Source organism: Sebastes umbrosus, chromosome 9 (assembly GCF_015220745.1).
Source record: "Sebastes umbrosus isolate fSebUmb1 chromosome 9, fSebUmb1.pri, whole genome shotgun sequence".
Taxonomy (NCBI): domain Eukaryota; kingdom Metazoa; phylum Chordata; class Actinopteri; order Perciformes; family Sebastidae; genus Sebastes; species Sebastes umbrosus.
The window spans coordinates 26,050,961-26,168,780 of NC_051277.1; the positions used below are offsets into that span (position 1 = coordinate 26,050,961).

Consider the following 117,820-nt stretch of genomic DNA (forward strand, 5'->3'; position numbering starts at 1 on the left):
TGACCTCATGACGCAAATCCCCTTCCAATTCCGTCAAACCAAAACACGAGTGGTTTTCCTCCCCAGACATGATCCTTCTGCCAGGACTTTATAGGCATTGAAAACCTGGCATAGTCCTGCTGTATCCCCAAACCTTTTCTTCAACTCAACTGTGAAGATGATAATGATTATGTAGTCTATGCCATAGCAAAAGAGATGCATTTCCTAGCATTGAAGAGATCATGTTTATGTGTCTTGTCCACACATTTTGAAAAGGTGCGGGGGGTAAGGATATAGCTGTAACATTTGTAATAACATCGTATTTATAGGCTACTGGCTGTCAAAGGGAGTTTCCAATGTCTGGAACATGGAAGTAAGTACCTTTCCAGATCTATGATCGTAATAAAATCACACCAGTTGGACCAGTTTCAACATTTCTCGCAGCTAAAAGCGTGCAAAATAGTCTATGCACAATTTGTACATTTCGTGAGAACGGATCCAGGAGAGTTTTCATGCCTCGGTTTTATTGGCCACTTGAAAGGAACCAGGATATGGGGCATTGTGGTGGCCTCGTGGTTAAGACATGAACCGTATACTGCGATCGCAATGTCCCTGGTTTGATTCACAGCCAGGGACTTTGGTTGTTGTTGCCCCTCTTTTTTACTGTCTAACGCACATTTAATGACCTGATAACAGTCGAATCGTGTGACCTTAGAATAAGGGTAAAAAGAAAATACACAGTACACAGACCTGTGTTCCCATCCTTCAGAAGAAATACAGAAATAACATATTTTTGTAATAACTCTTAGGAGGGGGCATCCACTTCCTCTTGAGACATCACAAGTGCCTCCCTACTGTAACTTGGGGGAGATACTCAACGTTTTATATGATATATGAGTATATAGTCCAGCCACAGCATTCTTTCCATTGAAGGAAAGATGTTCCAACATTAGGGAGGGCAGTGCATCAATCATTATTAGAGCGGAACATTATCTTCACAGCCATGCGGTATGAAATGTCCAGAGGGATCAGAAGTAACGATGCCACACCTCACAGCAGATCAACGATTGAGGAAACCCTTGGAAAAATACCCATTGTTGCGAAGATTGGCCAGGGCAGGAAGCTATCAGTGCACAATGTCGTCATTGTCGGGGGATTGATTTGATGGTGGCGCCGAGCCCAAACAGGAACTTGGCCAGGCTGTTGTCATGATTGTAAACCATCCAAGAAACTGTGGATGAGGTGTTCAAGGTTGACGCAGCCCTTTCACTAAGACGGAATGGGTTCATCTTGATTTGCTGAGCACATTCTTTTCCGAAATTTCAGGCCCTGTCCAAACGTATACAGATATTTTTAAAAACAGATTTTTTCGTCTACATTTTGGCCTCTCGTCCACACGCAAACTTTTGGGCCACAAAAACAGATATTTTTGAAAATGCCTTCTAAGGTGCAGATTTTTAAAATCTCTGGTTACTTTGTATCTGTGCGGACGTGTAAAACAGAGCATTTGGGAAACGATGACGTCCTCTCAGCATTTCGCGCATGCCCATTGTTGCTTTGTGCAATGAGCATGCGCCAGAAACAACAACAAAGATGACGGACTACCGTCTTTTTTACGTTTTGTTAGCACTGCTCTAACTACTTAGTAACGTTACTTTATATTTTAAAAATGTTACAGTCACAGGAGGCCAAAGCAGGGAACACATTCGAATGGTGATTGAATGTGCTTGTGCGATTGAAGGCGAGGTTTGGAGTACTCAGAAGGGCTATGGACATAAACCTGAATGACCTCCTCTTTATTTATCATGTAAAGAGACAGTTGATGACAGCAGAGTGTTGACAGTCATGCAGTTCGACCAGGAATCCCAGCCCCCCCACCTACAATGACTGTTATTCAACTGACTGTAATGAAGCCTAAGGAAAGGGAGTGAGAAGGGTGGTAACAAAATTACTTGACCCTTAACTTGTGATCTCACTTATGGTGACATGTAAATATTACGGCGAGCATTTGGAGTCGTTTTTGTGTTCGAGTGTGGACGGAGATATTTTGTAAAACGAAGGTTGTGTGGACAGATTTTTTTGTTTTAAACGGAGGGGAAAATATCTATTTTTTTAAATACCTGTGTAGACAGGAACTAAGCGCTCAAATATGCGAGGGTGAGTTTAAGGACACTGTGTGAGCTGCATATTTGGAGCGGTCATGTTCGGCTTTGAGAATGACGCACAGAATCACACTCAAACATAAACCTGGTACACACATCACTGGCTTCAAGGATTTGGTCCAACGGGACATCGGATGCACGGTGAGAGCATCCAGACAGCTGCAAGGATGGAACATTGTACTGTATGTGTTTGTGTATGTGTGTGTGTGTGTGTGTGTGTGTATGTGAGTCACAGGACAGATCAAGCAGATTTTTTTAATTTAGGAATCTTTTTGTTGAATTTCAACATAACAACAAATGCATTTACTCGTCACAGCACAAATCACAACAAACAACATCACAGTCCGACAAAATACACTAAGCCCGATGTACAAACTGATGTACATACACGTACAAGAACAAAGTAATAACACACACAAAAAAGACTCTTTGAGGGTGGTGATGGAGGGTCATGGAACCTTTACCTAATGTTTGGACACAAGATTTTGTTCAAAGTAGGAAAAAGAAAAAGCATCCAAACTTTAAAAAAATGTCTTCACGTTTTTTTCGCTCTTTATACTTCGTGGTTCACAATTACGTGGATTGCACATAAATTCATTTCGTGGGATATACATGTTTATGAATTACAGTGCATTTATTTTTCATATAGCTACGAATGCTGTATGAGAACAGCCTGACCTGTAAGTGCAACTGTTCCAGGAGATACTCCAAATAATACAATTCCTGGGTCTGGTTGGGACTTCTTACTAGGTTACAGATATTAGAACATGTTTCGAAGATGGCCAACCAGAATGGTACAAGATTTGGGCAGCTCCAAAACACATGGTACAGAGTGGTTTCATCCTGATGACAGCTGGAGCAGGTCTTATCTAATCCTGGGAACATCTTTGCCAGTCTGCTTCTGCTTATGTAGTCTATGTATTACCTTAAACTGTGATAAACCATGTCTAATGCATACGGATGTAGAATGAACTCTTGAAACTGCAGACTGTCATACTCCATCAGAAATGTCAGTCCCAAAGTCTTTAGCCCACTGCTCTCTGAGGTGATTCAAAGGCGGGGAGAACATTTCTTGGGTTGAACTGTATAGTTTGGATATCAGGCCTCGCTGCAAAGGGTCCCAGTCTAGAAATTCCTCTATCCAACCTTGTATTGGTGGAGATGGGAAGGGAACAAAAAGCTTCTTAACAAAAATCACATGCCTGGAGATATTTGAAGAAATGGGTGTGAAGAATGTCATACTGTTTTGTCATTTTTCAAAAGGGATGGAATTATTGTCTAGATAGAGATCTCTTACACATCTTAATCCCTTCCTGGACCACAACTGGAAGGTGGAGTCTCGGAGAGATGGAGGGAATAAGGCATTGGCTGTAATAGTAGAGGCGGCGCCTGTTTATACTTGTAGTGAGACCTTAACTAAGACCATATTTTCAATGTGTTATTCACAATGAGGTTGGTCTGGTTTTGTCAGGTTCTTGCCGAGAGGTGATGGTGCGCAGAGCATAGATGCTAAAGACAGCCTTCTCCATCTCAACGCATACTGGTTTATTACTGTAGTGAAATTGGGATACCCAATAAACCATCTTGTGAATATTGGAAGGCCAATAGTAGTGTAAAAAAGTCTGGCAATGCCAAGCCCCCATCTGCCTTCTCCAGATATAATACCCTAATCCTTGAGTTGGATTCAGTCCAGATAAAAGATTAAATGTATTTGTCAAGTTCTTTAAAAAAAGATGTTGTGATAAAAGCAGGTATTGTTTGAAAGGATAAGAAAAACTGTGTTCAGACTTTACAAAATGTTCCTCTTCATTAAGCTTTTGCTTTTTCTTGTATAGTCTTTTGTTGTGAAACTCAATTACTGGCAAAGTAGGACATTTAATTATCTTCTGTGTCTCGGTGTGTGTGTGTGTACTTGTACAGCTATCTTTGTGAGGACCAATTTGAGTTTTAGACCTTCGGAGTGAGGACATTTTTGGAAAGTGAGGACATTTGGGCCGATCCTCACCTACAGAGAGACCTCCAAAGGCTTGTTTCAGGGTTCAGACATGGTTTTAAGGTTCAGGTTAGAATTAGGTTTAGGTTAGAGTAAGAGTAAGGGTTTGGGTTAGGCATTTAGTTGTGATGGTTAAGGTTAGGGTAAGGGGCTAGGGAAGGCATTATGTCAATGAGTGTCCTCACAAAGAAACTAGACTTCTGCACCTCATCATGGCTCTGTTTTCAGGCTTTAGAAAATCTAGCCCGTGACGGGAGACTTTGACCAATCACAGGTCATTTCAGAGAGAGAGCGTTCCTATTGGCTGTGCTCCGGTCATGTGATGAAGTTCCTTCATCAGATTTCACAATGGCGGCGGTGTCACAAACTTTCTCATTTTACAGACAAACCGTGCACTACAAGATGATTCTGAAAACATTTGAGGCAAGGAATAGGCATTAACGTAACATTATATTGATTCATATTTGATCAGCGCTGCCTAGTTTGACCGTTTGGTCGGAGTTCACGAGTGATTGACAGCCAGCTCTCATAGACGGCAGCTGGACAGCGGTCCTCAGATCAGGTCTTACTGCTTGACACCAGAAGACACAGAGGCACATGATTTTTTTCAGGTTACCTGTTTCATGTACTACTGTTAGGATATAGCGAACGTTTTATAACTTTTTTTAATCATATTTGCTCCAATCTCCCCTACTTTAGCTTTAAAGCACTTGCTAGGATGAATTTTTGAGTTTGACCCGACCCAAGCGTCTCTTCATATATGCTACCATCATGCACAGATTAAAACAAACATCCTCTCAAAGACAATTACAATGCTGTTACCACCTAACCAAGTTATTAGTTTCAGACATAGATTTACAGTCAACAGACACATTTCCTTACACTTGTCTTCAGAGTCAGTGGGAAACAATCACTGCTCGGGCCGCTCAACCTCAGCTGATTCATGTCAAAGGTTATATTTAAACCTTGAGTGCTTGATTTAGCATGAATCATTGCCATTACATCAGCAGACCCAAATGCGGCGTGTCTGTGATTTTTTTAATTTTCTCCCACAATCCATATCATTAGGCCTTTTAAAGGACTTCAGAATCCGGTCTGCCGAGATTCGTTCATAAAAACGTATTCATGTAGTGTTTTTTGAAAGATTCAAGACAAAAGACAAACAGTCCTGCTTGTATCTTGATGTCTTTCAACCTTCTCCAGCGGGTTTCAAAGGATTTTTAAGCCTCTTAAAAGTTCAGGGAACTTTTTTTAACGCATGGATGAGCATGTAATCCTTTATATGAAGAGAAAACATGAAAATGAGCAAAACTGAGTTACAGTTTTTTCACATGATCGTGGTCATATATCATTACCAGACAAAAAGACAAAGCCTAATGTGATTTGAGAAGGCGCCATGTGACTGATGTACAGGGCTCTTTTTTTTCGTCATGTGTTATTTTTGTTTGACCATACTGTAAATGAATCCTTATGTTTAGACACTGAGACACCCAGTTGTTAGAAGCTAATGTTGCGTGACTGTATATGGTGCAAACCCACAGATATTTACTTTCAAATTCTTTTCAAGACCCCAAATTGCGCAAAGATGCCTCAGGAATATCTCAGGATGAAGTTGCGGAAAGATTATTTATAAAATCATGCACAAAACAGGAAGTATTTGCATTTGGTGTGATAGTTCTGCTATAGTGATACAGTGTGGGATTTTTCTTTTTAATTTAGAATTCGAGATTAAATGAAAAATGCATTTTTAACCCTTTTAGATCACTTCCCTTGTCATACTGTGCAACTATTAAACAATATATTTTAAAAGAATACATTAAATCAATTTCTTCTTATTTTTATATCAAAGTCCAATCATTGTTTCTTCCTGTAAAACAAATATGACGTGTGCTTACGTAAGCTAGTGCCGACCAATTTCAACCAATAATATCATGACATCCATTCATCAATCAATTTGTACATCAGAGAATAAATAACTCTAATGGGTAAATCACAGAGGAACAAATGAACTGACAGAAACGTTACGGTAATTTGAACTTTCCAAGAAAAGTTACAACAAACACTGAGGGCATTGAGGGAGAGGGAATGTTAGAAACAGAGACTCTTTATAAGGTCGAGGACAACATCTGTACGCCCCAGGATGGTGCAGAGAGAAGCACCCTGTCCTGGAAATGTTTATCAGCCTTCTCCCACTGGGCATGAGCCTGGAGATGGAGCCCTGCATCGCTCTTTAGCTCAACTCAAAGACATAAAGTGGGATCATCTCTCAGGCTTTCTCTCTCTCTCTCTCTCTGTCAGCCTTTGTTTCTTTAACTCTCACACATTTTGAGGTGAGAAAATGAATCTTGTTCATATTCAGAAGATATAACATATCAGGAAAATCCGTACATACTGTCCCCGACCAATTTGGTGCCCGAGGCAAGATTTTAGCTGGTGGCCCTTGCACCGCAGCCCACCAATCATTGTGTTCATACACTAAAACAGAAGCTTTATGTCTTTGAGATTAAAGGGGAACTACGCCCATTTTCAAAATTCATACATGTTATTCCTATGATCTAAGACAGTCCAAAAATATTAGTAAACATGGACAACTCTCTCTCAAATCCAAAAACTAGAGTGCTAAAACTCAAACTTGTGATGTCATAGGGTATAAAGTGTGGAGATGCTCCCATAGACGATGAATGGGAGAGATGTTTTGGATGACACTGAGAGCACCCAGGGGAATAATCTGAATATATGGGAACATTTTCTGTTTCACAACTGACAACACTACAATAGAATAAGGCTAATTTGGGTATAAAAAAAATAAAACAAACATTCAGTGTCCACAAAATCAGTCTCTCATTCATTGTCTATGGAGCAGCTCCAGACTTTATAGCCTATGACATCACAAGTTTGAGACTTACTTCTCTGGTTTCTGGCTTTGAGAGGGAGTAGCTCATATTCACTTATATTGATTGAACTTTCCTAGGCTACGGAAATAAGATATTGGAATTCTTAATTCGGGTGATGTTCACCTTTAAGTTATCACACATAAAAGAAATAATTTTCTCAAAATGATGTAGGTTATTCCCCAATTACACAAACTCGATTTATTAGCTATTAGGGTGATTGGGGTGATGCTACGTAGTTATGTTTTTGTGTGCTTTCTTTTATAATATTTCGAAATGATAGTATTAAAATACCATCAGTAAAATAGTAAATGTAAAGCTGCATTCACACCAAACACAAAGTGAATTTTCGCACTAGACGTGCCAGAAAGGAAAAGAGGTTTACCTCCACGTAAATACCAACAACGTTTCATCTCATGGCCAAAATAACCACCATTACTGCTTTGTACATGTTGTGGTAGTCCCGTCGGAAAACCAAATCTGTCGTGTCTGGGTTCATAACATCATCCGGCGACACTCAGGTCAATTTCACTGAGCTGTATTCACCGTATCTAGCAAAACACACATCGCTAAAGCGGTATGAACCCAAAATTAACAGATTGTGCTGTGATTTAATTGCGATAAACAGATCAAAAGGATGCTAAATATAATACATAATGATGCAGATTTAACTGAATTCATGCTTTGTCAGGTCTGTGTCACGATTTGGAGAGCAGAACAAGCAGAGAGGACCCAAACGCAGACAACAGCAGGATGACTGATGCAGTAAAAGATTTAATAAACAAAAGGTTTACAAAACAGAAAATCCACAATGCAGGCAGGTAACTGGCAAAAAAAACAAAACTCTATGCATGACGAAAGACAAACCAACAAAGGAACTGAGGTGGTATAAATAGTGACTGACTAACCGGTAAGATAAGTGAGAACAGGTGAGGTGAATGCAGAACTAATTAGGGACAGGTGAAAGTGATCAGGGTGGGGTAGACAATCTCAAAGGAGGGAAAACACAAAGGCAGGAAGTTAAAGAAAACATGACACATGAGGAGGGAACCTACAAAATAAAACAGGAAGCAAACTACAACCAAAACCCAAGACTATGACAGTCAAACAAACGCTTATTTTCTCTGAATGGAGTTTGGATCAATCAGTGCCAAGCTATGCAGCTGCTCCATCAACACTCAACATAACGTCATCTAGGCATAAATACGGCAGCAACGTTGTTGTTTATACCATCTGTGGTTTATACACATACGTTTATACACAGAGTTTTTCGTCCGGTCTCTGTACAAATATGATGTACTACCGTAGCTCTGGGTGTCCACAGACGGCTACAATATGTTTTTCCTCCATTTCTGATTCAACAATGTCAGGACGTCAGTGACGACAGGAGGAGAATTTCAACGCTGATAGGCTTATGCAACACAGCGTCATGCAAATTTCTCACTCAAGTAGAAATATTTTAACCTTATAATTTAATATAATTATTTAAAATTTAATTTTGTGTTGCGTCGCTCCGCACAACGCAATCTCGCATCTGTTTGTGTCGCTGCATCTGTAATTGAGCCAAGTGAAAAGTGTGCTTCACGCTTGGTGTAAATGCCCCATTATAAATAGTATTAAAAAAACAATTCTACCATCATTTGGGGGCTCCCCTATTGATGGATGGCGCCCCTAACATTCACCTATACTGCCTATGCTGCCTTTGCCTGCACTGGCTCTGTTCCTGTGAAAGAGGATGAAGAGTGTTTACCGTAACTATCCGACTGTGTCTGTCTACCAAGGCCACGTATATACAGAGCAACAGGGACAACCGCACGTCCTCTTCCATCACACACACACACACACACACACACACACACACACTGACACACACAGGTGCAGAGCAATGCAGTGTTGAGTTGGGGGGAACTAATGTGTGTAACCATCTGTATAATGGTTATAATGTCTGTTAATGATTTAATAATGTCAAACTGTGTTAATGACAGTAATGATGCACCAGGAATAGTCAACCTCCCAAAATAGAGCCTGGGATGGGTGTCATTAAACAGACTCCACAGAAAGGCCCTTTGTTTAGTATGTGTGTGTGTGTGTGTGTGTGTGTGCTGGTTTAATGGCAGTGGTGCTGGTGGTGTGAGGGGTGGGAGGTTTTAAGAGCTTGTTCCTGTTTTTGGCATGTCACATGCACCGAGAAATGAAATGTGAGTTGTTTTGACCATCTGAAAATGAACGTGCAGAACATCATGCACACACAATTTCTGCAGTGTTTGTGTGACGATGAGTGTGTTGCAACTTTTCAATACTTTGAACATTGCAGAAAATGGAAGAGTTGCAACAACATCAAAGATGGAAATGACAAACCGGCCATGTACAGCTACAAGTAAATGTAACAGTTGAAGGCCGACGTCATTGTCAGCACCGCCGCTACACAAAATAAGGTGAGGCATCACCATCAATGCCTTCAAATTATTTATTCAATCAAAAGTTGCAACACACTATGACACACTGATCATAGTGGGGAAATTTTTGGTGGTAAGCATCCTTCCTCATTTTCTGCCTTGAGGTAACAAATGAACAAATAAATAAGGAAATACACTTTTCACCCCTGTAGCTCTGTTTCTCACACTTTTTCATCGGCCCGGCTGCACTTATTTGCTAATAAAAGAGTAAATTGTAGTGACACTGACTAAACAACTTTAAGCCAACAAAATCAGGGACCAATTGTTTATTAATATTATAATAAATACAGTTATTTATGACAATAAAAATCTTGATTTTTGTCTTAAAACCATTGTGATGTCTGATGTGTGTTGCGGTTTACGGGGCTAGGGTTAAGGTTTGGGGGGGTTGAACCCTAGCCCTATGGCGGCAGTGGGGGGTCTCCATATCTAAAGAACAGTCCCTTCTTTAAATGACGGATTCATCAACCTGAAATTGTTGTAGGTGATCTCAGTTTTGTCAAATACTTTACTGTTGGATCAGTGCATCAGTAATGTATCCGTCAACATGTTTTAAAAGTAAAACCTCTTTCACTAAGCTAGAACTATATAGTCAGACATGAAAAATGCAATCCCTTGAAACTTAGAGAAAACATATAGTAGCTATAAACTATAAATCATTTTGGTAGATGCCTCAGGGAGGCAGATGTGGAGAGTGTATATTTTGTGATTTAACGTAAGATCCTGCAGGCTGAACTATCCCCATGACAGCAGCGCACTATTGAAGATTTATTGCACGTCAGAGAAGACAACTCCTCTTTCATCTCCACTGTGTAGCCTTCACAGCACTATGTAGACCCTACACGCCATCGGCCCAATAACCAAAATAAGTCTTTAATTGTTTTTTATGTGTTGGAAACTGGTGAAGCGTTGCGCATTTCAAGTTTCAAGCTTCAAGTTTCAAGTTTATTTGTCATATGCATTTAAAAGTACAGTGTACAGTGAAGTGCAATGAAATGCATTTTACCCTGGCTCTCTCTCTCAGCCCTTAAAATCTATAAATAGTACAGTTGATAAATACTACAATAAATAAGACAACACCTGAGAATAAAATTATAAAACAACCTAAAACATCCATAAAACAATCCACAGCTCTGCATTCATTTAGTGCTACTTCTCAGTAGTCTGACCGCCTGTCTGAGGGTGAAAACTGTCTCTGAGGCGAGAGGTCCGAGCTTTAATGCTCTGTAGGTGCTTCCCTGAAGGGAGATAAGAGAAAAGACTATGCTGGATGACTTGTGTCCTGCATGATACAAAGTGCTTTCTTCATGCAGTGAATGGTGAAAATGTCCTGTAACTGTGGTTATGGTGATCCAATAATTTTAGATGCTGTTTTCACGGTCCTCATCAGGAGTTTGTGTTCATATGATGTAATGTTGCCAAACCATACCAGTATGCATCCAGTTAAGATGCTTTCTATTGTGGACCGGTAGAAGTTGATGAGGGTTTTTGTGGACATACCATGTTTCTTTGAACACCTCAGAAAATAAAGTCTCTGTTGTGCCCCTTGTATGACACAACTGATGTGCAGGGACCAGGAGGGGGAGTCAGAAATATGGATGCCTATAGGAACTTGAAGCTGTTTACAATTTCGACAGGAGTGTTATTTATATCAACATTGATTGAAGCGTTGCGCATTTTTAGGTCAAGTAAAGGTTCTTAACAATGCATGTTGGCTGCACTGTTAAGAATTTTCCAGTAAAATAACAGTAAAGAACTGTCAGCAGGGTTGCCTTTATGTTACTGTAAAATTAACATTATTATACTGTTGCTGAAATTTACAGCTTTGTACTGTTAATGAAAATACAGTTTGAACTGGTTGTTTTTTATTAATTTCACAGTATTTACAGTTAATTTGCTGTTTAAGGATACATTATATAGCTGTTTTCCCACCTTTCTTTCACATTATCTTATTGATTTGTTTTTATGCACTATTTAGGTTGTATTTTTTTACATACATTTTAATAAACATTATTTTTTGCCTAGATGAATAGTCTTAGCAGGTTAAAGACATAGGAATAGTCACACTAAATACAATTAAAAGCACTTGTTATCAAAAAAGGCTATAATAGACTTGTTGACACTTTTCCCAAAAATGTCTGTCTCTAGCTGGCTACAAGCACAGAATGCAAACCATAACAACATGTGAGTGAAGAACAATAAAGCTAATTCACTGATTTTACAATCATGTACAATGTACAAGCCTCTCATGTGCAGATCAGGTCCCATCAAGCTGTTACTGATGATACTTCAGACAGTTGATCAGCAGTAAAGTGCTGTTTTTTTTAAGAATGCATTATAGTTCAGTTAAAAAACGGCCTATGAGCGTAATTTAACAGGTTTTCTTTTGTATTAACAGTAAAGCACTGTTTTTAGCAATAACAGGTTAATACTGTTGAAATCCTGCTTTAAATTAACAGCAATTGTTTACAGTGTGTAGTATAGTTGCGTCTTGACACAGCAGGGAGTGAAGGATGCTGGTATCTGTAACATGATTGGCTGTCTCTGCAGTCTCCCAGCTCGTGGCTATAAAAGCCAGCAGCCGTCACTTGGTGAGTCAGAGCTCAGCCGGAGCGCGTCTGGACTCACTGGACACACCGTGAACTCTCACTGCTGGAACTCAAAGGAGAAATCACAATTATTCACTGAGCATCAGGCCAACTAGCGGAAACTCTGCTGGAATATTGATCATCGGGGAAACTTTTGCTATTGTTCACTCCACAAACACCGGTCCGGTAAGTTTCACCTTGATTTAGACTAATCAAAGAGTTTAATTGTGCATGGTCAAAGGAGTGGTTTGACAGTGCCAGTGACTGAATACTGCGCCTCTTTTCATGACTTCTGAACTGGACTGACTCAATGGAGAAAACTTTTATTTTGTAGGAAAAGGTGCATCTCTCTATATGTTTTTGTTTTTGTATGTGTGGAGTCTGTCTTAAACTTAATTATAGGGCTGGTGATTTGTCTTCGTGAACCATTTCACATTTTCATTAATGCAGAATCACAATTTTGCATGTCAAATAATCCTAGATTTCATTGTTTTGTTCACACACCCTAGAATTTAATCTGTAGCACAACAGTGCAGTGTAGTTAAATTAGTGACTTGATCATTTGTTAATGGTGAACAACAGGAATTCCTGATACAGCCAGCATTAATGCATGCACTAAATCATCATGAGTCATGCATTAGTTACGCATTACCTAACTATATGATTTGTAGGGTACAAATCATATAGTAGGAAAAGGTGCATCTCTCTATATGTTTTTGTTTTGTCTTGTATGTGTGGAGTCTTTCTTGAACTTAATTATAGGGCTGGTGATTTGTCTTCCACTTCACATTTTCATTAACTGAAGAATCACAACTTTGCATATCAAATAATCCTAGATTTCATTGTTTTGTTCACACACCCTATAGAATTTAATCTGTAGCACTTTAAGAGTACAACAATGTAGTTAAGTAGTGTTTAACTAATGCATGACCTGTGATGATTAACGCATTAATTAATGCAGGATGTATCATGAATTCCTGTTGCTCACCATTAACAAATGATCAAGTCACTATGACTTTGTAGTTCACATTTAGTCCTAATGGATCATCAATTAAGGGATGTTCATTTACATTTACTTCATTAATTATTCCAAAGACTTAACAGTGGATTTCAGACCTATGCATTTGCTCAACAAAACACCATTCTCATAGAAATATAAAGCTTTAAAAAAAAAAAATCCAACTGGTCTTTTACATGTTGCTGCATGACCCAGTGGTATTTATATCACATTTACTAGTTTTTGTCTTTTAAAATTATTCTTATTTTGTTTGTTGTGTTTGAAAGAAGTGATGCACGAAAAATGCTTAATATTTCTACATTCACAAGCTTTGCAAGCGTTGATTGACAGCTGCTTTAGAGACTCATTGGCTCTGACTGGTTGTAAGTCAAATGTGCCATCTCAGTCAGGGAGTATTGTAGTGTATTACAATACAGTAGCAACAATCTGTGAAATGGATGGTTTATTTACATTTTAGCACTCTCGTGCCATTTTTAGGAAGAGAGGAATTTGCAAATGTGATCACAAATGATTCATTTACCAAAGCAGAGATGTATATGAAGAAATGCTAAAATGGTTCCTTTCTCACAAAATGTTAATACGCTATCAGGACAGAACATTTGCAAACCACACTCGGCTTTAACTACTTCAAATGGTACAGCAACTTAACAGATTCCTCTCCTCTTGGGTGCGGTGGAATCATATAACAAGTGGACATAGTCACCGTGACGTCACCCATTGGTTTGTGGATTGCAGTTTTGAAGCCTTGAGTTCGGCATTTTGGCCGTCGCCATCTTGGTTTTTTTTGCAACCAGAAGTGACACTAGAGGATGGAGCTAAGTACAGCCGAATGCTGAATAAGACATTTTTAGGCGACCAAAATGTTATAATTAACTTTCATGAACTGAAAACACACTGTTAAAGGGTTAAAGTTGTAAGACAAAAATGCGGACAAAACGTCCAGACCGTACAACGCTGTGGTAGCAACCTGTCAATCACAAGGTGGCCACGCCCTGAAGCATACCCTGCTTTATGGTCTATTTGACTCTAAATGGGACCATAATTACTAAATGAACATCATGCTGTATTGAAGAAGACTTGAAATTAGCCATTGAGACCATAAATTCATGTTTACAATGTTTACTGAGGTAATAATTCAAGTGAGAAGTAGGGTCATTTTCTCATAGACTTCTATACAATCAGACTTCTTTTTGCAACCAGAGGAGTCGCCCCCTGGGTGGAATCTTGCAAATACCATCAGGAGCACTGAAAGGAGGCAGAGGAACCTGATTTTTTCCCAGACTATCTGTCTCATGTACTACTGTCAGGATATAGTGACAGTTTGAGCAAATATGACAAAAAGTTGTTTTTATTAAAGTTACCAACTGTAGCTTTAAGCGTGAACAAATCACATAAAGTCATACAGTAGTGACTTGATCATTTGTTAATGGTGAACAACAGGAATTCATGATACACCCAGCATTAATTCATGCACTAAATCATCATGAGTCATGCATTAGTTACGCATTACCTAACTATATGATTTGTACCCTTATTATAAAGCGTTACCATTTCATTTTTACAGTGATTAAACTCGGCTTTACATGTTTTATAAGCCATGTAAAGCCGATGTTTTAGACTGAAGGGCCTCAAAGATGCTCTCATGCCATCATCATTCATGCAGTTGCGCAGATGGAAATAGAAGGCCTGCTGTGTTGCAGCTCGTATCACTTACAGTGCTGATGGATCCACACCAGACACATTTCATGACCTGCAGCTTAGTGCAGCACATGTATTGGCCTTATGCAGCGTGATGGATGGACGTGATGGATGGACGTGATGGATATTATGTTGTTGCCCTCACAATAACATATTTACATCAAAAGAATGAAACTATGTCCAATTCACTGGCTTTTTGTCTTATAGACCAGATTTATTGGATCTTATTGTCTATGGAGCAGCTCCAGACTTTATACCCCATGACATCACAAGTTTGAGTTTTAGCTCTTTAGTTTTTGGATTTGGGAGAGAGTTGTGCATGTTAATTTATACTTTTTGGACTGTCTTAGACCATCGGAATAACATGTATGAATTTTGAAAATGGGTGTAGTTCCCCTTTAAACCGTTGCACGGAAGACCTTAGCAACCAAAGTAAGGAAAAAAAAACTTAAGGTACCTCTGATTCTATCTTAATCGCAACATGGCGGAGTTCATAGTGATAAATGAAGAAAATGAAAGCATCCCGAGAAGAGTATGTGACCGGGAGGACTCATTTTACACTAAAGATTTGACAGGTAGTTAATCCTTGATTCGTCCCGCGCTGTGTAGAGTTTTATCACTGCAGCTGAGCTCTTCCAACCCCTTTGCAATTAATGATTGCTGTATGGTTTTGGGATCTGTCCAGTCAGTAATAGGCGAGGTGTTACTTGAATTATTTCCGTTGCAATTATCTCTAACATTTGTTGTTTTCTGTTGCTTGCTTGGTATTGTATTCCTCCAAAAGTATAATCTTCTCCTCTGGCCAATTTGGTTTTCTTGCCTTAACTAAGAAAAACATTTAAGGGATTCTGTACAACACCGTTAAGTAAGTCCCTCAGCATAAATTAAACCTTAAGTGTCATACTTAAGGAGAAAGTTTAAGGTGTTTTGTGTAGCCGGCCCCAAAGGCAACTGGCAGAAAAGCGATATTTTACACGTTCAAAACAAATCAAAAATGAGTCTATAAACATTTAACAGACACAACCGTGTAATTAAGTTCAGTGGAGCTGAAACCCAGCTGGTGTTTTTCATTTTGAGTCATCCGCTCCCATCTTTATAAACATTGTGACTGCATGTGCATCGGTGTTTGCACTTTTACTCATGTGCAGCATTCCTGTTTTGACCATAAGGTGTTCCTGTTATTCCAATCTGGTGATGGGGGGGACAAAATAACAGGAACACCTTGCAATGTCAATACATTACAACACCAAACACTACAAGCTCAAAAATTACCACAGGGTTGAATCAACACAGGACAGGAGTGTATTGCATCAGTGTCCTGGATTAGTTTTCCTGTAATTATATTCCCATTCATGAAAATAAACAGAACTTTGCACATAGTCCTATGCTAAACTTCAATACTCAACTGGCATTGTTGGCCAATAGTCCTGATGGTGGCGTTAGAGCAAAAGTTGGAGACTTTGAAAATTAATAACAAATCAGTCGTATGTGCTAGCACTTTACAACTTTCACCAACATATAGGCCCGAACAAGCATAAATGTTCAGCTGGCAGAAAGTCCATTCCTCTGTTTTTCTCAAAAACTGTAAACTGTTTATATTTTTTTTGCTCAATTGACACCAAACTTACAACGTTGCATCTTCCTCCACAAACAATCCAGCCAGATTTCTGAATTATCAAAAATTGAGCCCACAGTGCATCAGAATGTTTTATTGTAAACAGCTTCTGCAAATTCTCACTAAATAAATCTCAAATGTTCATGAAAAAAATGACAAAATTTAGATGTCACGGTAGATGTAGTGCGGTAAATTGTGTGTATGTCAAAAACTGAATTTTTGACAATATGTTGAATTTTATCCTTGTGTAAACTATTGCAGTGAATGGGAATAGATCATCTTTAAACATCAGTTATGGAGCAAACAATCTTTGTCAAAATAAATTACAGACATTCTGGATTAGAGACACATGATTTCAAAGATATTTTTCATTTAAGATGTTTTAAATAATTTTGGTCCGGACATTTCTCCTGATGGACCCTCCTGTATTTCCCATTTGTCTTCTTCTTCTTCTTCTTCTTCTTCTTCTTCTTCTTCTTCTTCTTCTTCTTCTTCTTCTTCTTCTTCCTCCTCTTCCTCAAAATGCCCGGCCCTGACTCACTGCTGTGCATCAGCTGTAATGTTTGAGTTGTATTTTTGTGAAGTTTTTCATACAACTAAACAGTGTTGGGAAAGTAACTAAGTACATTGGCTCAAGTACTGTAATTAAGTACAATTTTAAGGTACTTGTATTTTATATGTGTATTTTCATGTTATGCTACTTTATACCTCTACTCTGCTGCATATAAAAAATATATAATAAGTGTATAAACTACAATATATTCTTAGGATTAAACCAGTAGTTCCCAACCGTTTTGGCTTGTGGCCCATCGTCTTGTTTCAGAAGTTATCAGCCTCACAAAAGAGACATTACACCCCTAAACTTCTCACATGGTTTCATTTAATTACTGTTTAAATGAAATCATGTGAGAAGAGTCCCAAAGAGGTCAAATTATCCAATATTTCACCAAGAAAGCAACAATTAGAGAAAAGTTCAAATCACCGCAACTCTGCAGATTTATCTTGGGACCCTTTGGAGGGGCCCGCCCCCTAGGTTTGGAACCATTGGAGTAAAGGTATTATACGCTAAAGTAATGCATCAATAATAATCTTGCTAAATGCTGAGTTATGCTTTGACCCGGTTATTCTATAACTTCATTAAATTATCAAACCACTGGCATAATATTAATAATAACATTAAGTCATTCTATTTCACAAGCTCAGGCTCAAAGTCACATTTTCTTCTAATACTGGGCATTTGTTTCTCAATGTTCCATTCAAATATAATCCATTTTGCAAATTCATTCACCCTCCCCACATCTTTTACTGCCTTCAGGTCAACCTCATGACTCCTGTTCTCTCAGGCATAGTTCCTCAGCTCTCACTCGTTCTTTCCCCTCCTCTGACTTTTCCTGTTTCCTCCTATTGTTCTTCCTAAATACGGTACAGTAGATCAAACTGTCACTCATCTCAATCATGGCCTCTTTTCTTTCTTTCCATTACGTTCCTGCATTACAGTGTTGTTGTTTTTTTACTTTTCTAACTCCTTTTTCTCATTTCTCATACTCCCCTTCCCATACACAAACACACATTTTTTGAACTGTAACTTCCCCTCCACTTTCACCCGGCTGGTTGCCAACATTCCACCTCCTTCTTTCTTTCTTTCTTTCGAGCAACGCCAGCACAGCTCAAGGTCAGAGATAAAGCCAAATGTATTAGATTAAGAGGATCAGTCCAGTTAAAAAAACTCAGCTTTCCAATTAGATCAGACAAGCCTGCACTGACATGGCCTAATGAGGTATCATGTTATACCACACAAAGGCAGTATTCAGCTGATAGAGAGGAGACGTAAGGACGGACATTTTTCAAAACTGATTTCTTGTGATGTGTGTGTGAGTGCATCCATGTGACTGCGTGTCTTTGTGTGTGCGAACAGAACGAGCCTCTGTGTTTTTGAGCCGAATTGGGCTATCAATGCCAGTTGCGTTTGAGAGTGTGTGTGTGTGTGTGTCTGTGGGTGTGTGTGTGTGTGTGTGTGTGTGTGTGTGTGTGTTTGTATGGTCTGTAAGTGGAGTTTTATAAGTGTAAGCACGTTGTTAGATGTGATCGTTAAAAACAAAAGCATTTGTTCCCTAACTTTTTCCTTTCCAAAAGATGGTGTCAAGAGGTTTGTTTGCACATCAGTTGTGTGAGTGTGTGTGTGTGTGTGTGTGTTGTGCGCCCTGATTGCCTGTCTAGAGATATTGCCGCCATCATCAATCATACTGAGAGACGCCCGAGGGCATTCGGGGGTACACATGATTCTTGAAAGGCTCAGAGCCCAGCTAGGGTCCTCTGTGAGAGAAAGAAAGTATATCTGTCACACACACGCACACAGAAGCACTGTTTGTCATCCAACCTATAACCTCAGTTATCACGTCTGTTTTATGTTCTCTTCTCTTTCTGTTCATATTACCCCCTCTCCTTTATTCTTAGAGATACTTATCCAATACACAAAAGTGTTCTCAGTGTTGTAATGCAACGTATCCTCATACAACGGTTCATATGATATCTTACAAAAAGTTATTCCCCATTTTCCTTCAAAATAAACTTCAGTTTTCTCAGAAAAACTAATTTGTTAGGTTTAGGCAACAAAACTACTCAGTTAGTTTTAGGCAATAAAACTACTTAGTTAGGTTTAGGCAAAACAAATACTTAGTTAGGTTTAGGCAATAAAACTACTCAGTTAGTTTTAGGCAATAAAACTACTTAGTTAGGTTTACGCAACAAAACTACATAGTTAGGTTTAGGTTACCAATATGTATAGCTACGAATGGTGTGAGAACAGCCTGTGTAATGACATACATTGTATATATGTACATGTGCTGTTAATGCTCTCTTGCTATTTAATGGAATATTGAAAAAATATCAGAATCAAAATTATTTTAACACCTGTTGATTCAGAACCACTTTCCTCATGAACAAGGATCAAGCTTAATCTGTTTGAATTAACTGCGCCATCGATACTTGAACCGTGTTTCTGCTTTGAACATTTACTTTAATCTGCCTGACGAAGAGCAGGATCAGGCTCCAGTAAGCTGAGCTCCCTGGTGTGTGGATGCTTTTGCCCTAAGTTCATCACCAAACATACGTTTGTGATAGTTCAACAAAGTTGCAAGTCTGTACAAACCTGATCCAGTACATGCAACTTTTTTGTGTGCTGATGGTTTGTCTACTCTCTCCGCAGGACAAACACGCTCGGACTCACAGACCCACGCCGCCAGGCCCGGAGCAAGGCCCAATGTGTGGATGTTTGTATGAGTGTCTTTTAAACGTGTATTTTTAGACCGCCTTGAGTTAGCGTTAACGTCTTGCTGCGTGAGTGGTGTGAGGCCGGTGCGAGGATGAGGGCCGTCGCCGCTCTGCTGTGTCTCCTGATGGTCGCCGTGGTCGGAGCCTCTCGGTTTGCCCGCGACACCCAGGGCGTCCCTGGAGCTTCAGAGACCTCCAAGAGCAACGCCTCCGTCCCGCTTCCGCCCTCACAGCCGGGCCGGCCGCGGGGCTCCTTCCCCCCCATGTGCATAAAGCCCACGGAGATCAAGTACGCCTTCAAGTACGTGAACACCATCGTGTCCTGCCTGATCTTTGTGGTGGGGATCATCGGCAACTCATCGCTGCTCCGGATCATATATAAGAACAAGTGCATGAGGAACGGGCCCAATGTCCTGATCGGCAGCCTGGCTCTGGGGGACCTGCTTTATATCATCATCGCCATCCCCATCAACGTGTTTAAGGTGACCACAGTTGTCCTTTGTGTCTGTCTGTCTGGTGTTTCCTCTGTTAGTCGCATATGACCGATGATCTCTGCAGGCCTGTTAGTTATTTTTGACTTTGTGGAACTGATGATAATGTTTCATAGTTAAATCGAGCCATTAAATCAAATGAATTTCAATATCAAATGATAGGATGCAGCTTTTGCACATGACATAAAATCTTGATTCAATCTGCAGTCTAATTTAGAACGACTATTTCCCCGAAATGAACTTTCACAGTTACAGATGAGCTGTTTGCAACACCTTTCTTGACACATCCTGTGGTTTATTTACGAGTTCATCGCCGCTACATTTAGTATGTGTTGTGTGGTTTTGTTAATTGACTTTTTCGGTGTAGACTCTGCCAACTTTTCCTCCACAACTACAAGGGACCATTCAAACGAAAAGCATTGCAACAGTTGGGGACAACTTGTTGATTTGAGGAAAAACTCCTTTGTTTTCCTCACTTGCCTCGTGTGTGTGCGATGTGAAAGCACCCAGCGGCCTTGGGTGTAAATGCAGTCACTGCCAAATGTTCACAACTGTGTGCCAGTGAGACGTTCTAAAAGCAAAGCCGAAAACAACATGTGATAGGATTTAAGTGATTGAAGCTGGAGTGCTGTGCTGCTTTTCATCCAGGCAGATCTGAGTAATAGTCACTCGGGTTCATGTCTTCTTTTTGCCTTAAAGGTCCTGTGTTTCAGGTATTTGTGACATTACGAGAGGAAATGTATGATACGTATAATGAGAAACAGGATCTGAAGAATTGATAACGGGTGGTTTTGAAAACTGGATCTAGGTGATACAACCTAGCGTTGCAAGCGACATACTGTACATTTAGGTACATAGGTGACTGACAAGTGCTAAGCTATCCATAATAATCAAATGTGTAGCCTGGGGACATTGTCCTTATTCTGAACTGATTTTATCACCCCTGGGAGATGTATGAGGAGGAATTGCTGCCGCAGTAATAATGGCAGACGCAAGGAGGAAGGGACCCCTCCGTGAACCCAGAGGACACTTCTCTCATTACAAATGTCTTTCCTCTCCATCTGCTTCTATTATTTTGCCCTGCAGCTAATAGCCGAGGACTGGCCGTTCGGCGTGTACATCTGTAAGTTGATGCCGTTCATCCAAAAGGCGTCTGTGGGAATCACTGTTCTCAGCCTGTGCGCCCTCAGTATTGACCGGTGAGTAGACTTCTATTACTCCACACACACACAAGACAAACGTAAGTGCTGAAAGCAGCTAATGCACACTTCTGTGTTTGTGTAGCTATCACGCGGTGACGTCATGGAGCAGGGTGAAGGGGATGGGGATCCCTCTGTGGAAAGCGGTGGAGGTGACTCTGATCTGGCTGCTTGCTGTGGTGCTCGCGGTCCCTGAGGCGCTGGCATTCGACATGCTGGAGATGCCGTACAGAGGCAACAAACTACGCGTGTGTCTGCTCCATCCAGATCAGACGACCAGCTTTATGAAGGTAGCCACTTAATTTTAATGGCATAGACACTCAAACAGCTGGATACTTACTGAACATTAACAGATGAAGGGGGGGTGGATTTATTGTTTATAGTTTATTATTTGTTTTTTATTATATTCAGGGAATGTGCAATATGTTAGTGTAGGGCATCTGTCCAATATTTTTGGGTTTATGTTCTGTTTTGGTTGTACAGTATGTGCTGCTAGCCGCCGGCTCAACCATCGCCGTGTTGAGAGCCATGTGGAGGCAATCTCTCAATCACAGATATGCTCTGAATTTGTAATTTTGCACCTTTAAGGCAAAGTTAGAAAAAAGATGTGGATGTTGCTCAACCTGCACCTGATGTTTAACCTGACCAGCCATATGGTTTGTTACCATAGACTGTATATAAAGATGGACAACACGTCTCCACTTCCTCCCACTGTACAGAAGTGAAGCCAAAACATACCGGATACGGAGTCTGCCATGTTGAGACTTTGACGTCATTTGGAACCAGAGTCTCTACAGTAGTGATTGGGCGTTGGAACCGTGATATCGAGGTCCCGCCCACACACCCGATCGAACCAAACGCGAGCCGAGCACAGCTGCAGCTTGTTAGCGAGAGAGTATCACAGCTGCCAATCATGACGTCTCGCCCTCTTTTTATAGCATGAAATAACTAATTAAAACCAAACTTATCAGAAAGATGAACACTTGAACATACATCTGCTTGATAAGAACTACCTAAAATGACAGAAACCATCTTTGGGAAAAATGTATTTGATGTGTGACTTTTTAGTTTGACCCCACATCCCATCCGCTAACATTGAGGGGGGCGGGACTTATTGCCTATACTGCAGCCAGCCACAAGGGGACGATTGCGATGTTTTGGCTTCACTTTTGGGGAGCTGTCACGTCGTCCTTCTTTATATACAGTCCATGTTTGTTACACAGAACCGTCATTGGAAACTGTTCAGAAAAGGGCAGGCACTTTAAAAAAAAACTTGGCAGGGGACTGGATGAACCATCTGTCAATCAAACTCATGCCGAAGCCAGTCGGAAGAAGAGTGAATACATCGCCTTCAGTGCTGTTCTTTGCTCTTCTTTCAGTGAAGAAATACACTCCAGTTCTGATATAACTGATGCTATCGCAGCATCTACGATAACCTCTTCTGGAACAGCCATTGTTGTTTAGAATGAACAGTCGCTTTGTGTCGTCTCACACACCTAAGCCACGGCCAGAGCTTCTCACAGGAATCATTACTTGAAGCCTGAGAAGATGGATTTTCATAGGACATGTTTGATTCTCATGACATCTTGAGAATCCAGCTGCCATCCAAGGAACTGATGTTAAGTACAAACAGGTCCTGAGCACCAACAAATACAATTAGTGTGTTCCTTTAATCAAGATTTCTTTTTTGTCTTTTTCAAGCTCTGTCAACAAGTAATTTGTTATTCCAAAAGAGAATAATACGATCCACACACACTGCATGCAAATCACTGAATCTGACTCACAACATTCACAGCAGGTTCATCAAACTGCACAGCAAGAAACAAATTGGAAAGACTTTTCCAATATGTGTATAATTCACATTTATTTAAACCATGCAGCGTCTGGATTGCAGGATACGGTGGAAATGAAGCATGAAGCTGCAATGTCTTTTCATGTGTCTTTTTAAATTAGGGAATTGTAATTTGAGTTTAGCAAGACCCAAATTCAGCCGGAACTGGTGGATTACTTTGAGAAGAACTGGTATTTTGGACTTAATTGAGGAAATGTCTTTAATTCATCAACAAAACTTTCCACAAGGGCAAACAAGTACAAAAGGAAGAATTTGTACCGAACCAAAACAGGTCTGAAACAAATTTAACATATTTGTACCAAATTTAAAAGTTGTGGTAGTGCGCTAACATCTTCTCTGTATTCAATCCAGAACCACTGGTCACGGTGTGTCATGCCTTCTTTCAAGACTACTTTTTGAAGGTCTTGGTCTCATTTGGGAATCGGCCACATATTTACTCGGTCTTGTCGTGGTCTCGGACAAAGAAGACTCTGGATTTTTATTTCAAGACCGGTCAAGAACACAACTGCGGGAACATTACTATTCACGTATGAATGCAACTAATAACACGACTCATCTCTAATTTGAAATTTTCACTGTTAACGGCTGTCATGCCTTCCCGTCCCCCTTCAAAAGCACTCCAAGAAAGTGAATGTGGCAGACTGGAGAAGAAGCTGAGGCTGTCTGGGAGGAGATGACCGCCAAACCTTCAGCAATAAAATGTGGCTACCTAGGACCACACAGCGGTACTGGGACTGGCACTGGTCTTGGTCTTAACTCGGTCTCACCCTGCCTTGGTCTCGGTCTTGACTTGGTCTCAACCCCTCAAAGTCTTGTTTTTTGTCTCGGTCTTGATACAGTTTGGTCTTGGTCATGACTTGGTCTCGGTTTGGGTTGATTTGACCTCAACACTGGTTTTATGAATAGAATATTGTTGTAGTAAGATAAGATTGATAATGAAACATGAAACATCTCACTGTCTGCATTATTATGAAAATAGAAGAGTGACGTTTTTTTTTTAGATTGAAATTTAAGGTTGTTTTTGTCTATAGGAAGTAGGGGTATGGGAAAAAATTGATACAGCATAGTATTGCGATACTTTGCATGGCAATACTGTATCAATACTCATACGTCAAGTATCAGCCTTTTCTTATATAAACTATTAACCTCTTAACAATCCGACTCAGTCTTAAAGCTAGTGAAGATATTAAATGAAACTAGAAGACCTAAGGAATCGATTTGTACCAACCATGTGAAACTTATTAGATAAAACAGATTTTAACAAACAACATAATTTGCAGTTGAAAAAGGTAATAAATTGCAATATATCTTATCACAATACTCAGCATATCGCAATGAGATTGTATTGTGACTTAAGTATCGTGATAATATCGTATCGTGGGGCTTCTGGTGATTCCCACTCCTAATAGGAAGTCCTGTAATTCAGTTCAAGAATCTCTGACATAAAAATGTAAATAATAAAGTGTTTCGGGCAAGAGTTACAGAAAATACAAGGCATCAGTTTCAGCTTTAAATCTTTGTACAATATATGTAAGAAACTTCCATAACACTTATTTCTTGCTGTACTTTTTTCCAGTTCTACCAGGATGTGAAAGACTGGTGGCTGTTTGGCTTCTATTTCTGCTTCCCACTGGCCTGCACAGGAATCTTCTACACACTCATGTCATGCGAGATGCTCAGTCGCAAAAAAGGCATGCGCATCGCCCTCAACGACCACATGAAACAGGTATACGTGCAGATGGCTCATTCAGATCCACTGTAACTGAAAACTTGTAAAGACAGAAGCAATCAGCATCAACGTTTGTCTTTTGTGTGTGTGTGTGTGTGTGTGTGCAGCGCAGGGAAGTAGCGAAGACGGTGTTCTGCCTCGTGTTGATTTTTGCTCTCTGCTGGCTGCCCCTTCATCTCAGCCGTATTCTGAAGAAAACAATCTACGACCAGAATGACCCCAACCGCTGTGAGCTGCTCAGGTACAGTAAGCGACGCAGATACACTGCAAACGTCATGAGGCCCCATTGTTCTCTGCTCAGCGACTTCCTGTGGTCCTTAATGTAAACTTTGCCCTTTTCCCCCGCCAGCTTCCTGTTAGTGATGGATTACATCGGCATCAACATGGCCTCTTTAAACTCCTGCATTAACCCGATTGCCCTCTACTTTGTCAGCCAGAAGTTTAAAAACTGCTTCCAGGTAAGAGGGTACACACTGGCAATGAGAATATGGTATTATTAGAAAATACAACCGACTGTATATGAAGATGGACGACATGACAGCTTCCCAAAAGTGAAGCCAAAACATCTGGATCGCCCCCTGGTTGCTGGCTGCAGTATAGGTTATAAATCCCACCCCCTCCATGTTAGCTGATGGGACATGGGCCAAACATGTAAGAAGTGGACGTAGTCACCGTGACATCACCCATTGGTTTGTGCACTGCCGTTTTGAAGCCTCGAGTTCAGCATTTAATATAACTAATCTATCCATCCCAGGCAGGACAACAAAATCCTATGAACCCATAAAACAAACTAAACAAGCTTGTGTCATTTATGCACACTACTTAACATTGTATCAAATAAACTGAAACATTGGACTGAAATCAACAATCAAGCAGACACAAAATTAATTTTGGGGAACAGGGCCCAGTGAAAAGGGAGAAAGGCAACCTTTTCACAGGGAGAGTTTGGCTTCACTTTTGTACATTGGGAGGAAGTCCATCTATATGTACAGTTTATGGGAAAAAAACAGTCAACAAAAAGCAAAAGCAAATAACTGTGTGTGTTCTTGCCCCGCAGTCTTGCCTGTGCTGCTGGTGCTACAGATCATCTCCCCTGGATGAACGAGGTTCAGGAGGACGATGGAAGGGCTCCTGTCACGGGAACGGACTAGACCGCTCCAGCTCCCACTCCAGTCAGAAATACACAAGCTCCTCATAAACGCACCACCACACACACCTTTTCTGCCAAACCCATGTTCCCATTGCGGGGAAACAGCTACCACTGCCAACAGACCAATGAGGAGAGAGAGGAGCGAGGTAGAAGTCACTTCTACAGGACTCACAGCAGGCTGAAGGACTCTGGACCCCAAACTGATGAATGAATGAATGAAATAACAGGACTGTACCCGTTCAGGCTGTGATACTAACTGCAAAAACTTACGATGGAACCGAGGCTGCATAAATCTGTTCATATTCCGACACTGAGGCTTGCGTAGAGGACTAAGAGTCTCTCAGTGGACCCACATGGTCAATACATTTATAAAGAATCTTTATTAAAGCTGCATGTAAATTGATGTACAGGATTATTTACAAGCAGCCTGCAGAATTATAATTATATCTAGCCTAAGTGCTTTATGTATGAATAACAGCCCTGATAAGTACTACCTGTTGAAGCTTTAATACCTCACAGGGAAAGAGAGAGGGAAACCGTGACCCTGAGTTACTTTCCAAAAGGTCTTTTTTTTTTTTTTTTTATAAAAATGCACGACTGTGCCTCTTCATATAAACACAAAAGCTGATTATCTGACAATCAACTGCATGCTGTCACTGAGCTCGCTGACGCCCATGTGCCCCGGTGACATCATAACAGAGAAAAATGGGCCCCACTGTCACGCGGAGAGCCAATTATCGGAAATCTTTTATCTGGAAACCATCGCCGCTTCAAGTCATGTGGAGGCCAGCTGTTGCACTGCAACGCTGAAAAACACCAGATGATTAGTCATGCTACGCAGAAGAGGTCATTTATGAATGCTTTCATTATTGCAGTATTCATGCTTTTGTACATGTTTCCACTGTCTTTACTTCTCTTACAATGTAGCTTCTATTTTTCTAAAAAAAATATATATATCACAAAACATTTGAGGCTTGTTTAATCTTCCAGCATGAGGTGTCCATTTATTATTTCCCCATATTTCACCTCCAGCGTGTGGTCATGTTACAAAGATGTTCCTGTGGCGGGAAATTGCTCGCAGAAGACATATCCTAAGATTGACCCATTTAAAAGCATTAGGAAGGAAAAAAGAATTCCTGTACAGCCAGATGTTTTTAAGAAGTGAATGTTTTTAGTGGGGATTACATTTCTTTAAATAGTCATAGAAAATTATTTAGATATATATTACTTGTTTCTATTCAATATAATCCAGGTAGAATCCAGGATGTGTTTAACTAGCGTAATTTGTGACAGAGAGATGCAGGCTGAAGAAGGATCTCATGATGAGAAAACAAAGGCAAGCCCTCAGTCGTCACGTACTTGTGACAAACCTTGTGATGCCACCACATCATGAAAAAAAAAAGATTGGGCTCTTTGAAAAGCCAGACAAGAGAATGGAAAAATCTGCAGGTTACAATTCATAAGCTAACTTAAAAACTTAAGTGAATCACTGCCAGTAGTGAGAGCATATACTGATGATACAAGCACAAGATGAATCCATTTTTGGGCTCTCACCACATCCTGACTAAGACACGGTGATGGAAACATCACATAATCTGAGTTTTCTATGTCAAATTGATGTGTCCTCATTTAAAAACAAATTTTTGCTGAGAAACCAGACAAGGTGTTTGTTCACGCTGAAAATAGATTTGATTTATGCAATATATTAATGTTCCATTGCCGTTGTATTAGAGTGCAGAATTCAGCTGGTCATGCAGTGTGTGACTCATTAACTCATCATATGTATTTATATGTATTTATAGCTACATCTAGAGGCGACTGTGTACTGGAAGGTCTTTGTGACCAAGCTGAGACTTTTAGAAGTAATTTGAGGTTGAAGATGAAATGTAATGTGAATATTGGCCCTGGTGTTTTACATTTATACTTTGTACTTATTTGTTGAGAGTATGCCGTAATAAATATTATTTTATAGCATTTGTGCTGTTTGAGTAATTTACTTAAGTCTAGTACATGTTCACGATGGAGTATTTGACCTGTAGTAGCGCTATGGAGATGTTTTTTTCTATGAGTGGGTCCCTGTTTTGTTTACCTTGGTTTCATACTATTCCACTGATTGATTGACAAGTGGCTGTACAACGTATCCTCATGTATATCTTACAAAAAGTTATTCCTCATTTTTCGTGCGTTTTCCTACGAATGTCCTGCAACACGTGACACACGTGTCAATTTCTGCTCCAGTCTTTTCCAAATAAACTTCTGTCTTCACAGGAAACAACTTGGTTAGGTTTAGGCAACAAAACTACTACTAAAGAACGTGGTTTGGGTTAAATTGACACCTGAAGTTGCGTAACTTAATTGAGGGAGTTGCGTGACAAAAACTACCTGGTTAGGTTTAGGAAAAGATCGACTTGGTTAGGTTTGGGAAAAGATCGACTTGGTTAGGTTTAAGCAACAAAACTACTTAGTTAGGCAACAAAACTACTTAGGTTGAGGAAAAGATTGTGGTTTGGGTTAAATTAACACCGGAAGTAGCATAACCTAAGTTCGGAAATTACATGACAAAAACTACTTGGTTAGGTTTAGGCAACAAAACTGCTTAGTTAGATTTAGGAAAAGATGCTGGCTTGTGTTAAAATAACACCAGGAGTAACATAACTTAAGTACGGAAGTTACATGGCAAAAACTACTTGGTTAGGTTTAGGAAAAGATCAGAGTTTGTGTTAAAATAACTCAGGAAGTGGCGTAACTTACGTATGGAAGTTACGTAACAAATAAATCAACGTTGACTTCTGGTTTCACGCGGGGTATGAACACTTTTTTACCTCCTGCCTACGCAGCTTTTGTCGCTCTTTTACTTTTCGTAGGTATAGCTACGAACGGTGCATGAGAACAGCCCGGGCTGTAATGCCCCAACGATATGCTGCACTGCACCAGCAAAGGCAGAGAAGAAGACGACTACTAGCAAGTAAACATGGATGTTAACAATGCTGGATTCTAAATACTTCAAATCTCGGCTTTAGGAAATGTTTTATGAGGAAGGAAATACGTTCAATACAATCAAATGTTGGAGCTCAGGGATACACTCTGAACGTGTTAGCCGACTCTTCAGTTTCCACAACTGTTTACAAAACGTGTGTTCAGCTGCAGGATATGACTTCATCTCAAACTCTGATTACTTTTGGACTGATTCAAGCCTCTACAGAGCAGATGGTATGCAACCTAACAGAAAGGAATGATAATCGTATCCAGTTTATGGCTTTTGGTCTGATATGACCCAATCCAGAGATCCTTATGTCTTCCACTATTACATCCAGTTCTAACAGTGTGTGTCCTGCCACTTTTCAGTGACACTAATTATGAATGACACTGCGCCTGTAGAGACTAAATTTATTTCTGGTAAAACAAAAGCACCTTTGAGGAATGTGGAAAGAATTACACGCTTACAGGCTGATTATAATATCTCTAAGAACCTGCTCAGTACATATAACAAAGAAATGAAAAAGTCTAGATAAAATGTTTTCATCTGTTTGGTAGATGATGATGTCCTTGAGATTGCTAATGCGTTCCTACTCTCTGAAATTTCCCCACAGGTCTCAAACATGCTATCATAACTCCAAAAAAGTAATCTTGATCCATTTATTATTTAGAACTACAGACCAATCTCAAACCTTCCATCCTTTCATATGTATCTGTCATATCAGTTTGGTTTTAGAGTACAGAAACTGCCCTAGTCAGTGTTGTTAATGATCTTCAAATTTGCTCACATATCACATACCGCCTCTTGGCGTCACTTTATTTTGGCATCAAAACCACTTAAGTTACCCCCGGCATCCCTTTAGGTTTAGGCAACAAAACCATTATAGTTTAGGTTCAGGAAAGAACTACATGGTTGGGCTTAAAACTACTATGTTAGTATAGTGAGAATGAAACTGAACGTTGTGAATACGGGTCACGAACGAACAGCTGATCGTAACGTGAAAGTGAAACTTAACGCATGGGGCATGAACCGCGGTCTCCTGAATGAAAGCCTTGTGTTTGTTGGACCCATCCACCTCCTTCGGCCCGCCGTGTGTCTTTTCGCTCTTTAAACTAGGTCACCAAAATCTCTCCTGCCGCACTTTCTCTGAGCGTGTACTGAGTTCACATTGTAGTTAATGGAACACCCGTTGCGTTTCATACCGGCACTAAAGAGTGCCATGTGTGTTGGTATAACACGCCGACGGCCATGACGAAGCCTCTGTATTTGACGTCAAACGGGCTGGGTCAGACAACCATGAAGTTTCTATTCTGGTACTTCTCGACCTCAGTCCAGCCTTCGATCCAGACAGTTGACCTTCTTCTTTGAACACCGTTTAGGCCTTAGAGGCACAGTTCTAAACTGGCTTTCTTCTTATCTTATTGGAAGATCGTTCTGTTTCTTTTAACTTTGAATTAGACAAAGTTGGCATTCTGTTTATTTATTCACAAGCTTTTAGTTATAAGTGCGTAGTTAAGGGTAAAACTTTTATTTTAGAATCTGTACTATTATTATTCCCTTTTTAATAATAATGATAATACCTTCTGATCTTATTCCCTTTTTTTATATACATTCTAATCTTATGTTTTTTTTATCTTATACGTTTTTGTCATTTATAATCTTTTTATTTTTAAGCATATTGAGTCCACCCATATTCGACTGTTATCAGGCCATTAAATAGGTTTATTGGTCGCTATAAGCACCATAGATGTGGGTCATAAGGAGCCTACTATGCCTACTATGTTGTAAAACTGAATGAAAACTTATGTTTTGAACACAGATAAAAAGGCTTCTGTAGGTTTATGCAACAAAACTACAACTTGTTTAGGTTTAGGCAACAAAACGACTAAGTGGAAAAAAAAATTTGACCATGTGTTTTGTGTCCCATCCATCGCCCCAAACCTCCACCCCATATGGAGTTTCACGCTGTCTATACTACAGCGCCTGACTTTCACGTATGCTCCAGTTATTATTACTGCAGTCGCTAAAGGTCGCTGTCGTGTTCTTTTATACCTTCTTTTGGTGATCTAGATGATAACACCTAATATTGGATCTAGTAGGCCCCTATTGACTCACCTCTATGGTGCTTATAGCGACCGATAACACCTATTTAATGGTCTGTTAACAGTCTAATTGGCTGTTGAGTCTACGGCTGTCGTATGAAATGTGCTATATAAATAAATTATTTGAGTTGACTCAATGTGTTTTGGTAAGTAACACTGAATGTAAATGCAAAAAATCTCCACAGGGCACCTTTAAGTAGGCTGTTTGGAAAGGAATTGGAAAGCCGTTTTCACTGTTTTTAGGCCATGCTGACTTTCTCTGTAAATTTGTCATGTTATGTGTTTTACATCTCTTTGGTTTTGTTTTTTTTAGCAGTTGCCTGAGTATAAGATTGCTTTGACAAATGGTAGCTCACCGGGTAGAGCGTGGCCGAGGCCCCCTTTGCTGCATATCATCCCCTGTCCGTCTCTCTCACTATCCAATAAAGCAGAAATGCCTAAAATTAATCTTAAAAAAAAGAAGAAAAGAAAATGCTTAAAAATTTCTCAACTTCCCCTTTAAAATCAGCGTACAGCTGTGGTATGGGAAAGCGGTGCACTCTTGACAGGAGCGAACATAAACAATCATCCGTGTTATTATCAGCCTGTCAGAGGTTAAACATTATGTCAGGGGCTTCATGTCTTTCGTTGTTTTTCTGGAAGAGACGTGACATTTGGTGTGCATCTGATGGTCTCTGAGAAAGACCATCAAAAGAAGCCATGACAAATGTGTTACAAATTACCTTTTGCAAGGCTTTTCTTAAATGATTGCTTTGGATAACTAGACATGGGCCAGTTCCAGACAAGAAACAAGTTTTCTTGGAAACAGACAAGAAATTCCACAATGGCAGGGTATCTGATTTGTTACTATATTTTCTTATTTTGCCTCAGAGTAATTCATAAAGGCTGGCTTCTGATGCTCAATGTCCTTGTTTCAACAGAAATATAGTAGTTCATTTTGTTGAGATTTTTCCCTGAGGTCACACAAATACACAGCCGCATTAATAAACCTCAATGAAGCATAAACAAAAATCTTAAATAACTGCATGAAATTAAATCATTAAAGCAACTATTGTAGAGCTGACAATTTTACAAGATAGATGTTTGAAAAATAAGGAGGCAAAAACAAAACTTATTTATTCATGTGAACCAAACATACACTGAATTGTCATTGTAATGTGTTTCAAAGGAACACATTACATTGTGTTCACATTGAGAACACATTACAGGTACTTGATATAAGCAAAGACTTCATGTACTAAATTCTGAGCTTTATGACAGCGGACATTTTGACCAAAACCACATGAAACATGGTGTCACGGGGGGCTGAGTCCTTAGCAGCAGGGTTCGAATGCGACCCGCGGCGCTGTGCTGCACGTCATACCCTCTCTCCCCCCTTTCCTGCCTATCTCCGGCTGTATTATCTAATAAAGGCAAAAAGGCCAAAAAATTATCTGCAAAACAAAACACAGCGCAAAACTCAATGTTATTATTTGATCAGAGAACTGTTTATTCACAGCAGTTTCTCTTAGTCGCTGTGGATTACATACTTACTGCACAAACAATATTTCAAGTCCTGTGCTCACCCTTGATGTGGTTTTGGACATGTGACGAGTTTTGGGAATTTCCCTTCTACAGCCTGACCTTTAAATTGTTGTCAAATGTTGAAATTCAATCATTTTGAAAACCAACATCGGCAGTTTGAGTCCGGATATCCCCACTGCAGTATCACAGTAAAACACATTCTTTCTCTTAGAAAGGAAAGTTGAATTATTAGCAATAAAAGACACCCTTGTGTTAATGTTAGCAAGAGATTAGATTCAACTTTTATGATTTGTTTGGCCTCAGTTTGGCTTTCTGTTGTCATATTGCCCTGTATTCTGCTTGCTATGTCTGTCAAAGCACTTAGTAAACTCTGTTTTTAAAAGGTGTTATATACAGACGTAGGCAAAATTGTTGGTACTCTTCCGTTAAAGAAAGAAAACCCCACAATGGTCACTGAAATAACTTGAAACTGACAAAAGTAATAATAAATAAAAATTTACTGAAAATGAACTAATGAAAATCAGCTGTTGCTTTTGAATTGTGGTTCAACAGAATCATTTTAAAAAACAAACTAATGAAACTGGCCTAGACAAAAAATGATGGTAGCCCTAGAAAAGATGTAAAATAGTTTGACCATAGGGACATATTAAACTAAGGTGTGTCCTGTAATTAGCATCACAGGTATCTTCAAACTTGTAATCAGTCAGTCTGCCTATTTAAAGGGTGAAAAGTAGTCACTGTGCTGTTTGGTATCATGGTGTGTACCACACTGAACATGGACCACAGAAAGCTAAGGAGAGAGTTGTCTCAGGAGATGAGAAAGAACATTATTGACAAGCATGTTAAAGGTAAAGGCGTTAAGACCATCTCCAAGCAGCCTGATGTTCCTGTGACTACAGTTGCACATATTATTCAGAAGTTTAAGGTCCACGGGACTGTAGCCAACCTCCCTGGACGTGGCCGCAAGAGGAAAATTGATGACAAATTGAAGAGACGGATAATACGAATGGTAACCAAAGAGCCCAGAACAACTTCCAAAGAGATTAGAGGTGAACTCCAAGGTCAAGGTACATCAGTGTCAGATCGCACCATCCGTCACTGTTTGAGCCAAAGTGGACTTAATGGAAGACGACCGAGGAGGACACCACTGTTGAAAGCAAATCATAAAAAAGCGAGACTGGAATATGCCAAAATGCATATTGACAAGCCACAAAGCTTCTGGGAGAATGTCCTTTGGACAGATGAGACAAAACTGGAGCTTTTTGGCAAGTCACATCAGCTCTATGTTCACAGACGCAAAAATGAAGCATACAAAGAAAAGAACACTGTACCTAATGTGAAACATGGAGGAGGCTCGGTTATGTTCTGGGGCTGCTTTGCTGCATCTGGCACAGGGTGTCTTGAATCTGTGCCGGGTACAATGAAATCTCAAGACTATCAAGGCATTCTGGAGCGAAATGTGCTGCCCAGTGTCAGAAAGCTTGGTCTCAGTCGCAGGTCATGGGTCCTCAAACAGGATAATGACCCAAAACACAGCTAAAAACACCCAAGAATGGCTAAGAACTAAACATTGGACTGTTCTGAAGTGGCCTTCTATGAGCCCGGATCTAAATCCTATTGAACATCTGTGGAAGGAGCTGAAACATGCAGTCTGGAGAAGGCACCCTTCAAATCTGAGACAGCTGGAGCAGTTTGCTCACGAGGAGTGGGCCAACATACCTGTCGACAGGTGCAGAAGTCTCATTGAGAGTTACAGAAATCGCTTGTTTGCAGTGATTGCCTCAAAAGGTTGTGCAACAAAATATTAAGTTAAGAGTACCATCATTTTTGTCCAGGCCAGTTTCATTAGTTTGTTTTTTAAAATGATTCTGTTGAACCAAAATTCAAAAGCAATGTCTGATTTTCATTAGTTAATTTTCAATAAATTTTTATTTATTATTACTTTTCTCAGTTTCAAGTTATTTCAGTGACCTTTGTGGGTTTTTCTTTCTTTAACGGAAGAGTACCAACAATTTTGCCTACGTCTGTAAATAAAGTTATTTTTTCTCATTAAGTTACACTCGGCTTTTACCAGCATCCCATATTTGCCACTTGTGGTCACAATGGCTGCTGTTCAGCAACAGTTTCATAGGTTCACTTTATGAAAGTTTCCTCTTTCTAGTGTTCTTTATGGTTCGACTCTTACAGCTAAAACTCGACTTATGCCAGGCACATTATGTCAGGCACACACACTCCACGAGAATCAAGACGATTTTGGGCCTTCTCAACCCCCCTCCCACCCCCGTCAGCAAAGCCCAGATTTTTTGATGGTTCTAAAGATTATCTTTCCAGATATTCCTGTGATGTCAGGTATGTGTAGAGTGTTTTATACATCACCCGATCGGCTCGGAAGTCCATCCTGGCCGCACCGATTTCAAATCGTAAATATTAATCAATATTTACGATCGGACATCCTGTTGTGTGACGGGTAACCCCGAGGACTGCTGATGACGCAGTCACGTGGGAAAGAGCGATAGCCAATTGAGAACCAAGCTCAAGTTGTTATGTGTGGGCTCTCTCACATTTTCAAAACATTTTCAGATTTGAAAAATCTTTTAGTGTGGGCCAGCCTTTAGTCATTTGTGGTCGTGTCTAGAAGGTAACCCGCAAATTGCGAAAACTTGCAAAATGTTGCAAAAGCTCTTACGAGACTCGCTGCCCGACGACCCATCCGAACCTCAACCATTCGAGGTCAATGTCTAACCTTAACCATCTTGCAAGAGTTCCGCAATTTGTGCGTTGCAGACATGACCATCATTTTTTGCAGCATTAAAGTGACAATTTGGGAAATAACATTATACTTATTCACTCACTTCATTCATTATTCGCTTTCTTGCTCAGTGTTTGATGAGATTATTGATACCACTCATAATTATTAACACTAAATATGAAGCTAAATCCATGGATCCTGTTAGCTAAGCACAAAGACTGTCTCTGTCCAATGGTGCTTGTACAGATTAAACAACATATAACATGTTAGTGAGCTTTAGAGGTGTTGGCAGGCAGACTTTTCTCCTTCGGACAGAGCCAGGCTAGCTCTTCATGCTAAGCTCAGCTAACTGACTGCTGGCTGTGGCTTCATATTTGACAGACATAAGCAGGTGACTAACAGAAGGATATGATTAACTTCAAAAAATAACTTGCACCTCATTATTTACACTCGTCTCCCTCTCTGTCTTCCTGGCACCGTATGAAGTCTCTCGCATCACATTCCTCTGCTAATAAAGACATATAGCTTCCACTTCTTCCTTTACTCGAAAAACACAGCTTCAAAGGACAGATGAGAGCAATTTAGTCTTCTTGTTCTAATAACACCAAAAAAAAGAAAGAAAATGAAATTCTTTGCTGATTATGTTTAAAATCTTTAATTTATTCCACTTATCATTCCAAAAATCCAGGATTGATGAACACAGGACTGATACACATTATGTTATCAATCCCAACATACTACAAAGAAAGAAAACTGTACACATGTTTGAATGTAAGAAGAAAACCTTCCATACTAGTTATTTATAGATAAATAAAAAAGGGACAAATCAAAGTAACACTTTTTTTTTTTTTTTACAGTTGGTTTGTCCGACAGCCTCATAGTCATGTGTGTGATGATGCTCTTCATTCCATGGGCTGCTCCTGCTTCTCTTTGAACTCATTAACTCTTGCCTGGAAAAAAAAATGAAAGAAAACAGTCAGGATTGGAGTTGAGACAGCGAGGGGAGCGGCGTTCCTTTCACTATGGGACTAATATATCCAGAGCCAAGCAGACAACTCAGGGTCTGTTCTTGTATCCCACACGGAAATATTATTATTCCATGATTGTTTGCTTCTGGCTTGCCCTCCTCTGTAGAGAGGTCAGAGCATCGGGTCAGCTTCCGAACCGAAGCCCTTTGGAGGGCAGAGACATTGAAACCTTCAGCGGCTGACACAGGAGGCTCCCTGCTCAGTACACAAGCCTTGGCCAAATTTTGGTTTGGTACTCAAATTAATCAATATCGAACCACTGCCGGTCAGTAAGAGGCTGGTGATGGACTCACAAGCTTACCTGAAAGGTGTTGAGAACGTGTTGAGCAACATCGCTGAGCTCATTCAGGCCCCTCCGCAGCGGCTCTGTGGCCGGAATCCCTCCTGAAACAGACAGTAGATACCTCTGAAGAAAACCACCAGCATTATTAGTGATTAAAAAAAAACAACGACAAATGATGCACGCACTTCGTGGGTCAATCGTCTCTACAGGATTCAGCCAACGATAGTTTGAGGGACCATTTTACAAAATTTGCAACTGGCAAGCTGCAATTTACAGCATGGGATCATAGACCGTACATAAGAAGTGGATGTAGTCACCGTGTCGTCACCCATTGGTTTGTGGACTCCCGTTTTGAAACCTCGAGGTCGGCATTTTGGCCATCGCCATCTTGTTTTTTTTTTACACGAGAGGGTGGAGCTAAGTACAACCGCACACTGAATAAGACATTTAGGCGACCAAAAAGGTTATAATTAACTTTTATGAACTGAAAACACACTGTGAAAGGGTTAAAGTTGTAAATCAAAAACACGGACAACTCCCAGACCCGACAACACCAGGGTAGCCACCAATCACAAGGTAGCCACACCCTAAAGCATCCCCTGCTTTATGGTCTATTTGACTATAAAAGGTACCATAATTTACTAAATGAACATCATGCTGTATTGAAGAAGACTTGAAACTAGCCATTGAGACCATAAACTCATGTTAACAATGTTTATTGAGGTAATAAATCAAGTGAGAAGTAGGGTCATTTTCTCATAGACTTCTACACAATCAGACTTCTTTTAGCAACCAGAGTAGTCGCCTCCTGCTGGATGTTAGAAAGAATGCAGGTTTAAGGCACTTCAGCATTGGCTTCACTTTTCAGACCCGTAGTGGCCCACTGCATTGAATCACTTTCTCTCTTACTCACTACTTAAAACAAATTACATATTTAATCAATGTCAAATTAATCTACAATTTGCACGGTTTTACACCCTGCGGCTCACATTACCGCAGTTTCACAAGCGTGTCGGAGAACTACGGTGGCCTTCAGGTAAAGTAAAAACGTGAAAGGCTCTCTCTAGAGCCAGCGTTTGGTTCGTTATCCGTTCTGGGCTACTGTAGAAACATGGAGGAGCAACATGGCGGACTCCGTGAAGAGGACCCGCTCCCTATGTAGATATATGAAGGGCTCATTCTAAGGTAACGAAAACACAACGATTAGTTAGCTTCGGGTGATGAAACACAAATGAAAACATAGTTTTGAATATTATATTCGATTTCTGCTAATGGATCCCCTGTTCCTTAAACAGGAGGCCCAGTCCGATCAAGCACTCAACCCAAGTCAAATAACAGTCAAGTATCAAAGTACAAGCTAATATAAAAAAATATTCAGAAATTCAGATATGCGAGAAAGTCTTTCACGGCATAATCAATTTATCAAAGCAATGAAACAACAATTCTGTTCACTCCACTGGAGATAAAATAGGAAAGCAAATGCTGCAGCAGCTGATGATAGAGCAAGTCAACAGGAAATGAAGAAATGTAGTGCAGTGCAGCACACATGTGCAAAACGTTACTTGTTTTTTCAGGCTCTTATCTTTACAAATGGAATGCTTTTGCTTTATCAGGTGTTGATTTCCTTTCCGGGAGGCATCACCTTAACGTGGTGGAGAGGTTCGTGTGACCCTATGACCCTGAGGGCTGTGTTGTGACCTTGGTAGGGTCTCCCATGGCAAATTGGTCTCAGGTGAGGGGCCAGACTAAGAATGGTTCACAAAACCCCTATGAATAAACGAGGCAGAGGAGGAGTTACCCGGCCTGGAGGAAGCACTCACAAATCCCCGGTTGAGTGCCGCTACGTTGGAGTTTACCCCGGTAGATGGGATGGTCGCCTCCCCACGCCTTCGGGTTAAGGGGGGGAAACTCTGACTGTTGTTTGTGCGTATGCACCGAACAGCAGTTCGGAGTATTCGGCCTTCTTGGAGACCCTGAATGGAGTCCTGTATGGGGCTCCAGTAGGGGACTCCATAGTTCTTCAAGGGAGACTTCAACACGCAGGTGGTTCCCCTGTTCAAAAAGGGGGACCAGAGAGTGTGTGCCAATAACAGGGGTATCACACTATTCAGCCTCCCTGGTAGAGTCTACTCCAAGGTGATGGAAAAGAGGGTTCGGCCGATTGTCGAACCTCTGATCGAAGAGGAGCAATGCAGATTCCGTCCTGGCCGTGGAACAACGCGCCAGCTCTCTACTCTCACCTATGGTCATGAGGGCTGGGTCATGACCGAAAGAACTAGATCGCGGGTACAAGCGCCCAAAATGGGTTTTTTTCAGGAGGGTGACTGGCGTCTTCCTTAGAGATAGGGTGAGAAGCTCAGTCATCCGTGAGGGACTCGGAGTAGAGCCGCTACTCCTTTGCGTTGAAAGGAGCCAGCTGAGGTGATTCGGGCATCTGGTAAGGATGCCCCCTGGGCGCCTCCCTTGGGAGGTGTTCCAGGCACGACCAGCTGGGAGGAGGCCACGGGGAAGACCCAGGACTAGGTGGAGAGATTATATCTCCACACTGGCCTGGGAACGCATCGAGATTCCCCAGTCAGAGCTGATTAATGTGGCCCGGGAAAGGGAAGTTTGGGGTCCCCTGCTTGAGCTGTTGCTCCCCGTGACCCCAACCCGGATAAGCGGTTGAAGATGAGTGAGTGAGGTGTTGATTAAACTAAGAGATTTTTAAATGTCACTCTATGCTTTAGTATATCTTGAGGTCATCTATTTGATACTGACAACAAATGAATGAAAAGAGCTGTTCATAGCAGTCTTGGGCCTCTTGTCCCGATTGTCATGGAGTCCACCCACCCATATCATTGTGGTCATGGTGGGGAGCAATAATGAAAGAAAGAAATATAGAAATATCTGCTAGCTGCATATGTGAAAGTGCAGTGGAAACTAGGGTTTTTCCTCATGCCTGAAAGGCAATTGTGTCTCGCTGTGCCATGGAGAAAAAAGATCCTCCAGGCATGCTGAAACATAGCTCAACAACAAAAACAAGTTTTTTTTTCAGGCTTGCAGAGTCCTTTCATGTGATGGGGCTGCTGTTAACTGTAGGCACTTTGTGCAAAGCGGATGACAGATTTTTTATTTTTAATAACAAGGCAAAAGGTTATCGTTTTCTGTGGACAAGAACAAGCGAGGGTGTATGTGCATGCATGTCGGTTAGTTAAAATCAGCCGCTGGCCTTTCTTCTTCGGCTGAGTGGACAAAGTGAATGCACCGGACTCCAATCAGCGTGTTTACTCTGCAACACAGCCCGAAAACGTTTCCTCTCTGGCCGTCCTGCACATGTGTTGACACATATTCTAAAAAGAAGAAAAAGAAGATGAAGTGGCGATGTTTTAAAGGGCGTCTCTCACCTCGTGTCTGGATGCGAAAGTTGATCTTGCTCTCAGACGGATGGGTGATGGTGTAGCCACAAAAATCCACATCCACGCTGACGGGAAACAGGAAAGCAAAAGCAATGTTAATGTTTTGCTTAAAATGGGTGGAGGTGTGTTAGTGTTATTACAATTTTTTTCCACTATCATCCCAGCTGCCCTGAACTGACTGAGAACTAAGAACACTGGGAACAAAGTGGAACCACACTGAAGAGTTCCTTTGTGATATTATTATTATTATTATTATTATTGTCAAATTGTCAGAATGACCTCTAGGAATTATGAGGAAAAAAACAGGCCCCTTCAGCAGTAGTCAAATCACAAATGACATAAATTAACCATCAGTCATACTCTTTGTTCTTCAAACGTACCACATGGAAGCGGAGGAGGTAAATATTTTTACATACGAAAAGGTCAAATCTGTGACCCCGACATGCTGAGTTTAAAGCAGCAGGTTGTAAAAAAAAAAAAAAAAAAAACAAAACACTTACGTCTTCATGATCATATATCTGAGGGAATTGCCTAGTGTATGATCTTCATCATGCAGAACAAATGTCACACAGCCCTCATCAGCCCCATCAGCCTGGACCTAAAACAAAAAAAAATAAGTAATTATTAAAACATAATAACACATCCAACTCGAAACAGAAATAAATACCTCATTCAGTCTTGTGAAGGGCTCATTGCATGGGTGGAAAAAAGTACAAAATGCAAGTCTCCCTCAAAAATAATCCAAGGCACACTGTAGTGTTTGAACAAAATTAAAATGCCTTTATTTTACATGGCAATAATTTTAACAAAATTACCAAATGTCCATTTTAAACAATTATTGGCATGTAAGATAAAGGCATTTTAATTTTAACAAAATTAAAATGCCTTTATTTTACATGGCAGTAATTGTTTAAAATTACCAAATGTCCATTTGGTAATTTGGTAATTTTGTTAAAATTACCAAATGTCCATTTTAAACAATTATTGGCATGTAAGATAAAGGCATTTTAATTTTAACAAAATTAAAATGCCTTTATTTTACATGGCAGTAATTGTTTAAAATTACCAAATGTCCATTTTAAACAATTATTGCATGTAAGATAAAGGCATTTTAATTTTGTTCAAACACTACAGTGTGCCTCGGATTATTTTTGATGGAGACTTGCATTTTGCACTTTTTTCCACCCATGCAAGACAGAATGAGCCCAATACACCTGAAGGATCTGAAGAGCACCTGTATGTGATTACCACAGAGACCCAGCAGCGCTTCTACTCCATTGTCTTCAGAAATAAATACCTCCTTAGAGATAATTGAGTTTGGAGAATCAATCACATTGAGAGGGAGCTATTATGCATTGCATCCAATACTTATCATGATGATGCACATTGGTAAGCATGAGTTGAACATATTGAACAGCATGTTGATATTGATCAATACTGCCCCCAAGTGGAGACACTCTGAGTCAGCTATGGACTGAGAAGCAAATGTAAAGCAGCTAAAGTGATTTACGTTTCGGTTAGCTTAGCTTTACATAATGTCACTCATGATATCAGTCCACAACCAAGGTTGCATTAAAGAGAGCAGCGTTTAACCTAGTTAAACGAGGTGTAACAACACTGTTAGCTACTGTAGCTACTGTTACCCACGTGGGGCGTTTACAGGTGTTATCTTTAGCTTCTTTAGTTGAGTATTTTCTCACAAACAGAGTTTAATAATGGCAGAGAAATATAGCTGTATACAATCTCAAAAATTACAAGGCATTATTGCTTTTTTTACCATCTCCAGCACGGGTTTCTTTTCTCCTTCTGCAGCCATGCTTCACATCCCCACTCTATACGTCAACACAGAGACGGTGGGGTTTCAGCCCTCACTGTTGTCTGATAGGCAAGGGGTAGGCAAAGCAGCTTTATTTGCATAGCACATTTCAGCAACAGGGCAAAGTGCTTTACATAAACATTCAAGAACATTGCGACAAAGTGCAAAAGACCATTAAGACATAATTAAAACAGTTATAAAAACATAAAAACATTGAAGATTAGAAAATAAAAACAAGCTAAAAATAAAAGCTAGGATAGAAGCTGAAATAGAGTATAACACACAAGAGTAAAAGCTCTGGTGCAGTATACGATCATTATCTGGTTTAATAAAAGGCAGCAGCAAACAGGAAAGTTTTAAACTTTGATTTAAAAGAACTCAGAGTTGGAGCTGGTCCTGCAGGTTTCTGGGAGCTTGTTCCAGATATTTGGTGCATAAAAACTGAACTTCTGCATGTTTAGTTCTGACTCTGGGGACACTAAGCAGACCTGATCCAGATGACCTGAGAGGTCTGGATGGTTCATAACATAGCAGAAGATCAGAAATGTATTTTTTTGCCCTAAACCATTTAGTGCTTTGTAAACCAGCAGGAGTAGTTTGAAACCAATTCTCTGAGAGACAGGCAGCCAGTGTAGAGACCTCAGAACTGGACTGATATGATCCACTTTCTTGGTCTTAGTGAGGACTCTAGCAGCAGCGTTCTGAATCAGGTGCAGCTGTCTGATCCATTCTTTAGGAAGACCAGTATAGGGGTAGGCAAAGGGCTTTGTCCCACAAAAAAAGGTGTTTGTTTTGTCTATTGTGCAGTACATTTAACAGAAACAAACACATGCAGTATGTGTGATTATAGAAGTAAACATTTATCAAATATTCAGAAAAATAATATCAAAAGAATGTGAAGAGATGCACATTTTTCTAGTGACTATACCTGACTTTTTTTTAAAGTTTGGATATGTCACTAGGCTACAACTTGGAATATTGTGTGAAAGAGATTCTTCTTGGTAGTCCACAGGTTGGAGATTTGCCTTTGCTAAAGTTAAACAAAATAACTACTGGTTTCAGAAAGCTGCCATCTGAAAAAACACAGAAAGTATTTCTATGATGCAGATTAAGATAAGATAAGATAAGATAAGATATTCCTTTATTAGTCCCGCAGTGGGGAAATTTGCAGTGTACAGCAGCAAAGGGGATAGTGTAAAAAACAAGATGCATCAGCTTAGCAAAATATGAACCATTTAAATAGAAGGAAGTATAAAAATAGGAGCAGTCTATACAGTATTGACAATAAACAGAATTGCACAAGTGGAAAATGATATTGCACAGTGAGAATGAATGAATGAATGAATGAATGAATGAAATTCCACCTGAAAATATCAGGTTATTGTCAGTGTTTTTGGTGTGTAAGTGGTCTACTGGGATCACAGCATCTTTCAATATTTGGATAATTAATAAAAAATGTCTGCTTTGTATCTTTGAAGGAGCCGAAAGAGGAAAACTTCTTTACAACTGATCACCCGATGTACTGCAAATTGTGTCCTGTACAGCTTTGTAGTCTGTGCTTTTTATTGTGTCTTGTATACATGCAGTGTATGAAGTAGTGATATAATGTTCTGACTTATTTTATTAAGAAACCATCCCTGCACTGTTATGTAGAATAACAATAGATTGATTTATCCATCGCAGCATTGGTGAAGTTGCCTGTAAGACTTAGACGAGGGCTCTAAATACTAAGCAACACCTCCGAACTGTCGCCATAACGTGACGTACGTATGAAACCTGTGACGACACATTGCGTGAGAGGAAGTTACAAAAAAATGTAGTTCTTAAAACGAAGCGATACAATTAGGTACGTGGCCTAAGGCATGTGGTAAGAACTACATTAACCACATAGCATAGGAATGAACTGGTTTTCCGGTCTGGAGGTCTGCAAAGCAAAGCAGAAGTCACTGGAAAGGGATTAGCTAGCTTGCTAGCAGACGAAAGCTCTTTAGATGTTGGGATTTGCGCTAAATTGGCTATTTTGAACAGCGCTGACAAACCGAGGTTTTTGATTTATTATTATTGTATGTTTCACTGTTAATTGCTAGAAAAAGCTTGTTGGTATTGCGACAGACAGATAACATTACCTAACACACGTCATGTACTTTGATCAACAACATTAGTAGCTAGCTAGCCTGTTGTTTATCTGGCTTTCGCTTTCATTTCTCCTGACAACTGGATCGTGTAGTTAATAACACTAGTTATCTCAGTTAGGCTAACATTACTGACGTGTGTTACACATATTCATACACATAATGTCCTCTCCTTTCTTTCTGTAACGTTCATCCTCTCTATCCGTCTCTAGCTCTGTCAGTAACACCTCACTGGTCTTATTCGTGTCTCTAGCTCTGTCAGTAACATCTCACTGGTCTTATTCGTGTCTCTAGCTCTGTCAGTAACATCTTACTGGTCTTATTTGTGTCTCTAGCTCTGTCAGTAACATCTCACTGGTCATTATTTGTGTGTTTCCAGCAAGTAATAGAGCCCAAACCCCCAGCTGTTGCCATGGCAATCCTGTTTGCTGTGGTGGCTCGTGGAACCACCATCCTGGCAAAGCATGCATGGTGTGGTGGCAACTTCCTGGAGGTGACTGAACAGATTTTAGCCAAAATACCATCAGAGAACAACAAATTGACCTACAGCCATGGCAGGTAGGATTCACACACACACACACACACACACACACTGCATGCTTTTATCTTTGTGAGGACACTCATTGACATAATGCCTTCCCTAGCTCCTTACCCTAACCTTAACTATCACAACTAAATGCCTGATCCCAACCCTTACCCTTACTCTAACCTACTGTAAACCTAATTCTAACCTGAACCTTATAACCAAGTCTGAACCCTCAAACAAGCCTTTGGAGGTCTCTCTGTAGGTGATGATCGGCCCAAATGTCCTCACTTTCCAAAAATGTTCTCACTGTGAAAGTCTAAAACTCAAATTGGTCCTCACAAAGATAGCTGTACAAGTGTACACGCACACACACACACACACACCTTACACCTCCATCTCACAGCAATCACCCACCCACTCCTATGCTGTGGCTACATGGGTCTGTATGTCTTTCCCAGTTTAGGGAAGTTCAGATCCTACTAGTATGTACAAGTGGTCATGTGATCAGATAATTATGACAGAAAGTGCACCATGGGTAAAAACAGTAGCAAACATACCTAGAGCTAGCTGTATGAAATGCCTCTTATCTGATGTACAAGTCATGAGTTCTCAGTGCTTTCCTCAGGCAAGTGTCAACAATTGTCATCTATGTTTACGCACTTAAAAACAGGCTATACCTGTCATCAGGTAAAGGAAAGAATATGTATTTAGCGTCTAAGATGTGTTGGAGTGATACTTCTAAACTACCAGTTAAAATGCAGTTTGGTTAGTTTTTCCCACTGTCCTCTACAAAATGATGTTACATTAATTTGAACAATGCACTATTGTAAAAGACGATCAGCCATGTAGAACTAATTTACTTGCAAATCACAACTTTAACAGACACTTGGGTGTTTATTGTTGCCAATAGGAGTTGATATGATGAACTCCTCTGAGTCCGACATTATTCTCCATCACTCAGGGTCTTTTTCACACACTTGTGAAACCTTGAAGAAGAGCTTTTGTGGACAAGTAATTAAGATTTTCAAGCAGAAATACAGCTGTTTCCACAGACTATTGAATAATCTGATTATTGCCTTATACTGTATATAAACATGCTACTTCAACATGAGAAGCCAGTAATTATCCTTTGGGTGGTAATGCCTACAAGATTAATGTGATTTCTTACATTATTAATGATGTAATGATTTGTTTGCTCAGTGTGGACTGTCATATATTAGCACACGAGCTGTAGAGATCACTTAAAGCTGGTATCACATGATACAAGTTAATATTTCCTTAGGCTTTTTACAGTGAATGTAGTATACTGTATTGAACTTTGTACTTTCAACTGTATATCTGTAATGTTGACAATTTTTTTCTTTTTTTTCTTTTTTAGCTATCTCTTTCATTACATCTGCCATGATAGAATCATATACCTGTGTATCACCGATGATGTAAGTATAAAATTGGCTCAGATATCTGTGTATTTGTTTGTTTAGGGGTCAGAGGGAATTTGAGTGATATATATTAAAGTCCCTTGAAATGCACTTTATGTGAATAGCTGAATATAAGGAAGAGTTCAGAAGTAAAGCTGAATAACGCAGCAGCCACTTTGAGAAACAGAAATAACATTATTGCACCCAAATACATCTCCAACCCACGTTTGGGAGGTAATTTATTGAGCCTATTACAACAGGAAGCAGAAAAATACACTCAGAGACACAAGGTAACAATATATTAATTTCAATGTACTTAAAATAATATTTCTTATAATTAACTTTTTTGTGTTTTACTAAAGGACTTTGAGAGATCGCGCGCATTCAGCTTCCTCAGTGAAGTCAAGAAGCGCTTCCAGACAACATACGGGTCGCGAGCTCAAACAGCCCTGCCTTACGCCATGAACAGCGAGTTCTCCTCAACATTGGCAGCTCAGATGGTGAGTATAACGAGAGCCTGAGCATATTCAGCAATGTTATCATGTGAGGGCCTCGTGACTGCTGTTTACTTCTGTAGTCATACTGATACTACTGAAGTAATCACTTAGATCAACTTTCCATTTCCTTCTTTACCTTTCTCTTTGTAGAAACACCACTCGGACCCACGGGGATCAGATCGTGTCACTGAGACTCAGATGCAAGTGGATGACCTGAAAGGCATTATGGTCCGCAACATAGGTGAGCTCCTCATGAGTGATCCCCATGGCACAGTAACCCTGAAAAGACCTCTTTTTATGCCTCTGTGCCGGCAACAGCAGGGGCCAGAGGTATTATGTTTTCAGGTTGTCCCGAAACAAACGGACACTTGGAGGACGCAAAGATAAACTGATTGGATTGTAGTGGTCAAAGGTCAAAGGTTAATGTTTTGGTCTACGATATAAAATACGTCAGTAAATATCCTACTTGTGAATTTTGAAGCCTTTATCTGTCTTTAAAAAGGCGGTTGCTAACAAGTGGTTAAATGAGACCACTAAACGTCGTCACGCCGACTCGTCCGCCTTTACAGCCTCGTTGTGTGTACACATGCTCATGCGACCGTGGTGTAGTTTGTTTAGGGGCGATGCTAACTTCCTAGTTGGCTTACAAAAATACGTCATCCCTGGAGCACTCTATGGGATAATAAGAAGAAAGTATTATTTCTCTGCAGGGTCCTTTCCATAATGTTGTCAGACACTTATAATAGCAATCTGAGCCTGTCAATGGCAAAAACAAGCACTTTAAGTGGATGTAAACTGAGGGTACCAGGATGCCCCAAATGATTACATTACAGCTTGTTTAGCGTCTGGTGGCTGCAGCGTACTCCCTCAATATTGGACCAGTTTCAGAAATTGTTGTCCCCATTAGTCACTTAGGACGCTTTCACAAACCAACATTTAGTCTGCAAAAATGTTTACTTGACATCTGGGCCGAAAAGAACCTACAGAATATGCTAAATATAGTCCACAAAAACAGTGACGTTTATAAAGTCATAAACTGGAGGAGAAGGGATTTGTGCACAGTAGATCAGTGCCGAGTCAAAGTGAAAAAACTTCGACAGCATCAAAGTTCGCGATTCCCTGCTTTGAAGTGGCAGCTCTCGAGAGTGAAAAGAAAATTTCGCTCCTTCCTACAGGCTAATTCTTTTTTAGTTTGGTCCACTTTGTTTTGTGCACTGTAAAACCGAACCAGACTAAATAGAAAACAAACCCAAAAGTATCAATTTTATCTCTGATTCGGACTAGCCAAACGGACTATGGCTTATGAAAGCGCCCTTAGACACAAAAACATGGGAAAATAGGGTCATCAAGTTGCATCAGTGACCGCTACGTTATGCTGTGCCAATGAAGCACTGGTATTTGTTGACCTTCATGCCCAAAGCAAATGTTCTGGCAATCAAATTCTGAAATGGTCTCAAATGTCAGTCAGATTTCACCAACTATCTTATACGAATCTCTTCACACTGGACCTTTATGTCTCCCAAGTTAACTCTGCCTCTCTTTGTGTCTTTTTACAGACTTGGTAGCTCAGAGAGGAGAGAAGCTGGAGTTGCTGATTGACAAGACAGAAAATCTGGTTGATTCAGTGAGTCTATCATTCTACTAGTTTTCATGATGCATGGTATTTGGCAGTGTATAAGTTTATCTTTTCACAGTTATATAGCACGCTACTTATACACAAATGTTGTCACTGATGTCACGTTCTCTCTCTACTCCATTTAGTCGGTCACATTTAAGACCACAAGTCGTAACCTGGCGCGAGCCATGTGTATGAAGAACCTCAAGCTGACTATTGTCATTGTGCTGGTGTGCCTGGTGAGTATGGACAGGAATGGTAACTAGTGAGATGTTGGTTATTAGTGGGACAGTGTAATGTTCTTTAGCCAATTTGGTGGATTATTACTTATGATATTAAATTGTTTTTCTTTCCATTAAAGCTGAAGTTGGTAACTTTGAGCAAATATGATGAAAAAAGTTATTTTTGTAAAACAGTCACTATATCCTGACAGTAGTGCATGAGACAGATAGTCTTTGGTTTTGGCTCAACTGTTTTCAACATGGAGCCGGGTCACAAACTTTGAAAATATTTTAACAATAAGTAGTTCCGTAACAAAATATTGATTCATATTTGATCAGCGCTGCCTAGTTTGACAGTTTGATCGGAGTTCACGAGTGGTTGACAGCTGCTCAGAGACAGCAAGGCTCCAGCTCGGCTCTGATTGGTTGTTTTTGTTTGGGTGCGGTAGAAACTTGCAAATGCCATTAGGACCACTAGGGGGAGGCAGAGGGACATGATTTTTTTTCGCAGATTATCTGTCTCATGCACTATTGTCAGGATATAGTAACAGTTTTATAACTAGAATAGAGCGCAGACCTCCGCCCCCCTCTCCGTTCAGCTTGCGCCATCATCCACGTGTATTTTTGTTTATGCTGAGATCAGCTGTACGTAGCGGAGCATCGTAAAACACTTCATTCAAATTGGACAGAAACAAAATAAAACTCACCTAAACCGTCGTCGTTACTCTTTCCAACAATCACAAAGTGTGCTTTGGTCGAACTCAACTGTAATTTCACAGAGTTTAATGTGAAAAAACGCAGAATCTACAGTCGTCCCCTTCCCGCCCCTCCCCGCTCTCTCTCTGTCTCTCTCTCTGAAGAAAGAAGGCGTGGTCATGCGTCATCAACGCGCCATCAGTTACACTGCGCATGTGTAATATCCTGTGGTTTTAAAGCTCAGGCTGATCGGAATTCTTAAAAGTGTTCCTGAATCCGGAAGGGACCCCTTCGAAAATGGCCATGCCAGTTTTTCCTCGCCAACATTTAGCGTAACGTCATAGCGTTATTTAACCTTCTTCCTCCTTAGGTTTTTCTGGTTTCATATGATACAAGTATTTTCACTCTAGCTTTAAAACTGAGCCCGCTACAACCTAAAAATCGCAAGTTGCGTTAATGCGGTAAATAAGTAAAAAAAAACAAATTTGCGTTAACACGTTATTATCCCGTTAACTTTGACAGCCCTAAAAATAACTTTTTTATCATATTTGCTCAAGGTTACTAACTGCAGCTTTAACATGAAAAATGACCTTGATATCTTAGCTACTACAGCTTTAATTTTCAGCTATGATGAGGCTCAGCTGTCCTGTAAAACTGCCGTAATTTACTTCACATCTTCATTGAAAACACATTGCAGCAATGATCTTTCCTAAGAGGGCTCCTCTGCATTGTTTGACATTGACTGAAGGAATTCCTCCTGTGTGTTGCGACTGTATGGCTCACTGCGTGATTAATCAAACAGCGGTGCAGGAAGTAAACATTGCTTCTGTCCTGTTTCCAGGTGGTCATTTACATCATCGTTTCTGCTGCCTGCGGGGGCCTCAGCTGGCCCAGTTGTGTCAAATGAGTGGAGGATAGTGGGGATAAAAGAAAAGGAGATAAAGGAAGAGGGGGAGAAGCGCCTGTTCAACTCTGCCCTCCAGTGGACACAAAAGGACACACAACTTTCCTTCCTCTATTCCTCCAGCTTCAACATCCCCGGAAAGACACACATGACGCTGTTCCTCCTCCTGCCTCCTTCTTCTTCCCCCTCTTTGATCGCGTGCACATTGACTTGCCTTCAGGACAGGGAGTCCCACCTCATCATACCCACACTGATGGGCAGCAGCCATGTGGCCTAAAACTGATGTGGAACAATAATCTTGTCTTATACTAGTCTGGTCCATTCATCCTGTCTCATGCACTTAGTGGCCTGATGTATCAGTTTGTGATACTGTCCTGCACCTCTCTATGTATTTAATCCATTCAGACTGATACCGGAATGACCCACAAAGATAGCAGAGATTGCATTGTTATTGTCCTGCTTTTCCTTTGATGCCAACAGGAATACATGAGACCTGCAAGTATAAATAAGTAGCATGTTGCAGATCCATCAGCAGATCCAATACAGTGTCTGTTCCTCTGTTATATAACTGAAAACTAATTTTTGACAAAACCAATGACGTATACTGTATGTCTCAAATGTCTAATGAACCATGCTGGTGGTGTCTCATGAACACATATTTTCTGATTTCCTTCTTGTTTTATCGCCAAGCACAGTCGTATATTCTAAAATGGATGTTGTAAAATACCAGATATGATCATATAAATAAATATTGTAAATTTGATTAATATTACTGACTCAAGAGATGTAATGGTTCTTTTAAATCAAGCCTGATTTTTGAGGAAATCTTCAATATCCTTTCCCACCTCAATAGGAGGTTTCCTTTCACCCTTTTAGGATGTTCAGTGTGCCCATATGTTCTTTCTGTTAACACAATGCACTTTTTACATTGTACATAGATTTGCTTCCTGGCATCATCATCATCATCATATGGTTTATAATCATGTAATATTTAATTATTGTACATCCAGATTTGAATTAATAAACGACCAAGTGGTTGATCCCTTCAGATGGGAAACAAAAGTTTTGATATTTGTGGATTTTATTTTGAAAATCTGACCTAATTCCCTTGATATGAGCTGAATTGGTGATCATTAGCTAATTGATTAACTGCTAGTGACTTAACTGTTAGTTGCAAAGGGACGCCAACTCATCACATTGTGTCAAAGTTCAAGCAAACAACACTTGTTTGTCACTTCTTCGGGGCAATATGAGCTGTACGACCGGTTTGTAGTTTTGCATTCTGACATTTGTTTGTTCAGGGCGCTCTGAGAGCAAGGCCTATTCTAAGGAGGTTAGGACACGGGTTTTGTAGGTAGGGTATGACGCATGCGCAGTGTGACTGAAACTGCGGTCGTGCGTTGCGACCAGACTTTACTGCGCATGCGTAATCCCCCTTTGACATGAAGTGTGACCTAGCCTCCTTTAATAGGCCTTGTCTAAGAGCGGGAAACTACCAGGTGAAAATAATGCTGTATTAGGACCTCGTTAGTGCTCCCGTCTGTCCGGTGACAGGTAATGTTACAAGCCATAAATCTGCTATTTTTTTGTTTAACTATACGCTTTTTATTAACCTAACCTAGTGGACAAGTGGTAAGGCAGTTTATATGTTTCTCCAACATTACTTTGCTACTTTAGTTCTTAGTTAGCTTGAGCTAATTGAGGTACCATAAAGTTCAACCTCCGGTCAACAGAAATTAACGTTTGTTAGCTTGATAGCTAGCTAGCTAATTAGCTACATTATGCTAGCTAGCTACAAGGCCTATGGAAAAGAGGCTAGGACACGCGCAATGTAACTGAAGCTGCGGTCGTGCGTTGTGATTGGCTCAATTTCGGCGAGGGCAGACAAGACTTTACTGCGCATGCGTTGTACCCCGAAGCTATGACGCGTTTCCCAGCCTCCTTCAGTAGGCCTTGGCTGCTAATTGTCGGGTTTTTGTGTCAACCGCTGTTTTCGACCGTTGAAAGTCATGTTTAAAACCTTATGTAACGGTTGTTCGCCATGTAAGCTTAATTTTAACATAATAATAATGCATTATAGTAATTTTTACCAGTCTCTTCTGCACTATACTCACTTTTAACAGTCTCTTCTGCACTATACTCACTTTTAACAGTCTCTTCTGCACTATACTCACTTTTAACAGTCTCTTCTGCACTATATTCACTTTTAACAGTCTCTTATGCACTATACTCACTTTTTTAATAGTCCTGTATCACAGCTGTTACCCTGTACTATATTCATTTTTAACAGTTTTCCTCATCTCCTTGTATTTTTATATCTGGTATATTTTTTTGTACTTTGCACTGCTAACTTTTTTACTGCCTTCTTACTAACATGTTTTGCACTATGGACATGTGATGCTGGAAACTTGAATTTCCCTCGGGATTTATAAAGTTACTATCTATCTATCTATCTATCGATCTATCTAATACTAGTTTATTGCCTAATCTTTAAAGGTCTCAGCCGTGTTGTGTACATTAGTCTACTGTGTTTTAAACCATTTATGGACTTGACAGATTATTTTCCTTGCTACATATGTAGACTCCTACTATGTTTACTCCTGCTCTAATTATAGACTCATCTGGCTGGAGGAGGGCTCAAACTGATGTTGTTGTTGTCACCAATGACCTCTTGTGTTTACAGGAGCCAGAGAGGAGTAAGGTACTCAAACACATCCAGCAATATTCAGTCTTATTTTGGCTTTAAACCACACCTTTGACTACTGCAACGCAAAGCAAGGCAAGGCAAGTTTATTTTATATAGCACATTTCATACACAAAGGCAATTCAAAGTGCTTTACATATAAAAGCAAGATAAAAGAGCACAAAGTGCATTAGATAAAAACGAATAAAAGAATATTATTATTTTTTATTATTATTATTTTATTTAAAAGGGACCATGTACAGTTTAAAACATAAATGTCACCATTTGATGCACCGTACCAGATTATAGCTTTAATCTAATTCACATCTGTAGTCCCTTGGCAGGTCAAAACAAAGAAACATACTACAGTCATACAAGAAAGAACATACAAAACGCACAATACACAGCTACACACAATAGCACATCACAAAGTATGCTTGTCAAGTAAAAGCAAGTCATGAAGACCATGGAGGAAAGATCAGTGAGTACAGAGCTGAGCAGCTTTCAACACACGTTTTAAGTTGGTTTTGAAAGTGCTGATAGAGCTGCAGCTCCTCACATCGTCAGGCAGGCTGTTCCACTGATTTGTGGCCTTAACAGAAAAAGCTGAGAACAGTTTTTGGTCTTGAGTCTAGATTTGAAAGTGCTGCATCTTTGATTTCATCTGGAAGTTTGTTCCACAGTTGAGCAGCGTAGCAGCTAAAAGCAGCCTCACCATGTTTCCTTCTGACCTTGGGTACTACTAATAGATTTTTTTTCCCAGTGACGTTAGAGGTCTAGTAGGTGTGTACTGCTGAAGCATATCTGAGGGGTAATTTGGACCTACCCCCTTTAGTGATTTGTAAACAAGCAGTAGTGTTTTAATGTCAATTCTGTGACTTACTGGGAGCCAGTGTAGGGAATTAAGTACTGGAGTGATGTGATCAGTTCTTTTGTTTTTTTGTAAGCACTCTAGCAGCTGCATTTTGCACCATCTAAAGCTGTTTGATGGTCTTTTTAGGTAGGCCCGTGAAGAGACCATTGCAGTAATCGACTCTGCTCGAGATAAAAGCATGGATACGTTTTTCTAGGTCATGCTTTGACATAAGACCTCTAAGTTTAGCTATGTTTTTAAGGTGGTAAAAAGCTGATTTGGTTATCGCTTTCACATGATTATTGAAGCTGAGATCACCGTTGATTAAAACACCAAGATTTTTGACAACATCCTTTGCTTTAAGTCCCTTTGTGTTCAGATGATTAGCAATCTTAATTCTCATCTTTCTTCCCAAATAAGAATACCGTAGGTGACTGTGGAATCCATGTTTATCTGCTTTGCACATTTTATAACTTTTTAAGACCAATTTCAATATGCTTGTGGTGTTGATTGCACTGTATTGCAAGGTGAAATTATTTTGTTCAGCTATACAGGACAACACCACAAACCCTGTTCTCAAATGGTACTATAAAATATAGGTGAATATCTTGCACAATATTTCAGACTGAGCTCAAGGGTTAATTCTTGACCTAGAGCTTGTCAAAAAAAAGTCTTAACACAAGATTCAACTAAAATGTTTGTTCTTATGTGTTGCCGTTGTCCACCTCTGCAAATGCAAGGGATGTAAGAGTATTGCGATATTATGTTTATGTGTATTATGTTACTGCGATTCTCCAAAACACTAGATTTTTAATTAACCTCTTAAAAATTTGACGGCCCGCCGGCAGTCCCAGCCACTATTCTGCCTTTCGGCGGTTGTAGCGGGCTCAGTTTCATAGCTAGAAGTGCAGTGACGGTATAAACCTAAGGAATCCATTGGTACCAACCATGTCATACTTGCATGTCGCGAAGGAGGATGTATAACACTACGAAATTATGCTAAATTTTGGTGAGGAAAAACTGGCATAGCCATTTCCCCCCCTTTACAGACATGCCGACTTTATCATAATCGCTTTTTTTTTGTTGGCAAAAAACATGTTTTTTGAATGCAGTATAAATGTAATATTTTTGCCTATTCTAAAATGATGTATTATTTCTGAATACTGGGGTCCCTAAACAGTCTTGGAATTACATACATTTTGTATGACAGGAAAGTTAAGACTCTTGTGGAACTATATTCATGTGTAATGATGTTAGTCCCCATAGTAGCCATTTTACATAGTGAATGTTGTATTACTCAGATTTTATACATATCATGGTGTCTTTATAGTTTATACTATGACAGTTTTCCTAAAATTAGATTGGAAAAAATTGCAATGTATCACCTTGCTTACAGTATCACAATATATTGCAATATATTGAATCATTACCCCTATATCATGATACGTATCACCAGATTCTTGCCAATGCACAGCCCTAGGAAATGCTATGTGTATTCAGCATAAGCATCACAGTTTAGGCTAACTGAATGAATAGCTAACCAAGATACATTTGCTGACACATCTGACAGGTCTCTGTTTTTCACTAGATAGCATAGGCACAGCTTTCTCTTGAAAGCCTTTTTCTATTTCTTCTTGCTGAAGCAGACTGACTAATATTCTGACTGTTGAAAGACAGTGCCGTGCTATCCTTCTAACCGGGCTCATTGGTGTGGTTTTGTTCCCTGCTTTACAGAGGACAGCGTTGTCCCTGTGGTATGCTGGCTGGAATCCCCCAGCTTGACCTGCTGCCCTGTGGTAGTGTGGTGCAGCTCTGTGCCTGGGCTTTTGATGGCTGTCCCTGCTACTCATAACTGCTGGCTGTATGACACTGATACGTCCAGTCACCCATGCAAAGGCAAGAAAAGGCCATTCAAGGTTTTCTGCAAAGTGCCTCGGGGGCTTCAAAAATAGAGAAGCATTGTTCTGTTGATCTCACTTTCAGTTTTAAATGTATAATGCTATTTGAAGGCAGTAACTTGCATTGGATTTTTCTTGGACAGACAGGTACATAGTGGGGCCTCATATCAAACAGCAATGTTGATAATGAATCTGAGACAATTACAAAAATAACCCCATTTTATTTTCTGACAAGGCAGAATGGACTCTCAAAACACAGGGTCCAGTAGACCACACCATCGTGGGCAGTTTACAGTGAGTGTCGGGTATCAGGGATTTTGGCCGGTTAGCCTCTTGGTTTTGAATGTATTGTATACACTTTTACAGTGTACTGTTTAGGTGGCAACAAACATCACTGAGGTTTTAGGTTTGAACAGTACTTGAAGACCATGTCAAAATGCTTAGATTCGATAACTATACCCACTAAATAACAGCTTTTACAGGATATAAGACTCAGAACTCTGAGGAGATAATAAGCCTACTCTATACCAGTGGTTCCTTAGGGCCGTTCACATGCTGCGTCTAAAAATGTGTGGAAAATGCCAGCTGTGCCGCTTTCATCATTTTATCCAAGGTGCATGGGAGGTTGCGCTACTGTTGCGCCTACCATTACTAACCAACCAAAATCTGCTTGCTACGATGATGAAGTTGTAGTAATTTAGCTGTAAAAGCCTCACTGACTAAACTAAACAAAGTCAAAACAAAGAAATAGATTTCCAGCACCTCACGGTAGCTTTACTGCTCCATTTCTTAGTGTCAACTTGGCTGACCTTTCAACCGGATGTTGTGACGTTCTTGGACGGAAAGGGTGAAGCCAGTAAAATAGATAAAGCTCTGGGTAACCCTGCACTAAAATGATTAACTTCTCCTCCATATATTTACTGTACACTGATATTTACGGAAGGAAGAAAAGATATCTGCCGGCTGTGATTGGTTGTTCCTTGTCACGTGACATGCTGTGCGCGCTGCAGTGTTCCAAAAGTTGAAATAATTTTATCTTGCTTGCTCCTCGCAATAGCGTCGCTCCCGCGTTTGAGCGAGCCTGCCACGCATCTACATTAACAACGAATTTGAGCACGCAAAAAACGTGGCACGTGAACCGCCCCTTAGGGGGACGTCAAAGATCACAAGGGGTGCGCCAGGATTTGTCTTCTGAGATAATGATTGAAATTAGATTTCTTCATGTATAACTAAAATCATAATAACACACTTAGTGGTTAATTTATACAAAAGCCTGTACATTAAAAAAAAAATATTTAAAATAATTTATTGTTTTGCTACTTCAGGTAGCACTTCACTGCAAATCTATCATCCGGCTTCAATCCATATTTGTGGGCTTTTAGCCTTTCAAAAACATTTTTGCTCTCCCGCTTGACGCACACAAAGGGAGGCCCGCATCTTTAACACTATTATAGTAAATTAATTAATTGAAAAAAAAGATATGCATCTGCATTCACTTGGCGAATCTGTCAAGACGTCATCACTTTATTTATATATATTAAGAAAAACTCATTTAATACACTGAGTCACTTTATTGAAACTGAGGATTTTGTTTGAGGATTTGTAATTATTTTTAGGGTGATGAGTCTTTCTTAGATACAAGTAGGGGTGGCTTCAACGAAAATAGGTTGGGAACCACTGCTCTATACCATGATTTACATCTTCTCTCTAGTTAAGATTAGACTGTAGTTCCAGGGGTCAGGGGCCTTGTATAGATTAAGCAGAAATAGCATTTGGTCTTAGAGGTCTTAGACTCTGGTGTCACACCACTACTGCAGTGTTGGGATCAGGTGTCGAGCTGTTTGTGTACAACATGAGGCTGTGTCATCAGACAGTGACATTATCAGTGGAGGACTTTGGAGCACTTGTCAGCTGTAACCAACATTGTAATGTGCCTTGCCATCTTGGAGTAAGTGAGTTTCTATGCAAATTCTGGGTGGGAACAAGGAACCGAGGCCTCCTGTTATTCTGCTCCCCTTTTCACTTATCCCTCACTAAAAAAGCAGCCTGATCCATTCCTTCATAAAAGAGGGACTTTGGCTGCTTAGCAACAGTGAATGCCAACACTGGCAGGCCATGGCCACTCCCCCAGCACTGGGCTCGGCGTGGATAAGGTAACATGTTGCTTTCTTCCTTGCTTGCTCAATCAGTAAACTTGGGAGTGGAGCTCTACGTAGAGCACAATCCTTAGCTGGACCTTGACATGCCTGCACTGGGAGCAGTGTGCAGCCAAGTCACTGATGTGTCTGGCACAGTGGCTGGTCGGAGATATTGCTGATCCAGTGCTGCAGTAGGCCTACAGGGAAGGGAGGAAAGAAATAGAATCTAATGCCTGCACAGGGGGCACCCTCATTCTGGCTGTGACGTTACTGATGCACGGTTGACTCTAAACACGAGGAGGGAGGAGTGGTGGTGGGACGGGGGCTGTTGGTGTCTGGCTGAAGCACACTTGCACACCACTGCCTGCCCAGTTGGCTGGATTTAGCGCTTTGGAAGGAAAGCAGTAATGGGATTATCTCTGAGAGAGTAAAATGAGCCGGGTGAACCTGTAAACAGTGAGTGATCTGACGTGATGCAGAAGGCAAGACAGCTGACTGTGGAGAATGGCGGTATTGAGTTAGTTCATACTATAGTTGATCCATTTCTCAGTCCAAAGGTAAGTGTTTTAAAAGGTTTTTTTTTTCTGCAGTGTTGCTTTCTATTCGTTGGCTCAGTTTCTTGTGGCTTATCTTGGTGGTTTTATTTTTACATAAACATCGTCAGTTCATGGTTTTCTCAGGTGCAGTTGTACTTTACATAACAATGTAATGCCTAGTGATGTTTTTAACCAGCAAAATCACTGTTCTGCATTGTCATATTGTGTGGGAAGATACTGCAGTGGCGTTGGAGGGGCAGTTCTTCTTGCCAAGGTTCAATGTGCAGCAGTTTGCCATGGCTGTATAATATATTGTACAGATTGTAATTTACAGAAAGGCGTGTTGATTCTCTGCCGGTTAAACAAACATCCAGATTTGGACTGTTGGTCATGTTGATAAAAGCAGAGCAGCTTTCATATATCTTATCAGCAGTAGTGTCGAGTGTCCAGTAAGGCAGATTTAAATATTAACACCAAATAATTATTGTGGCATACTTATATTTTGAAAATGTCTTTCTCCCAAATGTTAAAGCCAAAGATCTCTTTAAAGACTAGACTAACACTCAGTTATTCCAGTTGAAGACTTCATTTATGGTGTGGTTGTTGTCTTTACAGACTGAGCATTGCTCTAAGGTTGAACATTTTCTAATTAGCATTTTGAAATGTGCATTATGGAGGTGGAGGCCAGAATTATAGTCGACAATGTATTTTGAATTTCTCTATTGAGGTCTTGTTTAAAAAATAATAATAATATATTTGAGTTGACATTTGCTGAATGTTATTTGTTGGTTCTGTTGCTTGCCAAAATTGGTTTGTAAAGGTGGCTGATATTTTGGCTATGAGAAAAAAACTGTCAATGTATTTATAGTTTAGTGCACCTCAAACTTGCAGCTATCTCTAGTGACTCCAGGGGTCCATGACTCTTTAACTCTTTAGTTACATCACTCACTTTAAGTAGAGCCTTATTTGCCTTTTATATACTGTATATGGGGGGGAAATGTCAACATTTTTGCACCCAGACTATTCAACTGGTGGAGTTTTGAAATTGCTACAAAAGAAACCTCTATCTTAGCAGTATTACACACAGATGAGCCAAAGACAAGCAGGCTGCCACTCAAGATTGAAAACATGAGGTTAATATGCTGCATATTATAAATTGAAGCCTCTCTTTTTCTTAAGACATGTACTATGTTTTATTTAGAATGCTCTGACAACCAAGAAAAACCCCTGAGCTCAGGTTTATTTTAAACTAAGTCATATGTTTTCTGCATTTTGTTTTGTGTTTCCTGGGAAGGTCATGTACCCTCACTGATCCTGCCCCTCCCTCCTCAACCAGTATATTCCCTGTCTCCTTGACAATTATGTTCCCATACAACTAAACTGCATTGTGAATTACGTTTCGAGGGTATTTTGTCCCGGATTGCATTTGTTTTTGACATCTGACAGTCTGCAGATGTTCTTGTAGGGAGGAGGTCGGGTCAAACAAACACAGGACTTTCACCCAGGAGGCCACTGCTTGTGTCCCATGTGAAGCCAAAAGTCAACATTCACTTGTTTTAATTTACGTCCGTAGCTTAAACCTGCAGTAGGCAGAATATTTTTGGCATCATTGAGCAAAACTTTGATAATAACCTTTCAGCATATTGTAATTGAAGTGTTCTGAGAGATAACAAGATTTCTGCACATCCTCATGGCTCTGTTTTCAGGCTTTAAAAAAATCAAGCCCGTGACGGGAGACTTTGGCCAATTTCAGAGAGAGCGTTCCTATTGAGCGTTTCTATTGGCTATGTTCCGGCTGGTGGGCTTTGCTTGGTATAACTGATCTCAACATGGCTGCCGGGTCACAAACTTTCTCATTTTACAGCTAAACGGTACACTAAAATATGTTTCTGAAAACATTTGAGGCGAGAAATAGGCATTACAGTAACAGTATGGATTCATATTTGATCAGTACTGCCTAGTTTGACCGCTTGATCGGAGTTTGCGAGTGATTGACAGCTGCTCAGAGACGGCAAGGCTCCAGCTCGGCTCTGATTAGTTGTTTTCCTCCGATGTGTGAAATCTTGCAGATGCCATTGGGAGCACCAGAGGACACAGAGGCACTTGATTTTTTCAGATTAACTTTCTACTGTCAGAATATAGTGATCATTTTATAAAAATAACTTTTTTAATCATATTTGCTCCATTTCTACCCACTGCAGCTTTAAATAATGCAACAGTCATTTTAAGCCAAACCATGATGTTTTTTACTAAACCTAACCAAGTAGTTTTGTAGCATTTTTTTGTTTTGTTTCAATTTACATTAACCACAAGTTTAAAACTGCGACCGTAATCCGGTGGAACATATATTTCCCTCAAAATATAATTGAGAATGCGGTTTAGTTGTATGGGAAAGTATTTTTTTTAGGACACAGAGTTGACTTGACAGAAGTGCAGCAGACTATGCACAATTTTTCTCCAAACAATCAATATATATGTTGGCGTTTCATTCACTATTTGGGGTTGATTACAACCCTGGAAAGTTGGACAAGTTTTTCAGGTTTTTTTCTTAAGTTTTTTTATATGCAGCAGAATGTCTGGAGTCTGCATACTGGAAACTTTCAGGCTGTTGGTGACTTGATATCTTACTCTCCGGTGGCACATGCCACAATGGTGCTTTTGTTGTAGTAGATGCTGGCAAGCTTAGCAGTCCAGTCAGCTTAAATAAACATAACAGTACACAACAAAGCAGTTAAGACTGCCGTTTACTTCTCATGCCAAACCCACATTGGCTCATTTAAGGCTTGTAACTGCTTGGCCAGCCTCACATTTAAGCTTTTATGAAACCATGATTCGGGAGAGACGGAAGGTGTGTCTGGTAAAACATATCTTTAGAAAGGGTACAGATATTTGGGTAATTTGATATTCAACAATCTAAATGAAATCACATTGTATCACATATTACAACTAGGAGATAATTTAGACTTGCATTACAACATTCCCTCAGCAGGATTCTGATGACTTTTGCATTTTTCATTGAGCTAAGTCATAAATAATTTGAGTATCCAGGTACTGTTACAATGACCAGTGACTACAAAGGCTTAGGAGAGCAGGCCAGAGCCTTTTTGGAGCCCTGAGCTAAATTTTACACTGGGATGTCTGGAGATAAGCCTATGGGTCAGTTCGGGACGCTCCTGTTAACATTCAGTGATGTCAGCATAGATTGTGTAGTAACATGGGTTATACAAATTTGACCTTTTCCCCTTTACAGATATTCGTGCCTGATCAACAAAACTGATGGATTACTGTGCTGCTAACCGAATGTGAGGCTATTCAGAGCTACAGAAGTATCCTGTCTGAACTCCAAAATGTCTAACGTGACATTTAACATGTCCACCGACCAAGTTGGGAGCACAGTTCTTCTGCCCCACAGAGAGGCCCTCTCCCCTGAGAGTCAGTACAGCATCTCGTCACTGTCACCTTCACCTGACACCAACAGTAGTATTTCAAATATGAGTGACAGAGAAACCACCAGCTCCCCTGACATCAACATGCTGGAGTGCTGCCTCAGCGACGGCTTCTCTGTGGATAACCCCTACAACAACACTGTACCTCAAGATAATGAATGCTGCAGCGTAAGCATGAACCTGAACCAAACCTTTACCACCTCACCCGTTAACAGCAGCGGGAATATCTGGAATGAAAACTTGAGTGTGATGAGCAGCCTTGAGATGGGATCGGATGAGTACCAGACTTTCATTAAGAACACAGAGGATGCAAGTAGCAGTGCAGTGATGTCTCCAGACTCTGCTGGGAGGGAAAGCCAGCTGAGTTCAGGCGAGACTTCCCGTAGAGGATCCACCGAGAACGACTGCTGCTCCCTGAGCTCTGGGGAAATGGTAATAAGGAGCAACAGTTTTTGTCTTGAGGACCAGTCCCTCTTAGTCTCTTCCCTGGAGGAGTCCTCTATGTCTCTGGCTGCGGGCTATCCCGCATTTCCGGCTGATTCTAACCTGCTGTCAACCACTCTGCCGGACGTCCTTGAAGAATCCACAGAAAGAGTCATTGAGAACATAAGCCATCCGTGTCTTGGCACGACTTTCATTCATGCAGAGCTCCCCACTGAGGAAAATGATATGGAAACATCCAACTTTCTTGTAGCTCTACCAAGTGAGAACGAGGGAGGTCTTTCGATGACCTTTGTCTGTGAAACATCTCCTGCCGATTGTGGAAAAGACGCTCAGGTTGCTAGTGCTGAAGCGGAGCCGTTGCCCAGTTTCCCTGGAACATTTACACCAGAACAAGGCAAGACCCTTGAGTCCACTCTGTCAGCTATACAATACACTGATAAGGATGTCCATACTTCCACTCCAGTATTAAACATTGGGAACATGATGCCTGGCTTCCCCTCCTTTTCAGAGTCTCCCAGTATTGGAAGCGCAGCCATCCCAGGACTGCACCCTGCTAAACGGCAGCAAATCTCTGGGACTCCTAACCGTTTGGTTGCAAGACTGCCGCCTTCAGCCAGCAAAGTCAAGAAAATGGAAATTAAGAAGTTTCCCAAGTCCGACTTCAGCAGCGTAAAATCTAAAGTCGTGACAAGAAGTGTGCATCAAATGTCAGCGTCAGGCCCTGCTTCACAGCACAAACCGCCACAAGTTAATGTGAAAAATAAACACACTGAAGCACATAGAGGAGCAACCATTAGGATTAGTCCTGCCAAGTTAAGGAGTAGCACTGCAGTTGTCTCACCACTCACCACCACTAAAATGGTCAATGATGCTCAGAGACAGGTGAATACAGGGGCTGATAATTTGGGCTTGAAAACGATTCAGTCATCTGGGCACAATGCTGTAGATGGACAGGGGAAGAGTAGAGCATCCCCACCTCACCAACACCCAGATGCAAGTAATCATGCTTCAGCAGTCCAATGCAGCTCTAAAACTGAACAAGCAGCGTCAAGCCAAGCAGCAGATGCCGCAGTGCAGCATTCTGGCAATCAGACCCTGTGCTTATCATCCTCAGAAAAATCCCCTGACAGAAGTGGCCAAACGGATCCCAAACTAGCTCCAAAAAAGGGCGTGCTAAACAAAATTGAGGTCAGGTCAGGCTCGGCTTTAGGTCATGACAAGCCTCCTGTCCGCAAGTTGCGGCCTCGCTGCTCATCGGAGAGTTCATTATTGTCATCCAGGCCACCCAGGGAGAAGAAAGCAAGTCTACAGTTTTCAGCCAGCTTTAGCATTCCCAAAGCTGACACCCACCTGAAGCAGACCAAACCAGGGAACCTGAATAAACAGGCCACAAACGGACCTGCTGAAAACTCCACCAGAGAGGCTAAGAGGATCAGCCTGGTGGTGAGTATGGATTTATAATGTAAACAATTAAAAAATCATTTTTACTTTCTTACTAGTTTTCAAGTACTGTTAATATTCATGTTCTTGCAGCTTTTTCTGTGGGCCACATTAAATCAAAATATTTTGGACACTGATTTGGTTGGAGCTGCCAGGGATCTCTGGGAAAATGTCTGTTTGTGTTGTGAACCATCAGGACCAATTGCATAGAGCTTAGGGACTGAGTGAGAAACTGCTCTCTTTGCAGGCAGAATTCAGAAAATCGACAACTGCGGGAGCCTCATGGGATGAGAGTAAGAGCAGATTTCGAGGACGGTCATCTCCTAGACAAACAAGAGGAGCACCACCTTCACTACTTCCAGCTGCCAGTCCCAGACCAGCCACTCTGTCTACCAGGCAGAGGCAGGGAACCCAGGGGAGGGATGTACACAAAACTATAGGGACACCACAGTCCAAGCAGAAGGACAGCACAGGTAAGTGGGATACATAGTAATTGGGTTAAATACTGTACATGCTTTGTGTTTTTTGTTATCGAGTTAAGCTGAGCCTGTGATGATATCGCAGGGGTCTTGAGAAAAGTTTAAAGTTGTTCTTCATTTGTTTCACAAATGGGAAAGTTGACCTATAAATGTTGGTAAATAAACATTGACAGAACGTCACAATCAATACCCTCATAAGTGGCTAAGCAGAGAGCGAAGGATTCCCTAACTTTTTCCTCTGTTTACACAACCGAGAGAGAGAGAGAGAATTGTGTAATAGGCCAATTTAACCCTGTGTAAACTGAAACAAGCACAGTAGAGAAGTTGACTTGGACTGGATTTGAAGGGCCGTGTAGGATTGAAGGCAGCACCAGAAGTACATGGTTTTGTGTGGGGTTTACGTACTGTAGCTGCAGCAGGATCCTTCAAAGCAACACAGTTATGTTATAAGTAGGGCTGTCAATCGATTAAAATATTTAATCGCATGATTGTCCATAGTTTATCGTGATTAATCGCAACTTAATCAAACATTTTTTTTATCTGTTCAAAATGTACCGTAAAGGGAGATTCGTCAAGTATTTAATACTCTTATCAACATGGGAGTGGGCAATTATGCTTGCTGTATGCAAACATATGCATTATTGGAAATCAATTTCCAACAAAAAACAATGACATATATTGTCCAGAAACCCTCACAGGTACTGCATTTAGCATAAAAATATGCTCAAATCATAACATGCCAACTCAAGCCCAACAGGCAACAACAGCTGTCAGTGTGTTGACTTGACTATGACTTGCCCCAAACTGCATGTGATTATCGTAAAGTGGGCATGTCTGTAAAGGGGAGACTCGTGGGTACCCATTTTCATTCACATATCTTGAGGTCAGAGGTCAAGGGACCCCTTTGAAATTGGCAATGACAGTTTTTCTTCGCCAAAATTTAGCGCAGGTTTAGAGTGTTATCTAGCCTCCATTGCGACAAGCTGGTATGACAAAAAACTGAGCCCGCTACAACCTCGGGAATATGGATTGCTTTAAAGAAATTAGTGGCTTTAAAATGAATTTGCATTAACGTGTTATCGCGTTAACTTTGACAGTCCTAGTTATAAGGTAGTGCTTTATACTCTTCAGATGATTGATAAACATTTTATTTATTTACAAGCTTGCCACCATCATTTCAGAAATAATGAACATGACGGATACAAATAATAAATAGCATTATTTAACTTTTAATTTGCGTAGCTCTGCTCCACATGCCATTGTAAACTGAAATGATTCAGGTTGTAGTAAAGCAGTCTCCCCATCAGAGGGTGACATTAAGCAGTTCCTGTAATAGACCTACTGTCAGCCTCATGATGAGCTCAGCCATGTCCCACAGGAACCGTGTTGGATACAAATGTCACCTCCGGTCTCTTGTCCAGGTCTTGGGGATAAACAGCCAACTCCCTCTGCCCTACTGCTCTTCATAGTAAGAGGAGTCCTGGGGAAGGAGGGTGGGAACTCTTCCTCTGATGGGAAGCCATCTGTACGAGTGGAAAAAGCAGGGGAAGGAAAGGGAGGTTTCGAGCTCAAAGTGAAAACAAAGTGTTGAAATCAAGAGTCCTGAGCACAGTAAAGCAGTAACCTTCACATGCATGCTCTGGCTACAGGGATACTTCATAGGGATGCATTATTTTTCTTAAACTTAACTTTTTTTTTTTGTTTGTTCATATTTGACATGTTTGCTGTAGAGTGTAAGATACATGCAGGTACGTTTTGTACAGTTTCTTTATTAAATGTATCAAGAAATAGGTAAGCTGTCGGGGATCATTTAAAGCTTTTCATAAATAAATTTTTACATTGTTTTCCAAGCTTTTAAATGTGCTTTTTTTTTTTTTTTTTTTTTTTTTTTAAACTAGTTTTGGTTATGGACAAATGTCTCTAAAATATCCCATGAACAGGACTCATTACCTGTTATAAGAAAACATTGTCTGGTTTGTTAAGCCTGATTTGGGAGTCTAGGAGCTCTGTAGATATTTTATTTGCCTACGTTTTTACTCATGATTGATACACTGGTAAGCTCAGTATGTGTATTTGTCCTTAATAAATAGGTTCATGCTGCTGACCTCCAATGTTTATGTGCACTCTATTGTATCCCAGGCAGTCAGAGAGTGCAGGCAACAGGAGAGCTGTCCCTTGGAACCGCCTCAACATCAAGTATTAAGCCTCAGCTGAATGGATCCCGACCTCCTCATACTCCCACTCGGCCCTCTCTTATGGGCCCTCCCCATACTCCTACTTCTAGACTACCACGCAAGCCCCCGGGGCCATCCAGGAGCCTTACTGAGGCCAGTACTCACATGAGCGAAGGTGCTGGGAATAGTACACAAGGTAAGCCTAACAAGGATTTACATTGTTTTTAGAAACAGGATGTTCAGTACCCACAGACAATTACATAAACATATAAAATCAGTTTAATGCAGGTGTTTTCTGGGATCAGGCCGCATCTGGACATGGAGGGGAGGGGCCTCTGTTCTAAATAGTGACCCACTTCAGGGCTGGGCTTGGATGTAAATCTCCCTGTGGCAAATCTTTCTCTGATTTAATAGCTCCACATCTGCCAAGACACAGGGGCTTGGCAACTAAAAAAACATTTATTTTAAGAAAGTAGACCATCTTTCAAAGCTATCAAAAATTCTGTATGAATGAGCTGAATTCCAGTCCAGTGCCAGCAAATCATTTTGTATTGTTGCTGAGCTTCGAGTGGTTCTGATGTGTTCTACTGTATTGGTATTTTATTTTCATACTGGTGTATTGTATGAAGAGAAGGAGCACTGTTAGACAGCAGGCTTTTTTTCCACCCAGCATCCTTAACAGCATGCAGGTCTGATTGGCTGAGAGGACCTATTTTCCAAACTGGGGACCCCCCCTCTTGTGTGGTTGTCAAGGCAACGGGTTCTATTCCACTCTAGTTCACACACAGCGTTGCCTGGAGGAGAGTGAGCAGACATACACTACAACCGATGTCGTCTGAGGTGCAGAAAAGGAGCAGTTTCCCTATTTTTCTTGTTATTAAACCCCAATGGCTGGTTACACAGGACTTCGTAGCTGCACTTGGACTGAATTTCCAGCTCATGTTTTCAACAGCTCCTCTTTAATAGCACAGAGCAGTGCAGCATCTAACTGTGATCTCACCCTCTTGACATGCCTGCTCATTGGATCCTATCGTTTTTGTATCATCCCTTTGTTAGCTGCGTTTAATGGAAAAGATAGAAAGCTTTGGAGAAGTAAGTGAGACTGGAAGATGAATCATAATTGCAGTATCCATGGTGAAAGAGCTTCTGAATATTTTAATCAGTTTAGCTCAGAGGACATACGTATGTATATTATGAATATGATGTACTGGATTTCGGACCCCAGGAAGTTTAGCTGGTGCCATTGGCATCCGTTAATGGGGATCCTTTTAAATAAATATTAAAATATTTTTTTTACATGGATGATATTCATTCAGTCATTGTTTATACATTTGATTCTATTGCTACCTCGTGCTATGGTCAATTTTGTCACAATGGTCAGATTAACATTACCCTTTGTTAATCTGATTCGTTGTATTTTACCTTGATGATTATATTTAAGCGCATTATTAAAATGCTTGTTATGGTCTGTCAGCGGTGATTACAGCAGTACTTTATTGAAAGCAGAGGTATTGAAATGCCCAGTGAATTTCAAGTGCTTTTACACAAACATGTGCGACCTTCAAAATTTCACAGCATGATATGTAACATTTAACCAGCACTTCTCTTGTTGGTGTTCAACAGTTTCTGGAGGAGCTTCACATAAACCATCCCCTTTCAAAAGTGTTGTGCTGAAAGCTAGACTCATCACAACCCCTGGGAAAAACACTGAACCATGTGAGGTCACATCTCTATATACACACACACACGCTTTTACATTTCAGACTTGATTTTTCCTTTATCTTGTTTTCCTGTACAAGTATGTCTCATTTTTTTTTTTATTTTAGTTTGAAGATATTGAGCTTAAATTCTGATCAGTCATTAAGTCCCTTTCTGAACTCCCGCTGGTAGAGTAAATGGGAGTGAGACCACATTGATTTTTACATCTTGAACTTCTTACACTATGATAAGAAAATGGCCCTGTTAAATCTGACTTGTGTTGAACTTTAAACCATCCCAAAATACTCAAGCTATTGTGACTCCCTAATGTTATTTGCTGAGGACTCTTAGATGTTGATTGAATTAAATCAGTTGTATCTTTGCTTTTCAGTAGAACAGTATGCTTGATCAAATTATCTCTAGTATAAAGCTGTCTGTGGTTGTGGTCAGTTGCCAGTTTGTGCTCCAATATGGGTCAGATTAACTCCTGCCGCTTGTCTCACCTGGATCTTCTGCTTGTAACAGCTTTGACAGCATGCAGATCTGCTGCTCCCTCCAGCAAAGGCGCTTCAAATTCTACAGTCAGTCCTCTGAAAAGGACCACTTCTGCAAGACTTGTTCGTCTATCTCCAAGTGGACCTGGTAAGAGTTAAATTGTTTCTATTTGATTTATGTATGTGTATTATCCTTTTTTTAAATATTTAGATGGCTTGTCATGGGTGTGCGATTGGTTTCAGAAGATATTGGTTATTTTGCTTTCTGTAATAATGGTGTAGTTTGACAACAAAAAAGGAAAATAGAAATGCAGTTTAAACCTCTATATTTTAAATGTGCTAATCCTGTTTAGTATTCTTGATAGAGACCTGATACATTATGATACTGCTGTATTTGTATCAACTACAAAGAGCACTGTCCTCTGCGGCCTTATCTTTAATTGATTTTCAAGTCTAGCATCTAATTGGAAGAATATTAACTTTTAATAAAAATACGGTAGTGTCTAGAAGATAACTTGCAAATACTTACAAAAACTCTCGGGAGAGTCACTGCCTGACGACCTAACCTTAACCATCGATCGAACCATCGATTATTGATGCCTACTGTAACCTTTTTTACCCAAGATTACATGCTGAGAAGGTGGAAGTGCTTTTTTTTTTTTTTTAAGCCCTTGGTGTCTACCGTCATCCTTTCAGGCTGCATACAGTCCAAACAAATACTTTGCGTTCCAATACCCATACTACCATATTATTTATATATTATATATAGATTTAGTATGTCCCAATACATAGTATGTCAAATGCAGTATGCTAAAAATACCAGGAGGTCATACTACATCCAGTCGCATTTTAGAGCAAGCTTTTCTGGCTATACTGACCCACAATCCTCTGCGCAGTGGATATTAGAGCAAGAGGGTCAAAGTTCAAGGCGCAATGAGTGACAAAGTAGTATGTCCCAATTGTATGCATACCGCATGCAACGGTACATACTTTGTAAGGGCAGCTGCAGTATGTACTAAAAGTAAAAACAAAAAGTATGCGATTTGGAATGTAGCCATAAGGTAGAGCAACCTGTATGTATCCTGTGAGGTGAAAATGAGGGCAAAAAAAAATCCAAAAACCCTTTTCTGGTGCTCTGAGTGCACGGTAATAATTAATTAAAAGCAACCCAGATAAGGATCAACATTTTTATCACCTCCTCTGTTCTCTCATCTAAATATAGTGGCTGGACAGTAAGAGGACAATGTTTAGAGGTTTTAGTATATCGGAAACTATAAAAGTAGTACGCCCTTGTGGCTTGTATCCATAGTGCTTCTACTTTCAGCTGAAACTACTGATTAACTATATAACTATGTATTTTAATGCTGCTCAGTGTTATGAGAAATGTACTTTAGTAAATCAGATGTGGCTTGTGCTCATTTTAACCAGAACATTCAAGTTGTGTTATCCTTTGTGTTCATCAGTGGCAACAACTGTTTCCTGTAAACATAATCACACTATTGCCCTTTGCATCTTTTTGGGCTCTTCATGTGTCTTCCTGTCGTTTACAGAAACTAGACGAAAAACATGTTGCATTATATAACACTCAATTAGTCAGCATGTTGTTTTGAGTCTTGGATTAAATATGTTTTGCAGTCATAGCTGAGGACACATTTTCACAGAGAGCAGTGCCAGCCAAGCTGTTTTCAGCTCAGCTCATCGGACAAAACCATGCCATGAGTCTGTCATCTCTTGCCATCCCCACTGCTGGTAACATAGGGAAAGAGTGGGGGGCTGCTGGATTATTTTCTCATTGGCTGCTGTTCTGCTGTTAGCTCCTCCCACCCCACCCCCTCTGCTCTCTTCCTAGCATCCTGGCTCTGCTACAGCACCGCCATCATTAAGCTTGGAGATGCTGCTTTGCTCTGAGAGATTCATTTGTTTTGGTGAATAGCTGAAGCCTGGCTTTACCAAGAGGATTAAGGGATTTTTAGGTTTTTTTTTCCCTGCCCCTATCACATCTATCAGGCTGTGCCACAAACCGCTGGCCAGCCTTTAACCTTCTCTCTATCTCCCTGCCGTCACAGCTGAGAATTAAATTTTGAGTTGGGAGACCTGCCATGCTGAACTGGGTGCCTTCACTTTTTTCAAGGCTGTCTCAGTGTTGTAGCTCTTACTACTGTTTTTTATTGATTTATTTATTTTTTGCCTGTCAGTTCTGCTATCACCTGAGGTGTGATACACTGAGGCACACCATGGCATGTGGTTCATAGCCAGCATCAAGCTTCAGCATTTGGAAACATTTTTCTTTTTTTTAAGTAATTGTTGGCTAAAAACTGTGGCCGTCTTGTTTTATTTTTGAAAGATGTTATGGTCTCCGAAGCTTTCCCTGTCGAACATCCACGTGCGTTTGACAGCCAAGGGTTTACTCCGAAACATTCAGCTGCTGTCAGGATGCAGGAAGAACACTGTGGTTTTCCAAGCAGGTCTGTCACCTATTTCAGTATCAAATATTTCTGCCAGCATTGTTATAGTTTTTGGGCGTCATTGTTTGTGCTATGATATTTAAGTCAAGCCTACCAGTATTTGCCTCACACGCAGACCTGTGCAGTTAGCCGTTTCTAAAATCTATTTTTAGTATGGCTGTTTACTAGTTGGCAAAGCAGGAGGTTCATCTTTCATTTACCCACCTTGGTCACTAAAATGTGTTACCCTGAGCAGAAGTATTGTAAGATACAAATCTTGAATTCAGGAATAATTGTTTTTTATGAAACATCAGAATTGTGTCCTTTAAGTCATATTGACATTTCAGGATGGCTTTTTATTATTTTTCAATGACTGTGCGTCAAATTGCACTTTGTTTTGCTCTCCTATTCACTGGGACACCCAGTACTCCTGTTTCACCCTGAGATATACCGAGGTTATTTTGGTTATTGGTCTCTAGGTTGAACCATGGGAACCTTGTTGTGATTGAACTGTGGGAACACAGTAGCTTCCTGTGGTTCCCACATTTAAAGCATTCTTCTCCTGCTTTGAAAGGTTATGACCAAATATGGTCATTTATTTTTGCAGTCTCAAAGGTTTTAATAACTCAACGGGATTACAGTAACTGTATTTCTTAATATATTTTATCTTATTTAAAGGTGCTATTGATAACATTCAGCCATTAGATGTTGCATTCTCCTCCCCCATTCCATTGCTTTTTACTTCACAACAAGTTGTTGCCAGACACTTACCGTCAAGCTCAGCCATTTATCCGTTTTTTCCACACTAACTGACGACACAGAGATGCGATGTGATACCAACCTCGTTATACCATTGGCTCACAAGCCTTGTTAGAAGTGGGAACAAAACGTCCGATATCTTCGACAGAGATGAGCAAAACATTCTTTTGGGACCCGTCAAAATTTCAAGAATTAATTCACAATCATCTTTTTTTTTTCAGGAAAAAACACACTTTTATTCAGCACCTTTCTGAAAGCTCTGTGGAGGTATTTTTATTTTTTTATTTTTCTACATAAAAATGTTATCAATAAGACCTTTTAAACTTAAGAAAGTATTATTAGTTTACTTAAAAACAAATAATTGTTTTAGTATATACAAAGGGCCCCCATGCCTCAGTCATTTATTTATTTTAGACAAGTGTCCAGTGAATGCTACAATGACAATTATTGTCTGGTATTGTGTCAACCAAGCACTATATAACAAGTGCCTGATTGTGAGGGGTCTCATCACCCATCATGCTTTGTGCTATGGTGTGATATCTCTTACAGCAGCGGAGCACTATGCCTCAGAGTCACTAAATCACTCAGTATTTGATGTTAAGATAAAGTGGTAAAAAATGAGGGCAACGTGTCATCAACTCTGTTCAGACACACACTGATGAAAATAGCTGCAGGTCCTCTGTTGCCATGGAACAGCAGTCAAAGGGAGAGACGGCCTATGTGCTTATATAAAGTCAAATTCTAATGACAGTGCAGATATGTGTGTTTATGGAAAGCAAAAGCCGCATTACAGTTAAAAACGCTGTTAAAATCGGAGATGATAAAGCCAGGGATAATACTAAATCCGAGAGTTTGCTAATGTGTGAATATATATTCTCTTTTGTTGTAAATACACCGGTTCAGAGATTCACTATATGAATCTCTAAACCGGCCATCTCTTAGGACCATTTTGAATTATTTAAAAAGGTGAGTGCATGATTTTTTTAGATTCAGCAGAAATGTGCATAATGTCCACTTCTGGTCTTGGAAAAGAGCACAAGATAATAGCTGGGGGGAAAATAAACATAGATGGGAAGATTTTTCTGCCAGTTCTCTTTATATGGATATGTTAAAAGAGGTATCACGAACATGGCAATTATCCCACTATTTGTTTTGATTGTCCTATGAGGGCTACAGCTGTAACTACATTTTGCTTCAAAAATAATTTAAAAAAATAAAATACATTTATGAAAAGATGAATAAACTATTACATACTGTTACATTACTGAGGGATAAGAGATAATAATAATAATACAGAACTCTATTTATTTATATAACACTTTTCTTAATGAAACATAGTGCTTCACAAAAGAAAATAAATTGACTATTGCATACTAATACATAACAGAGGGATAAGCGATTCACATGCTACTTACTAACAACTACTTATTTTTCATATTATCACATAGACAAATGTAATATTCCCACAATATGATGTGAGTCGCCACTCTGCAGTAGCTCCACAGCCTGAGTTTGTCTTTGAGGGTGGCTTTATTCTGCATGCAGTCATGTTTGTGGTACATGTTGGCTGTGATGCAGATGGTGTCCCTTTGTGCTCTTTGCACAGCCAGCAGAGGGCATCCTAATTTAAAGAAAACCTTTTAGGTTTATAGAACTGCAGCATCATCAGAATGATTGAAAGCTGAGCAGCGCCGCTCAACTGTTTGTTTGGATCTGTGACAGATATTTTGACATTTGTCATGCTGTGCTAATGTACTGTACATGATGCAAAAATAAAAGAAGAAAAAATATTTCTCTATATAGATATAGATATATCTATATATATATATATATATATATATATATATATATATATATATATATATATATATATAGATATATCTATATCTATATATATATATATATATATATATATAGATATATCTATATCTATATATATAGATATATAGTGTAAAAAGAATTCTATGTAAATTAGGAGGATGCAGTCAGTAGATTAAAATGGGGGATGCAGTTCATTCAAGACCAGAAAAACTGATTTCCGTCTGAAAAAGCACAACCTTGTGCTACAGACAGTACAAGCTCCAGAACATGTATGTAAAACTGTTCATCAATTACAGCGTTAGAGGCAACAGCATTCTGAAATTCATTTAAATGATATAGTAAGGTGTGTGTGTTTTGTTTGTCTTGAAGGCGTTGCCTGTCTTATATGCTGAACAGTTTACTTTAGCTATGAGACACAGAGAGGCCACTGAGAAACTAGTTTTTTGAGCTGAACTGCACATCCGGATGCGGAGCTGTGTAAACTCCAGTCTGTGGCATGAACGCAGCATATAATTATTCAGAAGAAATGGATCTGGCTTTTTTATTATCCTGTTCTCACATAGAAGCTTTTCATTTTGCTCCATTACAACAGTATTCCCTCTGTTGGAGTGTTATTCTCTCTGGAGTGTTATGTTGGCCCTATCTGGCCGGGGCTGTCCGCTCTGCAGCTCCTGGATCAGTTGAAGTTATTTCCTCTTGTTAGATTAAAAACCTTCTCCTCACTGCCAATAGAAACGGCAAGGTCTTATTATGAAAGACATCCAAGTAAATGCAGCATTATTTTGCTCAGCATATCCCACAGTTACATACTGGTGTTATTCTGGGATGCTTTAAAATGATACCCTGCTTAGTGCATCTAAATTTAACTTGAATATGCTCCAGGTTTTGTGGTTCTTAAAGGACATGATTATAAACACTTCATGGGCAGGGGATGTGCCTACTCAGCATTAGCAGAGCACCCTAGGGTGGATTCAACTACAGTGCCATTTTTAAAGATTTTGTCATTGTTTTTACTGTTCCAAATTCAATTGTAACTGTGTCAATATTTGTTTTTGTTTTTCCGTATCCATCTTACGTGGCTCTAACAGCTGTCATTTGAAATAGCAGACAGAGCTAAGTGAGTGTCCCCACAGGCCACTGGTGGAACAGTATATTCCACTCACTGGCATTCAGGCTATTCTCACTGCTGTGTTACATAATGCTCACTACAGTCTCCACACAAACAAACTGTGCTTTCAAAGATACACACAGGTGTCCAATATCAATGAGAAGTCCTTTTCCTCCCTCTTGACCACATGTATTGGTATCGAGTTTGTGTGTTTGGTGTCCTCTGCTCTGGTGTCTCAGTGTAGCAGAGTAAACAACGTCTTCTTCATTAGTAGGATTGACGATAGCTGTTGTATGGGTGTGATGTATTTATAAAACTGATGTAAATCAAAGCTACAGTAGCACGGCCTCGCTAAAATAGGTTGTCCTTGGTGACCAGTGTCTGCACAGCATTAGATTGAATCAGGATATGGAAAACTAATTGCATTCAGAGGATCCGTTTTATGTCCGGGCTGTCGGAGGAGCAGCACTGGGAATCTGGACTGCAGAAATACCCAGGGCTCTGACACTGGAGCTCGCTGCGTCTGTGACCCTGACAGGAGTTGTATAGGGTGGGTGGGGTGGTGCTGCTGTCAGACGAGCTGTAACGCTTATGGAGGGGGGTATGATGATGATCAACGTTGTCACAACACTCAACACATGTTCTTTCGCAGTGGACAAGAACAAACCCAAGGCCGGCTCCCGCCAGCAGCACCCTCAGCAGCAAGCTTCCCAACCGAACCAGCGTAGTGGACCTCCGGATGTGGTACCAGAGAGCGTTGCCAGGGATGGAAGAAAGGACCAGAACATCAAGCAGCTCAGGGGGCTCCTGGCAGCTAGTAACTGCAGATTTGAGGCCGCCGCCATCGTCTTGCAGCACACTTTGGCTGAGGTATGAATGTTTCATTTATGACAGGAAGTTAATTTTTTAAGTTTTATATTTATACTTATATTTAAGTTCTTTTTCCTAGCAAATTATCTAATGCATATAAAGAGAAGAAATAATGAAGTGTATTGTACAATTACTGCAGCTTTAAGCTCCACTGACCTTTTATTGACAGAAATGTAGAGAGAGGTCTTTCGATAACACAGACCTGTTACATATAACAAAAATATGCATTTGCCGTCAGTAATCATGATACTTCTGGAGATAATCGGCCCAGTTCAGTTTGTGGTATTGGATTGCTACTGTAATACGGCTGAAATCAGTGCGTGGCTCACATTACCATGTTATCACACAATGTTGCCTATTATAAAGAAGGTATCACAATATATGTCAGACCGTTATTATGAGGAATCACAATATCTGTCCAACTAGTGGAAACCATGCCCATAAGACTATTCAGAAAGCAGAAATCTTTTTTTACATAGTTTTACAGAAAGCTGAGATTAAACAGTAGACAAGTACTTAGTTTTAGCTTTAACAAATGGATTAAAAACACAGAAATGCCAACAGACCCAAAATGTCCAGAATGAAAGAATGATCGTCTTGATCTCAGATTCTTCTAAATATCCCCTCTTAATCTCAAAATGTACAGTTTGTGGTTTAGTGTACACAAAGTCTGACATAATTACAAGTGTTGCAACTCCTGCAAATCCTGTGTTGACACGAGGCAAACTAAATGCCATTTCTATTTACAGCAACAGCATGGGGGGGCGATTGTAAGGGTAAGGATATGAGCGACTGCACACAAAGACAACACAAAACAGCCCTGTTGTTGTCATCACTGAACAACTGAAGCAGTCCTGGATCAAAGAAAAATCCTGCTCCGTTTAGAAATTAATCTTCATTTCAGCATGTTTTTATGAAGATTTTATCAGAAGAGCTGAACTTCTATCAAAAAGCTCACCATGAGTCTTTCAGTTGTACCTTTTGTAGATTCAGAGGTTATTCAGGCAGGCAGGCAGGCATGCCTTTAAAATATGAATGTTTGTTTTGGATCTGTTTTAATAGTGGTGCCATGTGATTGGCTTCCAGGAACTGGATGCCCCGAGGGATTAATCTTCCCACAGTGCAGTGCAAACAGGCTTATCCTATCAACTAACCTCCACCCGACCCCAACCATCACACTCCCTCATTTAGTTGTTGTCAAAGCAAAATTATGATTTGGTGCTTGGATTCTGATAAATATATTTAATCAGAAGCTCTACAGTCTAATGAGTGAATTATACAATTAAATTGGCCAAATGCAGTTAGTCAAGATTTATATCTATGTTTTCCTGTAAACCTGGAGTAAAAAATCAGATACTCTGTTTGCGTACATAAAATGACACAAGCTATTTCAGACCCTCTGGTTAACTTTAGAAGTGTCCTTGTCAAATCCTTTCACACCATATGCGTTGACTGGAACGTACCGTCCAACTATAAATTGATTTAAGACACAAGATGATTTTTAGTGGCTCATAAATATAGTATTTAGTGTGCTAGTGTTGATGTCTCTATCAAGTAACATTGTCTTCTTCTTTATATATTAGATTTTATTCAAGAAAATTAAATTTTATCTTGTTTTTGAATTCAGATAGATTTAAGTGAGGAGTCACAAAACACTGTTACATGTGTATAACAAATACTGAATCTAGTGGTTCAGTGCTGTTAATTAAAATCAATGATGGGTAGCCTGAGGTCCAGATGGGATTTATGATATATGTGAGATTTGATCTCGTCTTCCACTCTCCATTATCCCCTGGTTAACAATGCTGTTGCTTTGACAATTGTCAAACCTCAGCAGCATTCAATCAACACACTGAGATAGTTTATCAGCAGTAATTGTAGAAACACTTGATAAACCAAGGTTAATTTGTATCCAGTAATATCACCAGTTCAGTTAATTTCCCCTGCTAACCCTGCTGCTATTATCAATATACAATATATAAAATCATGTATTTTTTCCTGTCTTACTTTGTGTTTGTTGATAAGCTTTATGTCCTTGTCAGATGAGGCCTGATTTGGTGGTACAAAGGGCACACATCAGGTCTGCCAGGACCTTCCTCTAGAGGCCGCTGGGAACTTGGCCATCACTCCTTTGCAATCCACTGGACCTTATCTGACATTGTTGCTACCCCTCTGACACATCAGCACGGGGAGTTGAGGCCAAATCCATTAAATGCACATGTGTGAGGCTGTAAAAATAACCTGCTTGAGCACATAAATCTTTATTCAGTTTAGCATCCCTGTACTGCAGATACAGTAGACTTGCTGGGCACCAGGGGGATGCAGAGGAAAAAAGCTACAATAGTTACCCTATTTCAAACCCTGATGCAGCTGTGGCGCTTCCAGCTTAGCAGAGTCTATCACACACACATTAGCAGTGTTTGTGGGTGAGGGATCATATACTTGTTGCTGCCGTGAAGTGTGTTCCAAAGTTCTTTAAACAAGCTGTTGTTTGCAAGCACTATGCTATGTAATATAACCAAGTGCCACAGGGACTCAGGAGGAAAGGAAAAACCAGAGTATCTTGAGAGTGTTTGTTTATGAAAATTTAACAAATGTGTGAACGTGGTTGTGCACTTGAGCACTCTGCAGCTGAGAACTATTTCAGTAAAGTAAACCAACCGTAATACAGAAAGTCACATTTATTTCCTTTGGCCTAGATTACAGCAACTCCATTTACTCCTGCTCAACTCCAGAGTTTGACACCAGACAGATCCCTTGTGGCAGCGCTCTGGATAGTTGCAGTTGTGACAGAGTTCATATCACTCCAATTTTAGCCTCAATGAGCACTGTTGTTACTTAATTTCTGCTGCGAAAAAAGGTGCAACAGGCAGAGATGCACCAATACTGATATTGCGCCGATACTAACGCACATAGCTTGCTCGGGTATCTGTGACAATGGGGCCGATCTATTTAATTCTATGTCTGTATATGTCTGATTACACGTGCACATGGCGATATTGGGTATTTCACGCTTGCTACACCAACAAGTTTTACAACTACTTGCAATATCTGCAAAGCCAATGTTTCGAGGGGTGGCAGTAGCACTGCAAAATATAACACAACCCACTTAATCGAGCACCTCCAGATGCATCATGCTGATGAGTTTGACGAGTTTAAACCAATCACATAGAAAGGACGCAGTTTACTTTGTCAGATGCATTACAAAGACGCAAGAAACTTCCCAGTGATAGTGTGAAAGTGACAATAATAGCAGAACATTTTGTTTTACAAAGTTAGAAAAGCAATGTTTAAATGAAGCCTGATGCTGCCTTACACATAACAGAATGATCCCAGTCACTGCCACATAGTGAGACATGCAGCTTATTAATTAAACACTGGTATCGGTCGATACCCAAAGCCCAGGTATAGTTTCAGTATCGGGACTTAAAAAGTCAGAGCGGTGCATACCCAGAAAAAATATAGGTATTCTGATTATGCAGTCAAGTGTCGAAGTTATTTTGACATTTGCTCCTCAGATTTTTAGGAGCCTTCTTACCGTCAACAATGAGCCATCAACATTTTTGCCTGTTGTAACTTGAGCTCACATTCCAGACATTAGAAAACCAGTAATAACTTATTTTTTAAGAATAGTGTGGAGAGTATTGACGGATGGATTTATGATTCATACAAAACAAGAGAAAATGTGTTTACATGTATCAGATGCTGACACATGCAATGTGACGGACAGCTGGTATTTATGGCACAGTGTGTGATTTCCAGTCACTGTTGTTTGACTCATATCACTGTGTTTGGGTGGCAGGGTTGTGAAACTGATTACGTCAACAAATATTAAATACACAACATGTTTTTTCCTCTCATAGAAAAGCAGCTGTCTCAACTTTAACTACAGCATGCTCTGCTTTTTTTCACCCCCGCCACTGGAGCCAATGATTCCAGTGGACACTACAATACCTAAAACACATAACTTGCATTTAATATCAAAACATTAATTCAATACGCAATAACAGATTTCTGTGTTAATGGACGAGTCTGTGTGCATGTAGTATGCAATGGAATCTTGTGGCCACTCATCAGACCAAGAATAGGACGCAGCTCCTTACCAGCGTAGTGTGAGAATGTCCCAGCTGTTGACTTGATATGGTTATGAACAGCAGCCAAACACTAAGCAAGGGCTGAGCACTGTTTCTTATCATCTGTTTGGATGAAGTGTGTAAGCACTGGACCTGGTTTCACATACCTTCTCTCAAAGAGCAAATGCTGTGAAACACGTTGCATTTCAATGTAGGAATGCAGGCACATTCCCACGTAACCAGAAAAATTATTTACAATCTCGCTTTACTTCACTTGCTTTCTGATATTCACTATATTTCTTGTAACTTGAAACTTGATCTGAGGCAATTAGTCATTGATCTTAGTCTGCCATAGAGTGTTATTCTACACCTGACATGGTATCATATTGATATACACTGGGGACATGTCTACTCTTTGCACCCAGCTAGATGTCCCTTAGAGTTGCATAGACTTTAGCAACTGAGCTGGTAAGATGGTTAAAGGGATAGTTTGGGTGTTTTTTGAAGTGGGGTTGTATGAGATACTTATCCATAGTCGGTGTATTACCTACAGTAGGTGACGGTCGGCACGCCCCCAGTTTGGAGATCAGACAGGAGTTACCACACAGGATCGAAGCAATGTACTGCTGTGGACGGGGCCGGCAGCAAAACGTATTTTAGACACCTAAAGGAATGTGTGTACGCTATATTTAGAATATTTTCACCTCTTTATTACCGTGAGACAGCCCTTTCCAACAGGGAACTGAAGCCATTGTATCCATCTATGCTCTCACCAAAACCACCAGACTCCATTGCAAAAACCTGTAATTTTACCTCGCAGAACACGTGGGTTACTGGTATATCACTGCCTCGATCGGGTAGTTTGTTTGTGCTATTGTGTGACTTTGGTGAATCCGAACTAACCAAAGTCACACAATAACACATACAAACTAACCGATCGAGGCAGTCGTACAGTCGGCTGCTTTGGCGAGAGCATAGATCACGTCTTCGGTCCCCTATCGGAAACATAGACTGTATTGCTGTCTCACAGCAAGGTAAAGCGGCGAAAATCTTTTAAATATAGGGTACACTTGGGTGGCTAAAATACATTTTGCTGCCGGCTCCACCCACAGCAGTACATTGCTTTGCTTCCGTGCAGTAACTCATGTCTGTTTCTCCAAACTGGGGGTGTGCCAACTGTCATTTACTGTAATAACCCCACTTCAAAACACCCAAACTATCCCTTTTAAGATGTGCTGTTCTAATGCAGTCTGCGGAATGATTACCAAGGTGATTAGTCAACAAGTGACATCATTTTCTATAATTCTATACATTGGCTGTAAAGACTTGTGCTCACACAGAAGCTGGAAATGTGATCCGTCTCAGCATGTTATCATCTTGTATAGATTGTACCCCTGAAGCCTTGCGGCAGAGTGTAAGGTAGTGATGCAGAGGGGTGAGGGGATGATATAATGTAGGTTTGGATGAGTGGTGGGGGATGGTGGTAATGAAGCCTCTCCATGTATCCCCTGGGAAGGTCACTGCACAGCACCAACTCCTGCTCCATCAGCCTGATGTCAAGCAGCTCTGCACAATTTATCTGTTTGCTCCACTCCGGCTGCTTTTAGCGCTGTCTTAAAGTGACCTCACCTCGCTGGTGAGGAGGCTGTTCTTATGCACACTGTAGCCGCCCCCCTTTTTTTAGGTGTAATACGGTAATGCACTCTGCAGTCACTCACCACAGCCAGTGGAGCGGCTTTTTCAGTCCTGCCTCAGATGTAGTCAGAGCAGTCTGGGAGGAGGTGTGTGGAGGTGGTGCGTCCACCTGGACCACTGTTTGTCCTGGAGTACTGGGTCATCATAGCTGGGGGGGGGGAAGACTCCAGCTACCAAGTCTCAGGCTGAGGCTGGATCATGGGCTGTTCTGGCAGCAGAGCGTGCCTTAGTGCTCCCGGCACTGCAGAGAGGGTAACTGGCTTCTACATTGTTCTACTCTGCAGTGAGGAATAGATGCAGATCTGGGCTACAGCAGGACAGGGTGGGCTACAGCAGGACAGGGTGGACTACATTTGCTTTTGTAAACTGATCAGTGATGTGATATTCGGCTTGTCTTACTTGGCTATTATGTGTCAGGTTCATAATTGAATTATGCAGGCTGTGTGATGTACTGTTTAGTGTGTCGGGCTGTTTATGTGAATCAGTATAGTCAGAGAAAGGTATTAAACGAGAGATAAACAGTTTTGGGATTTGGATGCGTCAGTTTGAAGTCTGGAGCACTGCAGCTACAGCACAGCACAGCTGCCTCTTTACTGCAAAAGTGAGTCAGAAAGGGAGAAGTGAAGACTGACAGAAGGCATGTGCTAAGACTGAAAACACGAGTTGAATGTCTTATTCTTCCTTAATCTCCCTTCCTTGCTGCTGTGGTGTTGTTGCTGTATTTGCATTTGGCTGTCAAATACAATATCCTGGAAGGTAAAACTGTATTCATTAGATGGTTATGCGTCAGGGTGTTGCCCTGACAGAGCCTTCCTTCCAATAGTGAATAAGATTCATAATCATTTGTGATCTTAATTGTGATGATTTAAGCTCAAAAAGTGCATTGACATGAGCGTATGCATGACTGTTTACATTGTTTTTCTTCTATGCAGCGTGATGAAGCCACAAAGCGGTGCAGGGATCTGTCCCAGGAGCTGGTCAGCCTTCGAGGAGAGCTGGGTAAGTTGGGTCACCCTCACACAACCGCTTTGTTTAAATTTGTTATCACCAAAGTAAACACTTCTGGTACAGGGTCTGCTTTTAGTTCCCCTTCCTGATGTACTTTTGTCCTTTTTGATTGTTCAGTTTAGATGACAAGCCGGGAGGCATTCTGCGTCACGTTTGTATGGATAATGAGGATGACAATATGGTTTTTCTATTGTTTGCTATTGTTTTTTCCATCATGAGTATTTAGTTGTTTACTTGGTTCACTTATTTTGTTGCTGGGATCTAATACAGTTGTTGATCTGAGTCATTGGTGCTTTAATTTAGATGTTTATAGCGCATGTTAGGCATTATTCTATTCTATTGCACTAATTTCTCTGGACTGACATTCATGCAGTTCAATGTAATCTTTATTTTATTTAATATTAATAAGACAGTTCAGTGCTGTGATGGGTTAATGTTTCTTATTTGATGAAACTGGTGTGACAAAACTGTTTCATGACTGAAATATTATCATCTCTGTACGCGGGGGAGGTCTTACTACACCACACAGATACCCCCTGTGGCTCTTCCTCCACTTGTTAATTGCTTTGTCCACACGTGCCTATTTGTCAAGGCATGTGTGTTTAAGTGTTGCTGAGAGCAGTGGTGTCAGCCCATTCCCCAGGCAGTGGCAGTCTGACCTCTGACCCCACACAGGAGGGGCTCCCAGTGGTGGAATGCCACACCACCTGAGGCCCCATGAAGGTTTAGGGACAATGTTTTCTGCCCAGCCTATGGGCTGTCACACAGAATAGCCTTGTATGTACAGGCACATGCCCGCCAGCTTTCATCTCTTACTTATAGCAGCAGTAGTATTGTGGCTCCTCCCCTCCTTCTCAGCCTCGGGACTTCCACATGACTGCTCTTATATGCCGAGTGCTGTTATATCTGCGCTTTAACACATTCTTCCCTTCAGGGAGGCTGTGAGACCTACACTGGCTTCAGATGGACCTTTTGTATTATGTGTAGTAAAAATATGTTAAGTCCAGACAGATTCTTATAAGTCTGCTTTTTAGTTAATTTCCTCCCCAGACTGTGTCCCTGCCTGCTTCCACAGTGACCTCACTCCTCATTCAGCAGCAGTAAATTACAGTCTTGGGCCACAGCCCAAACTGTGATACAACCACACCCCCTTTCATCATTCCTCGCACGTAAAATTATATCTTAAAGGGATCTGCCATCTTCACCATCTGCCTTAACTCTATCACCCTGCTGCTGACTGTGGGCCAGAATGCAGCTAACTTTAGATTAACGGGGCCCTCCTCCCCCATATGAGCCATGAGGTGTTTTTGTGAGGTGGATTTGCACTAGAAAGGCTCATATGACCAGATCTCTATTACACATGGTTGCGGAGTGCTGGGCTCTGTTTGTTGAGCTGTACATGCCAAAGCCTGATAGATAGTCCCTATGTTAGCTTGGCCACTGTTCCTGGATCTGCTGCTGTTATTCCACTCCAGGTGAATCTTCATGCAGTGCAGTGTTTAGCTCAGTTTGAGCTGTGTAAAAACACAGACTCCAGGACTTTATTTACATTCAGATGGCAACAGGACTACACATTATGATTAACAACATTTGTTACCATTTGTCTGTGACAAAGTAGTTCAGCATGACTAAAATTGCAACCCTGAATACAGATGTGTAAACCTGTAAAGACATATGAAATACAGCATGTGGCCCTCATGGCTAACATATTTGCAAAAAATGCTGAAAAGACCCATTCATGACTCGTTTTTGGTAACTATGATAGCATTATACTGTGGTCCCAAAATCGGTTTTAGAACGGGATATCAAATTGTAAGATAACCTTTATTAGGGAATAGTACATGTACCTTTATGGTGTCCAGACGGTTTGTGGAAGCAGTGAATGTACCTGCCACACATGTTGTAGCATAGCAGAGAAACATCTGGGTTCAGTATTATTGTACGCCCACTATTGAAGTCATACATAGTCTCAAGCTCTACAGTGTGTAGTTGTGGTTTATTGTACTACAAAGTATTTGAGACCAAACCTTTTGAAAGAATATCGCCTGCTTAAAATGACAGCAGATGTTTTTGTCCTGCAAAGCGGTCTTCCTTACTGTGCACCATCAGTGTGACTTCACTGGTGAGTTGAAGTCACATCGGCTGGCAACACCAGCTGCTGGGTATCAACGGCATTTATGCACAAGCACTTAAACTGGAGACAGGTTATGGAGTTGGTCACTGTCACCCACTCCAGAGCAGATATAAACACTTGGCAGTGGAAACGGTTGGGATATAGTGAGACTGGTTTACAGAACAAAAACAAAAGTCGCCAGTTGTACAAACTTAAAAATGGCAAATTACCAGCTGTGGAGGGAACAAGCCTGATTTCATAATCAGTTACTTTATGTTACTGATTTCAAGATATTATGAAAGAATGAAGAGACAAGTTGATACCGTATCGTCATCTGCCTATAAATAACTGCAGTGTTGTTGGCGTATGCAGTCAAGTGCAAGAGGAGGAACCTCCCCTTTTGAAAGTCAGTTTTTCCATTCCTTTTTGGAGCACATTTAGTGTCACACATTTACAACAAGGGGAGAACTTTGCAAAACAGAGTTCCTCAGTGGACGTATTGCATTTCTTACACAAGCAGTTACTAATACAAATTTTCATCGGCCCTTTTTTAATGAATATTACAGTCAACGCAGCTGCATACAATCACTGAACACCATGCAAATGTCCTGTCACTCGTTTACCAAGATAAAATACTACCTTTATATTCTATTTTTCTATTTCCAGTTTGCTCCGTCCATTCGTCTGAGCGTCTGGAGAAGGAGAAGGATGAGCTGCGTGTCGCTCTGGAGGATGCACTGCACAGATTGCAGGATCAGCACCAGAAGGACCTTGCCGAGCTGGAGCAGAGACTACAGGCCTTCTATCAGGCTGAGTGGGACAAGGTCCACCTCACCTACCAGGAGGAGGCCGACAAGTGCAAGACTCTCATGCAACAGCAGGTTTGTCCCTACACCACCTTTTAATTATGATTTGTATTATAGATTTTAATCATTTATGCAGAAAGATTTACTATTGCTTATCCAATAGTATAGTATAGTATCCAGCTGTATTCTTATTTTTAGGCTCATCTATTATTCAATTTATTTAATGGAAAGCTCTGTAACGGCTCAGGCACCAGTGGAGGATGGGGCGTTTATGTCAATATTGATGCAATAACATTTTTAAAATGTAAGTTTGTTTGAACTTTTCTGTGCTTCAGGAGAAAATAAAACATCTTAATGTAATGCAGTACTTAGTAATGCCTGAGGATCAGTGATGCCGTGATTCAAAATTAAGTCTATCCTGTGTCCTCTTTAAAGATGGGAGAGCTTAAAGCCAATCACGAAGCCATGAAGCTGGAACTGGAGAGCAGCCATGCAGAACAGCTGCAGTCTGTTAAACAGCAGTGGGAAATGTCACTGGAAGGTGAGTGAACAGTATTTGACCAAATGAATGAGACTACATCCATTCTCTGGACCTGCATTTTATGAGTTTATATGGAACTGACTCAAGTTGTTGGGTGTATTTTTAACTTTGCATATTCCACCTACGTTAACAAATGCAAGTGTGGATTCTTTCTGATTCTATTGCATCATAACATGAAATTGTGATGCGTTGTACAGCTTTCTGAAGTATTTCTGAAAACTCTTTAGAGCTCAACAAAGTCCACAATCAGGAGCTGAAGTCTTTGGACAAAACTCTGAAAGAGGCAGGAGCCGCTCTATCTGTAAGCATGACTTATTTTTACCCCTTTATCAAAGAAATTCACACAAACAATAGCATGTCATGACATGAGGATAACCTATGAATTGGGGAACCAGTGTGTAAAAGCTTTACTCAATGACTTTTGTTGTGCTGCGTACATCCACAGGAACAGATTGAAGAGCTGACCGCAGAGAACAATGCTCTAATTGAGAAGATAGCTGCAGAGGAGAACAGGAGGAAAAAGCTGGCCGAAAAGAGTCAGGTACTCTCATCTGTCTGCTTATTATAGCACAGCTCCACTTTAGAAAAATCTCATGACCCCAGTGTTGCTCGCCTTTAAGAATAAAAGGTGGAAAAACCATGAAGCCAATGATTACCAAAGAGATAAACTAAATAACAAAAATCATTACACGTTTTCTTAAAAGACCTACATTTTTAAGAGTTGTCTATTAGGTTTGGCAAAGTTAGTGCGATAATAACGTTAACGCAAAAATGTTTTAACGCCACTAATTTCTTTAATGCATTAACGCAACTTGCGATATTTAGGCTGTAGCAGAATCAGTTTTAAAGCTAGAGTGAAGATACTGGTATCGTATGAAACTAGAAAACCTAATGAATTCATTGGTAACCATGTTGTACTAGCTTGTCAAGAAGGAGGCTAAATAACATTCAAACTTACGCTGAATTTTGGCGAGGAAAAACTGTCATGGCCATTTTCAAAGGGGTCCCTTGACCTCTGACCTCAAGATATGTGAATGAAAATGGGTTCTATGGGTACCCACGAGTCTCCCCTTTACAGACATGCCCACTCTATGATAATCACATGCAGTTTGGGGCAAGTCATAGTCAAGTCAACACACTGACAGCTGTTGTTGCCTGTTGGGCTGCAGTTTGCAACGTTATGATTTGAGCATATTTTTTATACTAAATGCAGTACCTGTGAGGGTTTCTGAACAATATTTTTGGATCATATTTTGTGTTGTTAATTCATTTCCAGTAAAACATATAGACATACATTTGCATAAAGCAAGCATATTTGCCACTCCCATGTTGATAAGAGTATTAAATAAATATTAAATATTTGAATCGATTGGCAGCCCTACTATTAGGTCAGTTAACCATTCTTTACCACGTAAAAGGGTTTGAACAGGAGTGGGTTAAACTCTGTGTTAGCTACAACTCTGCCCTCCCTCTCTGTCCAGAGTGTAGATTTTAATTTTCCCAGAGTGCTGTTGTACGGTTAGGATGCCACTCCTCATCAGTGTTAAGTGGCTGCCTCATGTACTCAGCATTCTGCCCTTGCACAGTAGAGTCATTAAGGTAACTACCTCACATTACCCTGCCACTCCACATCTGCTATTAATAGATGCATAATAAGAACAGCATGAGTAATAGCTCTGTATTACATGTTGACCACTTGTTAAAAATGATTAAGAATAGTTTAAACACTACCCTCATGCAGAACACATTATTTGCGTGTTTTATGTCATTGTGAATGACCCCTAAAGATCCAGAGCTTCATTGTCCCTGTGAGCTCAGCAGAGATTAATTTGGAAGTGATGCATAGCGCCCTCTGTTGTGTGGTTCTGGATTTATGGCCACACGACATTTACGAGACTGGCTGTACTCATTTTTGAAGTCTTTGATCATCTTGGCATGAATTGTTTTGTCCCCACAGAAGGACTCCCACACCCTGTATCTGGAGCAGGAGCTAGAGAGCCTCAAAGTGGTGCTGGATATCAAAAACAAGCAGCTCCACCAGCAGGAAAAGAAGCTGATGGAGACAGACAAACTGGTGAGACCCGTGGCAGATGATCATGATCGCTGCTGGGCATCAAGACGAGCAATGCAACTGGCATAAAAAATCAACACAATGAGTGATTCATGTGTTGTTTTTTTCTTTACAGACAGATAAAAGTGTGAAGTTGGATGAGAACCTTAAGAGGGTCCAGCAGGAGAATGAGGACCTCAAAGCCCGCATGGAAAGACATTATGCACTGTCAAGGTAAGAGTTCACCGCATATTATATAGTGATGGAAACCAGACCTTGAACTGAGACGGGTGGTTAGATGTTTCACTCTACTTTTGAATGACCGCATTCAATTAAAGTGATAGTTTGGGTGTTTTGAAGTGGGGTTGTATGGGGCACTTATCCGTAGTCAGTGTATTTCCTACTGTAGATGACGGTCAGCACGCCCCCAGTTTGGAGAATCAGACAGGAGTTACCACATCAAAGCAAAGCAGTAAAACATTTTAGCCACTTAAAAGAAAGGACCACCTAATAAAATCAATATCAGTTTAAGTGTACGCTATATTTTGAATATTTTGACTGCTTTACCTTGCCATCGGACAGACATTTCCGACGGGGAACTGAAGCCGATGTATCCATCTATGCTCTTGCCAAATCCGCAACACTCCATTGAAAAAAAACTGTAATTTTACCTTGCTGAACACAAGGTTTTCTGTTCTATTGCTGCCTCGTTCAGTTAGTTAGTTTATTGTGTTATTGTGTGACTTTAACCAAATTCACACAATAACACAGGTTAGCCTTTCTTTTAGGTGGCTAAAATACATTTTGCTGCTGCCCCCGTCCACAGCAGTACATTACTTTGCTTCTGTGCGGTAACTTCTGTCTGTTTCTCTAAACTGGGGACGTGCCTACCGTCATCTACTGTTGGTAATACACTGACTATGGATAAGTACCTAATGCAACCCCACTTCAAAACACCCATACTATCCCTTTAAGTGCATGCTCCTCTGTGCCATGCATTCTTACATATTATCATTATTATACCTACATTAACTATTAATCAATGAACCACACCGTTGTACTGGTTCCCTCGATGAATATGGGCACTGTAGTTTATTTTGACTTGATCCCACATACGCTGCACTATTTACTCCAGTTTGTCATGTTTAAGTTACATCTTCATTAGGAAGTAATGGTTTGGGGTTACAAACAGGCTGGGGTAGTCAGAAAATACTGAGACATATTGTGTTGTTTATTTGAGTCTTATCATGTCACTTGTTGACAATAACAAAAAATCTGAATATGTCTAGTATATACTAGTACTTTGATTTGATATATGCTGTAGGTGAGAGCTTCAGTTCACTGGTTGTCTGCTAACATTAGTTCTCAGAGCATTTCTAACTTGTGTGTTGTCGATGCATTGCAGACAGCTGTCGACGGAGCAGGCTGTGCTGCATGAGTCCCTTCAGAAGGAGTCCAAGGTGAACAAGCGTCTGTCGATGGAGAACGAGGAGCTGATCTGGAAGCTCCATAACGGGGACCTGACCAGCCCCCGCAAGGTGTCCCCCACCTCCACCTCCCCCTCCCGCTCCTTCAGCCTCCAATCGCCTCGTAGCTCCGACGTGTTCTCCAGCCCTCCCGCCTCGCCCAGATAACGATGGGCCCCCGCTTCCAGGAAGCACGCCCTCTCCTTTTGAGTTATCCCGCTGGAATTAAGAGCCATGTTTGTTTCCTGTTCGCTTAGCAACATCAACAGCCCGACTCTGGCTCCTTCAGGATTGGATGAACTCTGACACTTTCTGTACAGAGACACTACGGACTGTAAAATGTTGCACAGAAGCACTTAATAAGCAAGGTCGCCTTGTTTTTTGCCTTTCACGTCTGATAATATGGATGGGGGGGTGGGTGGGGTGGGGTGGGGGGGGGGGGGGGGGGGGGGGGGGGGGAAGGAAATCTCAGGACTTCTATATGATGATACACTATTTTTGTTATTTGTTAGCAGAAGCTTGTCTGTCCTGTCACTCAGCGCACACACACATACACACATACACACATGCATGCTTGTCAACACATCAGAACCAGCCCTGCAGTGTGAAAGAGGGCTTCTTGGTGTCTCTGGAGACCACAGCCTTTGAATTCAGATGACACTGTCCCTCCTGGGGGCACATTTAATTTGAAATCTGCATGAAATATGGAATTGCTTCTGTTGGATTCCTGCACCATTTCTTACAGCTAACTGTGCAAGAGTGACTGTCAAATAGTCATATTACTAACATCCCGCTGCTAGTCCGCACACCAGGGCTGTACGAAGAATTTCTTTGTGGTTACGTGTTGTTGTTTTTTTACACCTCGGTTGCGATGTTTTGTTTTCCACATTTTGTTTGTTTGTTTGACCAAGGGACCAATCCAAGTCTTTGTGCATGTGTTTGAGTCTTGGTAATCACCCCCTACTGAATGAACCCTCCTAATGCAGCTTTAAAGTCAGGGTCTTTGCAAAGAGTTGACCAGAAAAGGCTTTGCTTGTTCCTGTCGGAGACACTGCAATGTCTCAAAAAGAGTATTTTATGTGGACTCGATATTGTTGGTTTGTTGACCCCGTTTGAAATATGCAATTAATAAAGTCTTGTATTAAATCTGATGTATCGAAGTCAAGCTGTATAACTGTGATCGACATATTTTGACTTACTCGCAGCAGATGAGACTTGTCTTACGGTTATATTTAAGAGGTATATTCAGTTTTTCCTGGAGCTCAGCAGGTATTGTGTTGGAGCCAAATATCCTTAAATGTTTTCTAAACCACAAACATTCACATCCTAAGCTAAAGTAATTTCCAAAATCATAACAACCAAATTCAGCAAAGTGGAAACTGCAGCAAGTGTTGCATCGGAGCGAAATGAGTTCTGGGCCTGCAGATCACATTCCACATACGGAGCGCATTAGAACGTCAGCCTGGCACACAGCTCCGCTTTAAACCAGATTTTCCTCCTCACAACATGCTACAAAGCCAGAGCAAGTCTCCGATGGCTGCTGCTCCTTCTCTTCTAGCTGCATTATTTCATTTCAATGTTGCAGAGTTTGAGAATCGATTATATATCTAATATATTAAACCAACACTCCGGTAGAGCATCTCAGGAAGCATGTTGTAAAACACTTTTGGCTTTTCTCTTATCAAATGTTCCCAGAGATGTTTGAGGTCTGGTGGACTGTGGAGGAAAAACCCTGCCGGTCAGCACTCTTTGTTCTTCTTTGGGTTACCATGTGTGGGCTCATTGTCCTGCTGCAAAATGAATCCTCTCCTCAGGGCTTTACGCCAGAGGAGTAGTAATGCCTCTGCACAGATACCACTTCTTTTTGGTCACTCCAAAATAAGTGAAATATTCCAAATACTTTTTCCTTCTGTTTGACTCGACGCTTTGTGTTGTTGCATTAACCTTTCACACACAGCCATGTAAGCTCTCCAGCTGCAAAACATACAGTTTTGAAAAATGAACTCTTCAACAAAAGATGTAGCAAATCTTTATTGTTATCACAATCTGGGATCTAAAAATACACACATTTTTATGTATATACATGTCGATTTCGTCGGGTCTTGCTGGTTGCCGTGTTGCCGGGGCTAATTGGAGATGATACTAGTCGTCACGATTGTCTCGCCGTGCTGGTTCTTAGCTTTACAGATGTAGTTTCCAAAGTCGATGGTCTCCATATCCTCTACAGTCATGACGCTCTGGGAGACCCGTGTGGTGTGGCTCAAACCTCTGTTAACCAGCCTCCAGGAAGTCTGGATGTGAACTGGGCGACGGTCCTACACAATAACACAAACATTACTGATTTATTATCATGTTGTTTGAGGGCAGGGAAAATATTGATCCATCATTCTATTATCACAAAATTCACCCCGGTTTATCAACAGCAAGACCTTAAAGCCCCCCTCCAATTTAAAAAATGTGTTTTTCTTATTATGACCTCACTTGAATGTTTGAGCTTCACTGTGCAGAAAGATGTGTTGAGTTTGTTTTCACATCATTTTCACAAAACCATATATGCTGCACAGGTTGCTGACTGTTGGTTTTGTCCTGAACCAGGTCTAACTTTTGGTTTTAAGTCCAGTTGTCCTCCTACCTGACCAGGAAAAGTCCAGGTGAAGCTCACGTCCACCTCCGGCTCCCCCAGCGCTGTGCAGGTCACATTGATGTTGTCGCCTCCTGTCGCAGTCTGCGGAGAGGCTTCGAGGCTCACAAATGGTGCTCCACTAGGAACTGTCAACAAGAAACGGTAAACGATCATGTTACATTTTATACTATTTACAGCTGAAAGCTTAATGGCATTTAAACAGTTAAACCTCCATCAGCAGTCCAAAGCCCATTACTCACCATCTGCCAGTCAAACATGCCATGGCAGCTTAACTTTACCTAAACCACACACAATTTCCATTTCATAAATTCACCTGTCATCCTCCTCCCATTTGCAAAATCCAGCCTGTGTTTCCATTTCAACTGGCAACCGTCCACATGAACCAAACTCAGGAGTGAGGAACCTTTTGACAACTGTGAAATACAACTTTTTCCTGGAGGCTGATGAAGCAACGTAACCAACACATGATTCATGACTTTGTGAAAATGCCCCTCACGGTGGTTCTCTGTGCTTTTAATCAATAAAATGACAAGTAACGTGGTTATGTTTGACAGGAAAATTGGTTATTGATCCTGCACTCTGAGCAGCATCACCGTGTGTTACTGTATTTACGATCATATTGAAGCGTGACTGCTGCGTCCTCACCCTCCACATAGAGCAGCTGGTACTTTGTGGAGATCTGCGGGGTGCCCCTGGTCACGGCCTTGCAGTAGAAGACCCCCTGATGCTCTTGGCTGGGGCTCTGCAGGACAAACCCCTTGGTGGGGTCGTAGGTCACCTGCGTGCCGTTGGTCATGATCTCCTCCGGAGGGACTTCTCTGTGCAGGGACACCTTGGCCTGCGGGTCGGTCACGCGGCAGGGAACCACGGAGGGCCTGTCGGGGCGCAGGTACACGATCTCAAAGTGGATGGCAGAGGGGACGAAGAGGTTGTCTCTGTCTGTTTAGAGGGACAGATGTGTGGCGTCAAAACAGGTGCAGATGTGCATTTGTCCTCTATGGCACTGATCAATCAATGTGTTTGACAGCTGTGACATTAAACTCCCACCAGCAATTATACAATCACAGCATCACTTTTCAGTAACACATTGGGGGGTTTTAGATTGCCACTAATGACGTTATTAATGTTAATAAAGCAGGCAGTCAAAAAGAGATATATTTATGGCTTGATGGCTTATAATATCCATCCATCCATCCATCCATCCATTATCCGTAACCGCTTATCCTATTCAGGGTCGCAGGGGGGGCTGGAGATGATCCCAGCTGACATAGGGTGAAGGCGAAGTACACCCTGGACAGGTCGCCAGACTATCACAGGGCTGACACATAGAGACAGACAACCATTCACACCTAAGGGCAATTTAGAGTCTGGCTTATAATAGTTTTTTTTTTAAAAACACTTTTAACTAAACTGTTAACTAAAATGCTTGCAGATGCTCTACAGCAGAAAAATAATTACCTGTTACCTTTCAGTGGACACAGAGCAACATTATCATTCATATGGAGTTGTGTTTCTGGCCACGTGAGAAATGTAAGTCCAATATTCACTCTCCCTTTAGCTCTGTTTTGGTCTCCACCGACTGCTGAGGGAAATATGTCTCTTTAGCGGCTGAATGCTCCATTATGTTCCCAGCAAGCTGCTAACTTTGTCCGTCTGTGTATTTATATTGTCTGTCTTTTTTTGTTGTTGCAGAAAGCAGTTGCCTGCTGTGACTGAATACAAGGTTAATAAGAGTGGTGAGAGTGAACAGAAAACATTAAACGTGTAAAAAAAAAAAAAAAAAAAAAGAGTAGAGGAGAAAGGGATCTTCACTGCCCCTCTCCTACGACCCTCTTTATTTCCTTTTTTTTATTATTGTTTTTTTTTTAAGTTGAATCTATTATCTGATTACACATACTTTTTTTCTCTCTTATTATTTTATTTTATTTTCTATTTTTTATTTTTTTTTATTATTTTATTATTCTTCTTTTTTTTTATTTTTCTCTTTCATGTGACCAAGACTAACATGGGGTGGGGGGAAGGGGTGGTCCCTCTTCTATTTTTTTCTGTTTTCTGCAGGTCATAATGCAGAAAACATTATGGGGGCGACTGTGGCTCAGAGGGTAGAGCAAGTTGTCCACCAATCGGAAGGTCAGTGTATGAATGTGTGTGTGAATGGGTGAATGCTGACATGTGGTGTGAAGTGCTTTGAGTGGTCGGAAGAGGTACAGTGTATAAGAGCATTGGCAGCATCTAGTGGTGTGGTTGCAGATTGCAACCAACTGAGTACCCCTCCACTCACTCCTCCCTCTGCAGCTCACATTACCGCAGTTTCACAAGCGTGTCAGAGAGCTACGGTGGCCTTCAGGAACGTAAAAACATGAAAGGCTCTCTCTAGAGTCTGTGTTTGGTTCGTTATCCATTCTGGGCAACTGTAGAAACATGGGGGAGCAACATGGTGAGCTCAATGAAGACGACCTGCTCCCTATGTAGATATGAAGGGCTACTAACTACTAATTAAAGGGACATACTCTTTGTAAATATCCCTTATGGCCCATTTTAGAAAATGTAAATTGCAGTGTGCTCTGAATCACCTGTGAAATAGATGTATGAGACGTAGGCGCGTTCGTGGTCCTTCTCGCACTCTGTGCCGTCACACACGATCACCCAGCAGCTGTAGGGCCCCGTGTCAGCAGCAGAGGGCGACGTCAGGATCAGCTGACTGTACTTGTCACTCTGCTTGATGCTGGTGGCGGGAAAAACAAAAATATGAGACCTTCACATTCACATCAACGTATAGCGCGACAAACAGCTCACGTGTGCTTCCGGCACCTGAGGCGCGAGTCGTTGAAGGTGTCCAGGTAGGTCGGGTACGACCACCCGATGGAACTGCCTTTGCAGCGCAGCTCCATGTTCCTCCCAGGAGTCAGAGTAGTGGTCTGGCCCAGACGCAGGAAGCGTCCCTTATCCAAAACCTGGGTTAACAGGGACTGGCCTTTCACACCTCCATCTTTTAGTTTGGGGTGTCGCACCTTCATCCGTTTCCCACTTGGACGGATGCGGTTCTCTCCTACGTCTTTTCTGCGCTTGACTTGCTGGCAGACGCCTGGATACACAGGTGGATGAGGGGGAGTTAGAGGCAAGAGCAAATATATGATAAAGACAACAAAGATAAGTCACAAAAGCATCTGTTACTGTTACTGTGCTCTGGCCTAATTCTTTACAGAGTCCAGACTGGTGTGCCCATCCAGACAGCTAGTCTTTGTGTTTCCCCCAGCTGTGACAACAGTTGAACAGGAAGTGTGAAATCCTTATTACTGGCACAAAATGTCCAAAACCCAGCCTCTCTCTTTCAGCTCTGTATTTCTCTCAGCGGGCACAGAGCACAAAAACAAAACAATCAGTCTGAGGCGTAGACGTTCTGGCTTTGTTGTTTTATTCTTCTGTGCAGCATTAATGAGATCTCCATGGAGAGGTCAGCAGTAAAGGCCAGTTAATTAGAAACGGCTGTTGCATGCCTCAGATGCAGCTGGTTTGAGTTGATTCTGCAGAAACACTTTGCAAAAACTCACACCAAACATCATGCAAAACTTTACAATTTACATGCATTATATGAAATCCAAATACAACAGCAGCATTAGTTGCGGTGCACGCCTGAGGAGAGACAAAGTGATTGACAAAAGTGTTTGTTTTTGCATCATGTGAATGAGATTTACTTCTTTTTGAATCCACCTCCCATTCTACGCCCATCACCACAGCCAGTATTAACACAACCTTGGATTATCTAATCCTCCCACTACCTCCAGGTTACACTCATGATTACAGTAACAGGCATTTTGCTTCAATCATAAATCTAAAACACAGATGTGGAGAATCAACTCACCATTTTGGAGCTCCAAACAGAGCAGTACCAGGCAAAGCACAACCCAGAGCTTCATGATAGTGTGCTGACGGGATGGCCGGAGAGATCGGGGAGTTTTTGGTGAGGGGTTCAGTAGGAACTCTGCAGGCTCCAGCTGTTTAGACTTCCAACTCCATCCTCACAGACTGAGAGCAAAAAGGGGAAATAACTCCAGAGACTTCTGTTGACTCCCTCTCCTCAGACCTGAAGAGCAGAAACATGTACTCTAGAGCCCTCTGCTGGACCTGAGTGTGAATCATTCATCATCATTTTTTCATCACTACTGACACACTGTATGGAGGACAGAACCTGACAAAATAAAAGATTAATTAATTAATTAATAAATAACTTGATAAATAAATAAATATGTCATTAAATGAAGCAAAAACAATATACGGCCTCTTCATCATGAAGCAGTCCAAGAGGAAGCCTGGCTACATCAGCATCAGAGCTAAAACCAATCGCCTCAGCAACAGCTTCTATCCCCAGGCCATCCGGATGCTGAGCTGAGTCTCACAACTGACCCTGACCCACTAAAGCCCTGTCTCTATTTATTCATCCATTCATACCCAGCTCTTCACCCTCGGTTACACTGCACTTTGCACCACACACTTACAGGGTTTTTAATTCTATGTATTTACTGTGAAGCGCTCCATAAGTATGTCTGTATCGTGGAGTGTGTGTGTGTGTGTGTGAGTGAGAGTGTGTGTGAGTGTGTGTGTGTGTGTGTGTGTGTGTGCGTGCATGCGTGTGTGCGGGTGAGTGTATATTCTCTTATATTTATTTTATAATTGTGTATGTATTCCCTACCTCATATTTTATCGAACAATTTGCTATTGTTGCTGCTATATTTATAATGTTTAAATGGTAAATGGACATGCATTTATATAGCACTTTTCTAGTCTTCCGACAACTCAAAGCGCTTTACACTACTTGTCAGTATTCACCCATTCACACACACATTCATACACTGATGGCAGAGGCTACTAAGGTGCCAACTTTGCCCATCAAGATCTAATCTAAATACTCATGCACACACCGATGGCTAAGTTGATATCTTTACATAGCAGATAGTTGTTTGTTGCTATATTAATGCTCTGGATAACGAATTTAGCACCTTTAAGGAGGTTTTTGAAGGCAGGACTTCTACTTGTAGTGGAGTATTTTTTACATTGTGATGTATCGGTACTTTTGCAAAAAATCTGAGCACTTCTTCCACCACTATATCGATGCATATGCATTGGACTGAACCAAAAGGAATGGCCAGAAATGGCCACATGGTGGCGTCATCTGCATCAAAAATAAATAATTTCTTAGATTTATGGCCTAACTTTCCAGCAGAGTTAATTGAAATCACTTCCTTAGTTTTTCTCAGATATAACAGACAGACAATAGATTTGAAAATGCTAATAAAAAAAGAAACACCAAACACCGTCTTACTGGAAAATACATTTATTGTACTTGTCTGTGCAGTTGGTAACAAGTGATACTATATCATGACATCATGGTTACTTTATCCTGTAACCACACTGGAAGACTCTACACTGTCAATGTAGAGGTAACATATGAATCAACCTCATCAATCAGTCACCAACATCCCACAGCCTCAGTATACACCGGCAGTACAGCGAACAGGTTTCTACTGTTAACTAGAGCTCACTGACTCTTACAATTCATAGTACAAGAAAAACCAACACGTTCTCATTCCCACCTCCTCACGTTCCCTCGTTGGGAATTCAACCAAAGAACAAATGCTTAGGTTTAGGCAACTAAACCATTTAGTTAGGTTTAAGAAAAAGACATCATGGTTTGCCTTGAAATGAGTACGTTTGTAAAGTGAAAGTGAAACTTAACACAAACACGTTTCACACGGGAAACTAACAGCAGCCTCCTGGATGAAACCTAACCTAACCCTTGACGCCAATGGGCTTACATTGAAAGCCTGTTGTGTCTCATACAGACAACAAAGGGTGCCTTAAGGCCCTGACACACCAAGCCGACGGTCAGTTTGTGGCAGTCGGAAAGTCTGTCGGACTAATTTTTGCGGTGTGTCCCGCACCGTCGGCTCTAGTCTGCCCGTGTCTGAGTTTTTGCGTTCGATTCAGCGAGTTGAATCGGCGGCGGAGCCCGTCGGTGAGAGAAATCACTCTGATTGGCTGTTCAGCTTAAACAAATCAGTGCACGAGAAGAGAAACGGAAGTGAGGAAAGCAAGCCAACGAGTAAAGTCAAGAGGAAAAACACAGAAGGCTCTTCTCATTTTTCATCTTCATCTCATCTGATCATTCCAATACACGGATATTTTCACAACGACATGGCCATCTGGAATGAAGCTAAGTGGTGAGTGAGAGTGATGTGAAAATGGTCGGCAAACGCCGCTTTGTTTCATGTACGTATCATAACAACGGCTTATATATATCTGCAGTCCTCTGTCTTCCTGTTTCCCTTTTTGAATGATACATACAGACTACTGCCGCCTGCTGGTGTGGAGAGTTATTTCCTCTCACGCAGGTGCAGAACGTACATGGTAGTTGGCCGTCAGCTATAGTCTTTGCGGTGTTTTCGAGTGCAACTTTTTGGCCAAGACAAAGGCGACATGAGGCGACTCAACTGGTGTCCTTCGTTGCCGCTTGTTCTTCGATGTCGGGTTGGTGTGTCTGGGCTTTTATGCTTCGGTATCAGGCTCCAAGGGGCGTGACAAAGCGCCAGTATTTGACACCCTGGGAATGAGAACGGGCTGGTATAACAGGGTGGGAAAGCCTAGAGGAAAGAATGTAAAGCACTGAATCTTCATGCAGTTTAGCACAAAAAAGTCTCTTTAAGCTGGTTCTAAAGCAACACATTGAGAATAAACCTGGAAAAATGCTCAGTTCATCTAAATCATGTGGCAACTCAGACAGACCTTGTTTTATACACAGTAACACTTTAACTTGCAATTAATTGTTGTGCTTCATGTTAGGTGGCAGAGTACATGAAGGTTATATTAACAGCATGTTTGCAACTGTATCAAAATAGCACAAAATATCAGTAAAATACAGCGTGTCGTAATCTGAGTGAAAAATACTACTACTAAAAATACTTTTTGACTAGAGTTCTGTATCAAATAACAATCTTCATATTCAAATTGTAACAGTTCATAGATAAAACACATCCCTAAGCAAAAATAAAAAAGTAAATCTGTGCTGAATAAAACTACAGATACCTCAAGAACTACAGCAGACATGATCTGTTACATGTCATTCTCCACCAGCACTCGGCCTACTTCCATTAGTCGAGTCATAACATGTTAAGTGCCTACAAAACTATTACACATATTGTACATTGGTTTAAATGTGGCTAAATGAGTCTTTATGATCTTTTTATACATATATCACAATTTCACATGTATGCATATAAAACAATTATGCACCAAATAGTTCTAAAATATACTCTATATTCAACTTCATGATTGACAGCATATCTTTAAACTAATGTTGGTCCTATTTCAGCGTCCTACACCTATGTCAAAGAACAATGAGTGCTTCTACCACAAACTAACATTACTTTTAATAGTAGTACATAATTGGTGTATCAAAATCTAATAATACCCTGGACCATTAAATGTATAACATAGATTTCCAAGACTTTACATTTCAAACCTTGTACAAACCTGCTGAAAATGTAAAGATTAATAGAAAAGACAAAATGTGTGTCCGGCACTAAAAAGTCCATAATGAAAGAGAAAAGCGTTGCTGCAGTCTCGCATTGACTGCTTCAGTGTGAAAGTAAATGAACATCCCTCTCCAGTGTGTTACCTGTCCTTTAAAATTCTGTCTCCATGCTGTCCATAAAGCGCAATGTGACCTATACAGGATATGGTTCCATCACCGTGATGGAGCGGCTCCTCATCATGTGGTCGCTGATACAGAGTACTGGCGCTGCCTTCGCAGGCTGAATGTGCTTGTGACTGAGGCGAAGCTGTATAAACAGGTTCATCAAGGCAGAGTTGCTGTGTCGCCTCACAGAGTCTTTCACTTTAACACTGGCTGGTCTTTTCTGGGCAGATGAAACTATCCTGGTCTTTTCCTACTGCGCCCATACCAGTCTTGTTGGGTTCCTCGGTGCTGCTGCTGTTTAAAGCACCCTGGAGTTTGCGTTGGCGCTCGACACTGTGCCACATGCCGTAGCCAAAGTAGATCACGAAGCCTGAGGAAAGTGTTGGACAAGATATGAGATACTACAACAAAAACTGGCTAAAGCATCACATATTTGAACATAAAAGTTTGACGTTTGGGGAAATGTTTGCTTTCTTGCTGAGAGGTAGATGAGAAGATAACTCTTTCATATCTGTTTGCTAAATATGAAGCTACAGGCAGGACACGGTCAGGTTAGCTTAGCTTAGCTTTGCTTGTGGAAGAGGCAAAATCCATCTACCAGTACCTCTAAAGCTCATTCATTTCTAAAACCCACATTATATCTTGTTTGTTTAATCTGTACAAAAACCAACGTGTGAAAAAACATCACAAGGGATTATGTGCCAAACTATTTCTTGGCGAGGAGCGGTGACTTCTTGAAGTCTCCAACCTCATTGTGACTTGGATGGCAGAGCCAGGCTAGTGGTTTCTCCATTTCCAGTCTTTATGCCAAGCTAAGCCAAACATCTCTGCTCTAGCTTTTTATTTAGCATACTCGTGAGGGTGGTATTGATTTCTCATCAAACTCTTAAAGGGACTGTGTGTAACATTTAGGGGGATCTATTAGCAGAAATAATGTTCATGACTATGGTTCCATTAGTGTACAATCATCTGAAACTAAGAATCCCTTCATATCTACATAGGGAGCGGGTTCTCTTTACGGAGTTTGCCATGTTGCTCTGCCATGTTTCTACAGTAGCCCAGAACGGACAAACTAAACACTGGCTCTAGAGAGAGCCTTTGACGTTTTTATGTCACCTGAAGGCCACCGTAGTTCTCTGACATGCTTGTGAAACTGTGGTAATGTGAGCCGCAGAGTGTAAAACTGTGGTACCACCAGCCGCTGTATGACTTCCGTTGCTCCTAAAGTAGTGTTATTATGGTTCTTAAGGATGGCCTCTGAAGCAGGCGAACGGCGTTGCCACGTTTTTGCACTCGGTTGCTCAGTCTTGGAAAGGGAGGAGTGAGTGGAGGGGTACTCAATTGGTTGCAATCTGCAACCACGCCACTAGATGCCACCAAATCTTACACACTGTACCTTTAACAAAAAAGTGAATAAGCATATTTCCCAAAATGTCAAACTACTCCTTTTTTTCCCACAATTTCCACAACATGTCATGGCTGGTTGTAATTGTATGGGCCAGCAGTCACTCACCCACAGCCATCCACACAGAGAAACGTATCCAGGTATCTCCACTCAGCTGAACCATGAGGTAAATATTGACAAATATGCTCAGAATGGGCAGAAAGGGCAGAAGGGGAACCTGTGATGGCAACAAAAAAAAAAATCTACCATCAATGTATTTGTATTGGACCGGTCTCGTCCCATAACGGTGTACTTATTGAGCTGCCACGCACCATGAAGGAGACCTTCTTGGTAGTCTGAGGTTGTCTGCAGACCATGAAGACACAGCCGCTGAAGATGAGGAGCAGACCGGACAGCAGTGCCAAGATCCACACTTCCATCCGAAGGACGGCGTAGATGTGGTACGTGGTGAGATAGCTGATCGTGCACACTACCAGCACTGTGGTTTGAAAACACACACACTTAATTCGGACTTCTTTTGTCACATCATAACAAAAAAAAAAGATCTTAACCTGTCCTGCTTACCTAGCACACAGATGGACATGTTGACCACGCTGGAGGAATGCTCAGTGGGTGAGACAGGAGGGTGCAGGACGGCCTGCAGGGTGGAGCTGCCACCCTTCAGCATGTTAAGGTGGGACTCCGACTCCGTCAGGTCAGACTCTCCCTCCTCAGAGGACAGGTAGTCCCTCTCACCTGTGCCTGCCCGCCGCGCTAGGGCCCAATCTGGCTGGTACCTGGACGTAAGAGGCGTCAAAGGTTAAAGGTCATAAGTCTGCATTTCACTACAGCAAAATGTTTTCAGTGTCTTGAAGTACTCCCTGTTCATATACGGTATCCTTTATACAGCTACAAACCACTTTCATTGTGAAATGAGGTGATCTGAGGCTTGTAAATCCAGTTTAAACCAGGGCAATGAACACTGTGTCTGTGTTAATGCTGCTGTGGTGATGAGTCACCTTAATGCAACCAGCAGAGGTGCACAGCAGCTGAAGAATTTAGAAAGTACAGGAACCTACAGAGAGTAAACACCTTCATGCACTAAAGTAGCTACTTCACATTCATACAATGGGAGCATTCACAGCTCTTGCATCACCAGTGTGATGCAATAACCTGAGGTTTATGTTACACTAACGGGGTAATTATACCTGTGGGTTTTTAGAGAAGCTATAATTATAGCTTTTCTAAAAGCTATAAGGGAGTGCTGTCGAAGTTAATGTGATAAATTTGTTTTTAACGCCACTAATTTCCTTAACGCATTGACGCAAATTGCGATTTTTATTTTGTAGCGGGCTCACTGTCGCCTCATTCTAAAGCTAAAGTGATGATATTGGCATCATATGAAACTAGAAAAAACCTAAAGAATCCACTGGTTCCAACCATGTCATACTAGCTCGTCGCAAAGGAGGCTAAATAACGCTCCAAACCTATTCTAAATTTTGGCGAGGAAAAACTGACATGGCCATTTTTAAAGAGGTCCCTCCTTGACCTCTGACCTCAAGATATGTGAATATAAATGGGTTCTATGGGTACCCACGAGTCTCCCCTTTACAGACATGCCGGCTTTATGATAATCACATGCAGTTTTGGGCAAGTCATAGTCAAGGCAGCACACTGACACTCTGACAGCTGTTTTTGCCTGGGCTTGAGTTTGCCATGTTATGATTTGAGCATATTTGTTATGCTAAATGCAGTACCTGTGAGGGTTTCTGGACAATATCTGTCATTGTTTTGTGTTGTTAATTGATTTCCAATAATACATATATGCATACATTTGCATAAAGCAGCATATTTGTCAACTCCCATGTTGATAAGAATATTAAATACTTGACAAATCTCCCTTTCAGGTACATTTTGAACATATAAAAATAATGCCATTAATCGCAATTCAAATTTGAATCGGTTGACAGCCCTCGTATAAGGGTTACAAACATACCCACCTGAGAATCAGTACACACGCAGCAACCAGCGAGTAGGCCAACAGAGTTCCAATGGACATCATGTCAACCAGCGCTTTGAGGTCAAACAGGAAAGCCATGATGGCTATAGCAAGCAAAAGAAAATGCAATTAACACAAACACTTTAAAAGAACATTTATAAGAAATATGATCACTACTTATTACTGGAGCAATCATTCTTACAAAATATATGAAAACATTCACACCCACAACAATGATATTCCTGCAATTATAAATGGAAAAGCTGTGTTTTTCAGATGCACCATCCAACAAATGCACACATGAACAGGAACAGATGCAAATTAAACTTCATGCGGACATGTTTTCACAATAAAAAAGAGACACCAAAGAGCTAAACGTTTCCCCGGGCTGACAGCTGTGATCATCTCCGTACCAAGTGTCGTTTGATGTGAGATACACTGTGGTGTTCCATCTCTTCTATCTCAGCACCAGACTCTGGTATGGAGCTGATCTCAGCAGCACAGTTCAAACACAGAACGGTGGTATGTCCGCTGCTCCCCACAACATCATATTCAAACAAAAATAACAAAGTAAGCTCCCTGCCCAGTTCTACCAATTGCTTAATGCATGACCTGTGTGCTGTGTTCACATCTGCCTGCCACTTCACCAGGTCATTCACCGTACAGGTCTTAGCCCCAACACCTGAGCACAGTGAGCATGATGCAACCACATACCGTACCATACCTTAAAGAGGACCTATTATGCTTTTGTGCTTTTCCCTTTCCTTTAGTGTATTATATCGTTTTTTTCTGCGTGTGAAAGGTCTGCAAAGTTACAAAGGGAATTACTCTCCCCCACAGAAACACTGCTCCTGAACTGCCTGAAACGCCTTGTTTGAAGTCCCGCCTTTTCTTCTGTAACGTGGTGATGTCACCAAGTAACACGTTTGCATAATACCTGCCTAGCGGCTAGTTTGGCACACCCTCAAACAAAGCTAGTTAGAGTGGAGCTGGAGCTGAGTCTGAAGAGTTTGGTTTGGTTGATCAACCACAACAGAGTGGGCCAGCTGACCAATCAGAGCAGACTGGACTTTTCAGGTGGGAGGGGGGGCAGGAGCTCAAACAGAGCGTTTCAGACAGAGGGGGGAAAGACGTGCAGCAGCACAGCCGGTATGAGAAAAGCGTTTTTTGAACATTAAGGCATGTAAACATGTTCTAGTGGAAACCCAAAATACAAGTATGCACCTGAAAACAAGCATCATAGGTCCTCTTTAAGATGTAGAAGTAGACGTTTTTTACAATGTGTGAGCACCACACCAGTCCCCAAAGGCCAACTGTTTGTATTCACAGATTCACTGTGTGGTCAGATTTGTACTATTTGTTGCAACTGTAACTACACCCAACAGTGATGTCACGATGTACTGACACACCCTGGAGTACACTTCCACATCACTGCAGCGAGGTGAGAAGTTAAACCAAAAAGAAAAACTAAAGTAGGTGAGAAGTTGCTCTTTAAATATCGTCAAGTGGATGTGAAATGACTTGTGTTGAAAACTACAGTACTTGAGTACAAAAGTCAAATTTGTTTGTTACATTTGATGATCACGAAAAGGCTAATGTGGCGTCTTGACATTGATTTCAATATGAATACAGCCACTAACCAACATCCGTCTGATTTAGTGATGCTCTCCAATGTGGTGACCATCTTCTCAAAATAAGAAAACTATCAACAATTTAATGACATGGCAGTAGATTTAAAGAAATTATTTATTATTTATTTGCTCTCTGGCCGAGAATTAGATAAGAAGATTGACACCACTTTGCGCTAAATATGAAGCTACAGCCAGGTAACTTCACATTGACGACGAGACTCCAGGAAGTCACTGCTCCAGGCCAGGAAATCCAGCACATAACCCCCGCTAAAAACCATGTCAGTTTCATGTCAGTTTTTGTACTAATTAAACAAATTATATAAAGCATGTTAATTAGTGAGCTTTAGCTTTTGACAGAGCCTAACCAGCAGTTTCCCTTTGTTTCCAGTCTCTGTGCTAAGCTAAGCTAAGATAACCGCCTGCATTGTTTAACCTGTACAAAAACCGCCGTGTAAAAATGACACATCGTGGTTTTACTGGTTGTTATGTGCCGGAGTATTTCTTGCCCAGGAGCAGTGACTTCCTGAATCCTGTCGCCAGGTTGCCAGGCTGTAGATTCAAATGTAGAATACACACAAGAAAGCAAATAAGCGCATTTCCTAAAATGTTTAACTATCCCTTTAAAGATGTAAGAATGAAGTAAAAAAAAAAAAAAGAAAAAGAAAAGAATATAAAAAGCTACAGTACTTGTAGTTTGTTACTTTCCAGTACCCAATTCATTTATTTAGAAAAGTGACTAAAAGCCTGATGGACTGAGGTGGTGAACACAGATAATGTCCATTAACTTATAACCTTAATTATATGTGTAATGTTTTCTCACATGCTTTTGGAAACACATCACATGTTTAACATGCCGTCACCACCACCAACATGCATTGATAAAAACCCCAAACAAGTCCACAGGCGAGTCCTCGTCTCGGGAGCTTACCCGCAGTGGTACCCGCCGCCATGGTGGCGGCCACGGGAGACTGGCGCTTACTCACTTGGGACATAAATTTGAACAGAATACCATCTCGTGCCATGGCAAAGAGAATGCGCGGCAGAGGGAACATGGAGCCCAACAGGCTAGGGAGAAGAGGGTTCATGGTTAAGTTGAGGGCATTCTGGGGAAAAAAATATGACACCTGCACAACTGTGAAAGAACAACGTGTCTATATGGAGGGAAAACCTCCTATAAGTGGATAATTTAAAGAAGAAAGTGTTAGAAGGTGGGTCAAATTAAGGAAGAAAATAGCCAAATGATTATCCCTATCTTTGACTGCGTCTTTCACTGTTGATTGGTGGAGAAAGATTAGCAGGAGTGATCTCACTGGAAGCTCCCCGTCTCTCACCTGCTACTACACCGGAGGTCATAGTGGCAATAAGTGGGGTCTTCGTCTTAGGATTGATTCGGGCTAAGACTTTGAAAAGCACCCCATCCTGTGCCATAGCATAGATTACACGAGGCATGGGGAAAATGGAGCCCAGCAGACTGAATGAGACAGCAGAGACATGCAAGACCAACACGTTAGTCAAAAGCTACAAACACAGACACACACCAATAATCACACCATCAAAGCTCCAGAGCATAAAGCATAAAGTCATTGTCTTTCTTTCCTGGTGGCACATCCCATCATTCATTAATTTACATCAACTTAAATCAATGGAATATAATAGATTGTAGCTGCTTTTAAGATGAAATTACATATTACTATTGTCTTTAAATCTGAGGCCATGGTTCTCAGCAGGAAACCGGTGGATTGCCTACTCCGGGTAGGGAATGAGTCCTTACCCCAAGTGAAGGAGTTTAAGTATCTCGGGGTCTTGTTCGCGAGTGAGGGGACGATGGAACGTGAGATTGGTCGGAGAATCGGAGCAGCAGGGGCGGTATTGCATTCGCTTTACCGCACCGTTGTGACGAAAAGAGAGCTGAGCCGGAAGGCAAAGCTCTCGATCTACCGTTCAATCTTCGTTCCTACTCTCACCTATGGTCATGAGGGTTGGGTCATGACCGAAAGAACGAGGTCGCGGGTACAAGCGGCCGAAATGGGTTTCCTCAGGAGGGTGGCTGACGTCTCCCTTAGAGATAGGGTAAGAAGCTCAGTCATCCGTGAGGCACTCGGAGTAGAGTCCTTGCTCCTTTGCGTCGAAAGGAGCCAGTTGAGGTGGTTCGGGCATCTAGCACGGATGCCTCCTGGGCGCCTCCCTTGGGAGGTGTTCCAGGCACGACCAGCTGGGAGGAGACCACGGGGAAGACCCAGGACTAGGTGGAGAGATTATATCTCTACTCTGGCCTGGGAACGCCTCGGAATCCCCCAGTCAGAGCTGGTTAATGTGGCCCGGGAAAGGGAAGTTTGTGGTCCCCTCCTGGAGCTGTTGCCCCCGCGACCCGATCCCGGATAAGCGGTTGAAGATGGATGGATATTGTCTTTAAACAGTCAAATGTTTTATTTGTTTTTCTCAGTTTTGAGAGCTGGTTTGGAATTGAATTTATAGGGGTTTCATGTGCCCTTCAGTAATAACCTTTCCCAGGAGTGTAAACATTTAGTTCAAACATATAAAAGCACCAAAATGTGTGTCAAAGGCTTTTCGCAATTGTGAAAACAACTGCCAAGAGGCGGACCCCAAAGTACCGACCTAAACACCAATTGCAGACTCTGATTTATCCAAAATGTTATTGCTTCGAGTCAAATTGGATAATATGCGCATGAATGCAGATCATGGGATAAGATGGTGACTGATATCCACCAGGGTTTGTTGATGGAAAGCTGAGGGGAACTTATATAGTAAACCTCCAGGGAAGAAAGACAGAATTAAGTCACACCAATATATTGTTTATAGACAAACCTGCCCACCTTATTTATGATTCTTTAATAAGTAAATAGTATATTACAAACACATGCAGGTATCTAAAAACAGAGAGACTCAAGCACTGCGCCCACTATGTCCCATTAAAGCTGCAGTTGGTAACTTTGAGCAAATATGATACAAAGCTGTTTTTATAAAACTGTCACCCTATCCTGACAGTAGTCAAGGCCTATGGAAAGGAGGCTGGGTCACGGGCGGACTTCAGCCTTGGGGTACGGGGTATAACGCATGCTCAGTGTAACTGAAGATGCGGTCGTGCGTTGCGATTGGCTCAATTTTGGCGAGGGCAGACCAGAGGCCTATACTACGAAGCCGTATTTGGCGTTAGCGAGGTAACTTCAGGTTTAACTCTGGGTTTTCAGTCCTACGAAGGTGGATCACTTCTTACCGGGGTAAACCACCATGGTAACTGATGCTGATGCTGTGCGGATCATATGGTAATATTACACACATATGAAGAAGTTTCAGTCATAATCCAGACTAAAAACAACACAGTTTAAACTGACAAATGCAGGAAGGACAGCACGCTGTATGCAGTGGGTGCTTATCGCTTTGAATTATATTTTCATACTTATTTTTTAACTTCCTCTTGAGTCCGTTCCACTCTGCCTGAGAGCGGGGACGCAGCTGAAAGAAGGTTCAAATAGTCATACACGCCGCATTTTTATTACCGGGCATGATTAGGTGTAATCCGGTCATCCAATGTACGTTTAAAAGCTATTTACTGTATATCTAGACAAGTATATCTTACTTTTGAGTATTCCGTTAAATTAATAACTCTGTTAATTTACGCATTCACACATCAGGAGTTTTTTCTTTTGCCAACTGTTCTTTCTGCATTTGGCAGCTTCAACTGTGTGACTTTTAGCCTGGATTATGTGTTTAATTTCTTCATATTTATCTAAAATAGTTTACTCTTTGTAAAATGTGCCGCTCTGCCTGTCTGTCTGCAAATGACTTGTCCATGTCTGCGAATGTGTTATACCCCTAAACATTGACAGTAGTGCATGAGACTGATAATCGGCCTCCTCTTAGTGCTCCTAATGGCATTTGCAAGATTTCAACATGCCTGTCACAGTCTGGCGCTGTGCACAGAGGCTGTAGGACTATTCCTTTTTGTTAAGATTTAAGATTATTTGTATTACATCTTTTTAGTGGATTATTAGTTCTGTATTGTGTAGAGGATTTGGGTTTCTTGGATTTGGGTTTTCCTGTTGTATTCATTCATTCTAGTGTCTCCTGTTTTATTTTGATAAGTTCACTCCTCTTGTGTCTTGTCTGTTTTACTTTCTGCCTTTGTTTGTTTTCTGGCTATTCTGAACTTCTATTCCCTCAGCTGTGGATATTAGAGCAAGAGGGTCAAGGTGCAATGTTATGACGTATGTCCTAATTGTGTGCATACTGCATGCAACAGTGCCTACTTATGCACTAAAAGTAAAAAGAAAAAGTATGCAATTTGGAACATAGCCTTGCTCTCCTTTCTTGATTCATATTTGATCAGCGCCACCTAGTTTGACCGTTTGATCGGAGTTCGCATATTTTGTGAGCAGTGATTGACAGCTGTGTTAGGGACTGCTCGGCTCTGATTGGTCGTCAGATGCCATTGGGAGCAGATGAGGATACAGATTATCTGTCTCATGCACTACTGTCAGGATATAGTGACAGTTTTATAAAAATGACTTTTTATTATATTTGCTCCAACTTACCTCCGAGTTACCGACTGCTTTAAGCAAGGAATCAATCCAATAATAAGATAGAGGGATATGTGGTCAGAAGTTTTGACCAGTTCTCCTTCACCATTATCACCCATTGATAGCATGCACATCAATCAGAAATTAAAGTCATATTATAAATAACATTTAAATTCTTTCATCTACCATGAATATTGATATTTTGTCCACAACTTATGTTACAAATCCAGTGGTTACCTGGTGGAGAGGGCACACAGTGAACCTGCAGCGACCACGTATTTGGCAGGGCCCCAGCCCACGTATTCAAAGGCCATGGGCAGAGGGCTCTTCTCGTCCAGCAGATAGTATGGCATCATCAGCGTGAGCGCGGCTGACACGCCAAAGTACGCCAGGAAACACACGGTCAGTGACACCACGATGCCGATGGGAATGGCTCTCTGAGGGTTCCTCACCTCCTCGCCTGTCACACACACAGACGCACAAATATGTTTACATTTAGCTTTGATGAAATCTCACTGAATCACAACCTAGAAGTGGCTCACCTGTTGTTGCGATGCAGTCAAATCCAACAAAAGCGTAAAAGCAGGTGGCAGCTCCAGCTAAGGTCCCGCTGAAGCCGAAAGGCATAAATCCTCCGACTCCATAATCACTGCTCACGTTGGCCGTCACCGACAAATTCCTTAAACACATAAACTCATTTGAACTAAAAACGTAGGTGACAAGAGAAGTTTGGCCACTGTTGCCCTGCATGTTTGATAGGTAACAGTAATACTGATAGTTATGCTCTGTATGTTGTTTAGGGAACAGCTTTGCATTAATGGGCTTTACAATCATATATTATAACGGGAAATTAATAAATTACCTTGTAACTATGGTGACATTTATAAGGGATTCTTCAGATATCTCCCAGTTGTATGCGTCTCCTTTGACGAAGCCGGAGATGATGACGAACAAGAGTACGAGCACGTTGATTGAAGTGAAGACTTTATTGACCCAGGCTGACTCCTTCACCCCAAACGACAGGAGTCCTGGGATGAACGAAAAGGCAACAGAGCTCAGTACAGTACAATATTATTCATTATTGATATTATCAAGTTGTGTCAGTCCAAAAAACACTGCCACTTCATATACTGTATATAAACAGGACTAAGAGTTGACAGTCACGCTGGCGGCTCTGTGAGGCTGTACTTTGGTACAGTGGTGCTTTGAGCGAAATGCTAACATGCTCACAATGACATTGCTAACATATTGATGCTAAGCTGGTATAATGTCTTTCATGTTCACCATCTTAATATGGCATGTTAGCATGCTAACATTTGCTATATTTGTTCATGAACCAAAGTATTGGACTAATAACATTTTTGACCTGATGACTGCGCTGGATAAAAAGTCTAGGAAGAGGATCATCAAAGTTATTACAATTTATTGTGAGCGGTACGTGAATGTCGGTACCACATTTCACAGATATCAAATAACTGCACAAGTTTCTACAGGTAAAGTTTGTTTGAGCCCTTTTAAAGCTAGGCTTGGAAGAGTTCTTTGAAAAAATGTTTTGTTACATTTGTTGAAATTCTCTTTACATCCGACAAACAGCTTTGAGTACTAACAATAGCCATGTTCGTCGTTTACGTTCATTATGATATATTTATGTTCATTATGATAGTTTTGGGGGAGTGGCTTTGGAGGGAGGCCTGAAGGGACGGACTGTCAGTGTTGCCGACTTTTTCGCTAGATTTTAGATAGAGAGGGGGGGTGGAAGCAAGGAGAGAGAAGGTGTATCGATTGTTTCTGGGTCACACTGACCTAATGCAATCATTGCACTGGCAGGCCAGTGGATAAGGTTTTCAGTTTGAGCCTGAGGGTCATGTCCACTTTAAATCCCTGGACTGTTATGAATCTGACCATGGGAAATGAATATGGAGTACTCTCCAAGTCATCAACAGCTACTGATGCTACTAAATCCTCGGCTACTACAGTGGAGCTTCTCAGTGACCTGAGGCTGTAAAGAAACTGTACTTGGCAGTTCCCAGATATGATTGTGTGCAACTGTGGGAAAGAAAAGCAGGGTGCTGCTAAAAACTACCAGGATGATCAGGAAGTCTTTAAAGTGGAAGGAGGTCAATGTGGCCTCCCAGTGGACTCACACTGCCTATAAAGCTCTTATCACACAGTGTCCTGCCATCTCATTATTGGATTATGCTCATGAAAGTTGGCTGTTTTCAACAAAATATACCAATCCTAATTTCCGTTCTTTCACCGCAGTCCCTGTACCAACATCCCAACTTGAACTTGACTATTTTCAGCCTGCTTACCAGAAAGCAGCAGTATCAGGCAGACAGCAAAGAAGTCAGGGTACTGAGCCAGACCAGGAGAGTTCATGCTGAAGTAGGTCTTACAGAATACCTCTATATGCCCGCCTATCATTTCATCAAATGTGCCACTCCAAGCCCTGGCAACGGAGGAGGTACCTGTGAGATAGCAACAAAAAAACCCAGAAACCATTAAACCTGCAGTAGGCAGAACATTTTAGGCATTATTGGGCAAAACTTCCATAATAACCTTTCAGCATATTGTAATTCAAGTGTTCTGAGAGAAAACTAGACTTCTGCATCTCTTCATGGCTCTGTTTTCAGGCTTTAAAAAATCTAGCCCGTGACGGGAGACTTTGGCCAATCACAGGTCATTTCATTGAGAGAGCGTTCCTATTGGCTGTTCATTCAACGGAGGCAGCTGTCAATCACTCGGAAACTCCGATCAAACTAGGCAGCGTTGATCAAATATGAATCAATATTCTGTTACTGTAATGCCTATTTCTCTCCTCAGATGTTTTCAGAAACATCTTGTAGTGTACTGTTTAGCTGTAAAATGAGAAAGTTTGCTCCGGCTGGTGGGCGGTGCTTGGTATTTGCTCAACTGGTCTCAACATGGCGGCCAGGTCACACACTTTCTCATTTTACAGCTAAACAGTACACTACAAGATGTTTCTGAAAACATTTTACATGACAAATAGGCATAACATTAATAGAATATTGATTCATATTTGATCAGCGCTGCCAGTTTGACTGTTTGATTGGAGTTTGCGAGTGATTGACAGCTGCTCAGAGACGGCAAGGCTCCAGCTCGGCTCTGAATGGTTGTTTTCCTCTGGTCTGTGAAATCTTGCAGATGCCACTGCCATTAACTTACTAACTCACCGATCACATAGGAGAGAATAAGGTTCCAGCCAGTGATGAAGGCCCAGATCTCTCCTACAGTCACGTAGCTATAAAGGTAAGCAGAGCCGGTCTTTGGGACGCGCGCGCCAAACTCGGCGTAGCAAAGGCCGGCCATGACGGAGGCTAGTGCAGCGATTAAGAAGGAGATGACTATGCTGGGGCCTGAGTCGCCCTTGGCCACCTCGCCGGCCAGGACGTAGACGCCGGCGCCCAGAGTGCTGCCAACTCCCAGGGCGATGAGGTCAACGGTTCCCAGGCAGCGGCACAGCTTTGATTCCTCCAGGCTGTTCATGTCGACCACTTTCCTGCGCACCAGGGAGCGGCCGAATGACACAACCTGTTCCAGCATGTTGACGCTTGCTGACAGAGGGAAAGAGAGAAGAAAAGACTGAAAATACCTGTACACCACATGTGGATAATTTGATTGTATGACTCAAAATGTGTAAAGAAGAAATATTATTTAATCCCACTTAATCATTACCACTATTCTTTATCTCAGCATCAACACAGACACAGTTTGAACTCCACCTGCGGCTCTTACAAGCTTGTTCTTTTGACAGAAATGCTGAAAAGTCAGTTGGGATTATGACTGACTATGGTATGCATTATTGGAATGCTGCTAAGTGCTACAGTTCATATAGTAAGTGTCCCATTAAAATCCATTGTTTGGAGTTATGGTGCAGATCTAAGTACTCAAAGAGCTGCATTCATAAAGGGGACCATGAATGCACCACTAGAACACAATAAAGACATTCCAGTATCTCTCTTTACTAATTACATAAAAAAAAAAAAATACATAAAAAGACAAACTGCAAAGCCTTCTTTGTTCTCATTGTCTTTTATCTCAAAATGTCTCTTTCCATTAGCGAGATTGCTGGGGATCCTGCTGAACATATTTGCATGAATACAATAAGATGAATGAGGTTATGAAATATGCCCTCCAAACAATAGTTTCTAGCTTGCTTTTGAAGTTAAAGCGTCTTCTTAGAACCAGATTATCTTGACCGTAAAGGAACACTGACGGCCATCCAAATATGCATTGACTTCCATTTAAGTGTGGTGGAAATGAGTTTTGGGTGTGACAGCTCATTAACATCACAATGTGGACTGTATGGCAGCGTCTCCCAAGAATTCAGTGAATGAAAAAGTAAAGATTATAAAGACCAAAATCAGATTTAAACAAGTGAAAATTAAATTTTGGAAACTGACGATACAGACTGTAGTAATTTAGCCTGTCAGGTAAGATCAGAATCAGATTTATTTGCTAAGTACACGTTCAAATACAGGGAATTTGACTTTTTTCATCTCTTTCAATGTACTTACAAAGAAATAAAAATAACAGCTAGGGACAAGGACAACAAAGCTGAACAATAAAGGTAAAGAATAGACAGGACTGTTACACAAGTATGTGGGAAAAATAGGTGTACATACAGTATAAATATTACATGAATATAAAAAAGCACCAATGACCAACAATAAAATAAGTCACATGTTCCGTAAGTTGTAAGTAAGATACTCCCTGCATCATTATTCCACACATGTCCTGCATGATTTACATTGCACAGTGACAGCAACATCTAGGTCATACCTTAAACTGCTGCATTTCTCTGCAAAGACTGCTGCTTCACAAACAACTCACAGCTACTGCACAAGTTTGACTATTAAATTCCAGCATTAGTTATTCAAAATGTATGCACAAACAGTGTATTTCATTAGAGACATGCACCTACCTTGTTGGAATGACACTGTGTGGATGTAATGGGGCCAGGTTCAGACACCGGGGGGAAAAAAAGAAGGGCTGTCAGAAGTGTCAGTGCGTTTCTTCCAGCTTGTCAAATTAGATCCACTGCTCCCATGAACTGCTGCTTCCGAACTCCACTTTAGCACTAATTCATTTGCTGGCATGTACGCTGAGCAGAGCAGTGCTTTTACGCCTCCCTTCTGTCCACAGTATTTCTTCATCTCGCCTTGCCCCTAGACTCCAGCCTCCACTCCCGCCGCTGCCAGGGGAGTGACGTCCACTGTAGGCAAGAGGGGAGGAGGGGGCCCCAGGGAATTAGGGTGAGTTTGTGAGTGGGGGGGGATTGGGAGGGGGTGTTTCACCTCCATGCTTGAGGTTTGAGGGAGTAAAACTCTGTGGAGACAACATTGCACCATAAGGGATCACACAGTAGGACAGAGAAGAGAAAGGAAGGAATTCTTGATGGTAGAATTTGTCACTTCTAATGCACATAGATCCCAGCTGCCCAGACGCGTACTGACTACTGATAAATGGTTAGGCAACTGGCATTGACAAACATTGAGGCAGACACTTGTGTTTACCCAGTGCAGCCCACAGGAGTGCTGCTAAAAGCATGGGCGCTGATTGGTCAATGAAGGGTGGACGAGCTACAGTACCGGGGGGTTAAGTCCTCCTAATGGAAGACAGGTATTGCTCAATGTTCCCTGAGCTATTGGACCCATGGACATTACACAATCAATAACACAGCTCACTGTGGTGCGCCGCCGAATGCCTGGCATCTCCACGGCAACTTCATTTACAAGTTTGAGCGCTTGGAGGGGAAAAAAAGGCAAATTTTTCCATCAAACACTGCCTGTGAATTAAGGTTGCAGCGAAGAGAATTTCTGCCAAGACCAGCTCAAACCAGCTAAAGACCTCAGTGGGAAGGTGACAGCTGGCCGCTAGACACGCCGTCCAATCCACACAGACCAGAGACTCGACGGCATGACAACAGGCGGCTCTCTCTTAGTTTGTCCATCCAGCCAAGCAGTCAAATATCATGGCCCACCGCCCACCAAACTTTGGCTGCAGGGTTGATCATCTGACCTGCATGCTGATGGGAAAGCCAATGTTTTCCTTAGTGGTGGTGGTGGGCAGGCTGGGGACACTACTGTTAACGCTGTCTGTTTGTCTTAAACACGCACACACATTGATCTACAAATTGAGCCTAAATACATTTAACGCAAACACAAAAGGCTGCACTGACAGGACAAAATGGCTCCCATCAAATGATTGAGGTGCATGAAATTTAGAAACAAAAGGGATTTTCTAAAATGTCTTATGTCTTTGAGCATATTTTGCTATTGATGGTTTAACAAAATGCACTGAAGAACACAATACAGTACCTGTTGAATCAGATTGTTACACTAATCTAGCTTGAAATACTCATTAACAAACATAATTAATATCATATAGCAGTATTTATTGCTGGATATTTATTGTCATATGATCATCATGAGCATCTTTTTACATTTCATTCATTTTGTAGCAAATGTTGAATTCGTATTTTTGAAAAAACAAAAAAATCAGGATTATACATATGATTTGTCATAATATCCTCCTGGACCACAAACATACCTGCTTCTGGAATGAGCATTACATTTTAATTAGGGCTGTCAAAGTTAACGCGATGATAATGTGTTAAGGGAAATTAGTTTTAACGCCACTAATTCCTTTAACGCATTAACGCAATCGATCTTTCAGAGGTTGAAGCGGGCTCAGTTTTGAAGATACTGCTATGATCTAGAAAATCAAATGAATCCATCTAGGTACCAACTATGTCATACTAGCTTGTTGTGAAGGAAGCTAAATAACGCTTCAAACTTACGCTAAATTTTGGCGAGGAAAAACTGTCATGGCCATTTTCAAAGGGGTCCTTTGACCTCTGACCTCAAGATATGTGAATGAAAATAGGTTCTATGGGTACCCACGAGTCTCCCCTTTACAGACACGCCCACTTTATGATAATCACATGCAGTTTTTTGAATGTAGTATAATTGTGTTATTTTTGCCGATGAAAATATGATGTGTTTGAATGTTTCTGCATACTGGGGTCCCCAAACAGTCTCTGAATTGCATAACGTATATAAAATGGGTATTACTGTAAAGCTGAGGCTCTTGTGGATCCAATGAGCCCAACTGTATTCATGTGTGATGACATTAGTCCTCATAGTAGCCATTTCATTGTAATGAGACCATTTTTATTTATTTATTTGACCTCACTGTATGAAATGACCTGTGGTGACCTCTAGGATAATCACAGCCTCATGAAATTTAACAGCCACAAACTAAAGACCTAGAGCATTCAGAGGATGGATGGCTTTCCTAGCTAGATTGACGATAAGGGGGTTTCTGAGCAGTTCCCAGAACAGAAGCGCTTGCTATCCAATCACTGAAAATGCAATTCTTGCAGAAATCTCAAAATGTCTAAAGATTTTGAAACCAAATCACAGCATGACTTTTTCTATGGTGTTCCTCAAGGTCTTGGTGTCTCGATGTTGTATTTTGGAGGGATTATTAATGATTTTTATCAATTCTCGAATGGAAAAAAATGGTTAAATTTACCTTTCAGATGATATACACCACTCATACTAGCGTTGTCGCGAAGGAGGATAAATAACACTCCAAATTTGCACTTGATTTTATATCAGATGTGTGAATGAAAATGGGTTCTATGGGTACCAACGAGTCTCCCCTTTACAGACATGCCCACTTTATGATAATCACATGCAGTTTGGGGCAAGTCATAGTCAAGTCAGCACACTGACACACTGACAGCTGTTGGGCTGCAGTTTGCCATGTTATGATTTGAGCATATTATTCATTTATTTATTTAATTGCGATTAATCATGGACAATCATGCGATTAATCACGATTCCATATTTGAATCGACTGACAGCCCTAGTTTTTATACATGCAGGCAGCGGTCACTGTAACCATGGATAGGATGGAAAGGAGTCACTGGCTCCCTTTATCTCCTTGTTGACATGCGCTAATTCTGTGAAGCCAATTGAATGCATTTGCCCTCCGATGGCTGAGTGACCCAGCTTCAAAAACGTGGATATGGTCAACAGATTGAGTGGTGTTTGCCTTGCGGACCGTTCGCTCCAGTTAACGCTGGTGTCACCAGGAAATGTTAGAGTGAACAATTACTGATAAGGCAGACAACAGCTCTGAGAGGAATCAAGACAGCGAGAGCGACCTCCAGACTAAAAACGGCAGTCTTTGGGGAGGAAGATACTTAGAACTCAATTTTGTTTATGTGGATGTACCAAAGTCAAATAAAAGACATGATCTCAGATAACAGGTTTCAGTGTAGCTCACTGGAAAAAATTAAAAAATTTGTTAGAGATTTGTTTAGGAGGGCAGTATTAGCCATAGTTTACATGTTGAATCTAACGTAATGGCACAAAGTCTCTTCATATTGCATTTTAAGAACAGTCTGGGGACTGAAGCCTGAAGACATTACCTGTTCTTAGTTTGACTTAATACTCTTTTTATTAGGTAGGAGGATGGAGTATTATCTATGGATGGGTGTATCCCTCTCCCTGCACTGCTAAAAGTGATTTCCTGTCTCTATCTAGGTCAGTACAAGTCCTGTACAGTAGGTTATTGTGTAGTGGATCTAGAAAAACTACTACATTTCCACGAATTTAAATGTAATACAATTACCTTTCATGGTTTAGGAAACTACACTGGCCAAAGGTTGTATACAGTGAATTGAATGTCATCAATCTTCTGTTTCGACACATTTGGCAACAGCAACAGATTCCTTTAAATATAATCTGTGATGTCCAAGAATCTTTTGGCCTGCGGGTTAATTGTGGCCTCAAGCTGACTTCACTCCAAGTCCCTGGGGATGCGCTGACTTCCAAAAATGAATTCCACACTGAGACGATTAAAAACGTGGGTTAAGGTCAAA

General features: G+C 41.0%; 6 protein-coding genes across 18 annotated transcripts; 3 read left to right on the forward strand and 3 right to left on the reverse strand.

Annotated features, from left to right (window-relative positions):
- The first annotated feature begins 12,093 nt into the window (after window positions 1-12,093).
- LOC119494722 (endothelin receptor type B-like) lies at window positions 12,094-28,065 on the forward strand. Its single transcript, XM_037780829.1, has 8 exons — window positions 12,094-12,255; window positions 19,606-20,152; window positions 21,248-21,360; window positions 21,446-21,650; window positions 24,789-24,938; window positions 25,049-25,182; window positions 25,291-25,399; window positions 25,999-28,065. The coding sequence occupies exons 2-8, from the start codon at window positions 19,763-19,765 to the stop codon at window positions 26,137-26,139; spliced, it is 1,242 nt and encodes a 413-aa protein (XP_037636757.1). The 5' UTR covers window positions 12,094-12,255; window positions 19,606-19,762; the 3' UTR covers window positions 26,140-28,065.
- An 8,017-nt stretch (window positions 28,066-36,082) lies between these two features.
- Window positions 36,083-42,030, reverse strand: polr1d (RNA polymerase I and III subunit D). Its single transcript, XM_037780686.1, has 5 exons — window positions 41,930-42,030; window positions 40,653-40,750; window positions 40,141-40,217; window positions 36,773-36,855; window positions 36,083-36,393 (listed from the first exon to the last, which is right to left on the reverse strand). The coding sequence occupies exons 1-5, from the start codon at window positions 41,966-41,968 to the stop codon at window positions 36,346-36,348; spliced, it is 345 nt and encodes a 114-aa protein (XP_037636614.1). The 5' UTR covers window positions 41,969-42,030; the 3' UTR covers window positions 36,083-36,345.
- A 1,823-nt stretch (window positions 42,031-43,853) lies between these two features.
- sybl1 (synaptobrevin-like 1) lies at window positions 43,854-50,857 on the forward strand. 2 transcript variants are annotated; one of them, XM_037780684.1, is made up of 8 exons: window positions 43,854-44,011; window positions 44,480-44,658; window positions 46,005-46,062; window positions 46,407-46,544; window positions 46,692-46,782; window positions 48,098-48,165; window positions 48,303-48,395; window positions 49,915-50,857. In XM_037780684.1, exons 2-8 carry the CDS (start codon window positions 44,513-44,515, stop codon window positions 49,978-49,980), a joined length of 660 nt encoding a protein of 219 aa, XP_037636612.1. In that variant the 5' UTR covers window positions 43,854-44,011; window positions 44,480-44,512; the 3' UTR covers window positions 49,981-50,857. The 2 variants fall into 2 exon arrangements, with proteins under 2 accessions (XP_037636612.1, XP_037636613.1); XM_037780685.1 differs by having other exon boundaries at window positions 43,891-44,031.
- A 534-nt stretch (window positions 50,858-51,391) lies between these two features.
- Window positions 51,392-89,440, forward strand: mtus1a (microtubule associated tumor suppressor 1a). Of its 10 annotated transcripts, XM_037780668.1 has the most exons (17): window positions 51,717-52,020; window positions 52,661-52,761; window positions 61,336-63,418; window positions 63,663-63,888; window positions 66,034-66,264; window positions 67,125-67,160; window positions 67,692-67,784; window positions 68,292-68,408; window positions 75,045-75,262; window positions 81,963-82,029; window positions 84,818-85,032; window positions 85,393-85,498; window positions 85,726-85,799; window positions 85,944-86,039; window positions 87,456-87,572; window positions 87,685-87,782; window positions 88,954-89,440. In XM_037780668.1, exons 3-17 carry the CDS (start codon window positions 61,433-61,435, stop codon window positions 89,180-89,182), a joined length of 3,909 nt encoding a protein of 1,302 aa, XP_037636596.1. In that variant the 5' UTR covers window positions 51,717-52,020; window positions 52,661-52,761; window positions 61,336-61,432; the 3' UTR covers window positions 89,183-89,440. The 10 variants fall into 10 exon arrangements, with proteins under 10 accessions (XP_037636597.1, XP_037636601.1, XP_037636603.1 ...); XM_037780669.1 differs by lacking the exons at window positions 51,717-52,020; window positions 52,661-52,761 and adding an exon at window positions 51,392-51,531; XM_037780673.1 differs by lacking the exons at window positions 51,717-52,020; window positions 52,661-52,761 and adding an exon at window positions 51,510-51,609.
- Window positions 89,441-91,027: 1,587 nt separating this feature from the next.
- pdgfrl (platelet-derived growth factor receptor-like) lies at window positions 91,028-95,749 on the reverse strand. Its single transcript, XM_037780683.1, has 6 exons — window positions 95,521-95,749; window positions 94,470-94,743; window positions 94,232-94,383; window positions 92,304-92,597; window positions 91,647-91,783; window positions 91,028-91,329 (listed from the first exon to the last, which is right to left on the reverse strand). Exons 1-6 carry the CDS (start codon window positions 95,573-95,575, stop codon window positions 91,141-91,143), a joined length of 1,101 nt encoding a protein of 366 aa, XP_037636611.1. The 5' UTR covers window positions 95,576-95,749; the 3' UTR covers window positions 91,028-91,140.
- A 2,580-nt stretch (window positions 95,750-98,329) lies between these two features.
- slc7a2 (solute carrier family 7 member 2) lies at window positions 98,330-114,127 on the reverse strand. 3 transcript variants are annotated; one of them, XM_037780680.1, is made up of 12 exons: window positions 113,849-114,127; window positions 112,098-112,475; window positions 111,216-111,371; window positions 109,766-109,931; window positions 109,446-109,582; window positions 109,141-109,363; window positions 105,697-105,836; window positions 102,736-102,838; window positions 101,321-101,532; window positions 101,068-101,234; window positions 100,865-100,973; window positions 98,330-99,721 (listed from the first exon to the last, which is right to left on the reverse strand). In XM_037780680.1, the coding sequence occupies exons 2-12, from the start codon at window positions 112,465-112,467 to the stop codon at window positions 99,552-99,554; spliced, it is 1,953 nt and encodes a 650-aa protein (XP_037636608.1). In that variant the 5' UTR covers window positions 112,468-112,475; window positions 113,849-114,127; the 3' UTR covers window positions 98,330-99,551. The 3 variants fall into 3 exon arrangements, with proteins under 3 accessions (XP_037636608.1, XP_037636609.1, XP_037636610.1); XM_037780681.1 differs by having other exon boundaries at window positions 112,098-112,478; XM_037780682.1 differs by lacking the exon at window positions 105,697-105,836 and adding an exon at window positions 105,294-105,430 and having other exon boundaries at window positions 113,849-114,126.
- Window positions 114,128-117,820: the final 3,693 nt, after the last annotated feature.

What these genes read in the sequence shown, in the direction of transcription:
- LOC119494722 (XM_037780829.1), top strand. Translation starts at nt 19,763, where the DNA reads ATGAGGGCCGTCGCCGCTCTGCTGTGTCTCCTGATGGTCGCCGTGGTC. An exon ending in AACCGCTGTGAGCTGCTCAG is followed by an intron (nt 25,183 to 25,290) that starts GTACAGTAAGCG and finishes TTCCCCCGCCAG; the next exon opens with CTTCCTGTTAGTGATGGATT. An exon ending in AGTTTAAAAACTGCTTCCAG is followed by an intron (nt 25,400 to 25,998) that starts GTAAGAGGGTAC and finishes CTTGCCCCGCAG; the next exon opens with TCTTGCCTGTGCTGCTGGTG.
- polr1d (XM_037780686.1), bottom strand. Translation starts at nt 41,968, where the DNA reads ATGGCTGCAGAAGGAGAAAAGAAACCCGTGCTGGAGATG. An exon ending in AGAAACCCGTGCTGGAGATG is followed by an intron (nt 40,751 to 41,929) that starts GTAAAAAAAGCA and finishes TTTTTGTTTTAG; the next exon opens with GTCCAGGCTGATGGGGCTGA. An exon ending in CTTTCGCATCCAGACACGAG is followed by an intron (nt 36,856 to 40,140) that starts GTGAGAGACGCC and finishes TGTCTGTTTCAG; the next exon opens with GAGGGATTCCGGCCACAGAG.
- sybl1 (XM_037780684.1), top strand. Translation starts at nt 44,513, where the DNA reads ATGGCAATCCTGTTTGCTGTGGTGGCTCGTGGAACCACCATCCTGGCA. An exon ending in TTGACCTACAGCCATGGCAG is followed by an intron (nt 44,659 to 46,004) that starts GTAGGATTCACA and finishes TTTCTTTTTTAG; the next exon opens with CTATCTCTTTCATTACATCT. An exon ending in CAACATTGGCAGCTCAGATG is followed by an intron (nt 46,545 to 46,691) that starts GTGAGTATAACG and finishes TTCTCTTTGTAG; the next exon opens with AAACACCACTCGGACCCACG.
- mtus1a (XM_037780669.1), top strand. Translation starts at nt 61,433, where the DNA reads ATGTCTAACGTGACATTTAACATGTCCACCGACCAAGTTGGGAGCACA. An exon ending in CTAAGAGGATCAGCCTGGTG is followed by an intron (nt 63,419 to 63,662) that starts GTGAGTATGGAT and finishes CTCTCTTTGCAG; the next exon opens with GCAGAATTCAGAAAATCGAC. An exon ending in AGCTGGCCGAAAAGAGTCAG is followed by an intron (nt 86,040 to 87,455) that starts GTACTCTCATCT and finishes TTGTCCCCACAG; the next exon opens with AAGGACTCCCACACCCTGTA.
- pdgfrl (XM_037780683.1), bottom strand. Translation starts at nt 95,575, where the DNA reads ATGAAGCTCTGGGTTGTGCTTTGCCTGGTACTGCTCTGTTTGGAGCTC. An exon ending in CTCATACATCTATTTCACAG is followed by an intron (nt 92,598 to 94,231) that starts GTGATTCAGAGC and finishes CCCTCTAAACAG; the next exon opens with ACAGAGACAACCTCTTCGTC. An exon ending in CCAGCTGCTCTATGTGGAGG is followed by an intron (nt 91,784 to 92,303) that starts GTGAGGACGCAG and finishes TCTTGTTGACAG; the next exon opens with TTCCTAGTGGAGCACCATTT.
- slc7a2 (XM_037780680.1), bottom strand. Translation starts at nt 112,467, where the DNA reads ATGCTGGAACAGGTTGTGTCATTCGGCCGCTCCCTGGTGCGCAGGAAA. An exon ending in TGACTGCATCGCAACAACAG is followed by an intron (nt 109,364 to 109,445) that starts GTGAGCCACTTC and finishes TGTGTGTGACAG; the next exon opens with GCGAGGAGGTGAGGAACCCT. An exon ending in GACCTCCGGTGTAGTAGCAG is followed by an intron (nt 102,839 to 105,696) that starts GTGAGAGACGGG and finishes TGCTTGCTATAG; the next exon opens with CCATCATGGCTTTCCTGTTT.